Source organism: Phascolarctos cinereus, unplaced genomic scaffold (genome assembly GCF_003287225.1).
Source record: "Phascolarctos cinereus isolate Bilbo 61053 unplaced genomic scaffold, phaCin_HiC Scaffold_2;HRSCAF=192, whole genome shotgun sequence".
NCBI classification, from domain to species: Eukaryota; Metazoa; Chordata; class Mammalia; order Diprotodontia; family Phascolarctidae; genus Phascolarctos; species Phascolarctos cinereus.
This window is the reverse complement of record NW_027555625.1, coordinates 243,032,715-243,176,893: the sequence shown is the minus strand read 5'-3', so window position 1 is coordinate 243,176,893 and position 144,179 is coordinate 243,032,715. Positions and strand designations below refer to the sequence as shown.

Here is a 144,179-nt window from a genome sequence, read left to right as displayed (position 1 = left end):
GACAAGGGAAACATTTAATATGAAAAGCCAACAGTGGTAGGTGTGGAGGGGCACAAGAAGTTAGAGAGATGCAATCTGAAGGAGAAAAAGGATAGTATGTTCTTCAAGGGAAGATACCTCACCTGCCCTCAAAAGACTGATAATTAAGTAGAGGTGACAAAATACATGCAAGAAGACCTATACATACTCACCAAGCAAATTAATATAAAAAGAGTTCTTAAAGAAAATGATGGATCAGTTACTTGTGTTCTGCAAATCACTTAGCCAAAAGACCTAAGAACGTGAATGACAGCTTCAAGGTTGTTTGGGAATGTAGTTAAGATAAAGGGTGTCTTTCATCTCTCAGCTACTTTAGGACACATAGCTGGCCTGCAGTGACCCTAATTCAATTCCTTCTTTGCACCAAGCACTTAAATGACAGATGAACCAAGTATGTGACAGACAAGGTAAGAGCCTTCTTAGAACTGGATCTTTGATTAACGGTCAGCTCAGTTTTTCTCTGTTTTGCATGGCACAATGTAGACCCAAGGTGGGTGTTCAATCAATGCTGATCTATAGATTAATCAACTTTAGAGCTGTCTTAAAGCCAATTTTAGCAGAAACATGTTGAAAGTATCCAAATTTATGCATAAGGCATGAATCATGTATTATATGTATATGTTTTCATTTTACATACTTAAGGGGATGTTGTCACCAGCTTGTAAAAAGAGAGATGAATGAAAAGAAAAGGAACAAGGCACACATGGTAAAGGAAATATGTGTGGAAAACAACGCATTTGGCATTAAAATGAAGGACTGATTCACTCTTCCCTCCCAACATACATTTTTCATTTAAATCCAGAAACAGATTTCTAGCATTTGTTTATAATGACTGACAAGCAGAAACACAACCAGATGTAGCTATGGATCCAATGAGCATATACATTGTTTTCTTACAAAATCATTTCTTTCTTGCTTGCTTTGGGCACAACTCTGGGAATGGGGGTCCTATTCTCTCCATGAGGCATCATTTCTGTGTCTTCATGAGTCACTCTCTTCATACATTGTAGACATCATATACCCATTCCACACTTTCAGAAGCAAAAAAATCTGCTTAATGTATATATTGTGATTTGTTGACAGAGATTTATTACCAAAGGAGATTCCTTTTTTTTTTCTTTTTGCAACACAGCCAGTTCATTTTCATTCATTCTTTTCTTTCTTTTTTTTTTTTTGAATCTGGCCTTTGGACAGCATTAAGTAGCACTGTATTGCTTTGTGTTTTGTTGAAGGAAGTTTAATGAGAACCACAAAAAGGCATAATAAATGCAGATTTTCATTGGCATATTGTTTTTATTTGGAAGAAATGTATTAATAGCATGGACTGTTTCAGTGTTTAAAAGTAAAAAATCATTTTGGTATTAGGATAAATTAATGATCATCAGAATTACTAGATATGAACAAATAAATGAAAAAGGACACATTAAGTACATGCTATGTGCAAAGCACTGAAGATACATATACTATAGACAGTCCCTGATCTCAAGAAGTTCACATTCTAAGAGGGAAAACAACATATATTGATACATATATGCATATAAAACACATGTAGAGGTTTGAGCTGCAAATGAGATGGAAAGGCACCATGGTCCTTTGAGTACAACAGCAAAGCAGATGATAACACAACTTCTTTCAAGTCATTTCCATTGATAAAAATCCTGGCTTATTCTGATGTTGAACCATTTGACAGTATCAGGGATTGTGATGGTAAGAACTTTCCTGCAGAAGCAATTAACAGGTCATATGTCTACAAGGGTTGTTTCTCTCCCTCTCTCCCTCCATATTACTTGCTGGGGACCAGGCTGGAAGCAAAAAATGGAAAAGGACAACAATGCTATTCACAGAGTTTTTTAGGATTTAATCCAAGGGAAGGTGGTGTTAGAACTGCCAGGCACATCCTGCTTTCTGTCTGTCCCTCAGAATGCCTTGTTCTTTCACTTAGGCTTGGTTGCCTGCCCCAGTAGCAATTGAAAAGCAACAATATGTTTGTTTGTGTGTGTGTGTGTGTGTGTGTGTGTGTGTGTGTGTGTAAGAGAGTGAGAGAATATTAAAGAGAATATGTGAGAATGTGTATATATGCAAGAATGAGAGAGAAAATGGGAGAGGCAGAATGAGAGAATGTGTGTGTGTATATGTGTGTGTGTGTGGGAGAGACAGAGAGAGAGAGAGAGAGAGAGAAGAGAGAGAGAGAGAGAGAGAGAGAGAGAGAGAGAGAGAGAGAAATTCTTAATATGATTTAATCAGTTCAAAGAACTCATGACATGGACATTCCCATCACCAGTGTTGATGGACAACCTTTTGGTAACTTATAGTCTTAGAGTTTTGCGTAATGTAATGTAGTAGGATAAATTAATGATCATCAGAATTACTAGTTATGAACAAATAAATGAAAAGGACCCATTATATGACTTTCCCCTGGTTACACAAATAGTATGAGTCAGAAGCAGGTCTAGAACCCAGATTTTCCCTATTTCAAGAGCAGACCTCCAGATGCTAAACCACAGTGCCTCACTATACAGTATGTCCATTATTTTACTCCCTTCAAATATATACTCTTTACTGTTCCTTAAAAAAAATAATTTTTTTCTCTTTTTCTCCTACCTCCCCCACTTCAAATTCATTTAAAACAAAACAGACCACCACTGAAAAATTATTTTTCTTAGCAGATGGAAGTTCTGACTTCCCCAAGAGCAAAGTAGAGGTGATGAACTTGAAGACTAAACTGAGAATGAATTCATAGCCAGTTACACGGTGATGGTTTCATAGGTGCCTGCCACAGGTGTATTTCCCCAAAGGAAACAAAAAAGAACTGCATTTTCCTGGCAACTGAGAAAGAACTATAGGCATAAAACAATATCCATGCTTCTTCAAGATTGTATCTACTTAGTATTTTTGTTCTTAGAATAGCATCTCTGTGAGAGATTGTCCTTAGACAGCAAGGCAAGACAAGCATGCATCTCATAAGGAAATGTTTTAATAAACCCAAAGAACAGGACAGAGGTTGTATAAATAGGCTTTGAGACCCAATCTTTCAGTAATAAGTAGAAAACAATTGTATGGTGCAATGAATGCTCAAAGCATTCCAAATTCGGTAGACGAGATCACTGTGAAACAAGGAAAATAGACCAAAGGCTGAAATAAAATTAAACTTCCCAGTTGCTGTGATTTAGGCAAAAATACCTGCCAAGCCTATCACAGCCTGTTTCATGTCAAAATGATTAGTGGCTTCAGATTCCTTGTGTAGCTCCTGAGATTCTCACACCTACAGCATGAAAAGAGAGAAAAGGTTGCATTCCAGTCACAAAGTACAAATAATCACAGTATCTGTTATGATAACTTAGCTATTAAAAACTTTGGCTGAAGGCAAACCTTCTCATCCAGAGAGGAGCTCAATATTCCAAATAAATGAGAAAGATAAGCTAACCTCCTCTGAGTTGAAGCCCTTTAGTTATTAAAAAGAAAGAGAAAGAAAATTGAGCATAGAAAAGGAAATACTAAAGTAAGAAATTAAATAACCACCAGTAAGGAGTTTCAAACAGACTGCATCCGTTGAATGGGATCATTTCATCTCAAGGGACCTTCTCTAAAGTAAAAGGCCTGAGAACCAATATTGTACTTGTACAGAGAAGATGTGGTTCAGTAGACATGTAACTGAATTTGAATCAACTACTGGCTTACACTTGCACATAGCTGAAAGAAATTGGGGGAGGGCAGAGGATGGGAGAGGACAGAAACAAGAAGAGAACACAAAGGGACATTTTGTTACAAGGTGAAAGGGAAAAGAATACAATATCTGAAGTTGTAGAGACATACAGACTTGCCTCATCTTTTAGTTTCTCATTTTGTACTCAAGATCAAAATTTATAATGCCTAGGTAGATGTCTAACTTTTAGCAAGTATCCCAGTATGCATCAGTTGATAACTACCCACTGCCAAAAAAACAACAAAAAGAAAACCAACAGAACACTGCCATTGTTACTGTCATTGCCATTAATTAATTTTATCCATTCTCACTTTATTGCTGCAAAAGTTCCAAAGCATTTTCACGTAGCATGCTTACAGCCTCTTGTTGAAAGTATAAGATATTAGGAATATAGGTTCCCTTTGGTTTTTGCTTAAGTTGATGCATAAATGTTTTTATGTAAACCACAACAAAGGATGGAAAAGAAATACTTAAAAAAGACAAACCCTGTTCAATGGACAGGTCTTTAATGAGTTAAATACGTAGTTTATTAGTTGTGAACCCAAATAAATTGTTCCAAAATAGGATTTAGAGCTGAAAGAAGTTTAGAAATTATCTAGTTGAACCCAGCTCCTCTTTTTTATACATGAAGCAGATGAGATCTAGAGAGGCTAAGGGACTCACTTTCCCAAGGTCACCCAGGTAACAAGTGATGAAGCCAAGATTCAAAGCTGGGTCATCCAGTTTCAAATCCAGTGCTCTTTCCACTACCCCAGCCCTCTTAAACATAAAAATTTAGGCACTAATTCATTTTAAATGTTTGTCCTTCTGAAGATCGGTTATCTCCAGACAAAAGAAGACCTTCTGTTTCTTGTCAATGGAGAAAAGGAACCTGGAGCCCTCTGATTTTCCATTTTTTTTATAGGTTCATTCTGGTTAAACCAGGTCTGGACTTTTCCCTGGAAAATAGCAAGGATAAAACATGCAATGCAAATACTTATACATAGTATTGATTGAAAGCTTCTGGAGCTTTTAAGCACATGTCCTCAGTTATGTAATTATCCTTTGAGACATTTCAGGCAAGCTGGTTATCAGCTCACCATTGTTTGGAGAGATAGGGTATCTGTTAAACCAACAGAACTTTTGCAGCTTCTGTGAGATTGAGCCTAGTCTGGCCTAAATTGGCTTTTTATCCCCTTGATCACAACAATCAAAATAATTACTTTTCCCCAACAAGCATTTTTCATGTTGAATCCCTATGTCCAGCCATCTGTTTAATAGACAGGAATATGGAGTTCATAATGTCCCTAGTAAATACAAATAACCATAAGCCAGTTAATTTTCACAACCATTGCCATAAAATGGAATACTCATCAAAGGCTAATTGGCCATTCAGATAAACTAAATTGGGGAGAAGTGATTGGGGAAGTGTTGGGGGAGGAGACGGAGGAGGAACTGCCAAGAGCTCTAACTCTCAAACACGCCATTCACAAACCAAGAAGTTGCTGAAGTCCTCCATAAATATTTTCAATAGGGAAGAAGAGAGTGACTTTCTACAAAGATGAAGTTGAGACTAAAATTGTAAAATGTACAAAAAAACAGTTATAATTGAAAGGACAACGATTGTCTAGTATAATGAGAAGAGAACCGTAATGGAAGTCAGAAGGCCCAGGTTCTGTTCCTTGTTCTTGCCATTAACCTGGTAGGTCAACTTATCCCTGCCTTGGTTTCTTCATCTGTTAAATAAGAGCGCTGTGCTAAATCAACCAATTAAAAAAAGCATTTATCAAGGGTCTAGGCACTTTACCAAGCATTGTAAGAATACAAAGACAAAAGTGAAACTGTCCCTGCCCTTAAGGAGCTTACATTCTAAAAGAGGAGAAAACATGCACATATACATAGCTATAGAAAGAATATATACAAAGTGAATACAAGGTAGCTTTGGACAGGAAGATACTAGCTGTGATGGGGAATCAGGAGAGGCCTGCTGTACAGGGAGGGATTTGAGATGAGTCTTGAAAGAAACCAAGGATTATAAAAGGTGGGGAGGAAGAGGGAGTGTATTCCACAATCACTGCAAAATCATAAAATCATGTGTGCAGAAGAGCAACCAGGCCAGTGTGGCTGGCCTATGGAGGGAAGTGACAAGTAAGACTGCTGTGCATCTTTCATTCTTGAAGAGAAGAACCGATGACATCTAGGAAGAACCAAGGTTGCATGTAACTTTAAATGACAGAGAACTTTGTATTTGATCTTCATAGCCACGGAGAGCCACTGGAATTTTTTGAGTAGGGAGATAATTTAGACTAGCAAGTGCCATCAAAAAAAACACCTTGGCAGCTGCATAGAAAAAGGATTGGAGTGGGGATGGCCTTGAGGTAGGGATACCAAATCGATGCCCTTTTACATGCCTTCCATCATGAATTTATATAATTCTAAGAGTAAATTTTAACAGGTTATTTTTTTTTTAGCAAGGCCATAGATTTAGAGCAGCCAATTGCTTTCAAAAGATTTGGCGAGATTTGTCTTTGCCTCTGTGCAGCCAGCATTTCAGTGGCAACATCCATAGCTCTCATATCAAAGTTGTTCATTTTCAAAGACAACAGTGATGGCAGTGTAACTGTTCTGTGCTTGTGAACAAATTTGGTTGAATTTGAGACTTTTCTTAATGATATCCTCCATTTGGATCTGCCATTCTACTACCCAAATACTTTCCAATCAGCCAAAAAGTATTTATTAAGCACCTGCTATGTACCTAGTACTGTATTAAGGACTGGGGATACAAAGACAAAAGTGAAAACAGTCCCTGACTTCAGGGAGCTTAATGAAGGAGACAATAGACAAATATATTTGTTCAGTCATTCAGTCATGGCTGAGTCTTCTTTACCCTCTGGACCATAGCACACTGATATTGTCATCCATGTGGTTTCCTTGGCAAAGATACTAGAGTGGTTTTCCATTTCCTTCTCCAGTGGATTAAGGCAAATAGAGGTTAAGTGACTTGGCCAGGGTCACACAACTAGTACATGTCTGAGGCTGAATTTGCACTCAGGTCTTCCTGACTCTAGGTCCAGCACTCTATCCACTGAGCCGTATAGCTGCCTCAACAAGTAGATAAGTATATACAGAAAATCTCCACATGCTTGGGGTAGTCATCCCTCTAACTCACTGATGAATTTTAAGGCCTGTTAGTTGCCCTCCACCTGGATCATCCTGTCTGCCAAAATGGTTTTACCAGGCTGTGGCCACTGCATTTACTACAGCTTCTTGGAGCCACAGGTGAGAGTTGGGTGATAGGTGGACACCAAAGGTGGATGAGCAGCCCTCACACCAGAGGCACTAGTCCTCCCTGAATACCCCTCCTTGGAATAGGCAGATGAGAAAAATTTGTTCTATCCCCAAGAAAGCAGTAGACGTAGGTGTTATGGAGCACTTAGAGCTTAGTCAGATGCTGAAGATGCCAAGGTTATCCACTGCATCCTGGGCCATCATCAGTCATCTTGACTTTTTTCTTGCCACTGGACTTTGGTGACTCAGGAAGAGGGAGTGAGGTTGATGTCTTCGCCCAGCTCTGCCTTACTTAAATCCAATCCACACGCAAGTCAAGACACCAGCCACGATGTCATTAGTCTGCTTTGAAAAGGACTAACAACAATATAGAAAAAATATACAAAACAGATACATGGTAAACTTCGGGGGAGACACTAGTAACTGGCGGGATCAGGAAAGGCCTCCTGCCGAGGGTGGTTCTAGAGCTGAATCTAAGGAAGTGAGGTATTTCAAGAAACAGAGGTAAGGAGGATGTGTACAAATGACAGCAGAAGATCAATTTGGCTGTATTACAGAGTTTGTAGAGGGGAGAAATGTCTAACAAGGATAGGAAGGTAGGATGAAAGTAAATTGTGAAGAGAGTCTGCTAAACAGCGAAGTTTCTATTTGTTTCTAGAAGTAATAGGAAGCCATTTACTGGGACTTAATGGGAAAGGGGATGACCTCTGCTTTAAGAAAATTACTTCTGTGGTTGTGTGGAATATGGACTAGAGGGAAGATGGAGGTTGATTTGTACCTGACACAGCCCTGTGCAAGAGCTAAGGCAGGCATATATATTTCCATTTTACTGTTGGGGAAACAAAGGCAGGGAGAGTGTGAATGACTCAACAAGCTAGCAATAAAACTGATACTAGTTCTTGGATCTGTCCTGCCTGTAAGCCCCATGCCCTTTCTACTACACTACATCATTTAAAGAGTTTTCTATGCCATGTTTTCTTTGTGGTTACTGCTGCCAATTAATAGGCCTATTACTATTTGATAAAATGTCATAGTATATACAAGATCTATGCACATAAATTGTCAGGCTGGGTTTTCACTGCTGTTTCTCTGCTGTTAGTGGGCACAGTCATAATTCTGGGTTGGGACATAGTTGCTTGAATAAACTGTCCTCAGAACCATAGGATCTCAAAGTTGGAAGCCACACAAAGGGCATCTCATCCAAGACATAACTGAACAGGAAACCTTGTTACCATATTCCCAATACACAAACCTCCCACTCAAGTTCTCATGTGCTGACCCCATGTTGTTTTGGGAGGAAGGGTGGGCAATAAAGAGGGGGGAAGAAGAAATAGGAAAGACTCAGTATTTATGTCCACTGGAGTCCTAGGCACTTGGTCTCATTAAGCATGGTGTGAAGAAATAAGGGGTGGGTCCTGAAGCTATAAGCCTTCCTGACCCAAGTTTGTTTATATCCCAAGCCTGACCCAAGGATGCGAGTATACAGGAGGCACAAGGGAGAACAACCCCACTTCCCCTGGGCTGCAGCTTTCTCCTCTGTCTCACATCTCTTTTTCCCCCCAGTCCTGGGCAAACTCCTATTCTTCTACTCACTTTTATCCTTTGGGAAAAACAAAATAAGTCTGTTCCCTCTTTCCAAGTTTGTTTTTTTCTATTTGCTGAATTAAATACTCAAAAACAATTGTCTCTTCTGTCTTTTCCACTAGATACTTCTTATTCTTGTTGTCATTGAATTGTTTCAGTTGTATCCTACTCTTTGTGACCCCATTTGGAGTTTTTGTGGCAAAGGTACTGAAATGGTTTGTCATTTACTTCTCCAGTTCATATTTACAGATCAGGAAACTGAGGCAAAGAGGGTTGAGCGACTTGCCCAGGGTCACACAGCTAGTAAGTTTCTGAGGCTGGATTTGAACTCTGTTCACTGCACCACCTAGCTGGCCCTTTTCTTCATGCTACACATCCACAGCTCCTTCTTGTATAGGCAGCATGTTCATCACCTCTGGATATGCTCTAGTTTGTCAACATACTTCCTAAAACATGGCACTCAACACAATGCTACCGATGAGGTCTTGCCAGGACAGAGAACAGCAGGCCTATAACCTCCTTCATTCTGGATACTGCTTATCAATTAATTAGCTCTTTTGGTGGCCAAGTTACACTATTAAGTCATAACAAATTATGTCTGTTTGGCTAGCTTCAAGAAATATAACCATTGTCTCCTCCCTGGTTGTCATTCTTTTCATCTCTACTAAGACACATGTCTCTCCTATAAGGCATGTGTCTACACCACAGATAGTCTCTTTAGAATCTAGAGTTTACAGGTGCTTTCTTGGAGTATAATTTCATTATGGTAGGCACACCTATTCTCCTGTATTAGGAAGCATAAGTGACTTCAGATAGGAAATGGAATGACTGTTAATGTCACCACAGATAGGGAAACTAGAAATTCTTACTCAATAATTGAATTGTCCAAACACTTGAAAGGAGTGACTTATTGGGGTTGATTTAGAAGAATGTTAAAAAACCACTTCTCCCAAACCCCCATAAATCTTTGTTCCAAACTTGGTACTGTCTGCAGTGTTTGAAAAATGGTGCTAAAGGGATTTCAACAGCAGGAAGTAGTCTGAAGGCACCTCTAACACCACAAAGACACCAAACTCTCCTTCTTCAAGAATTCAAAGGCCCACAGCTGTTATTAATTACAAAAAGAGACCTTCCTGCCTAACATGCCACATTCTCACACATTTTTATCCCCGGCTTGAGAGACAGAAGCAGCTCTTCAAACAAATTATATCTCCAACATGCTTAAGCAGTGAAAAAAACACATGCCCTAGTAAGGCACAAGATCTGTTTTTTATAGATTCATAGGACAGTAAAGCTGGAAGAGATCTCACATTTTTATTCTCTCACCACAAAATTCAATTACCCTTCTGGCTCCAGGGGAGAGGCGTTCCTTCACAATGAGAGGATTTCCAAAGGCATAGGCACATAGGTTTAGAGCTGGAAGGGAACTTAGAAGTCATCTTGTCCAACCTTCATTTTGCAGATGAGGAAATTGAGGTCCTAACGAGGTGCAGTGATTTCCCCAAGGTCACATAACCAGTAAATGACAAATGTCAGAATAAAACTCAGATCCTCTGACCCTAAATCCATGATTTTTTCCCACTGTTCTAAACTGGCTATAAATCTAATTTAAATCACTCCAGAGTGTGCGTGACACAAATTTATCAAGAGATGACTTAGATCCTTCCTCTGACAGCCTCATCTACCCACTCCCACTAGCCAGCTCTCCAAGACCCTTAGGGTCATGCAGTTGGCCTGAACTAAATCCTATGGCCCCTTTAGCATAAAGCCCAAGAGATGTTTTGGTTTTTGTTTGTGTTTTCCTCCACTGTCATACCACAGGAGGATTTCTGGATTTAAGTACCCAATTAGATGACAAACATAGCAAAGAGAGAGAAATCTATTGTAGTTTTTATTATAATAACGAATTAATATTTATTAAATATTTATGATGTGCCAAGAACTGTGACAGATTCTGGGGGTGCAAATATAAACGGAAACACAGTCCTTGCCTTCCAGGAACCTGCATTTCTCAAAGTTGGAGACAACACATACAGAGGAGTGGTAGCCAAAGCCAAATTCACAGGGATGTGAGTGAAGGCATAAGGGAATAGACTGACGCATGTCATTCAGGACCAGTGTTAGAGTAGATTGATCATTGCTCATGGTCACACAAGGCCAGTTAGACGGTACAGTGGATAGAGTGCTGGGCCTGGAGTCAGGAACTCATCCTCTTGAATTCAAATCTGGCCTCGGACACTTCCTAGCTGGGTGACCCTAGGCAAGTCACTTAACTTTGTTTGCCTCAGTTTTCTCATCTATAAAATGAGTTGGAGAAGGAAATGGCAAATCATTTCAGTATCTTTACCAAGAAAAACCTAATGGGGTCACAAAGAGTCAGACATGACTGAAAAACAATGCAACAGGGTCAACACAACTGGAATGGGGGGACAGGAAGGGTATGGGTGCTAAAGGAAGGAGGTTGGTAAGGCAAACAGAGAAGGCTGGAGAGGAGGAAGCGAAGTTAAGCATGACTCAGGCTTTCCTGAAATCATATTGTAGGAGAGGCAGTCATTAATTGGGAAAGAGAGATCCCAAAACAGAAAAAAACAAATTCCTCTGGGACATGGTCTCTTACACAGGCAGGAAGGTACCTGATTGTGATGGAAGTGACCTGAGAAGGGGGCCTGAATTGCAAGTGACAGACCTTCTTACGCACACCATTTCCAACATCTCCACATATCCTGTCATTTTCCATATAAATCTGGAATATTATTTGATGGAAAATGCTCTTATTCTTTGCAGACTTGGCAGCTGTGACACTATATGTTTCCCAGCATTTTTATGGGAGACATTTTTTCTTGTCCAAGGGAAGAAACAGCCTTGGATTTGCTTTTCTCTGCAGACACCAACCCAAGAGACTCATCTAAACCACACCTAGATTGTTAAATTATCACTGAATTAATAGCATATCATTCGAGGAAATTCATTCAGTAAGCCTCTCTCTGTAGAAGGCAACTGTGGTATAATGGAGAGAGAGATTTAGAGTAAAAAGGCCTAGGTTTGAAATCCAGATTTGCTTTTTGGTAGACCTACAATGTCAACAAGTCATCATCCCTCTCTAAGCCTCTATTTTCTTCTCTGTAAAATGAATAGATTGGATTATATGATCTCTAAGGTCCCTTCTAGCTCTAATGAGCTTAATGACATCTAAATGACAATTTATTCTGTGTGCACAGTACTATACAAAGAACTGGAGAAAATATAGAGATAGATAAGATAGGCCCTTGTCCTTGAAGATCATATAATCTAGTTGAGGTATAAATGCAGGTACAATTAGAACATAATAAGTGTGTAAGAGTAGATAGTGTGGTGGAAATTACTACTGGACCGGAAGTCAGATCTGGGTTAAAGTTCCAGGTCTGTCACTTAACTAATTGTGTCCCTGATCAAGTTACATAATCTCAAATACCTCATCTGTAAAATGGAGACAACAATATTGGTGCGCCCCACTTCACAAGGATGTTTTGAGGAAAGTGCTTTGCAAATGTTAAAGTGCTATATAAGTTTATAAGCTATGTAATTCATAATTACATTTTAATGACAATTTATTTTGTTCTCAGAAAAACATCCGTCTTCTCAAATTTCCCTTTTTGTTTCTTCTAATTTGAAGACATGTTTCCAATATAAGCATCTCCTAACCACACACCCTTTACCATTTGGTTGTTGGATTTCAGTGCTATTTTATTCAGTTCACTTCCTTGTAAAACTTTAATTCTTCAACTTCTTGGTTAAAAAAAATACTTATAGATGGAAGATGCATAGTTATCTGGTAACACTGAGGAAATCATTCTACCTGAGCTGCAGTTTCCTTATCTGTAAAATGGGAAATAATAGCATACTAACTCTCATGGTTTTAGTGAAGATTAAATAAGATAGTTAACAAAAAGTGCTTCATGAATAAATATTAAAGAACTATATAAAGAGCTATAAAAAACATATTTACTATGTAAATGTAGCCCATTGGCTCAACCAACTGAGATTTTCTTTAACAACAGATTAGTGGACAGGAAATAGTCATCACATACCTGTGCATGCTCCAAAGTCCATAGAGCAGTGTTCCATAAGGCCCAGCACACTACTAATTCTCATAAGGACTGAGTGACCATTGGCCTCCATTACATAAATGTAAACTAGTATTACTATACCTTGATGGACTTGTTATCTCTTCAATGTGCATGTGCATGCTTTCTCTTCCAGCACAGAGTGTAACCTAATGATGCATCCTCACTCTGTGTAATTCTTGTCCACATCATCAAAGAAATCCTCCACAACGGGTCTATCCAAATGGCATGTCTTCCTATATGTCTTTTAACAGTACCAGATTATCAATACAGCACTGGGGCTTCCCATCTGAGATTATATTTGTTCACTTTTTGTCCCTTCCATTAGACTGCTAGCTCCTTGAGGTCAGGGACTATTTTTTGTCTCCTTTTGTACCCTCAGTACTTAGCACAGTGCCTGGCACATAGTAGGCACTTAATAAATGTTTATTAATTGATTATTATCCATTGTTGTAGTTTTGCCACTATAAATCAGATGTTTTTCAGTGAAACACTGTACTCTTCATATTTATAATTTCTGCTATATTTTTATTTTTTGGGGGGGCGGCTAGGCAATGGGGTTAAGTAACTTGCTCAGGGTCACACAGCTAGTAAGTGTTATGTGTCTGAGGCAGGATTTCAACTAGGGTCCTCCTGAATTCAGGGCTAGTGCTCTATCCACTGCGCCACCTAGCTGCCTCTATTTATAATTTCTGAAACTTATTTTAATAAAGTAATAATAGCATACATTTATATTATACTCTATTTACCAGAAGGCATCTAAGTGGCACAGTGGATGGTGTGCCAACCCTGGAGTCAATCTGGCCCCAAACATTTACTAGCTGTGTGACACTGGGCTAGTCACTTAATCCCGTTTGCCTCAGTTTCCTCATCTGTAAAATCAGCTGGAGAAGGAAATGACAAAGCACTCTAGTATCTTTGCCCAAAAAAACCTCATATGGGGTCACAAAGAATCTGACACAACTGAAAATGACTGAATAACAACAACATTTACAAAGGGTTCTCCCTCACGACAATTCCTTGAGGTAAGTAATCAATTTATCAACAATAATAAAAAAAATAAGCAATCATTTATTTAGCACTTTAAGGACTGCAAAGTGCTTTACAAACTTCTCATTTTATCCTCACAACAACCCTGGGAGGTAGATACTATTATTATCCCCATTTTACAGATGAGAAAACAGACAGAGGATAAGTGACTTGCCCAGGGTCACACAGCTGATAATTGTCTGAGGGTGAATCCAAACCTTAGCCTTCCTTGCTTCAGGTCTAGTGCTCTACCCACAATGTCACCTAGCTGCCTCAAAAAGTGTATATTAAATGCCTACAAAGTCCAGAAACTGTGCTAAGTTCTAGGGATAGCTACAAAGACAAAAATGAAACAGTGTCTGCCTTCAAGGAGTTTACAAGGAAGCGACAATATGTGTGTGTGTGTGTGTGTGTGTGTGTGTGTGTGTGTACACATATATACAGATATATACATGTATGTATATATGTATATGTAGAAAGAGAATATATGCAAAATAAATACAAGGTAATATGTATTTAATGATAATGATAGATAATAAGAGCTAACATAGGGCTTACAATGTGCCAGGCACTGTGCTAAGTGCCTTACAAATACTGTTTCATTTGATTCTCAAAACACCCACAGGAGGTAGGTGCTAATATTATCCTCATCTTACAGATAAGGGAACTGAGGCAAACAGATGTTACATGACCTGTCTAGATCCATACAGCTAGTTAGTGTCTGAGGCAGGCTTTGAACTTGGCTCCTCTTGATGTGAAGCCCAATGTTCACTTGTGCATTTACTGCATTCTGCACTAGTCACAGAAGGAATCAGAAAAGTCTTCATGTATAAGGTGGCACTTGAACTCCCTCTTGAAGGAAATGAGGGATTCTAAGAGGCAGAAGTGAGAAGAGAATGCATTCAAAGCTCTGGGAAGAGCCAACACGAAGTCCTAGTGGTGGAGTCAGGTAGTGCGAGTATTATTATCCCACTTGGAAAACTGAGGCTTGAAGACATTAAGGGACTTGCCCAAGGTCACATGATTAGAAACCTGAAGCTGAGATTCAAGCCCAAGTCTCCTGACTCCAAATCTAGTATTAATTAATAGAATTAGTTATCTTTAAAAGGGATCTGAACTTACTTTCTATGTAATTCATAAGGACTAAGAAGAAACAACTGAATTCAATTGAACATTCATTAAATGTCTCCTATGCAGAGACGGTCTCAGATGCAAATACATGATAAATGAATGAGAGATGAGGTGACCAAGGGTGATTTCAGAGGACTGCCAGTAAAACTTACCTCTGGCTTTTCAGCAGAGCAGTGGTGAGCTACAGGTGAAGAACAAAGCATACATAATCACACATAACCGTTGTGTTGATGTGTTGTTTGCCCATACTTATTTGTTGCAAGAAAGGGTTCATTGGGAATTAACACATAAAAAGACAAAGAAAAGAGTATTAATAACATTAAAAAATAAAAATAAAAATAAATGAGAGGCACAAGGAAAGTGTTATGCCAAGAATAAAGGGAGGAAGGTCATGATCAGCATTGGGAGGGAATAGGGAATGCTTCCTGGAGGACAGATTAGAATTTTAAAGAAGGCTTGGAATTCAAGTTAAAAATCTACATATGGATATCTGTCTTGAATTACTGCAAGGGGCTTTTAAATGTTTTTATATTTTGTTCTGGTGGATGTTTATTTTTGTCCATTAATATAGATATGATACATTATGTATATATATATATATATAATATATATATATATGTGTGTGTGTGTGTGTGTGCAAATATGTGTGTATATGTGTGTCAGTCTGGGCTCCTAAACCCTCCTCCTTATGACCTTGCTTGATCTTCACAAAATTACACAGGAGGAGAGAGATTTCCTGCTTCCTAATTATGTTTACTCTTCCAGATCTGGTCAACTTCATCCGAAGACTTCACCCAGAGTGGCATTTCTAAATTCATGTGTTTCTTTAAGCATACACCATCCATAATCTATTAATCTACTCAGAGTAAACATGTATCTACAGCATCCACAAACACATGTGAACTCTTCAATAAACTGAATGTGTCTGCCTGCAAGCTCAAATAAAAACCATTTGTATGCTCTTTATTCTTCTTTCTTTATATCACTTGTGGCCTGAGCCAGGGGATATGCTGGCAAATGTTTAACAATCAGCTCTTGGAGGGAGGGGGAAGGGTAGAAATTCGAGATGTGCCTGCAACACACTTTTAAGTTTAATATACATTATTACCATTTTCTCCATTGTTTTCTTAAGTCTAGACCAGTGGTGTCAAACTCAAATAGAAACAGAGGCCACTAATCCATACAGAAAGATCTCTGCCTGCTGTGTATTGACTTAGTTTTAAAATGTAATGTTATTTATGTTTTATTGTATTTTTATTTCTTTGGTTAAATATTTCCCAATGACTTTTTAATCTAGTTCTGACTACACTTGGGAGCCATATTTGACACTTCTGGTTTAGATAAACAAATCAACAAATCTAGCCTTACTTTGTAGCATTTACCAGTTTCTGAGGTATAAATGCTCACGTGGAAAACTTAACGGAAGGCTTTTATTAACTGATTGGAATCGGCTCCAATACACTCCTGATCTGGTCCCACTACTAGTCTGCACAGAAGTTTTAACCAGATTCATTTTTCTTATTTGGGCAAGTTCACCCTATCCTAGGCATCGTAGTGGCCCTCCACTAGGCAAGGGAAAGAGGATTGATCACCATATTGGTATCAGAATTAGTAAGAATACATGATTAACCATAGCCCTGTTGTAGTTCAGAACTCCTGGACTCAGGTGATTCACAAGCCTCAACCTCCCCAGCAGCAGGGTTTACAGACATGTTGCCACCATACCTAGCTGTATCCTCTTGATTCTGTCACCACATTTCTTTCTTTCTTTAAATAAATATTTTATTTTTTTCTCTAACACACATTAAAACAATTTTTAGGGGCAGCTAGGTGGCACAGTGGATAGAGCTCCAGTCTTGGAGTCAGGAGGATCTGAGTTCAAATCCGGCCTCAGATACATGACACTTACTAGCTGCGTGACCCTGGGTAAGTCACTTAACCCCAATTGCCTCGTCTTAAAAAAAAAGGCAATAATTTTTTTTAATGTTTGGAGCTTTTTTTTTTAAGTTTTGAGCTCCAACTTCTATCCCCGCTCCTCTCCTTCCTCCCTGAGATGGTAAGCAATCTAAAATAGGCAATACATGCTGCCAGCACATTTCTTGGTGGTTGATTTTCATAATAAATCAGGATAGAAAATTATGAAAATCTTAATGGTGAAGCATGATTCGCACCATAACTGTCCCCCCAAATTCCAATTACACACACACACACACACACACACACACACACGGACTATCTCCTTCAAACTTCAAGGACCTCTGAGCTTATCAGAATGGGCATTTTTCTATAAGGTTTCAGAGCAGCCTTAGCTGTGCTAGTTGAAAATTTCATCACTCTGAGGCTAATTTTCTGGTGATGAATCTCTTTGAGTTTAGCTAGACTTGTTCTTAGATGATAAATTATCACCAGTCCAAAATCAAAACCAATTTGAAGTCATAGAACCTGAGCTTAAATCCTGCTTCTGTCCAGGTATGGTGGCATATACCTGTAATCTAAGCTACTAGGGAGATTGAGGCTGGTGAAGTTCTTGAATTCAGGAGCTACAGTGGATTATGCTGACTAAGTCAAGGACCAACATGGTGAGCCCCCTGAAAGTGGGACACTCCCAGGCTGCCTATAGAGGGACAAAGCAGTCTAGAAAACAGAGCAAGTTAAACTGCCTTGCCAATTAATGTAGGATCAGGCCCCTGAGTAGCTCTGCCCTTCCAGCCTGGATGAGATGGGGGCACCCACTTAAAAAGTAAAAATTAATTAGTTGTGGCTCTGCCACTTACTGTCTCTTTGACGATGGACAAATAATTTAATCTCTACGAGTCTCATATGTAAAATGAGGAAGTCATACTAGACATGCTACATCTAGCTCTCCCTCTCCTCTCTCTCTCTCCTCTCCTGAGGGTGTTCTGCCCAAATGAAGGTAAATTTTAATGGCCAAAAGCTATATAGTTAACTTGGGGTTTACTGGCTAGATTTCTTTCTCAAAGACCGAGCCTTAAACCCAATTCACTCTGGAGCTCATAGATTGAACAATAATAAGTCCCTGCCCAAGCATCACTTACTGATGATTTTTGGGGCCCTACAGGCTCAGAGTGAATGTACATGGTAACTGTTTCTCTTTTGGCCTCCAAATCTGAGGGTCTTCCCCTCCCAGTTTGATTTTTTTTTTCTTATTAAAGGGACCATCCCTTGACTCACTTCTTAAAGAGGCCTAGTCACCTAAAGGGTGGTGCCTCACTCAGAGTGAGAACCTGAAAAGACCTTAGCTTAAAAGGGCCAAGGTCTCCCACTGTATCCTGGGCCATCTCCAGTTGTCCTGATTCATATATGGTCACTGGACCCATTTGGCTCTGGAAGAGAAAGTGAGGCTAGTGGCTTTGCACAGCGCTCCCTCACTCAAAGTCAATTGCAAGTCATGTCATCATCTCCCTGAGGTCATGATCCTCTTCCAGAACAAAGGACAAACCACAACCACAACTTCCAATGCAAGCTCCTTGAGGGCAGGGGTGATCTTTTGCCTCTCTGTGTATCTCAATTACCTAGCACAGTGTGTGGCATGCAGTAGGCACTTAATAAATGTCTACTGACTGATAAAAGGGAAGGGAACAAGCATTTATACAGCACCTATTGTGTGCCAGGTACTGTGCTAAGGTGTTTTGGTTTTTTTACAAATTTTATTTCATTCGATCCTTACAACGACCCTGTAAGGAAGATGCTAATATTATCCCCACTTTACAGTTGAGGAAATTAAGGTAAATAGAAGTGAAGTGACTTGCCCATGGTTACATAGCTAATAAATGCTTGAGGTCAAATGTGAACTCAAGTCTTCCCCACTCCAAGACCAAAGAACTAGCATAGTGCCGACACATAATAGATGCCTAATAAATCCTTGCTCCCTCCTTTCTCTCTCCTGTCCAGAGAACCACCGTCCCTCCACTCCCCCAGATTCACACTCAGTGTCATACTCTCTTGCTCACACTTACCCCTCATACCCAATCTGTTGCCAGATCCTGTCATTCTTCTCTCCACATCTTTCCTATATGTCTCCTTTTCTTCACTCACATAACTACCACCATCATTCAGGACCTGATCACCTCTCACCTAGATCATTTCAATAGCTTCCTAATTGCTCTTCTTGCCTCTAGTCTCTTTCCTCTTCAATCTATTCTTCATACAAATATCAAAATTGTTTTCCTTAGGTGCATATCTGTCCATATCACTCTCTTACTTAAAAAACTCCACGGACTCCATATGACCTCTAATATCAAATATAAAGTTTGGTTTGATGTCTAAAGCTTTTTGTGACCTGGCTTCTTCCTACATTTCCAGTCTTCTTAAACATTGTGGCCCTTTATGCATGCTACAATCTAGGCATTGTAGCCCACTTTCTGTTCCTCATACATGATGCTCTGTCTCCCATCCCTGTGCCTCTGAGGTTGTTATCTCCTATTCCTGGAATGTTCTCTCTTTCCACCTTTGTGTCTTAAAACTCCCGGCTTCCTTCAAAACTCAGCTGAAAAGCTACCTTTGACAAGCAGTCCTCCTAGTTTGCTAGTGCCTTCCCTTCTAAGGTTACCTTGTATCTCCCTTGTATGTATCTCATAAATAACCTAAATACACAAACTATCTCCCTCTTTAGAATGGAATCTCCCTGAAATCAAGAACTGATTCTTTAATTTTGTTTTTGTATTCCCAGTTTTTAACATAGTGCCTAAGCACTAAATGTTTATTGATAAATTGGTTAATTGATTCTGTTTGTAGAACTCACTGGCATTTGAACTGTTAAGAATTCAGTCATGTTCATGCCACAATGAAGCTTTTAAACTCTTCATATCTCTAGAATATTTTCAACTACCAAATTTCCTAAACGAGAACATACCTCAGCCAATAGATAACCACAGGTGAGGTTGAAATTTTGTTTGAATTATTTTAAAGTGGTACAACACACAATGTGAACAAATGGAAAGGGCACTGAGCTTAGAGTAATGGAACCTTAGTTTAAAGCTAGTCTCTGACACTAAACTACCTATGTAACCTTTGGTAAGTCACTTAACTTCTACTGGATTAATTTTACTCATCTGTAAAAGAGAGGGGCTAGGCTAGATCATCTCTGATGATCCTTCAAGCTATGTTCTAACCATTGCTGAATTCAAACAGATATCTGCATAACCCTTAGAGCATATGAAAAATTACTAAAATAACAGCAAGTTTTACTGTCAGAATAACTAGGGAATGTCTGTGATACAAATTGCTGGATTGACTCATCAAAAAGTTATGACTGAATTCACCAACAAGCTGTAAAAGTCACACAAGTTTTTGACACTGATTACCAGAAAACTGAGGAGAATGGTCAAGGATTTGGCATACTTATGTGATGCAGTCATCGGCTGATCAGAGGTGAGACGCTATAATGACAGTGACAAGAGGAGACCAACCAACTTGTAGAGCAGTTCTCACCACAGTCATCTATAATAGACCAGTTCTGAAGGGTGATAACACTGGTTTTCAGTGTGGTCTTTCTCGTCTTTTTCAGTAGTACCAGATTCACTTGGAGACTATTAAGTTTCCAAACCAAGTAGCAGACCTGAGTTAAACTGTGGTTATTGAGAAAAGGAGATTGTCAGAATCTGTTAGGTCAGTCAGAACTTTTTGCAGCATAACAGTATCAGAAACTCAGAGGATAGTTCCTTATATTTCTCACCTGGTGTGCTACATTGGAATTTCTCTGGCTGACTTTACCATACCCCAGAGTCCTGTACCTCCCTGATTTCAGTTTCCTTTTATGTTTTGTCTTCCCCTATTAGACTGTGAGCTCCATGAAGGCAGAGACTATCTTTCTTTTTTATTTTTTCCCCCACTGCTTAGCACAGTGCCTGGCACATAGAAAGCACTTAATAAATATTGATTGATTGATTGATTTAAAGATGGAGGAAGGAATGCAGGTAAAAATTCACATAAATTATTGCTCAAAACTAGAGCTAAACTGGACCTTTACTCTTGAAATAACAGGAGCTCGCAGTTTTATAGCGCTTGAAGTCTTAGGTAGACAGTCTGAATAAGTTTGAATTTAGAGGCTATTTTTAAAATTTAAAACTTTTGATGACTTTTTCCAAACTTTCCTTGAAGTCTCACTCCTTTGGCCCCTTGTTCACAGAGTTAGACCCGTATTCTATCTAAAGGCTATTCCTAAAGGACACAAACTTCAGCTCAAAGTGAAAAGGCTTTGAGTGTGGGCCCAGTGCTAGACAGAGTCTGTTGTTCAAGAATCAGCTTAGCTGAGTCAGCAAAGACTTATTACCAGAGGGTTATCCATCAGATGATCAATTTCTCTGACCACAATGATTCAGGAAGGTCTTCTTCTAGGCAGAGAAGGGCTGCAATCTGTCATGGTGGAGGGAGTACACACACTATTGAAATCACAGCTCATTTGAAATACTAAAAGTACTATTTTCAATGCCTCATATTTCAGCATGAGGAAATAGCCAGTGCTCCAAAGTTTAGGAGACAGTCCTCATCCTATCCCAAGATCTTCAATAGTTCTATCTAGGATCATAGTGACAGTGAACCAGATGTCAGTGAGCATCATTATCCTTGTAATTTGTAATTGTAAAACTGATTTGATGGGTGCAATTTAAAGGTGGGGTTTTTTAGTTGGAAAAACTACCTATGACCTGATTTATTTTTATTGTTACTGTTGTTCAGTCTTTTCAGGCATGTCCAACTCTTTGTGGTACCATTTTGGGGTTTTCCTGGCAAAGATACTGGAGTGATTTGCCATTTCCTTTTCCAGCTCATTTTACAGATGAGGAAACTGAGGCAAACAGGGTTAAGTGACTTGCCCAAGGTCACACAGCTAATAAGTGTCTGGAGGCCAGATTTGAAATCAGGAAGACTCATCTGCCTGACTCCAAGCACAGAACTCCACCCACTGTGCCGACTACCTGCCCTGATTTCTTCTAGGCTCATGCTAATTTCTTCCAATGGACTCTATTTAACATTGGCTACATGGCACAGCAGATAGCTTACTAGACTTGGAGTCAGGAAGAACTAGCTTCAAATCTTACCTTAGTCACTTATTAGCTGTGTGAACTTGAGCAAGCCACTTACCTGGGAATCAGTTTCTTTATCTGTAAAGTGGAGATTACGTGGCTCCAAAGCCACTGCAATCTTTAAAGTGCTCTGTAAATATCAGCTATTATTATAAAATTCTCTGTATATAAATCCAATATCTTAAAGTTATATACATAACATCATCAGTACTAAAATGGACTATGTTTGTGTGTGGGAAGCTAGGTGGTACAGTAGATAGGTGGACTCAGTTTCCTTATCTGTAAAATAAGCTGGAGAAGGAAATGGCAAACCACTGCAGTATCTTTGCCAAGAAAACTCCAAATGGGGTCACAAAGAGTCAGACATGACTGAAAAATGACTCAACAATAAATGCTCGTGGTGTGTGTGTGTGTGTGTGTGTGTGTGTGTGTGTGTGTGTATGTGTAGTAAGAACAGTGTAGAGATGAAAGGTTGCTTGTTTTCATAGCTTACCTTTATTATTTAAATTATAAGATTTAAATCTTAAACACAAAATCCTTTTTGAATCTAGTCAGATGTTTAGCCAGAAGCATATTGTTGTTCATCTCCAGAATTGTCTTCAGTGTTCATCCCAATGTAGTTTTTATATCCTCTTTCAAAATCTCATGTAAAGGTTTAGGGGTCCTTTCTCCCACTGAAGCAAATCAGTCAGTGCTTCCTTGTTAAAGAAGGAACAGTGCCAGCTCCAATAACCAACCACATCCCAACAAGTTAGTGTGTTTGTGCACTAGAGGAAAACACATGCATAGAACAAAAAAATTGGATTTCTGCTAGAGGTTCCTAAAGGACTGGTCTTAAGAAGGAATCGGTCACATTGAAAATGCCCCCTCTACTTTTCTTTTAAATAACTTGCTATTGGACGTCTTGGGAAATGGAACCCTTTCCAACTGGCCACTAAACATTATTCAATCATTGTAGTATCATAGCTCTAGAGCTGAAGTGGATCTTAGTTTAACTCTACCCCCACCCCCCATTTTACAATTGAAAATAAAACCTAGAGAGGTTAAGTGATTTGATCTTGGTAGTACAGTAACTAGTGGAGGCAAATTTGAATTCATGTTTTCTGACTCAAAAACCAACATTCTTTCCACTGGACCCTGCTTATGAGTTCAACTGGAGTCCAAAGATCTGGGTTCAAACCCTTCGTCTACTTTCTAGCTGTGGTGGACTTGGATAAATCACTCAATCTTTATTTGCCCCAGTTTTCTATCTGTACAATAGTGCTAACAATATCCCACTGAGGTATTGTGAAGTTTAAATATGGTAACAGGTCTCAAGCATTTTATAAAGTGCTATAAAATATCATTATACCTTAATATCTTAATATATAGTCACTGAAATCTTGTTCTATCTATATCTACAACATTTCTCCCTTCTTTCCACTCACACAGCCACTACCCTAATTGAAGCCCTAATAACCTCATTCATTTGGATACTCCCTCCAATGGTCCAAGTTACAAGCTTTCTATGCCTTCTTATCTGGAATAATCCTTACACATGTACTCCCATTAATTCTCCATAAAGGATCTACCTAATGTGCTGGAAGCATCTCTCTAGGTCTTTTAACATCCTGTGAGTAACAGCTTATCACTTGGGCGATTATTGGTAATCATAATAGATTGACTACTTCTGTCATATGCATTCTACCAGATGCCACTTCTTTTGGAGATGAAAGACAGCTGACTGCAAACAGGATTATCTCAAATTTAGCAACAGTCTGAATTAGTAATAATCTAAATATAAAAAAGGCACTAAACTTCTGTTTATCCCCAGAGGACAGAATCAGAACTTATGGATGGAAATCATGACAAGGCAAATTTAGGCTTTCTGTGAGGAAAAAAAAAGCTTTTTAAATCTTAGAGCCCTTCATATATGGAATGGGATAATTCTAGAAGTAATGGTCAAACTTCATTAGAGGTTGGAATTTTTTGTTAAGTGTAGATTGAACAAATAGCTTCTGAGGTCCATTCCAACTCTAAAATTCTGTGAATATTCTTAGTACAGTGATGTTGCAAGTAACTTGCAGATAGGAAAATTTCATGTGACAAAATGGGAATTTTAAAGAATATTATTCTCCATATCTTCTAACAATACCTTTAATAGAGTAGTTGTCTTTTGCTCCAATATCTGGCTGTAAAGGCCACAATCTATCTATAAAACTCAAGTTGCCAGCCACCTTTCTAATTTTTGCTATCCTAGCTAGTCACACTGAAATTCATATACATATAATTGGAAATTACATTTCCCTCATGCAGTGTGTGAACCAGCTAACCACTGACCAAAGTGGTGATTAATAGCGTTGCTTCTTCCTCCCCAAGCTCCTAAGTACAGAGTGAAGTCAATTCAATTACCACCTTTAAATCTCCTGCTGCTTTCAAGAATATTATTTCTTTCAATTCCTGAGAAAATTCTACCAATCTGATTATAAAATCAAAATAAGATCCATGGGGTTTTTTTTAATTCACTTCTCTTACAGCTTCCCCCTAAAAAAAATGATGAAAGGGAGAACAATTTAAAATTTCCTTATCATTTATTGTCTCTTCATTGTCTCTTTTGGTTTCTGCGTGTGTGTTTGCCCTCAAGGGATGTTTTTTCCCTTTAGCTCCCTTGAAGCCCTCTGGAAAAAGCTTCCCATTCTGCACTTTTACTTTCTTGACCACTTGTGAAAATTGAGTCATTACAGTTCAGAGAATTGATGATAATTTATAATACATCCCACTGGGAAACATTTAGCTTTGGGTCAGCTGTTCAGGCCAAGCCAGGTACTGAGGCAGCTGGATCAACAAGCCCACTTTTTGTCACTGAGCAGACCAAGGGATTTCCATTAATTTGCCAGACTTTCAAGAAGTCAAATGTTAGCCACTCCTGATTGTTCCTTTAATTAACAAACCATAAACTCCCTTGATTTGTGAGTCTCTAAGATCTGAAGTGTCCTCTTTCACTTCAAAGATAACTAATTTTGAAACAACTCTTCTCTATACTCTCCTCTTCTGATAAGGCTACTTGTATGTGAGCTTGAGAAATTATATTTATAGAAGCTTTCTTTGTGGTGGCAAAGAATTAGAAATTGCAGAGACAACCATCAATTGAGGAATGGCTAAACAAGTGGTATATGATTGTGATGGAATACTACTGTGCTATAAGAAACGACCAACTCAATGATCTTAGAAAAATATGGATAGATTTGCAAGAAATAATGCAGAGTGAAATGAATAGAACCAAGAGAACAGTGCATACAGTAACAGCAATATTGTTTTAAAAACAGCTTTGAGTGAATAAGTCATTTTGACTATTATAAATACCCAAATTAACTACAATGGACATATGACGGAAGACATTATCTGCATCCAGAGAAAGAACTGATAAATAGAAGTATGTATAGGCATGATTATACACACACACACACACATACACACACACACACACACACACATATTTGTGTCTAATGAGAGCAATCTCTTGGGGGAGGAGGGAAAAAAAGAAATTTACATGATAACTTTGTTATATATTTAAAGGAATAGTAAGTTGTACGTAATAGATTTGCAGTTTCATGGGTAATCATCTTTTTTATTATACTATGTTATGGAAATGCTTGTTTTATTCCACAAATTAAAAATTAAAAAAGAAATGATGGAGATGAAATATATAGCAGTTGATGTAAATTAGTCCAGCTTTTTCAAACTGGCTGATTTCTATAGTAGAATCACATATTTATTAAGTAAAGACTAAAATTTTTCCATTTTTAAACCTAAGAATCTATTTTTAAAAAACCCTCAATTTTGATAATCTCAGATTGAGGCCCAGCCATGGGAGCATTCTTTTTTTTTTTTTTTTTAGTGGAGCAATTGGGGTTAAGCGACTTGCCCAGAGTCATACAGCTAGGAAGTATTATGCGTCTGTGATAAAATTTGAACTCAGGTCCTCCTGACTCCAGGGCCACTCTTCTATCCACTGCGCCACCTAGCTACCCGGAGCATTCTTCTAATCAGCATCCAAGGTAGAAAAATCCATCAAATTTTATCTTTCCCAAGCCAGTTCGAGTGAGCATTTCCCAGGTATTCCTCCTTTCTTCTTTTAGAGAGGGTCCAGATATAACATTTGAAAGGAAAAAAAGGCACGGCTTCTGGAATTTCACAAGCTCCCACTTAACTTATTCCAGTATGGAATAAAACAAAACCTTATAAAATGTAGACCTCTATTTGGAAATATCCTGATAATTAACTGAGTTTGTCATCGTCTGCCCAAATATTTAGCATCAGAGAACAAAATCTCAAGGACAATGAACAAGAGATGCTGGCCACACACTCTTCTGTAATAAGGCTTCTGCACAATAATCTTCAAATCTTATGGCTGACCAAACCATTACATAACATCTTTCTGTAGTTGTTCAGTTGTTTCAGGCACATTCGACTCTTCATGACCCCATTTGGGGTTTTCTTGGCAAAGATGTTGGAGTGGTTTGCTGTTTCCTTCTCCAGCTCATTTTACAGATGAGGAACTGAGGCAAACAGCATTAAGTGACTTGTGCAGGGTCACACAGCTATTAAGTGTCCGAGGTTGGATTTGAACTCAGAAAGATGAGTCTTCCTGACTGCAGGGCCAGCATTCTATGCACAGCACTACCTAGTTGCCCACATCTCATTTTACAGCTTTAAAAATCCCACAGAGAGAAGCAGTTGTGATAAAGAACATTTATAAAGTTGAATCACAAGATCTAACTATGACCTTAGAGGCTGTAAGTCCAACCCCTTAATTTTACAGATGAGGAAACTGAGGTTGATAAAGACTAAGTAACTTGCCCAGTAAATTTCTGCGGTGGAATGTGAAGTCAAGTTCCAAACATGTGTTCTTCTACATTGTTCCACCTAGCTGAAATCCTGAGAAGACCAAAATGGGATGAGTGGTTGTTTTTGAAAATTTCAGTTTACGCCATTTAAACTGTACCTCATGAAGCTATTTCAACTTCCGGTGTCTTTCATGGAAGAGAATAATGAAACGACAAACTGTGGATACAATAGAACAAATTAAGTTCTATAAATTCTGAGACTTTCCCTAATCCCTACCTCTAGTACACATTTCGCCGCAGAAACACCTCAGTTTAGGCTCCTGCAGAGATTTGTTGGGGATCACACCCTTACAGCCTTTAATGAAGTCACACTTGTGATACCCTGGGAGATAGCCCAAGGGTCTTTCCCCTAGAGATAAAAAGGGGGATAGAAAGGCCCAGGGTCACAACTCAAACAAAATCCATGAACCTGAACTCTCCACCCTCTGAAAGAACACCCAGGCAGTATTTCCACCTGCATTCACAGCTTGAACCAAATACTTTAAGCAAAGACCCTGAAAGAAACAGCCTAACAGATCTCTGGGGAGATATCTGGAGTGATGTAATAATTTGAAACAAATGCAAATTCATTTCAAAAGGCCACCAAAAAAACTTTTAGAAAATTTCTGACTCTTGGGTTTTTTCTGCCATGTGACTCAGAACCAAAGAAAGATTAGAAGGTAAACACGTTTAACCATATGTAGTAATTTTCTCCAAAGCACTTATCTTTTAGTACAAATGTGATAGTGACTTGTGTAGGGTTTTTCCATTAGTTTCTTTGTGCAAGAGGTTCATAAGTTAATTTATTTTAGTTTAGAACTGCATCATCTCATAATTTAAGATTTAAGGCATTTGTACTTTGGTAATGTCTCTGTCTCCTCTTGAGGTCCATGACAAATTTTTTTTATTTCATACCTCAAATAAATGTATGATGAGCTAGCATAGAAGCTGGCTACACATATCGGGGGTGGGGTAGAGTCAGAAGGAATAATGTTCTATAAAACAAACACACTGCAACCTTCATTAATTGTGTAAGAAAGGATTATAAGTTAGGCTTCCACAACAGAACAAGGGCGTTCTAAGGACTTCTAAGATCTTCTGGATACTCCCTCAACCAATCAGAAAGTGCCCCAAACTTTATGTAAACAACCAGTTCCTTAAGAAAGAGCCCTGGAGGCTATATCCCAAAGAGATCACACAAATGGGAAAAGGACCCACATGTACAAAAATATTCATAGCAGCTCTTTTTGTAGTGGCAAAGAATTGGAAATTGAAAGGATGCCCATCAATTGGGGAATGGCTGAACAAGTTGTGGTATATGAATGTAATGGAATACTGTTGTGCTATAAGAAATGATGAGCAGGCAGACTTCAGAAAAACCTGGAAAGATTTGCATGGTCTGATGCTGAGTGAAATGAGCAGAACCAAGAGAACGTTGTACACAATAACAGCCACGTTGTACGATGACTAATATTGATAACTTAACCCTTCCCAGCAATACAAGGATCTAAGATATCTCCTGATGGAAAATGCTATCCACATCCAAAGAAAGAACTATGGAAGTTGAATTGCTATTTTTTTTTCTCTTCTGTTGAGTTTTGCTTCCTCTTTCTGATGGTTCCTCCTATTGGTTTTAATTTTTACTTACAACACCACTAATGTGAAAATATGTTTAATAGGAATGTAAATATGTAGTCTATATCAGATTGTGTGCTGTCTTGGGGAGGGTGGTGGGGAGGAAGGGGGAGAAATATTTTAAACTCAAAACCATATGGAAGTGATTATTGATAAATCAAAATAAATTAAATAAATTTTAAAAAAAAGAAAAAGCCCTGGAGGGGCAGCTAGGTGGCACAGTGCAGAGAGTACTAGCCCTGGATTCAGGAGGAGCTGAGTTCAAATTTGACCTCAGACACATAACACTCACTAGCTGTGTGACTCTGGGCAAGTCACTTAAACTCATTGCTTAAACCAAAAAAAAAAAGAAAGAAAGAGCCCTGGAGGCTACACCGGTTGCAACCTGTTGGGTTCAAGGATGGGGCCTCAACAGGGCAAAGGCTTTTCTCCACTATGCTTGCTTAATAAGCTTATTAAATATTAACTGACACACCCCAAGGGTGGAGATAGCCGCCATTTTTTATCATGGGACCCATGAAGTGGGCAGAGTTAACAGAATACGGAAGAACATGCGATGGGCTGTCCAGAAAGGGTGTAACTCTGATGAACTAGACCAGTCGTAGCCCTGGTGGGTGGAGTATGGATCTTATTAACTGCTTAAAAAGTCGATTGTACCACTGAATCAGTGCCCACATGCTACTAAAGTGGTTGTGCTCACTCGACAAGTGCAGTAGATTTTTGTTTCAGATTTTCCTAACAATTGGAATGCTCATGAATTAGGATGCAATAATTTCTAGGTGCTAATTAAATAGGCAGCATGACATATTGGACAGAGTTGGGGAGAATAGGATTCAAGCTATGCCTTGGAAACATACTAGTTGTGTGACCCTGGACTATTCACTTAACCTCTTACTGCCCCCAGACATCACTCTAAGAACATCAGTCACAGATAAAAATTGACCTACATTGACAGACAGTTTCCCTATTACACCAATGAAATCTGGTAAAAAAAAAAAAACAAAACAAACCCAAAAAACAAATTTGAGTTAACTGAGAAATCTATTATTGTTCCAATCATTGTAGTGGAAAACCTTTATTGGATGCATTAGTCCATGTCCTTTCTTAGTAAGCTTCAATCCTGACCAGGAACTTTCCTCTTTACCCTGTCATGCCCCTCTATCATGCTAACCGCCTCCTGCTCCCATTTATTAGTTTTAATCCTCCATCTTAGGGAGGGGCCAGAAGCAGCCAATCTTCATTTCTCTCCTGGCTCAGCTTTTAACTTTCTAGACTTTGACACCATCCCCTGACACTGGCACCATCCCTACCCTTCCTTTCAGCTCTCTTTTTATGTGTTGTCTTTTTCCATTAGAGTGTAAGTTCCTAGAACCAGGGGAACGTTTTACAAAGTAACAGCAATACTGCAACGATCAACTGGGAAAGACTTAGCTACTCTGATGAAGATAATGATCCAAGCCAATTCCAAAAGACCTATAGATGAAAAATGCTATCCACCTCCAGAGATGGAGAAGTGATGATCTCTGAGTACAGACTGAAGCATACTTTTTTACTTTATTTTGCTTGTTTGTGCATGTGTGTTTTTTCTTTTGCAACATGGCTAATATGAAAATATGTTTTGCATGACTTCACGTGTATAATCGATACCATATTGCTCACCTTCTCAAGAGGTGGGGAAGGGGTGGGAAGTAGGGATAGAATTTAGAACTCAAAAAAATTTTAAATGAATACTAAATTTTTTACATATAATTGGTAAATATTTACAGAAATAAATAAAAATATATTTTAATAATTTTTTTTAAAGAATGTAAGCTCCTTGAGGGCAGGGACTGTCTTGCTTTTTGCTTGTATTTATAAATCCAGAAGTTATCACAGAGTTTGGCACACAGTAAGTGCTTAATAAATGTCTGCTGCCTTTCCTCATAGAACTGTATCATTGAAAGGGACCATCTTAATCAATCAATAAACATTGATTAAGCACCTAGTCCATGTAGTCCAAAACATATCCCCCCAAAATTCCTGGTACAATATACTCAAAAAAAGAATTCATCTGGCTGCTTGAAACTTGAAGACTTTCCAAGGAGAGGGAACCCAGTAGCTCTTGAGTTATCCTATTCAATTTTTGGACCACTCTGATTATTAGAAACCTTGGGGGTTGGTTTTTTCCCCTGATGTCAAACCAAAATATACCTCTTTGCAACTTTCACCCTTTGCTCCTGGGTCTCCATACTTCTTGTGGCTGTTCAGTTTCAGTCATGTCTGAATTGTTCATTGTTAAGTTGTTTTTTTAGTCATGCCCAAATCTTTGGTGACCCCATTTTGGGTTTTCTTGGCAGAAATACTCAGTGGTTTGCCATTTCCTTCTCTAGCTCATTTCACAGATGAGGAAACAGAGGCAAACAACTTTAAGTGACTAGCCCAGAGATGCTCAGCTATTAAGTATCTGAGGCCAGATTTGAACTCAAGAAAAAGAGTCTTCCTAACTCCAGGCCTGGTGGTCTGTGCACTATTACACCACCTAGAGGTCCCACACTAGGGCCAAGTAGAGTAAGTCTTTTCCTATGTCTCCTTCCACGTGTCCTCTAGGTTTGCCCTTTCCCATTCTCAGTATCACCACCATCTTATGGAACTTACACATCATGATTCCCAACAAAAATTCACATTATATTGTACCAGAGATGGAAATGGTATAAGAGATAGGGCTTGTAGGTGTGTTGATTCTAGGACATATATACACATAAAACTTGGAGTTCTAAATCAAAAAACTTACAAATTTTTATTGTAGACTATGTATTTAGTCCCATACTCAAGGCTGATCAATAAATTTTTAATATGAGTGATACTAGTAGTTAACATTTACATAGTACTAACATTTACATAATATTACATAGTACTTACTGTACATGCCTGGCACTACACTAAGTGCTTTACAATTATTGTCACCTTTGGACCTCACAACACCCCTGGGAGGTCTGGTCTGGTCTGGTTGTCATCCTTTGTTCTCAAAGAGGACCAAAATAACATCACTATGTTGGGGTCAAGGTACAGTGTGTCCAACTGTGGCTGATCAGGCGAATGTAAGCTCAGAAGGCTCTGACACAGATTAGGCACAAATAATCCATGCGAACATTTGGAGTGGAGATGTCTCTAAATTTGTGCATCTCATGTTTCTTTTGAGCTACTGAACTTCTTTTTGCTCAGAGAGCACAGCATCTTCTTTGATGTGGACACACTATGCTGGGAGGTCCTATGCCAGTGTCTCCCACATCTCAAATTTATTCCAAAATTCTTCAGAGAGACCTTGAAAGTGTCCTTGTATCACTTCCTCTGACCTCCATGTGAGTGCTTTTCTTATGTGAGTTCTCTGTAAAACAGTCTTTCAGGCAAACATATGTTTGGCTTTTGAGCAACATGGCATTCAACATCAGAATTGAACTTTCTGCAGTTAAGTTGGAATGTTTGGCAGTTCATCTCCAGAAAGGACCTCAGTATCTAGAAAGTTATCTTGCCAGGTGATCTTCAGAATCTTCCTAAGACAATTCAAAAGGAAATGATTCAGTTTCCTGGCATGGCGCTGCTAGACTGTCCAGGTTTCACAAGCATGCAACAACAAGGTCAGTACAACAGCTCTGTAGACCTTCAGTCTGGTAAGCAGCTTAATACTTCTCTCCCACGCTTTCCTTTGGAGTCTCCTAAACATCGAGCTAGCTTTGGCAATGTGTGCATCAACCTCATCATCTATTTGTACTTCCCTGGAAAGTATACTGTCAAGGTAAGTGAACTTATCTATAGCATTCAAAATTTTAAATTTTCCATTCTCAATTCTCTAATGATTGTGCTAATTTTGGCCTAACAAATAACACCAAAAAAGCACAGGTTCTCCACCAACCAACACTGCACCATCCAGTTGGTGGCCTGGCTGGCCAGTTCCAACTGGGCAATTCAGCTCACCCTCTCCTCTCCTCTCCCCTCTGTCCTTTCCTCTCCTCTTTTCTCCCCTTACCTGAAGGTGTGATGGTGTTCTGCACAAAGGAAGGTAAATTTTGATGGCCAAAAGCTGTCTAGTTAACTTGGGAGTTACTGGCTAGATTTCTTTCTCAAAGACCAAGCCTTAAACCCAATTCACCCTGGAGCTCACAGATTGGACAACAGTAGGTCCCTGCCCAAGTGCCATTTAATGATTGGTTTTTGGGCCCTACAGGCTCAGAGTGAATGCAAATAGTAACAGTTTTTCTTTTGGTCAACAATCCTGAGGGTCTTCTCCTCCCAGTTTGATTTTTTTTTAATTAAAGGGGCCATTCCTTGACTCATTTCTTAAAGAGGCCTATTCACTGAATGGGTGTTGCCTCACTCAAAGTGAGAACCTGAAAAGACCTTAGCTTAAAAGGGCCAAGGTCTCCCACTGTATCTGGGGCCATCTCCAGTCATCCTGATCCTGAACCTAGGTGGCTCTGGAGGAGGAAGTGAGGCTAGTGTCTTTGCATAGCCCTCCCTCACTCAAATCAAAGTCAATTGCAAGTCATGTCATCCTCTCCCTGGTGTCATGGCCCTCTTTGAGAATGAAGGATAAATCACAACCGTACCACCCATACATGGAACCATCAGTTTTAGCAAATGGAAAAATTTTGAACGCTGTAGATAAGCTCACTTACCTTGACAGTATACTTTCCAGGGATGTACACCCTGGAAGGAGGTGCTATTATTATGCTCATTTTACAGATGAGGAAACTGGAGGAAATAGGTTAAATGACTGCCCCAGGGTCACACAGCTGGTAAATGTCTAAAGCCAGATTTGAACTCAGATCTTCCTGACTCCAGGCCCAGTGCTTGATCTACTGTGTTACCTAGCTGCCCTTTTTTTTCTGATTTGGTTCATAGTGAAATGAACTGCATTCACAGGGAAGTAATAAAAATAAGGTTTTTATTATTAGGGCTAAGGCATGGACCTGTGGTATCACTGGTATACTTAAAAACAAGATAAGGAAACTCCATCTACCAATGCAGACCGGCATCTTCTCTTCAACCTATTGTATAATGGAGTGGCCTAGAATGCTGAGAAATTAGGTGACTTGTATAGAGCCACTAACTAGCTATATGATTTTTGGACAAATCACTTATCCGCTCTGGGATTGTTTCCTTATTTATTAAATAAAGGCATTGTATTAGATAATGGCAGTGAGGTAGTGCAGTGGATAGAGCACTGTATGTAGAGTCAGGAAGATCTGAGTTCACAATCCAGGCTTCTACACTTGCTGTGTAATTCTGGGCAAGTCATTTTACCACTGCCTGCCTCAGTTTCCACATCAGTAAAAAGGAGATAATAATAAGGTTGTTGGGAGGATCGAATGAAATAACATTTGTAAAGTTCTTGGCAAAATTTAAAACATGTAGAAATGCTAGCTATTAAAAATGTCTGTCTCCTGCACCTTAAAAACCGGAAGTCTGTGACTTGATAGTCCATTAAGAGTTTGTTAGACAAATGCTTCAAAAAGCAAAGAATCAAGATTTCATCAAATGGAGGATTATATACCTTTCATGAACTCTATCAAGAAAATTAAACCTAAAATACTACCTACTGAGTTTATTGGCCACTTTTAGATTCAAAGGGGCATTCCCTATAAACACAACTACCCTTAGCTCAGCATGAAATAACTCATTTCTTATGTTCACATAGAGACTTTTTTGAAGCTAACAAAAGGTCAAAGTAGATTTCTAAATACATTTTAAAACTATTTATATGTAACTTCTCAACCTTCCTTCTAGCTAAAATAAATAAATTAGAATTATTCACCCTGAAACAGATAAACAAGAAGAGGTGATGCTTTAACAGAATATAAGATGTTTTCTCCTTCTTCTTTGAAAATAGAGGAAACAAATTTATTTGCAGCAGGAGAAACTTATGATCCCAATAAAGGTAAATTTTGTGACAATGATAGGTTTAAACACTGAAAAGAGGTTTGAAAAATTCTGAAGTTAGAAAAACCTTCTCTAGGATCTCTTTCTGTGTAGATTGTGAGGTCCTTGAGTGCAGGGACTGTCCTGTTATTGATTTTTGTACCCCTAGTCCCTAGCACAATAATATAAAAGAGTAAGCCCATAGTAAATGTTTGCTGTATTACATTTCATTGTACAATAGGCCTCTACCTATCCAGGATGATTTGCATCTTCTTTTCCTGGGGTGGACGGTGGGGTTTGGGAATATGAAATTAAATAACCTCTTGCAGCCTGACCTCTTTTCCATGGCTTTATTCATGCCATTTTCTATACCTGGAGTGCTTGCTTATTGATTAAGTGGTTGATTAATTGATGCCCTTCCTCTCTTCATCTCCCATTAAATTTCCATCTATTCTTTAAAGTCAAGCTCAAATGAGACCTCCTCAATGAAGACTTTCCAGATGCTTCCCCATCGATATGATCTTCCCAGGATCTCAAAAAGCACTTCAATTTGCAGCTATCTAAGGAAATCAAATCCCAACATTGATTAAGGCCAAATCACTGTGTGAGGCCCTGGAGAAACAAAGTCAAAAACACAGTAGTAAATGGAAAAGATGTTCAGCAGGTAGTTGATGTATGAACGGAGTTCAGACAAAAATGATCAGGGCTGAATATACATATGGACCCTGTATAAAGTTGAGGAGATACCTGAAAGAAAGAAAAAAGAAGGCCCCGGGACAGACCCTTGAGGAACAACCATCCTGAGGAGACAAGGGACTAAAAGATGATCCAGCAATGAAGACAGGAAAGGAGCAGTCAGACAGAGAAGAAGAGAATCAGGAAAAAGTAATAGCTTAGAATCCAAAGGAGAGATGACCAGGAGGAGGGGATGGTCAGCATTACCAAAAACTATAGAGAGGTCTAGAAAGACGAATGCTGGGAAAAGATCACCATATTGATCAGTTTAGATCACTGGTCAATTTGGAGAAAGCAGTTGCAGTCCATTTGTTGAGTTAGAAGGCAGGTTGCTGAGATTAAGATGCATGTGGTAAGGAAAAGAAGGCAAAAAGAGTAAATAGCTCAGGTAGTTTGGCAGTGAACATGAAAAGATAGAGAGGATGACAGCTTAAGGGGGATGGGTGTGTTAAGTACAGGTTGTTGTTTTTCTTGATGATGAGGAGAACTGTATATGTTTGCAACTAGAAGGAAAGGCTCCAGTAGGAAAGGAGAAACTGAAGGTAAGACAGAGGAAATGATCCAGGGAGCAAGCTTCTTAAAAAGATGGAAAGGGAGGAGACCTAGGGATAGGGCAAGTTCTGCATTTAAAAATTCTGCAAATTCTGCATTCTGAAAAAAAAAAGAATCACTTCTGAGTCTGAAACAAATAAAACACTAAGAGACAGCATGGAAGGTTTTGAGGTGTGGAATAAGAGAGAAGAGAAAGTGCACTATGGAATGTTTATTTTTCCCGAAAAGGCAGGGGGTGACCAGATTTGACAGACCTATAGCAATTTATGAATGGGAATACTGAAAACTATATTTAACAGATGCAGGGCACCTCAAAGGAAAAAAGATTTGGATAGGAGCAATGGAATAGTCTGAAAGTGACAGTAAGGAACAATGAGTAAGTCAACTCCTTTCCTCCTGACCCAAAGTGTCAGAAAGCACCCTCTCAAAAGCAACAGATACTAGAAATGTCTAAGAATTGATTGTCTTCAGGGAACAACAGAATGTTGAAAAACTGTGAGATGAAAAGATTTATAAGAGGAAAAGGAACCTGTTAACAATAGAACTAGGACTCCAGAGAACACAATGGAGTGAGAGGACAGAGGATAGGCTATGTATCATGGAGGGATAAGGCTGAGCTGAACGACAGTACTGAAGAAATAGCAGGGGAAAAGGATTTTCCCCTGAGCAGATGGTGACTAAGCATAGAAATATGAAGCACAAGGTGGTGGTTGCCAGGCCACAGGATTGAGGGGGAAAGCCCTGACTTCCAGGATCCTGTGATAATTGAGCCCAGATCCAGGAACAGTGATGGTGGCATCTGCTTCTACCACTTGTCATTCCAAGCACTCGGGACCTGAGGATAGAAGCTCTGGATAGAGGCAGCAGGGAGCTCTGTTCTAGAAGAAACTCTTTACATGGAAAAGGTACTTCACTCCCAATCTCTGAATTCAAGAAGTAGGTCTGATACCCTGAGGCTCAGTATCTCTGATGAATTCATTCAGAATCTCTGTCTGAGACATGTGGGCCCTCACAAACCTTCTCCTCTCTCCTTCAAGTCCAAGTCAATGGATCTATGATTTCATGGATGCAGGTGCTCCTATCCACACATTCTCATCTGGGTGACTCTGGTCCAAGTCCTCTCATAAATCCTCTATCAGTGCAACGTGCCCTTCTTCTAGGTCTCTTGAGATTACATGGATATATCATATGCTATGTAACACACAAAAGGTCCACCAGTTATCCTTCACTCTCACTGTATCAGGCTCACCACCAGACATCTCTCTCAGGATAGCTTTTATAATACTTCATGTTTACAATTTCTTCATCAGTAATATGCTGCAGCCTACTTAGATCCACCATTCACCTATCCATTGTCCTTGGGTAACTCACAATTTTGATTCTTCAGATAATGTGGTTTTCCATGCTTCATGAAATACAATGTACTGTAGTGATGTGGTTTTTGTTTTAACTCTATATTAAACAGCTCTAAAGGAGTAGAATAAAACTCTTATTTAAACTTAGTTTTCCTTCCTGTGCCTATCATAATCCCTCTGAATCAGAGTGCATAGTAGGTGGTTAATAAATGCTTGCTGAAAGGATGAACATCTTAATCTGTGCCACAATTTTTTGGCTTCTAGAGAGTATTGATCCCTGGATATCTCATTAGCCTTATTTCTGAGTTCTCAGTTTTAACCAGGAGACCAGAGAGACAGAGGGTTTTGTGTGTGAGTTCAATAGTATGACACCTTACTGGAGAACTGAACAGCCTGTCTCTAAGAGCCAAAGTTCTAACCAGGGCTCTAAAGCACATCAGCTTCCCTTGTCCAATTCTCTTGACCTTTGTTTATAACAGACTTAAGAAGAGCTGCTAAGTGCCTGAATTGCTTCTTGTAAATGCGGTCCATATAGTTGACAGAGATTTCTCTTCCCATCACCAGCAAGGCCTGGGTACACCATCCTAGATATTAAAGGAGTGCTTTTCTTTCTGGGTTAAAATTGAAAAACAATTCACCTATTTATGAGCTAAAATTGCAATAGGCTAATCCTCTGCTGATCAATCATAAATGATGCAGGATTTGCCTCTAGCGTGCAGCTGGGAGACAGCTAAGAACAAGAGGCAGCTGTCCCTGCTGGAAGCAAAGTTTCCAGATGTCTGAGAGTGAGACCTTTGCATTTCTGGAGCAAAGCTCAACAGGCTGTAAATAAGTAGGAGACTTGAGACTGGCTGAGCCGTTGGTGGTGCTGCCCAGTTCATTTGCTTGTAATCTAGAAGGATGGAAGCCCTTTCAAAGCAAAACTGATGGAAATAGTTTGTGACTCACCATGAAACCCTGAGTATGGTTTTCTGGGAGATCCAATTACATTCACTCAAAAAAAAAAAGCCCACAGAACATTCCCTTGGGTTTGGTAGATGTGTGGAGGAGGTGGCCCAGCATGGAATGTTAGTTAACAAAGAGCAAAGTTTGACTGAAGGAACTGATCACCCCGCACCACCCCTCTCCCTAGCCATACACCCAATAACCTCCCCCTCCCCCACAACCATCCTATAGCCCTAGAGCCTAAGCAAGGAAATTCCACTGCTTAACAGGAGGTGGAGCTGATTACCCCAGAAATGTTTTGCATTAGGAAGAAACAAAGGATGCATTTCCTTCTTAGATTAACTGATTATTATTGGAGTTTGACTCTTTGGAAGAAAGGGCTATCAATGCCCTTCAGTAATTAACAACTAGATTTGGTTTTCCTCAACTTCAGACTATCCTTTTTTTCATCCCTGTTCAAAGGAGATTTTTAAAAGGCAGAAAGATGGACTAAGATTGTGGGCATATAAATTAAATTCACTCTTACACCCAAAAAGCAAAGGAATTCTGTCTACAAGAAACCCTTTTAAATTAAAAAAGCTTTTGCATCATTACCAAATCATATGAATATTGTCAAATAAACATTAACCACAATGGATATAATAAGCCTGTGTTTTTCTATTGTCGATAGTGCCCTCATGTGGCTTCCAAGATCAGCTACATTTAAGAATTGTTTAAAACTCAAGTCTACACCGAAAGGCATGAAGAAATGTGTGTGTGTAATGTAGTAGAATAAAACCCCCTGGTACACTTCAGAAAGGAATAATCTCTCCTCCCCTAAAGACTGTTAGGAACAATGGGACACAAACACAAAACAGGGAACAATTTGTTTGGGGGTCAACTAGCCACCATTGATAAGTAAACAAATGCTTACTAACCACAAAAAATTCTTTACAATAATTCTGAGGCACTGAAACCTTAATTTATCACACGGTTTCATTTTAATCTCCAATTTTATTTTATAAAAACAAAATAATTTAACAATATAAAGAAGAATAAATCTAACAATCTGCAAAAAAGTCAGTGGCTTCCCTGATTCTGAACAATCAACAGACTGTAGTCAAGTACTGTATCTGCATATTTAACAATTGTTCTCTTTGAGGTTCCAGGTGGCTGTCTCCTCCCTCTCCCCGCCATCCCCTGCAAATACACTCTTTATTCTAAGGGTGCAATAATGTGTTCAAATTTTCCAATACCCAATAGGGCCAGCTATGCATTGTGAATCAGTACAAAACTGGTCTATAATTTAGTAAATAAGTTTTAGAAAGTTGCCTGAGGCTCACAAGAGTGAAATGACATGTCACACAGGTAGTAAACATCAGAGATAGGATTGGAACCCAGTTCTTCCTCACTTCAGACCCAGAACTATCCAATGCTGTTCCTAACAACTGCATTTTACACAAACTACACAAATACTGCTGAAATATGGGGTAGAAATCTCTCATACAAGGTTTTCTAAGACCTGACTCCATGCTTCATGAGTTCTGACAGCAATGAGAAATAGGTCTGTGTTCAAAGTATAGAATTAAAAGGAAAAAAAATTCGCTATAGTGTCTCACTAAAGCTATGGAAGAAAACAACTGACCATAATAAAGATGGGTGACATGTGTGCTGCAGGAGTACTGTAGTTTTAAACTAACCATTTCCTGTTCTGCCGCACTCAATTTTGCCAGAAGTCAATAACAGTGCCACAATTTCTCTCACTAAAAACATCTGCTGAACTGAGAATCTCATGCAAAGTGCAAAGTAAAAAATAATAATAATAAATCATGGATTCATTCTAAGTAGTTGATGGGAATGCGAGTAATTGCCTTTTGGAATTATATCTCAAATAAGTCTTGTCTATTTAGTGCCTAAGACTCATTCTTCCAGGGCAAAGGCTGGGCAGAAAGGGGTAAAATAACTTGCCCAGGGTTACACAATCGCATCAGTAGCAGCAGTATCATATTCTTCAGGAATATGAAGAGTTATGACAAAAGAAAAAGCTGCTCTCCATTTCATCCAGGGTCCAAATAGGCTGTTACTCCTCTAGAATCACATTGAAAGTCACTAATAATGTTGAGTTTTCAACTGAAGGTTCTAGGCATGGTCGCTGTTTTCCCCTGCTTCTTGTCTTCACTCTCAGGGGGTTATTTCTACTCATGGATCCCTGATTTACAGATCCCCCACTGAAGCCATCCTTCCATGCCTTTTTGGGGTGTGGGGGTAAGCCTGAGTTCTAGAAGCCTTTGCCAGAAGAGTGCAAGCTCTGGCAAATAGCTCCCACCAAGATGGAAAAGCTTTTGAGTAGGGGTTCAGTCTCAGACTGACTAAACCCAGGTGCTTATCATCAAAAGACTGGCCACCATGGGATGATTTATTTCTTTTTGGCCACAATCATTCATGTCAGTCAAATAAATCTGAAAAAAAAATTTTTTTTCTTAATGACCAAAAGCTGAGGCTATAGCTCAGGTCCTGCCATTAAAATATACGCCTATGTCAACAATGCAAATACAGGTACATTCCACTTTAAGCAAACTGATACATGAAAATCAAGATTTACAAAACCAGGAAAACCCAGATTTTAAAAATTAGAGTGGTTATTCATTTTTACAAAAGAATGCTTTACAAAAAGGAATTCACCATAAAATTTAAATAACAAGCCCTTCTCTACAACCCCCCCATATACAATATTTTAAATAATTGGATTTACAAAAAAAAAATCAGCTTAAACGTAGCTTTTCAGAAATGCATTGTACACAGTGAGGTACACTTGCAAGAATGTTTCCAAATGGGCCACCTATGTGCATTTTTACACAGCCCTTTCCCCTTCCTCCCCAACAGACAAAACAAATGTTTAAAATGCAACCTGAATTCTCAATTATCGGAACACATTATTGATACCTGTCCTTGAGGAATGAGCCAAGAGGCAGCTAGCAAAATTGGCTAATGGACCAATGACTTTTTATCTTTGTCCTGAAGTCATTACCATTTGGTGACATGATATTTGTATTTCTGGCCCAGCTAACTAGTCGAGTCTCAGTAGAAGCCCGGGTGGAATGGGCACAAAAAAGATCTCTGATTCTCTTCCTATGGCAGTCTTCAGGACAAAGAGGATTTTCTTTGCTGGGGTACTTCACTCTGTAAGAACCAGCCTTTTTATGTTGAATGAGTCATCAAAGATGTCCACACTCAGGAATTTCTCAAGACCATTCAACTCATGTTTGGAAAATAGGCAACTTTTAATTGTTCAAGCTGACTGAGGGAAGATTATAGCAGTTCAATCAATCAACAAGCATTTGTTAAAGACTAACTATGTGCCAAGCATTGTGCTAAGGCTGAGGACACAAAGAAAAGACACGATCCCTTCCCTCAGGAAGCTTATAGTTTAAAGGAGGAAACAATGTATATAAAGCAGAACACAGGAGATAAATATAGAGTAGATGGAAAGTAACTTTAAAAGGAATAAGAATAGCAGCTGCCCGTAGACTGGACACAAGAAAGCCCTCCTGGACAAGCAGCTGGTACTTTACCACATGATCCAAAAATCCTATTTGGTTTTGAAATGGTGAGGGATTTTAAAAAAAATAGCAAGGTAACTTTTGAAATGATGCAGGCAAGTATACACAATGAAACACAATAGATGGCCAGCTCAGCTGCTATGAAATTATATGGATGAGAATTTCACAGGATCAAAAGACATGGAGGGGTTTCAATATGTAGTTATGGAGGGAGCTTTAAAGCATCTACGTGTAGATAGCTCTGGATCATAGGATCACAGATCTCAGGCTGGAAAGGACCTTAAAGGTCATCTAGTCCAACCTCCTAATTTTACAGATGAGGAAACTGAAGATCAGAGAATTTAAATGACTTGCCCAAGGTCATATGAATAATGATCTCCCAATTATGTTTTTATTAGGTAGTACTGAAGTTAGTTTGCCCTCTCTAAGAACATGTTAACTGATAGTACATATAATCTGAATAATAGAGAGAGCTCGCATAGGTAATCCTAAAAGTAGTTAATTCAAATGAAGGTCATTGGAAGCTGACCATACGTAGATAAGGGCTAAGACTCATTGCAACATCATCCGATACATGAGATATTTCTCATTTTCATCTTTCCTCTGAAGCATAAGTAGGCACATAAACATCATTACAAGAAAGTTAATCCAAAAGATCCTACAATATAAATTTCAAAATTGTACAAAATCATACCAAAGGCAAGTATAAAATTATAACATAGCATTGAAAACCTCTTTAAACTTTTCTACACCATTTAAAAGAGAGAAACCAAAAATACAGTACATCTAGGAGATGGAGTGACATATGTCTGTTATTTTATTCACTGAATCATGTTATGGCTAGGAGTATTTAAAATTTTTTAAAAATCTGGTTCTAGTCTGATTTATATAATACACTAAGACTTCATTCATAGTAAACCTCTCAAATAAAATGACTAAAACTTAAAACAGCATCAAACTCCATTTAATTTTGTATCCTTCATGCTTCTGGAACAAATCCAAAAGCCTTTTCTCCTAGATCAACAGGGCACTGATTTGAGCTTTGGATATTGGCAAAACTATAGCCCTCTAATTGAAATTGTTTGGACAAAAACATATGACAAAAATAAAATCTGAGAGTCATGTGATATTATTTCCCCACTCTCCAAAAATCTCATTGCAGAAAACTGCCCCAATTAGCTGTTAAATGTCTCTATTCTCAAAGAAGAACTACAAAATCAAGGATTTTTAAAGTTCTCAACAGAAAAGGCACCAGCCACAGAAGCAGAACATGATTGTATTATCTGATCATAAATGAGCATTGGTCATTTGCACAACATTTAAAAAGGATTATTTCATAACGTCATATGAGTTTGGAGTATATTTACAACACCCACTAAAAAAGCTGGTTATCGTAGCCAAACCTCAGGGTTTTTGTGTAAATCTGAATTCAATTATTCAGAACTGGCTTACATTCCCTAATGGGGGATTGTGTTGTGGTGGAAACAGAGCTTGATTTGGAGTCAGAAGACCTGGGTTTGAATCCCTACTCTGTCACTGAGTATGTAACCCTAGACAAGTCATTTGATGTTTCTAGGCCCCAGTTTCCTCATCTGTAAAATGAAAAGGTTCAGATGATCATGGATGATGTCGAAGGTCCCTTTCCAGCTCTAAAACCATGACACTCATTTTACACGATTCAATTACCCAAAAACCCTATCTCTCAACACATTTATACTAAGGAGTGTGGACCTTATATTCCTCATCTCTAAAGTGGCCCTCACTGACTGTTGGTTCACCAACATTTCAGAGACTTCTTTGATACTTGTACACAGTCATGGTGCCCCTTCTTGGGAACAAAGGATTGAGAAAACTAAAGAGAAAGAGGGGATATAAAGAGAGTCTTAATGCAGCAGGGAGTTGAGGTGCAGAGAATATTTACAGGTTCTATTCAGAAACAATACCTTTATGACTACCCTTGCTGAAGCAAAGCTGCCTTTTTAGTTCACACTAATGTCACCCAGAGCCATACAGTGGAGGGTAGTAAGCCTTTTGCCATAATTTGGCCTCTAGCATCCAAGAAGGTTTTTTCCTAATCTTAAGGTGCATGACAGAAATTCATTTTTCCTGTCAACTCAGTGGCATTTATGTTTCTAGGTATTTCTATTCCCTGTGTTGTTTTATAAAATATCCCTTCTGTTCTCTAGAGTCTCTACAATTCTATAACTAGACGGTCTTCATCATCACTACTGCTGTCACTGTATTCTACTCGAGTTTGCTTCCTCATCCCTTCCAGGCTCCTCTTCTTGAAGTTTTTAGAAGTTACTCCAGAGATGTTTGAGGACTCTCCAGGACCGGCAGCAATGATGCTCTCTTTAACTGTGACCATTCTAGTTACTTGGCTTTTCTCACTATTACTTCCATCTTCACAGGTTCCATGCTTTTCCCCACAGCTATAATAGCTACTGGTAGAAAAGTATGTCCGAGGTCTCACTGTCACCTGATGTAAACTACTTGTGCTAAATCCTGAAGATGATGTCTCCAGTTGAGTCTTCCCAGTCAGGCCCATTGAAACTGAGCATGAAATTCTTGATCCAGATGAAGGTTTCTCTGGTAAATGTGAACATGACTTACCTACTACTATAGGTTCTCTGTCTGGGATGTTTTGTGACAGAGGGTCTGCTATTGCCAAACCTCGGGCCTGAGACTCATCACTATGAATTCTCAGGGTTTTGTGGTTTGATTTGGCCCCTAAAGAAATAGAAATGGCAGATACAGATGTGACAGCATCAGGAAGATGAAATGTTCCCCTGGCATTCAAACAAGAAGGCCCCAAAGGATCTAAGTAACTTTTTGGAGTTGAGTCTATTGAAATGTGTTTCGATGTGTCTTGGGAAGGAGTCAACAGTAATCCAGTATGGAGGCCACTGTCATATGCAAAAGGCTTAACCTTAGCTGTGGCCAAGCCACAGTGTGTTTGCAGAGGTAATCCTGAAGTGGTGATAGTGTTCTGAAGAGAGGGATCACCACACTCACTAGCAGATGGAGGCAGATCCTGAAATAAATGAAGGAAAATAGAAAATTGTAAAATGTCAATTGGTGCAGAGAGTTCCGGTCAAAGACAATGTAGTACTAATAAAATACTAATGATTTCTGCAACACTGAATGCAACCCAGTGTGCCCAGAAAGCAATGGATAATTAATAACTAATTGAGACATTATTAATAAAATAATAACTAACAGTTGCATGGTGTTTTAATGTTTACAAAGAACTATGCCAACTAATTGATGTAATAAAGGAAGTTGTTGACATCATTTTATATTTTCCATCTCTATCATAAATTAAAATACTTAAATATCCAATAAGCTCTCTCCTTCCAATACTGAAATTACTCATCTTCATGGTACTAAGGCACCATTAATGACTCATTTTGCTATAGACTTATTTTTATCTATATCAGTTGTTCTTAAAGGGTCCTCTGGGATCACTGATAGTCCTCCAAGCAACTTATGAGCTGATATCTTGTAATATTTGTTTGTAATATGACCATCAATAGCTACCTATTTTCTGTCATGAATGTAAAATGGCCTTGGGATATATAATAAGGCCCATGTATCAAACTATTTGCTCTTATCAAAAGCAGCCCCATTTTTTCTCATTAATTTTGGTGAAATTTTATGGAAGGAAGCAAAAGTAGGTAGAATAAACAGTTTGCAAAGGTGCCGCTCCACCAAAATTATGCCAAAGAAGTTTCAGAACCACTGATGTATGGCAACTGTTGGGCAAGTTCACTCTGAACTACTTACTTCCACATGTAGATTGTCTGTTTCCTGGAAGCTTCTTGAACTTATACTGTGAGAAAAGTTTCCTGAGTTATTTTTACTGTTATCTTCACTCTTCGGGTCATCCTCACAGCAAAATGACAGTTCTGAGATTGTGACAGATGATGTCCCTTGTAGACTTGGACCTGAAAAAGAAAAGATTTATAGACACCTAAAACTAGTGGAAGATCAAATACTAATTTCCTAGAATGCTATTTATTAATTCATGAAGTTATGTCATCTTAATCACTATTTTGTAAAACAACTATAACAATTCATACTAAGTCAGTTCCAGATTATCTACATTTTTGAAATAATCACAGAATAATTTTTATTTAGTTTTACAGTACAAGGTTGTTAGGGTAGTTTTTTCCCCCAATATGTTTTCTTAAGTCAAAGTGAGGGTAAGGAGGGTTCGTGGAGAGAGTTTCCCTGGGACAATCTTTTGAGAATATCTTTCTCTACAGAATACAGACATGGTCATTAACACTTTTTTTAAGAGAACAAATGCAGCTCCTCATGGGGTTCCATTAACCAGGATATCCCTCAAAGTGACTGGTTGGGTGGGACTCCAAAGAGAAAGAACTCCCATCAGAGGAGTCAATCTACTTTGTTAACCTATGAAACAGAGTGAGCCAGCCACTCTTGTTTTTTCCCCCAAGAGAATAGAGCAGGGTGTAGCAGAGCAGAGCTGTGCTCTTAGGTAGGTGGAAGCAAGCCTGAGCATGCTCCAAGTCTCATCTCCCTGGGAAATGTTAACTGGGGCCATGGAGCAAAAACAAATGGGAGCTCTATAGGCTTGCCTACAGCTTTCTCACCCACACTGCCACAGAAGAGAGCGCTTGATAGCAGACTTCCCCAGATGAAGAGATGGCCACAGTTAGGACAACAAAATTTCTGTAGAAGACCAAGCAAGATGCTTTTACCTGAGTGGCCCAGGAGGGGAATCCATGGGCAATGTTCCTGAACCCTGACCTCCAATGTTAAGAAGGGGAATTCCCTAGACAGCAACAAATCTAAAAATAAAATCTAAAATCTAGCAACAAAAGAACAGCTTTAGCTTTGGTGGTTGTCTCAAAGTAATCCCAAAATTGAGACTGGGGAACAGATATGATTATGATTTTGACATGGCAGTTCATAGATCAGACCTTCTAAAAAGAGAGAAAGGTTTCCTGATCAGTGAGCCTCTTGGAAAAAGAAGAGAATTGCCCCTGTGGCCCCACGGCAGAGAAGTAGTGATAGTTAAAGCCACAATGAAGAGAAGCTAGGGATCTGGACCTTGTCACCTCTCACAGTAAGTATGTAGACAGTGGCGGTTCAATGGTGTTATTCATCAATAGTTTTTAAAAAGCATGGTTGTCTTCCATAGAGAACTCAAATCACAAGGGATACTACAAATCTTAGGTAAAAACTGTACAGATCCTTTTGGGAAAGCTGAGGTTTAACTGAAACGTCTGGGTATTGTCCTTTTGGTAACTCTTCAGTTCGTTCCCATCCAAGAGGAACTAATGATGGGGTTGGGATCTGGACTCCAGAAAGGAAAAACCCTGGACTTCCCCACATGGACAAATCTCTGGTGTTCACCTGAGGCTGTGATCCCATCAACTGGCCTTTCATTGTAGCCACTGCTTGTGTTACCTCCCTATTGCCCCAGGCCACTTCCCACCATTAATCTCCATTCTCCCTTGGCCATGTGGTCCAGGTCCCAGGCCTTCTATTCACCCCAGTTTACTGGCCACTCTGACCCAGATCTCCTTAGACCCTCTCCTCCAGTCATCCCAAACTACTTGTCCATTCCTAGATCCCTCCCACAGTCTTCCTATATATAAGGTCCATTTTGTCTCCATTAAGGTGCTCAGATCCTTATAATCTAGCCAATAGTTCAGTAATGGTCAGATTCCTTAAGTCTGGCCAATATGGCAGATGTTCCAATAAACCTTGTCTTTGGCTGAAAGAAGGCTTGGGTTGGATTCTTTCAGACAGGAACCTCATGTTGTGATTTTGGGGTCCTAGCACCCCTGAATCTCTAAACCTCAACAGATAGCACAAAATTCACTGTGCATTCAGTTATTCTAGCACTTAGCACAGTGCCTGGCACATAGTAGGTGCTTAGTAAATGTTTATTGATTGATTGATTATGCCTTAGGTAGCATATACCATATACCATCAAATATATACCATTATAAATCTGTAATGCCAAATTCTCTTTATGATAAATTTATAGATCTTATAAAATGATAAAAATAAGTTATTTAATTAGTTATTTGAAATTGTAAGTAATCTGATTCACTTCTGTAGCTTTGCCAAATATACTAAAATTCAATTCGTTTTGATTTCTTGAATTCTATATTTGTGATAGTTCAGATAAGTTAAAATGAAGTTCATTTTTACATTTTCTCTGAATACAGTATTTGCATAGCCACTTAAGAGTAGATCCAGATACTATTTAGAAGTTCTATGTGTAAGGACTTTATTCATTGTATACCAACAATGCTAGCAATTCTAAATTCCTGTTAATTAAAGCAGACTTGTCAAGACTTTACAGGAAAACCTTATTTTCCAAGATTTCTAGATATTAGAACACCTACCTATTGTTATCTAGATAGTAGAACTATCTTCTGCTGATTTCAGGACTATTTTACCTCTTTCATTCAGAAATATACCTGCTTGGAGGACACTTTGGAAAGGAAAACTGGGGTAGGGAGGGCTGCTCTATACAAAGGAGAAGGTTTATTCCCCTGAATTTTTCACAGAAACATGGAATTCTAGAGCTGGGCTTGCCTTTAGAGATTACCTAGCTCAACTCACCAATTTTAAAAATGAAGAAAAGTAAATCTGAGTGGGGTCATATGACTTGCCCAAGGTCACATATTCATTAAATAAGAAAGGAAAATAAAAAGCAGAACGAATTTCCAATAGTTCTTTGGAATTTGAAACAGTTTAAATAAATTGGGAACTGAAAATATTTGCTTTTTAACATTAAAAAACTTGTAATTCAACTGAGATCACTGAAAAAGTTTCTCATCTTTCCTCAAGCTTAACACCCTAAAAAAGAAGAAAATATTCCGTTTTTACATTTCATAGCAATATTATTTAACAACCTCAGGGAAATGATCTATATTTTTCTATAAATTCTTACAGGAAAAAAATGGGGCTCCAGGGATAGATGACTATAAGCTAAAAATCAACCATGAAGATAGGGGACACATGAGTTCAAATTTAGCCTCAGACATTTACTAGCTGTGTAACCCGGGGCAAAGCCACTTAGTCTCTCTGTGCCTCAGTTTCCTCATCTGTAAAATGGGGACAATAAAAGTCTATCTCCCACAGTTTTTGTGAGGATCAAATAAGTTCACCTATGCAAAACCCTTTGCAAATCTTTTAGTGCTATACAAATGTTAGCTATTGTTGCCATTACAAAGATCACCAAATGATTGACCACATGGTGATGAAGCTTTTGTCTATGACCACTACCCATGGAAATGCTGTGATCTCTGATGGTGAAAATAGTATTCATACTGATAAAATCATAAATTCCTCAAGTATTAAAGAATCAAGGAATTTTATAACTTCTCAATCTTCACTTAAGACTTGCACTTACAAAAATAAATATCTTGGAGCAGCATTATTAAATAAGCTTTAGAAAATAATTTATAATGTTTCCTTGAAAGAAAGTAATAAGATAGTGAGAGTCATCAATTTCAATTAGAGTAAAGAAGGGTGGGGTGGGAAATGCTTCCTATTTAGCCCAAGCTTAGTCTTTTGAACTACTGGTCACCTCAGGAAAACAGATAATGTAGAGAGAGCAAGAAGAGAGAAGTATTCAAAGAAACAGGCTCTCCCAGGTTAAGAAATTGAAGGGCTCATAAAAAAGAACCAAAAAACTAAATCCTAACAAAATTCTATTTTATACGAATCGTGTACTTGAAAAAACACCTCTCAGATCTCTTTAATTTTGCAGTCTTTTAGTTGAAAAGCAAGGAGTCAAAATATTTTCTCTCACAGACATATTATCTAAAGCTCCCTGAGGGAAATATACCTTAAAATATGGTATAATAATGAGGCCAAATTGAATAAATAGAAAATGAGAACTGCCCCCCCCAAATACAGATATAGAATAACTCAGGAAAGCTTATTTTTTGGATTTATAAAAAAGAAAGATGAGTGATTTCATTTAATTAAAATTAATATAAAAAGTCTATTCTTTGAAACTTGATGAAATACTTGACATCTTTCCATCTTTCCACAATATTTCCACATACAACCACAAAAGAGAGGATATTATTGTATTTCTGCAACCCTTTAACAATATTTCTTAAGGGGTTTGAAGAAAGAATTATGTTTCCTGATGAATTCTGACATGGAAACAAAAAAGAAGGCTGTGGGTAGAAAATAGAATACTGCTATAAATTGGCTTCCATTTTCTTCTCTGTATCAACTCAAGAAAATCATCAACTAATGGGGAGGGGGGAGGGGTGGAGAGAGGAAGGACAGTATGGAAATGTGAGTACTAAGCACTAGCTGAGGAGACCACCCTTGACAACTGAGAAAAATTGAGACACTCTGGGGCAGGGACAGAGTTGGGGGGGAGAGAAAGACACCAACTAGTCAAAAAAACCCAAAAGACTACATAAATCATACAGAATTTATTATCTTTAAGAAATATTGAGAAAGACTACCCTTTATAAGTAACTCAGTAAAGCTTTTACTTCAGAAATCATCTTTTTGGGCAGTTCATTTTACTTTTCTATGCTGTTAGCTGAAAAAGAATCAGTATAAGATATCTCCCAGGAAATGTTTTCTAAACCTTGTCTAGTGTTATGCTATTAAAATTTTTTTCAATAATTTACCAGGTTAGTTATGGATAAATGTGACAGTATTAACTTAGAACAGAGAGAAAAAAAGTGAGAAATTATGAAATGGAAATATGAAAACTGTTCCCCTAAACCCTCGTATAAACATAAAAAAAAATATTTAGGAATATTTATTTTTTGGACTTTTTAAAATTAAAAGATAACTACCATTTAATTAAAACTATCTGAGGGCAACTCTGTCAAATCCATTCATGAAATATGCTAATGAATGTAAGAAAACTCTCCATCCTTCCTCATTTATTTCTAAAAAATAAGAGTGGAGGAATTATTCCAAATATTCCAAAAAAGAAGAGTGGAGGAATTATTCTAATTTTTTAAATTTCTTTAAACCTATAGTAACATGACTTTTAGGTTATTATGAACCTTCAGAAAATAACACACCTTGTGAGAGAAAAGGAGAGAGGACCACTTATTCCTACCAGAGTGAAAAGAGTTTGGAGGGTGATTTTCAGGAAGTTGGCATGAAAACATTTTGAAGAAAACACTGAGTCAAAAGGGAGGACGAGGGTGGGTAACCCTGAGGGAGATGCCAACTCTCCTGCACTAAATTCAGGTAAATGAATACTAAGGGTGAAAGAAACAGAGGGAAAAAAAATGAGTTAAGAAAAATCTCAAGGTGGACTTCAGAAAAACTTGGAAAAACTTATATGAACTGATGCCAAGTGAAGTGATCAGAACCAGGAGAACATGATACAAAGTCACAGCAACATTGTGAGATGACTAACTTTGATAGACTTAGCTCTTCTCAGCAATGCAAGGATCTAAGACAACTCCAAAGAACTTGTGACGGAAAATGTTATCCACATCCAGAAAAAGTATGGAGTCTGAATACAAATCAAAGCATACTATTTGCTCTCTTTTTGTTTGTTTGTTTGTTTCATCTTTACAACATGACGAATGTAAAAATGTGTTTAATATGACTGTATATGTTTTGAGGTTTAAGGGTGCTGGGACCCCAAAATCACAACATGCGGGTGCTGTCTAAAAGAATTCGACCCCAGCATATTTAGAACATCCAGTCATATTGGGCAGACTCTCAAGGAGTCTGAACATTAGTAAGCTATTGGCTAGATTATAAGAATCTGAGTACCTTAATGGAGACAAGACGCATCTTATATACAGAAAGACTGTGGGAGGGATCTAGGAGTAGCCAAGTAGTCTTCAGGGACTGTGAGGTAATAGAAAGCCAGGGACCTGGACATGGCCAAGGGAGAATGGAGCCAAACTAGGATTAAGGGTGGGAAGTGGCCAGGGGCTATAGGGAGGTAAGATAATGGAGGGCTAGGCTAGGTTAAGGGTAACAGAGAATTGGGGAGATTGGGTGTAGCCACAATGAAAGGCCAGTTGATTTGATATATAGATATAGATACAGATACAGATAGATATACACACACATATATGATTATATGTATGTGATATTATGATTATATATATTGATGATATATGATTATATATTATATATGAGGATTATAGCCTCAGGCAAACACCAGAGATCTGGCCACATGGGAAGGCCCAGGGTTTTTCCTTTCTGAGGTCCAGATCCCAACCCCATCAAACATAGAGCTTATATCAGATTGCATACTGTGTTAGGGTGTGGTGAGGGGAGGGAGGGGGAGAAAATCTGGAACTCAAAATCTTATGGAAGTGAATGCTGAAAACTAAAAATAAACATATGCATATATATATATATATATATATATATATTTTAAAGAACATAAAAAAAAGAGAAATCTCACCAAATTCCAAAGAATATAGTCTTTAAAAAATTCTACCTCTTTTAAGCAATTAGTATTAGTGAGGTGTTTTTTTTTTCAGGAAACTATCCTTCTTACTTTTGTGTTTTCTTGGATGAAAGGTAATCAAGCTATTTAGAGAGATGGCATGTGGCCCTGGACACAAAAGAAGAAGTCAAAAGATCCAGGTTCTAGTTGTGCCACTTCATAAGGTATTTGCTGAGTGGCCTTGGGTAAGGTTTTTCATGTCAATGGGCCCTTGGCTCCTGGTCTATGAAATGAGGGAATTGAACTAGATGGTCCTGGGGCAGCTAGGTAGCACAGTGGATAGAGTACCGGTCCTGGATTCAGGAGGAGCTGAGTTCAAATCCAGCCTCAGACACATAACACTTATTAGCTGTGTGACCCCGGGTAAGTCACTTAACTCCATTGCCTAGCCAAAAAAAAAAAAAGAATTAGATGGTCCCTAAAATGCCTTGGAGCTATAAACGTGCATGATAAATTTTCCCTTGGAAATTTTCTCCAGGCCATATAGCAGTTACATTGCTTAAAATACTTTAGTAACAAGGGTTTTCTTTTTCAAAAGTAACTGCTAAAAAGATAAAAGATATTAACAAACAGTACATTTCAATAGATTTTATTGATATCTTTTGTTTTCACATGGCCTAGATTTCCCTCTGTATTTTTCCCTACCAGAGAGCCATGCCTTATAACAAAGAATTTTTTTTAAAAAAGAGGAAAAGAAAAAAAAATTCAGCAAAGTGGATCAATACATTCTAAAAAATCTGACTATACATAATGTTTCACACCTGTGGACCAACCCCCTTCCAAAGAAGTGGGGCGGGCCATAACTTTTCTTTGGGGCCACTTTTTTCTGTAAAAGTTCACAACATAAGTTTTCAGGTGTTTTGAGGCTGTTGTTCTTTCAGTTTACACTGCTGGCATCATTACGTGTATTGTTTTCCTGGCTCTACCTCCTCCACTTTGCATCACTTCATCTAAGTCTTGCCACGCTTCTCTGTATCATGTTTATCATTTCTTACAGCACAGTGATATCTCATCACATCCATGTGCTATATTTTGTTTAGCCAGTCTTCAATCAATGGGATTCCAAATTTTTCTGTAATTGCTAGCACAAAAATGTGTTGCTATATATATTTTGGTATATATGGGGCCTTTGTTTTTGCCAATGACCTTCTTGGGGGTATGTGACTAGCAGTGGAATCCCTAGGACAAATAAAAAATATTTTTAAATGCTTCAGTAACTTTAAAACTTGTTATGAATAGAAAGCAAAAATATATATTAAATCAACAAAATGGAAGTAAAAGAAGATGAGATAAAGGGGAAAATAAGTAAAAACTGAACACTTTCATGCCAAAATATATTCAGAAAATCAACTTCATAGATTTTGAAAGTATATTATTACTAAATTTGTCATAAAAAAGCAAAGAAACAAAGAAATAAAATTAGAACATTATATAGTAGATGGAAAGAACACTAAGCTTGGAGTTAAAAGAGACCTTCATTCATATCCCATCTTGAACACTGCCTGTGTGATCATAAGCTACCCACGACCTCTCTGAACCTCTGTTTCCTCATCAGTAAAATGGGAATAATGATGATACCTGTGGTACCTTGCTCACAGAGAAGCTATAAGAATTAAATGAAATAATGAATAAAATGTTGTTTGTAAGCCTTAAAGCCATTTAAGTGTTTGTTATCATTATTATTATTATTATTATTACTATTGTGATTAAGGAAAGTTATATAAGGAATTGGAGGTGAAAATTTATATTTTTCTATAAATTCTAAGATAATAATGGAGAAGTGAGCTCAAGATTTAGAACTAGAGGGGACCTTAGAGATGACCTATTCCAACCTCTCCATCTTGCAAACGAGAAAACTGATGCCCAGAGAAGATAAGTGACTTTCCCAAAGTCACAGAGATAGTCAATGGCAGGTCTGGGATTTGAACTGTGGTATGGAAACTTTCTCTTGCACCACAATTTCTATCAAAGAATAGAACTATTAAGAAATCATTTTGACTGATTATCTTCCTCAAGAAGCTCATGAAAACATTATATAGTGCTTCAGTGTGAAAAGAATGTAAACGTACCTAGGGGAAAAATAAGAGCAAAAAGCAACAAAAGCAAAAAGAAAATTTAAGGAATTCATAGCCTGTCAAAAAACAACAACATTATGTTATGTTTAATAAATCATTTAAAGATTTTTTAATTCCACTATACTAAGATAACCTTCAAAAGTTCCATTTTGAAAAAGTTTCATTTACCTGAGAAGTATTTCTCTCTCACATACAAAGGAAGACAAGGAGTATCAGTTTACCTCTAAACTAGTCCTTAAACTAGTCCTATATTCACTGGAAGGGATTTCATTAAAGTAAATATTCTGTCGGGAATAGAAAGACATAGCCAACTTTTAAATAAATATGAGGGGAAAGGGGATAACAGTACATAGAGTAGCATGAGATAGATAACGAAACAGTAGGTTTTAATGAGGAAAGCTCCTCTATTATTCTTCATAGGTACCCTTTACTTTTGAACATTCTTGGAGTATTTTCTATGGGAACTCTTTGTATCTCTGATATCTTTTTCTATCTAATAGGAAAGAAAAAATATTATAAATAACTTTTCTACAAAAATTTCAGTTTTGAAAAATAACTGCAAATTGAGTCCTTTCTTGATGGTATGATTAGTGATTAAAGAACTGTGCTAGGAAAACCTGAAAGGATTTTTTTCCTGAAATTTCCTTTCTCATCTACATTTAGCAATCTTAAGATTATGAAATGAGTATCAATCCAAGGAAGAGGAATCAATACCAACAGCACATTTATATCAATTCCACCTCCTCAAGTGGAATTCCCCCATGAATTATGGTGGAAACAGCCGTTGCTTAGACAGGCATATTTAAGGGTTGTTTTGGCTTTTTTTTAAAGTTAGACAGAGAGTTTAACTAATGACTAATGAGAGTTTGACCAATGGTTGGTTGGGGAAGGGGCAAGAAACACACTTGACTCTTTTGGAAGGGCTTTAGTTCTTTGGTAGGATAAAAATAATCTGTTCCAACATAACCTGGCAAAGGAGAAAATTTGAATAAGGGCATCTGAATAATTTTGAAATAGAAAATTATTAGGAAATAAAAATTCCTATAGAGAAAATTGGCACAAAAATTCAGAAACTTGATTCTGTCATGTTGTCTCAGGCAGCTACCTCATGAAACATGGTTGTAGAGGAAGCAGTGACAGTAGCAGGGCATAAAAATACAATGGATTATGAAAGAACTAAGGAAATATAACACGAAATACAGATAGAAGACAAAGATGACAGCCTACCAGAAAATAGGCACAGTATGCCCAATCTATCATTTGAAGATAATTTAAGTGTCACTCTGGGAAAGGAATCTTCAAAAATTATATTTTGAAAAACTATATTAGTGTATTTCATCTGTGTACATATTACATTTCATTCACATTCAGAAAAAAGTTTCCTTTAACTTATATTTTCCAGAAGAGACTATGCAACACTCAAGTATAGAAGGAATTGCTACAAATATATAACAGGAGCCATTCCTCAGTAGATGAATCAATCAAAATTATTTTCCTTAAAGTCTCAATCGATCAACAAGCAACTATTAACTCCATTACATATGAGGCACCATGCCAGGCACTAAGAATACAAAGACAAAAATGAAACAGTCTCTGCCCTCAAGGAGCTTACATTCTATCATGGGAGACAACATACACAAGTACAAGTATGTGAAGAATAACTGCAAAATAAATAGGGAGCTATTTGGTGGAATCAGGAAAGGCTTCACATAGAAGGCGGTTCAAGAGGTAAGTCTTGAAAGAAGGAATTCTTTGCTTTGGAGCAGAAAAAAGAGAGCAAATATGCTAGGGAAAACTTGGCCATAGGCTCTACTGAGACCTTTATGTTTGTGAGCAGCTTTGATAGTCCTAGAGGAGAGTCTGCTCACCTGATAATATCCTCAGGTCCCTAATGATTTCTGTAACTTAAGAGTGATCAGGTAGTATGCCAGGCTTAACCGTTCTGAGGTATGCCTCTTGTGGTATGCAGAGAGACCATCCATGAATCACAGGCTGAAGATGTTGACCTGAGAGTTAACTTTGACAAAGAAGTTGGCAAAGCTCATGACACTTTCAAGAAAGAGCATGTGGTCACTGTACCAATGTACTGGCATCAAGGTGTAGGCTTTACCAGCACTAAGTGCATGCTGTCAGTTCCATAAATGGGCACTTGGATCACTTCATAATAAAGGGAAAAGAAAGGGGAAGGAAAAGGAGAAGGGGAAAGCATAGAGGAAAGGAAAGAACAGGACAGTAGAAGCACAAGTATTTATTAAATACCTAAAATGTGCCAGCCATTGTGCTAAATTCTATCTATCTATCTATCTATCTATCTATCTATCTATCTATCTATCTATCTATCTATCTAATCTCATTTGATCCTCACAATAACCCTGGGAGGTAGGTGCCATCATTAATCTCATTTTATAGTTAAGGAAACTGAGGCAGGCAGAGGTTTAAGTGACCTGCCTAGGATCACACAGCTACTAAGTGCCTCAGGCCAAATTTGAAAAGTCTTTCTGACCCTGGGCCCGGAGGGTAAGAGAGAAAGAGGGAGAGATGAGAGAAGGGAAAGGAAAGGATGAAGCAGGGGGAAAAGAGGGGAAGGGATAGTAAGGGGAATATCATTTCACAACTTTCTTCCACTGTATTTAAATGATATATTTTTTAAATATCTGTTTAGAAGTTTGTTGCTATTGAAGGTACTATTGATAATAACAAAATAATCTATTCTCAAAGGTCAAAGAGCAAAAAGATGCAGGCATTCATTAACACAGCTGAATGATATCACCTCCTGCCAGTTTTACTGGCTGTCCTTCATGCCAGGAACCCTCCCCCTCCTCATTTCTAACTCTTGGCTTCCCTGGCTCCCTTCACGCTCCCGATAAAACCTTACCTTGTACGGGAAGCCTTTCCCAGTCCCCTTTAATATTAGTGGACATCCCTCTGTTGAGGAGTTCTACTTTATCATGCATATGTCTTGTTTGTACGTAGTTGTTTGCCTGTTGTCTCCACCATTAGACTGTGAACTCCTTAGGAACCAGCCTTCCTAACCCCAGCCTATCTTTTTTGTCTTTTGCTTTACTACGTACTCCTCATGCTTAGTAGAGTACTTGACAAATGGCAGTCGTTTAATAAGTGCTTACTGACAGCTCTAAAGTATTGATGGATAGAAAGACTTCCTCCTAGGAATGGGGGCACATGATTAGGTCCCAGAGCTCTCTCATTCTCTCAGTGAAAAGAATGAAGCCAGAAAATTAGAAAATAATATGAATATTTTAGTCTTAGTTGTTATTGTTTAGTTGTTTTTCAGTCATGTCTGCCTCTTCTTGACTCCTTTTGGGGTTTTCTTGGCAAAGATACTGGAGTGGTGTGACATATCCTTCTCCAGCTCATTTTACAGATAAGGAAACTGAGGCAAGCACAGTAAAATGACTTACCCAGGGTCACAGAGCTAGTAAGTGTCTGAGGCTGGGTTTGAACTCAGGAAGAAGAATCTTCCTGACTCCAGGATCAGCATTCTATCCCCAGCACCACCTAGCTGCCCAATATTTTAGTAATTAGAGTTAAATGTGAAGAGTACTGGGATGGGGTAAGTGGATATGCTAGAATTGAAGGGCACAGAATCATGAGTGCGATGTAGCAAAGTGACTCCACACCCTGGACTTGGAGTCAGAGGACCTGGATTCAAATTAGGACTCTACCATTTAATGCTCTGCACCTTCCCTGATGTGTATTTTACCTTCTTTGTCAATTCAAACCTTTATAAAATGAAGTAGATGTCTCCAGATCCTATGATTTTATGAGTTCATTGTTGGGTAAGTACAGTCGGCAGGAGGGGTTATGACATGCAATCTTCACTAAAACTATACTGTTAGGAAAAGATTAAGAAGTTGAAAGTCTGTTTCACTGTTAGGATTTATCTGTTCATGCTGTATCTTTCCTAGAAATCTCCAGCACAGAAGCTAAGTGGCATTTCTTATCTTTACCTCCCCAGTACCTACCTAGCACATTGCCTTGCATCTAGATGTTGTTGTTTGTCCTTCATTCTCTAAGAGGACCAGTGACATCAGGACAATCATAACTTACAAGAGAATTGGGTTTAAGTGAGGGAGGGCTGGGCAAAGTCACCAGCCTCACTCTCTCCTCCAAAGCCATCTGGGTCCAGTGGCATCTAGTAAAACATTCCATAAATGCCTACTGAATTGAAGGAATGATATCGATTTTAAATTCTACTCATTTAAAATAAATACCATTCAATGTCAAATTATATTTTTATAGAGGGCGTTTCAAATAAGAAGATCTTTATGTAGATTAAGCATGAATTTTTAAGTGGGTATATTCTAAACATGAAGGCAAGAAAAAAAAAAGACAGCCCTACATTTTCCAATTCTGTTCCAAAAATGAACTATAATTACATTGATAAATTTATTGAAAGCCTTACCATATGGCAACTAAACATAACATAGTATGAGATTATTCAAGGTTATATTTTTAAAATGTTTTGTCTTATATTTTCAATTCTTTGTAACAATAGATTTGAAAGTTCTATCAACTTACACAAACTGCTGCTAAAAAAAAAAAGTCATCCCTGTGTCAACATGATTCAGTCAGATACATGTTAACTACTGAAGAAATTTGTACAAAATTCCTCTCTAGGCTGCATTCCAGTCTTCCTATGCCCCCCACAGTGGGGTACCTTTATCCACACCTCTACCTCCACTCCTCTCTCTTTTTCAACTTCTTTTTGTGTATTATCTTGCCTCATTAGAATGTAAGCTCCTTGAAGGCAGGGACTGTCTTTCTTTCTGCTTGTATTTGTATTCCCAATGCCTAGCTCAGTGCCTAACCCATGGTAAGTGCTTATTAAATGCTTGTTTAAAAAAAAAAGTATACATACTGCTAGCTTTTTGTTCTCTATGTTTAATAATGAAGGGTTTTTGGTAGCATTAGTGGTAGCAAAGACATTTTAGTTACTCATTTCGTGAAAGGCACAGGGCAATGAATGATAGTTGAAAGGAAAACACTGAGAATGAAAAAGTGGATACGGCTTTACTAAAAGGTATAATTTGGATACACACAGAGTTTATTGTGGACAACAAACCTTAAAGTACTATAGAAATGCCATCATTCTTGAGTAATGTAAGGGAAAGAATTTAGAGTAGAAATGAACATATTCAAGCTTGAAACCAGTATGTAACACTATTATACATGGGGTGACTTTATAAAATGGGTGATAAAAAGAAATGGAAGACATATATATTATGTCATCAAATTATTTCTACAGAGTATTTGATCAAGAGTGGACAAACAGATCCTTGTTTACTTACATAAAAGACAAAATATTGTGCCTTGTTTGCCGAGAAGTAAGAGTTGTTCCTACGGAATACAATCTTGCTGCCATTTTGAATCAAAACATCTCGACTTAAACAAATTGGACACCAATGAAAAACAAATTAAAGCATCCAAGTTGTTGAAAAATCTCACTGGGGACCCCAACAACAGTTTTTCAAGAAAGTAATCTCAGAAAATGAGGCAGCTACTAAGGTTAGTTTTCAGATTTCTAAAGATATCAATTTCAAACATGATTCCAGAGTACAATAAACTGATTGCTGACAAGAAATGTAATACATCCCATTAACTCAATGTAAACAGTTAGAAAACCTGAAAAATGTATTAAAACTTGAAGCGCTTAGCAAAGTAATTTTTTAACATTAATGTGATTTCATGATAAGTGGAAATCTTAAGTAATAAGTATAATTAATGGATATTAATTGAAATTTCCCTTTTTTATATGGTTTATTTGCAAAATAGTTTAATCATTAATTATATCTTGGAAAGTGAGCTGCTAAAAACCTATCTGTTAGCCCAAAGAAATTTAGCCTATTTTAATTTGGCCCCTACCTACTGCCAAGTAGGCTAGATGGCTAGATGAAGAACTGTGATTCCATAATTTAGTTCTTCTTGGGGAGAGGAGATGTGGGAGATAAGGAAGGGTGAGAATAATCATGCACATCTCCTTGATAAAAATTTAAAACTTTATGTCTTTAAGAGCTCTCCAGAAAATACATCTGAGATGGAAAAGGAGAAATTAGCTTTATGCAAAACCTCCCATATGAGCTTCACTAACAACTCCCAACTCCTGGTTGTCAGGGCTGGACCAGAGAGAGAGAGCTTCATGGTAAATCTCTAGAACAAAACTTCAGGATAAGGAAGAAAAGGTAAAAAGAGAAAAAAAATTGGTGGCAAAGAAGTAAATAGCTTCATGCAACATATCAAGGAAGAAGCAATGAAAAAAGCATTAAATTTGTGAAAAAAGAGAATTTTACACAGAATCTCTTAAATTACCTTCATGTCACCTAAGGTACCCAACCCTAGTCTTTAAGATTAGGCTATAAGAGGGGGGATTGTGGCTTTCTGCCATATTTATTTTTTTTTAAATTGTTGAATTGAGTTGAATACTTTGGAGTTATCTAAAAATGACCTAGAGTTATCTAAAAATGAATGGCTTAAAGTTATCTAAAATGACTGAATGAATGACTTAGGAGTTATCTAAAAAAATCTAAAAATCTAGTCCCAGTCTTTAAGGCTGGACTAGAAGACAAGAAGTTAGTTTCATGAGAAATCTCTTCAAGCCTAAGAAGGATAAAATAAAAGGAAAATATTTTTGGTATAAAAGGAGACAGTAAGCTATTCAAAATCTCTTTCATGATTCAACACTAAGATCTACTCCTTGATTTAAGGACCAAACTATCAGCAGAAAACAGCTTCACAAATCTCAGAGACACAGCTACTAGTCTTTAAGACTAAGGGAGGATGGGAAAAAGATATTTTGGGGGGAAATGAGACAGCAACTTCATGCAAACTCATATGATCCTGAACTATCTAAGAACTGGCATGTAAGTTGTACATTATACATGAAATACATAAAGTCAGAGACCTGGGTTCAAATTCTGTCTCTGCCATCTACTATATGTATGACTTTAGACAATCAGAGGATCACAGACAACTCAAAGGCCATCTAATCCAACCCCCACCATTTAACAGATGAGAAAACTGAGATGAAGTGACTTGTGCAAAATCACATGGGTAGTAAGCATCAGAGGTAATATTCAAAATCAGGTCCTGACTCCAGATTTGTTGCTCTTTCCACTGTATAAGCTGCAACCTTCCTGGGTCACAGTTACCTGTAAATCAAGAGCACTGACCTAGAAGACCTCTAAGGTCCCTTCAGCCCTAAACTCATAATACTATGAAAACTGGGGTGAGGCTGTAGCAAAGGAGGAAATTGCTTTATATAAAATCTCTTATATGATATGGAGGTATCTAAGGTCAGTCCCTGGTCTCAAAAACCCAATTGTAGTGGATGAGAATAAAGTTTTATTTGCATTCTCTTTTATGATTAGAACTAAGAATCATTCCTAGTCCACAAAGCCAGGAGGATGTATATCATGCATGGGCAAACTCCTGTGGGATCTGGAGGCAGCTGTTGGCCACTGGAGAGTTAGGGCTGGATTACAGCCAAGGGTGTGCTGGTGGGTGAAAAAAAATTGTATACACATACATTTTTAACTTTAATTTGCGTCACAAATGCATTCTTAGGTCTAGACAATCAACAGACCAATAAACTAAGTTTGACTGTAGTGTTTGCCAATTTCCAAAGTGTAAAACACTGACACTGAAAACTTAAAAATGGCTCCAGCATATCAGAGAGCCATATGATGCACAAGCATTTAAGATCTGCTTCTGGTCTTTAGGGCTGAGCTGTAGTAAAGAAGAAAGTAGCTTTATGCTAAACTTCCTGTGTGATCAGAGTGAAGATCTACTTCTGGTCTGAGTTGGTACAAAATAAAAAAGCATGCCACGCAATCTCAAGAACACAACTTCAGGTCTTTAAGGCCTAGGATTACAGGTAACAAATGTAGAGGAAATGTGGTTAGAAAAGAGAATAGCCTCATATACTATCTCAGGAATGATCTAGAGCTACTCCAGAAGGCTAGTAGAGAAGAGAGGCACTTCATGGGAAATTTCCTGAATAATTCTGAGCCTTTTCAAATCTCCTCACTTATATTTAAAGCTAGGCACCTAAAAAGAGAAACAAGAAGATTGTTTGCAAAAAGGAAAACAGTCTTATGCCACTCATTCCCTCGGCTCACTAGCTGATCACTTTTCTCAACACTTCAAGTGAAATACCAAGAGTCATACCCATAAAATGGGTAGACGCATCTTTCACAATTATAGCTAGTAGAAAAATTATTAACCAAACAAGGAAAAGATCACAAAAGATAAAACAGGTACTTTTGGATGCATGAATTTAAAAGGATTTTGGCACAAACAAAACCAGGACATCTATGATTAGAAGGGAAACTGTTAATTGGAAGAAATAATCTTTGTATCAGAAATCTCTGAAATGTTCTGATACTGAAGGCATGTATAATAAATTAACACAAAATATTTGTGCTAAATACCAAGAACCATTCCCCAACAAAAACAAATAGTTCTCAAAAATGAATTGCAAAGAATTAACAAACACAAGAAAGAACATTCTAAATAACTAAAAATAAGAAAAATGTATATCAAAACAACTCTGAGGTTTCCCCTCATACCCAAACTGGCAAAAGTAACAATATATAGAAGTAATTCATGTTGGACAGAGGGGCTGCTGAAAAACAGGCACACTAATATACTATTGGTTAAGTTGGGAATTGGTCTAACTGTTCTGGAAAGCAATTTGGAAATACGCTTTTTAAAAAAGTAATTAAAATGACCAGAGTCTTTGAGAGAGTTTAGTGAGGAGTTCAAAGACAGAAAGGGGCCCATATAGAACAAAATGTTTATTGCAGCATTTTTTTTTTGTGATAGCAAAGGGCTTGAAAGAAAGTAGGTGTCCATATAATGGGGAATGGATAAACAAATTGTAATACATTAATATAATGATATATTACTGTTTTATGAGAAAAGGTAAACATGGAAAATTCAGAAGAAAAAAGTAAAGACATATTAATTGATACACAGCAAAAAAAATAATAAACATGTCTACAATGATATAAGTGCAGTAAGGCAAGAAAGAAAGGTGTATTTGGAAATAAATGTGATTACTTAATAGTAAATAGTATCTATCTAACACCAAGAGCCAACATTATATATATAAGGGAGAAAGGATGGTGGCCTTTCCAATAAGAGCAAGGGCAAAGGTGAGATATCCATTACCACTATTTAACTATTTAATATACTGCTAGAAATACATAATAGCTATAGCAATAAGACAAGAAAAAGAAATGGAGGGAATAAGCATATGACGGTCTATCTCGAAAATCCAAAAGAGTCAAATAAAAATTAATTTAACTAACTAATACTTTCATCAAAGTTACAGTGTGGTGCACACAAATCATCACCATTACTGGATATTACCAACAAAATCCAGCAAGGAGAGAGAGGAAGAAAAATTCCATTCAAAATAACTATAGAATGTATAAAATATTTTCCAGTCTATTTACTAGGACATATACGGGAGCTCTATGACTACAAAAATAAAATATTCTTCATAGAAATAAAGACAGACCTAAATAACTGGAGAAATATTAGTTATTCATGGGTAGGCTATGCCAATATAACTTAAATGGCAATAATGTCTGAAGTAATTTACTTAGTGCATCCAATCAAGCTACCAAAGGATTAAGAGCTAGAAATAATAGCAAAAGTCATCTGAAGAACAAAAAGTCAAGAATCTCACAGGAAGTAATGAAAACAGAAAAGCGAAAATGAAGGGGCCTAGCAGTACTAGCTATCAAACTATATAGCATAGCCCTAATCATCAAAATTATTTGGTATTGGTTTAAAAATAGAGAGATTGATCAGCAGAACAACATATGGAAATGTAAAAACAGGCAACAACAAAACTAAATAAAGCGCACCTTAAAAATGAAATAAATCAAATTCTTTAAAAAATAATAATAATGTCACCCAACAATTTGGGCTTGAGGTTGGTCAGCTACCAACACCTGCAGTGTTCAACACATATGAATAGAAAACATTTTTTGAGTACTAGGAAAGATCAAAATTGAAAAGGTTTCATTGGATCAAAGATTTAGGAGATTCTCTCAAAATATTATATATGGAAAGACGGTGATAAGAAAGGTCTGAGTCTAAGAACTCAAAATTTTAGATAACATAGGAAACTACTGCAAATTATGTAATTATACAAGACTTCAGGATGGTTCCTAGTAACTCTTCCGTTTTATCTATAGCTCCAGCTACTTATAAAGCCCTGAGGCCTGGCTTTGGTATTACAGTCCTAATAGCATAAGAAAGAAACAAGTAAGATAATTTTATAGTGAACCTGTATATAAGAGACAAATTTTGACTTTTATGAAGTGGGGTTTTTTATACTTCAGCTCCAACAAAAATTGATTAATAATTTTAACCCTTTTTTCTTCTAACTAAAATAATACATACCTACAATTTTAGATCTGTAAAGTTGTTTTTCACTCGTTCCAGTCATATCTGACTTCTTGTGACCCCTTTTGGGTTTTCTTGGCAAAGATACTGGAATGGTTTAACATTTTCTTCTCCAACTCATTTTACAGATGAGGAAACTGAGACAAACAGGATTAGGTTACTTGTCCAGGGTCCCACAGGAAGTTTCTGAGGCTGGATTTGAACTTCAGGAAGATAAGCATTCCTGTCTCCACCCACCTAGCTGCCCAGATCTGTAAAGTACCTTGAAATAATAGTCTTCCTTGTCTTGCTGCAGAACTAACCATCTGGTGGTTCCTAACTGCTGAATAGGAAAACTGACAGACAGAGAAGAAATGGTTCCCACATCTTGAACAAGCAACTAGCTACAAGTGGCAAAAGCCAACAGAATGGCCTGTTTCTAAAAGCACCTGTAAAAAGGTACAAAGGACCACCTTGGTGTGGAAAGCTATTCGATGTGAGAGCAGACAGAGTTAGTGCACTTTCTTAGATATAAATAATCTGTTTATAATTCTGTAACTAAAACTACATATTTAAACATTTAGTATCTAGGTTAGTACTAAATTAATATGTGAAGTTTGGATTCAAAGGGCTGCACTTGAGGACTTAGGGCTGCACATGTGGCCTTGAGGCCACAGGTTCCCCACCCCTGACAAAGATAGTAAGAAAAAAAGTCTCTTATTTATTAGTAAGTTTTTATAAGAATGCATTGGTATGCATAGCATGCCCATGTAGAGAAGAACAGGTTCACTTAAAAGGATCAACTTTAGAGAGACAAAGGCTGAAAGGGTGAGTCAGTTCAACATGGACATGTTTACCAAAACCCGCAATATTTCAAATAAGGGGGCCTTAAATATTTTTCAATGATATAGCATGTTTAAATAATAAGAATACGCGTATAGTTTAGGGCATGTACCAGAGATTGGCACATTACCACAGGAAGGCCAAATGATTTTTACATAAAAACTGCCTGTAGCTCCTAGGAGCACAAAAACAAGAGGAGGGCCACACTCAAACAGGAAGTGGTTGTAGTCTGCCAACCCTTAGCATATATAACAAGCTAGTGCTATTACTCCTCCTAACATAGCCTGTTTTGTTCCACATGCACCAGTTACCTGTTACGTCTCTGGCATCTATCTTCAGATTATAGAGTTGGAAGGGACCTAATCTCAGAGGCGATCCAGTCCACTACCCTTCCCTCCCTCTTCACTTCCCCTTTTTACAGAGGAGGAAATTTAGGCTGAGAGAAGTTAAGTGATTTGCCCAAGATGAGGGCATTGGAACTCTAGATTCCTTTCTTGCATTTTTGGTTTTATTCAGACCACAGTCCTGGCTAATGGCGTGTTAAACATCTCATGATTGCATATTTCTTTAAGGAACAGACTCTTTGAGTTAGAAGGGAACTCATAAATCATTTAATACCCACGCATAGAAGAACACATACTCTTCAGCAATGAAAAATAAAACTAAAAATTAGTAGTTGAATCTGTTGGAAGGGATTAAAGAGAAGAGCTTTGCCAGATATGCAAGAAGGGAGAAAAAAAGGGGAGGCAGAAAGAAAATAGAAGCAGTTAAAGAGGAGGAGGCGTAAAGCATTAATCATGATTCAGACTACCACACTGAGCTCATTTTGCAAGCTGCCTGTAGCTGGAAAAATAAAAGAAATTGGAAGAAACTGGGAAGACTACATCTGAACGCAGAGTAGGCTTGATAAACATTGTGTGACCATTTAAAACTTATTTTTTTGTAATAAAGAATCTAAGTTCCCATCGCTTAGACTTATTTGGGGGACAGGAGCTGACTTCCATGAGAACTTAAAATTATCATTAACAGCAATGCTGGTAGGAGTGTTAGAACTGCTCTTTAAGTCTAGGACCCAGGGAAATGAAAAAGATAAAAGTTCAGGAGTTCCAGCAAAGTCCTGAGTTGCAGTGGGAACTCTATTCTCCCCAAGTTTATGTTCACCATGTATGACCTTTGGAAGCCTCAGTTTTTCCAGTTATTAAATGGGACTGGTTATAATTTATACCTCCCTACATTACAGGAAAAAAAGACCTTAGGGATATTAAATGGTGAGGCAAGAACTGATTTCCCTGGGCTCAAAGATGGAAATTGTTTCTAGATTTATTTTCAATGTCAGGTTTGGGGTTGAAAGTTTAAAAAGATTACTTTTAATTTTTTTAATTATGACTGTTTCTCCCCTCCAATCTTGCTAAACAAAGCCATTTATTATCCCAAGCCATTTTGCATTTTGCCTTGTAAGAATTAAGAATACACTGCCAAATGTCAAATTGGACCTTATAGTGATTGTCATGGCAAACGTTAGGCATTTAGAGAAGTATTTAGTGCTAGGAGCCTCAATTTCCAGCAATTTAATGTTGTATAGCAAAAGTTCTTTAAGAGTGCAAGAAAAAAAAATAGAAGCTAAGGTCTGAAAATCAAGAGAGCCCACACTAAGTAGATCTTATGAAGACGGATAAGGGAATGGAGGAGGGAGTGCAGAAGGAAATTACAAGCCTTCAAAGAAACTTTCCCCTATTTACTTATATGCAAAATGAGAGAGTTAAGAGTAAATGATTTCTAGTCTTCTCTTTGCAACTCTAACATCCTCTGGTCAATGTTTTAAGGTCCTGTGATTCTTTTTTTCCAGCTTAGACATTCTAAGGTCCAATGTTCAGCTCCTACCCTACATTCTGACCTCTGATTTACTACAACTTTTATTATCTCTAATTGCTCATCCAGAGACTAAATTTATGGACTAGAGAAGTAGAATTGGATCAAGGATGACTAAGTTTGAATCTTACTTTAAAATCACATAACCTCTTTCAGCCTTAGTTTCCTCATCTATAAAATGAGAATAATAATAGCACCCACTGAGCTCACTGCTTTGTTGTCATAGGAGGATCAAGAGAGATAACTTAGGCAAGGTGCTTTGCAAACATTAAAGTGCTAAATAAGAACTACCTATTATAATTATCATCAAATCATGTACTGTATCCCCAGTACCTAGCACAGTACCTGGCACATAATAGCTTAATGAATACTTGTTGGCTTGACTTGTCTTCACTGGTGGGCTATTTAGCTGTATGACTATGTGCAATTTCCCCATCTCAAATGTAAGCTCCACAAGGGCAGCAATGGGTCTTCTGCTTGTATCTCCCATCATACTTTGAAAAGGGTTCATATGTGTCAGGTATTCAATAAATATTTGTTAAATGAATGAACATGTGCATGAATGAATAGGTGCTCAAAAATACTTACTGAATTAAATTCTAAAAAGGAAATGGGGCACTGTCTGAACTATTTGCTGGAGGCAGAGATTTATACTACTATTTACAACAGGTCAAAATAAGGAGAGGCATTTTTAGGAGCACTAAGTAAAGAAAAGCAAGTCTTGCGGTTAGGTCAATTATTACTTTCAACCTGAACAAATAAAATTTACAATCACATTAATTGCCTTGCAGCTATAAGCCTACTCATTTCATCTTCAATTCCCAAGAACATGGATCTTGGCACTAGAAGTCACATGAAATTGGGTAGGAATGAGAAATTCACTTCCCCGACCCCTGCTTATAATAAGAGATAAATCCATCACTCTGGTCTCTGCTTACACCAAGGGATGAAAGATAAACAAGACCTCTGCTTAGAGTCTCCCTAAGCTTGAGGCAAAGGCAATTTGTCTAACATAGAGGAGTACCAGTGTCACACTACAGGTTTGGCATACATGAAAAGCAAACTGATAAGCCTCTTGTGCAAATTGTTAATTAAATCTGATGAACTGGTTAGCAGGAAGAAAAAAAACCACTGCTATGTCCTTTATAATAATTGATACTTTGCAAAGCCTTCTAAAATTCTAACACAAATAAGGTACAAATCTACTAATAACTGGAGCGAGTAGCAAACACATCCCTCTGTTTTAGATAGTGGTTGAGCCAGAACATAGAAGCTAGGGCTTCTAATTCCTTGTTCTTTCTAACATACTAGTAGGCAAGGCCTAACATAGGACTTTCAGTGCCTAGCATTTCCGGGGTGTGGAACCTGCGGCCTCGAGGCCACATGTGGCCTTCTAGGTCCTTCAGTACAGCTTTTTGACCGAGTCAAAGTTTTACAGAACAAATCTTTTTATTAAAGGGATTTGTTCTGTGAAGTTTGGATTCAGTCAAAGGGCCCCACTTGAGGACCTAGAGGGCCACATGTGGCCTGGAGGCCACAGGTTCCTCACCCCTGGTAACCTTTCTTAGCTTACGCATGTTCTTTCTGCACTTATATACAGTAAGAGCTGGCAATATTGTAAGTACTCAATAAATAAACTTGCGGTATTTATTTCCAAAAAAGCTTCTCTGGAGAAAAGAGAAAGTGCTGTTGTGATCCAGCAGCTGTGTCATGTGACCGTTTTTATACATTTTCTACTATCTGCCAAATCACTAAACTTTGGTGGCACCCTCTCTCCAAAAGTCGACAAGGTGAATAAAGGGTGAGCGTGAAGTCACTTGCCATCACCTCCAAGAAAGGGGTAGGACATAGGGGCCAAGAGCAGGAACCAATTGAGTCAGTGTGGTTTATATTATTTAAAGAGCACTAGAAAAAAAAAACTTAAATTCTAGTTCATTTCCATTAACATGCTGTGTGACTTTGGACAAGTGACTTTCCCTGTCTGAGTTTCAACTACTTCATCTATAAAACAAGAGGGTTGTTGTAGATCCCAAGGTTCTCTTAGCCATAATAATCTGTGAGCCTAATTATGCTGTTTGGCCCATTAGTAGTCCAAACCAAGCACATATTTACGGTCTTTACTGCTGATTGATACCAAAGATACTCCCCAGAAATCGAAGCCTAGAAATATGGAAACTCTACTCCATCCATGAAGGAATCTGGCCAGCTAGTCCTCAATCTCTATATCAGAGAGGCTGTTTGCCATCTTGGGTCCCACTAACAGAGATTTGAGGGCAAATTACAACATATTAAACATAGGGAAATAATCACCCTTAATGAAATGACTAATTTCTCCTATTCTTGGTCCATACCCCACAGCTCCAGAACAGTGCCCTACACACAGTAGGTGCTTAATAAATGTTTGTTGTATTGAACTGGATTGTCTACTGAATATTCATGGAAAACTAAGGATAAACAAGAGTTTTTCTGCTGCTCCTATAAGGAGGGAAAGTCTGGACCCAGAGGGAATTGCTTAAGTGGCCCAAATGCTAAGCCCATGTCCCTGGCATATATACCTTCTATCCTCTCCTGAGATCCCTTGAGTCTGGTCTGATTGAAATCCTACTCCCACATACATCCAAAGAAAACTAGCTTCCCACTTGCTCCAGCTTGTCTCTTGGTTTGAACTGATGATAGGATTTAGATTTCAGGATACAGTCTCTTCTTTCTCAGGACAGCCTCAAAGTCTTCTGTCAACCCAAAGTCTGAGTAAATATGGTCTTTATCCTCCATAACTCCTCTGTCCTTATGCTTGCAGATGACTTCACTGTCAAACCATCTGTTAATTCAAATTATTATTACCAACTATCTGAGTAGTTTGGAGGAAAGAAAAGGATATTTTCCCACAAATCTCTCTTTTTCCTGATAAATAAATAAGAAGATGCTTCAAAGGTAGTGATGGGGCCATTTTGCTCATTGTTCAGGGCAGTTCCTGGCTGTATATTTGCAGAAGATTTTCTGAGTCTAAGTTTATTACATGGATTTGGACAGGAGACTTCCCTATTTCCTGGGTTGGGGGAAAGGCAACAAGGAGGTGGAGAGCCACGTTGTTGTTTTTAAGGCTAATAGATCATGAGAGAAAACCTTTCCCAATGTCCAGCCTAAATTTTCCTTGGCTAAATATCATCTTGTTTCTCCTATTTATGGCCCCTCAGACCACCCAAAACACAAACCTTTCCCCAACCATCAGCCTTCTGTCATAGTTATCATGTCCCTTGTCAGTCACTGTTTAGGAAAACTCAATAGCTGAGTCAATGACTGTTCTCATCCATTCAGGACTACTGGGTCAAAGGCTTCTAAAGAAAGTTGTTTGTAAATGTTGGGGGGAACCAAAGCTCATCTTTAAAGTTACTTTGAAGTTATAGCACTTCGTCTTCAAACACACAACGCTCTCCCAGTGCCTGTCACACAGCTGTGAAATATTGATGTTGGCTACTACTATGTAAGAGAAATAAAGTCCTCTTTCCCCTTTGATTTTCCTTCTGTATTTATCTTAATGTAATCTTTCACCTTCCGCCTGGGCTGTTTCCATTATGGCCTGTAACTTCTGACCTGCTGACTCTCCAGTGTGTCTCTCAGCACCACCCTGCCCACCCCCACCCCCCAACAGAGTCCTTTACCCCAGCAATTTTCCCTGCCCCTGCCCTGACACATCAGGATGGAATAACCTATGATTAATACTTACTGGGCCAATGCTTAAAGCAGATCAAGCAGTTTTGCACCTGCCCTTCGGTGGAAACTCTGCAGGCTCTTCCTTATTGTTAAGGAGGGGTAGGAAGGGTAGAGACCAGGGAGCCATATCTCTGAGTTAACTTTGAAGAATCACTAGAATAACAAACATGAAAGCCCAAGGATTACCTAGGCTGATACATTAATGTTTGTTGACTGACTGACTGTTCAATTGATATTTTCCTGGGCAGCAGAGATGCTGAAACACATCCCAAACTTACAATATGAACACTGTCTAACTTGTTCCATATTTATTGTGAATGATTCTAGTTATATCCTATTCTTTTATGTGATAGGACGACATTCAATGGAAGTCTGAGTTTTCCTTTTGACTTTCATTTACACATCAGTCTGCCCGTACTAAAGCAAGACAATGATAAGGTTGAAGATAAGAGGGTATGGAATCCAATATTTCTCCTTCCTCTCTGAAAGGGGAGTAGGGTATCCCTTAATAGCTCACACAGATGGGTGGGCAACTTTTTGGAATAAAAAAACAAGTTACATTTTTAAAAAAGGACTAGAAGGAATAACCAGTGGCAGGTTTGTGCAATTCCAAATGGGTCACCCCAAATCCATCCTCTCCCAGCCTGTAAAATGCTGTCAGATCAATATTCCCAAAATACTCCTTGTAACATGACTCATCTACTCAGAAACTTAAGTGTCTCCCTGTTGCCTTTAGGAAAAGTTCCAAACCTCTTAACCTGTCACCTGAGACCCTCAAAAACCTAGGATCATCTATTCTTTTCAGCCTTATCTCCCAGTACTCCCTACAGAAACCCCTTCATACTATCAGACAACATACTTTCTCCCAGACAAATCTTGATCATTTCCACCTCCACACCTTTATTCACATTAACTATTCCCTATTTGGAACATCCACTCTTCTTCCTCTATCTAAATTCTACCCATTCTTTGAGGCCTAGCTCAAGTTTCACCTCTTTTAAGAAGGCTTCTTTAAACATTTCAGCCTACAGCCATCTTTATTCTCCCTCTAAATGCCTATGGCACTTACAGTGTCTGCTCCTCATTTGGCACTTCAGCATATACTGGCTTCATTTCTTTTTATCTTTTCAGGGCTATGCCTTACTTCCTCAATTAAATATTAAGAAACATTCAATTCAACAAACATTAAATGCCTACTAACTGCAAGGCATTGTGCTAGATTCTGAGGTAAAGAAGATGAAAATAGTCCCTGCCCTCGATTAGCTTTCATCTTACTAGCATTGTCTCTTATTTCACACAATTATTTGCATATAGTGGATAGGTGTTCACTAATATCTACTGACAGTTTGACCATTCCTGTATTAGTCATTCCCAACAGCCACAAAATCACTGGATTTCCTACACTGATATAAAATTCTAGAATGTTCAAACTGGAATTTACCTGTAAAGGTCATCTCACCAAACTCCTTCAATTTACAGAGAGAAACTGAGCTCCTCTTCCACCTCTACCCCACAAAAAAAAAAGGAAATTACTTGCTTAACATCACAGAACAAATTAATGTTAGAGCTTAAACTGGAATATGTATCTCCTGGATTCCCAGTATGAAATGGGCTTTTATATGGGAGAAGGAAGTAGAGCACAATGGGAGAAGCCCTAGAATTGGAGTCTAAGAACCTAACAATCCTCCTTCTGTCGCCATCTATCTATCTGTGTGACCTTGGGCAAGTAACTTCCCTCCTTCAGGCTTCAATCTTCTCATCCATAAAAGAGGGGTATGAACTGGATTATTTCTCAAGTCTCTTACTCCTCTAAATCCTGGAACCCCTGATCCCACAGAATTGAGTATTTCCTAAGAGGGGAAAGTCACAAAAGAGAACCCACAAGGTCTTGTTTGCTCAAGGTAGAAAAGCTCCATCAGCCAGTGACTATTAAACCCTCAGGCTTCATTCCATCTCACAAATAGCTTAGAAGAAGCCAGGAGGGAAGCAGTGAGCTTTGATTTGGTCTCAAGTTGGGGCAGGAAAGAGAAGGTTCTTCATTAAGACCACATGCTTTAGAGCTGGAGAGGGCCACAGAAACCAGTTAGCATTCTAGCCCAATCCCCCATTTTGAGAGAGAAAGAAACTGAAGTGGAAAGGACTGCCCAAGGTCATGCAGGTAGTAAACAGCAGAGCTAGATTTGAACCTGGGGATTTCCCTTTCTAAATCCAGTGCTCTTTCTTCTCATTTGGGATTTGCACATGATAGAATTCTGTGTTCCTTGGCACTTTCTGCTGACAGGGAGGACAAAGAGTCTGGGAGAACACAGCTGTCTGGGAGAACATCAAAGCTCTCCCCCAAAGGCTGAGGGAAAGCCAGCTCTCAAAAAAGGGAACACTGTGCTGCCCTCTGCCTGTCGGCAAGAGGGGGGACATGTCTGTTATCATGGCTGAGTCTCAGACTACACCTTTGGCCAAAGGATGAACTCTGTATGGGGTATCAATCAGACACGTACAGATGGACAGCTCAGCCAGTAGGGTTTAATGAGGACACAGATTAAGGGGAAAGCCTGGTGGTCAGAGGGGTCCAGAAGTGGAGGTCCTAAATTCTGTATCATTTTGATGAGATGTTGGAGGACCATTTCTTGGGGATGTTGAAGAGGGAATTCCTGCTCATGTATGGACTGTTTACACTAAGATGTTTGAGGTCCTTTCAACTCTAAAATTCAGTTGTTCAAAGAAGAAAGAGATAACTATGTTTACCAATGAAAGATATAGTCAGACATGCAGAGGCATATGACCAATATGCATATGACCAGTGGGGTGGGATGTCAGTAGTCATAAGAAGACACACACACACACACACACACACACACACACACACACACACACACACACGCCCCTCTCTGCTGGCTGATGTGTGAAAATCCTCTCACAGGGACAGTCTTTCATTCCACATTACAGATGAGGTTTTCCATGTGAATTCTCCTGGGACTGCCATTTACATTAAGATGTGACTAATATGTTAGATATCAGAGCCTTCCCTAAGAGCAAGTATTGTTAGTGGGAGATAAGCAGAGAGTACAGAAGTTACTAAGTACCCAGAAGGGGTGGACAGGGAGAAAAGGTGAAAGAAAGGACCTGTTTATTCACAGAAAGAAAGGAACTGAGGACCTGTTTATTCACAAAATAATAGCAAGAATGAACAGAGTTTCTACATCTCTCAAATGTAATTCAATCCAGTTCAATTCAGAAAAAAAAAATCTATCAAGTGGCTATTGTGTTCGAAACACATATTATCATCACTGGGATTTCTTTGGTCCTTGACTTACAAAATGTTTTAGCATCTGCTAACAAATCAATTCAATTCAATAAATATTTATTTAGCAGATACCATATGGAAGGCCCTATGCTAGTGCTTGGACTACCAAGATGAATTAAGATACACTATTTGATTTCAGCTTCCCAAAAGCCATGTAAAGCACTATTATTCTGATTCTACATACTGGGGACCTTAGGGCCATAGAGCTTAATCCACATGCCTACTGCCACTGGTGGATCTAGGACAAGGCTCAGGTCTCTTGACTCCCATTCAAATACTCTTGCTACTGAACTGTATTTCTCCAAGAAGCCCATTACCTGTTTGGTCTGGTGAAGGAGACTGACAAGTCTTGCATTTTTCAAGGCCATCCTGTGTAGGAGGAAAGTGCTGCTTTCTCAGTTTCCAACGTTGCTTCCAAAATCGGCTCGCTTTTAGATGAACACATCCTTGTAGATGACCTCGTTTATACCTGTAGGAAAAAGAAAGCATTCTCATTTAGAATCCATGTAATTTACCAGCTTTGGGAATGGATATCCATGTCCTGCTTTAATCAAATAAAATTCACAAATATGAGATTACAAAACTCAAAAAACTAGGTGGTGAGGATTACATTAATATTACTATAGGGTCCTTTTAAAGAGCAAATCATGGGGCAGCTAGGTGGCACAGTGGATAAAGCACTGGCCCTGGAGTCAGGAAGGCCTGAGTTCAAATCCTGCCTTAGCCACTTGATGCTTACTAGCTGTGTGACCCTGAGCAAGTCACTTAACCCCATTGCCTAGCAAAAAAAAACAAAAAATAAAGAACAAGTCTCTGGTACATTTAATTGTTTAGTTTGTTTACTTAGATATAACGTAAGCAATGTTCACTTAGAGAAATTAGAATAATAGAAAGTCAGAGATTGAGGGAACCCTCAGAATCCATTCCTATTTTGCAAATAAGGAAACCAAGGTCCAGAGAGAAATGATTTGCCCAAGATCACACATCAAGTTAGAGGTAAATCCTGGACTAGAGGTAAATCCAGGTCTCTTGTTCTCCAGGTCAAGGATTTTTTGTACTTTGCCAGACTGTATTAGGGATACTACCACAGGAAGATCACACCAATAAAATGGTTTTATATCTGAAATTATAATACAAGTCAAAGGGAAAAGAGAATTTAGTTTATTTTTTAAAAATCCTTTACTTGCAACCTTTCAGGAACATAGCAGCAATCTAGTAAAGTTAGGTCCTCCTGTTGGCAAGTTGGGCTATTAAGTTAAAATCAAGTCATGTACCTTTAATCATTACTCAGTGTGTTTGTAGTACTTTTGCTCATAGTTTTCTCCAGTTCAAATTTTACAAGCCTGAAAATAGAGGAAGTGAAGGATGCCAAGTGGACTCAGTAATCTCTAAGTCCTTTCCAGATCTAAGCTCTATAACTTATGGTTCCTCTTTGCAGTATGGAGGTTTGCCAGTGGCTCTCATTACGCTTCAGTCATTGATGCAATTAAGCTGCTTGAGAACTGTGATTCCCTGTGGTAGGGCCTGCGCAGCCCTTTGAAGTAATGGCCCCTGCTCCCTAAGCTCACAGGTTTCTCAGAGAGCCTACTAAGATCTGGCTGTGGAGAAGCAAGGCCACTTCATGTGTGCCTGCTGGCTCACTAATCATAAACCACTGAGGAAGTCCAGGTTCCTGCTGGGACCCAGACAGCAAAAAGATTTCAAAGTACAGAGAGTGGCCTAATCAGGAAGGTGTGTCTACAAGGAAAGAATTCTCTTTATGTGTGCTTTGGGTCACCTTTGCTCTCATTCCAAGAAGAAGGTACAAGGACCTTGCAGGGGCTAAGACCCACACAGCTGGAAGCTGTGGTATTGTTTTACTTGATTAAAAAAAAAGTCTCCTTTAACAGCTATCCCTCATGTAATAAAGATAAATGACCAAACAAACAAACAAAAAAGCAACCTGCTATGATTAAATCTATATTGATTCTAACCCCAATGATTTAGAATCTGTGATCGTTCATCCTAGAGCTAGGTTAGTTTGCTTTCAATTTATCTACAAAGGAAAGGTTTAGCCGTTAACAGTAACAATGTAAATAAGATGACAAGGAAAATATGTACATTGGTTAAGAAATGAGTTGTTTTTAAGCACTGAGGACACAAATAATGAATGTGTTAATTACAAATAACTATTATTTGTTCATTAAAGTAGATCCCCAAAGGACCTCTACTAGGCAACTTGATTCCAAACTCCTCAATAAAAATTCACACTTTTATAGCACTTTACATCAATTCTAAGACAAAGATCATTATCTCTGTATTGCAGATGAGGAAAATGAGGCTCAAAGAAGTTAAGAGATTTGCCCAAGGTCACATAGCTATTAAGTGTGAGAGCCTGTATTCAAACCATGTCTTCCTGATTCCAAATCCAGCACTCTTCCACCATACCACACTATCTATTCCCCACCATAGCACCTAGCACTACCATATAATGTGTTTAATAGATATTTACTGATTAAGAGATTGTGTGAAATTAAGATGGGAATAGATCCTCTGTTTAAATTTGGGGCCTGCAAAAGAAAAAAAAAGTTCTAAAATGCTTCCCTTTGCCTTTGTTACTAATAAAATAGCCAGTCTAGTAGAAAGGGATCACCTTATTAAATCTTTCTCCACTATAATGCAAGAGGTATTTGGTAAGCACTCATATCTATGAACAAGACTATAAAATTTGATCATTATGTATTATTAACTTCAGAGAACAGGGTAAAATTCTGAGTCATATTTAAATGGACTCCCTTAAGTGGTCCTTCCTACCCTTCTTTCTTCCCATTGTGAACCATAAAAGGAGAAGAAAAAGGATAGAGAGTAGAGACCCCCAGAACTTTAAGTGTCTAAAATCCTGGTGTCTTTTGGCTGGCCAGGGATCACAGAGGGCATCCAGCCCAACCCCCTCATCTTTTTTTTTTCAATTTTTAGGAAGTGGGGTTAAGTGATTTGCCCAGGGTCACTTAATCCCCTCATCTTAAAGAAGAGGAGACTAAGGCACAGTGATGTGGCATGACTATGCTTAGGATTTCCTTTAGTGGTATTGTCTACTACAACACAGGGCTGTAGAATCATCAAAAGGGTCCCACCCAAGCATCGTGGTATGATGGTGATGTCTATTAGAACAATATTTACTGTGCCCCTTTTGTGGGTTTGTACCTGAATGCTGGTACTCATCCCCAAGGTTGTGCTGTTATCCCTGAAGGCATTTCCACTGCAGGAATAAAGGACATGAACAATTGGAATGAACAGTCACATACTTCCAACACATAACTGAGTTTTAAACAAATCCCACTGTCTATTAATAGAATCACATCTATTTTGCACAGGACCATGAAGAGCTAATATTTACATGGCACTTAAAATTTGCAAATTATTTTAAATATGTCATTTTACTTGACTCTCAAAACAGTCCTGTGAGGTAGGTGTCATTATTATCCCCATTTCACAGGTAAGGAAATTGTGGCTGGGAGGTTTAGTGACTTAAATAGGGTCATATGGCTAGTGTCTAAAGCAGGATTTGAACTCAAGTCTTTCTGACTCCAAGTCAAGCACTTTATGCACCATATCACCTAGCTGCCAAAAGTTTCTTCTTTCATCTTCTCCCTCAATGAATAATGAAGGTTTTATTTATTTACAAAATGCATTTCTAATTTCAATTGAACTTTGCATTTCCAATGTCATTATTCTATTTGTCAAAAGAACCTCAGAACAAGTCTTGTGCTCCTTTCTTTAAGGATATGCACACTTAAAAATTTATCATTTACATGGTTCAGTATTTCTTTTGAGATGAACAACTTGTTTGATAACCATTCAAAATAGGTGTGCTTTAATAATAAATCACATTTCTACAGCACTTTAAGGTTTACAAAGTACTTTCCTCACAACAATCCTGTGATGTAGGTAGTGCAAGAATTACTATTTCCATTTTTCAGTTGAAGAAAATACCTTAGAAAAATAAAATCAATTTGCCAATCACACTAGTGCTAGTCAGTATTAGAGTAGGATTTGAACCCAGGTCTCCTGAATTGGTCTACTGTTCTTTCCACTCCACTATGCTGCTAGGAAGAGACATATGCATTACCGTATTTACTGGCTTTGATGCTTTAAAAGATTCTGTTCAAGTAAATACATATATTAGAGGAAGGACACCATGGCCATCTTCATGACAACAGGAAACTAATCAGCCAGTGACCAAACTTCTGAAGATGAGCCTTGCCAAATTTAGCCACAGACATATGGCTCATCCCTGGGATCCTACTTAAAAGCTTTCCCAGCTTCGTACAACATTGCAAAGCTCTGCTGGCATAGCCTTCAAGAGCCCAGTAGCAGCTCTATACCAAGATGGCACACTGGAGGAGAACTTTAGTTAAGGTTTGTGTTTTTATTTTCTTTACTATGTCTTTCCCTACAAAGAGTTCTAAGAAATGAGCCCTAAAATCTTAATTTCACTCCTATATGAGTTTACCAGACTATGTGGGCTTGAGCCAGTGCAAGGAGATCCTGAATTGAAATGACACTTCCTGTAAAATACTAAAGTACCTGATAAACCAGAATTTTAAAAAAAGGTCACATGAGTCAGAAAATATGCTAACAAAACTGTTTCAATATCCCTTGCCTTAATATACATGTATATATGAGTATATACATATATATGTAGCTATATCCAATACAGCTTTCAAAATAAATTTCTGTAAAATATATTTGATTTTCTTATTGGCTAACTGATGAAAACGGATTTATATTCTAGACTTTAATAACTGTCACTGAAAACTTTTGGAAAGAAAGGGATTAAAATAGGGCCAGGGCATATTGGGTACTGTGAAGTTCTTTATAGCTAACTTTAGGACTCACAGTTCCATTTTCTATTTTTTTATATTTCTTACAATGGCTTAAAGAACTAGGGTTTAAAATCAAACTTCTTTAAGTAGTCCTACCACTTAAGAAATTATAAATCCACTTTATTGCCTCAATACTCATGGTCTTGCAAAGAGTACCTAAAATTAATAAGAACAGCCTAGACTTCTCACTTTCCATAGACCCTACCTTGACTTGTGCCTTAAATGTTCTGGTTCACATTTCCCAATAGACAAATGGTAAAAGAATAAGAACAATTTTTTTAAGAACAATTTTCAAATGAAGAAATACAAACTACCAACAGCATCAGAAAATCAGTCAAAATTGTTAATAGTAAGTAATTTTTAAATTAAGGCAACTCTAAGGCATTACCACACACCCATCAAATTGGCAGTGCTGGTGAGGCTGTGCAAAGACAGGCACTGCAACTCAATCAGCATTTGTTAAGCACCTGCTACTAGCCAAATATAGGGCTAAAGGCTGGGGGACATAAGAGAAGAACAAAATAGTTCTTGCACTCAAGAAATTTATATTCTACTGGAGAAAAATATGATGTACCCAGCTAAGAAAATAAAAGATAATATATAAACTAATTTCAGAGGGGAGTGAACTAGCAATTAGGGAATCAAGAAAGACTTCCTTTAGGAGATGTCACTTCAGCTGAGTCTTAAAGGGACCTAAGGTTTCCAACAGGCAGAGGTGAAAAGGGAGAACATGTCAGACATGTTCACTGATGGAAGTTCTGTGATTGAACCCCATCACTCTGGAAACCAATTTGCAATTATGCAAGAAATATTATTACCCTTTATCTAGGAATCCTAAAGCTGGGTCTACCCCCCAAGGAAATCAATGACAGATAAGAAAGGAACTATATGTACTAAAATATTCATAGCAACATTATTTTGAACAGAAAAAAAGGCAGAAGCAAACTATATGTCCACCAATTAGAGAATGGCTGAACAAATTATATTTATGAATGCAATAGAACTGATGTGCCATAAGAAAATATGAATTCTTCAGAGAAATATGAGAAGACCTACATGAACAGAATGAAGAAGGCAGAACCCAGAGTACAATATACACAATACAACAATGTAAATGAAGAAAACCCTAAAAAGCGATAGAACTCAAGTCAAATAAAATAGGCAATGTTTGGTTCAATTTGTTAAAATCAAGGTACACATCCATTGTATAAATAAACATAGCATACTGTAAAAATGAAAGCAACTTGTACTATCATTTTCTATCATTCAAACGGTAGTTTGCTTACCTGTTTTGTTTTTTAATGGAAAATTATGGGGGGGGAGTGTTTGTTAGGAAATGACTGGTGGGGAAAAATAAAATATATCAAAAGCGAATAAAATACTGTGAAGCAGAATTTATAGGCAGCATGGCATGATAGCTAGACAGCTGGCTTCAAATCCAAGAAGACCATCATTCAAATCCCACCACTGTCATATAATGGCTTCATGACACAAGTTGTTTAGCTAACCCTTCACTATACCAGGAAACTGTCTAAGTCTTTAAGTTGCAGAGTGGATGAAAATTTCATTAGCAGAGAAAATTTCTTTATCAGGAAGCCTATACTATTGAAATCCCAGGTCCAATCCCTTATCCTTATCCCTATAAAGTATATAATTTAATAGAAGTTGAAACTCAGACTCAAGACCCCTCTAAGGTTTCCTTTCATCTACTCCGTATAAATCTGTATAAATAGGTATCTATTTATCTATATGCTATCTCACCCCATTACAATGTAAGCTCCTATTACATTCTGAACTGTTTTTGCTTCTCTTTATATCTCTACCATTTAGTACAGTGCCTGGCACATGATAAGCGCTTAAGCTGTTGATTGATTGAAAAAAAAAGTTCTAGCTCTTAATTTCCCTTGGATAACCATTCATTCAATATATATGAGCATCTACTTACTGTATATAAAACCAGGGATGTGCTGGAGCCGGCTCTTACTGGCTCAGGAGAGCCTACTGTTAAAATTTTGGTGTGAGCATTTACATGTCAGATACGATAAGCTACAAACCAGGGCTTGATTTACTGTTTTATTGATTGCCTAGACTTATGAAAGTGATGTTCATAATGCAGATCAAACTTAAAAGTATTTCCTGAATTTTCAGAAAGCTGATTGTTAAACATTTGCCAGCACACCATTGTACTAAGCACTGTGGGGCATTCAAAGAGATGTATGACCATGGTCCTTTATTTACTCCTACTTTTTTCTGTACCTGGAATGCTTAGTTCTGACGCTCTGTTGAATTTTTACCCAGCCTTTAAAGTCCAATTCTAGCACTACCTCCTCCAGAAAGCCTACCCTGACTGCATCCCCCTTTTCCAGTAATGATCTTTTTCACCTCTGACTTCATTTTGAATTTTGCTTGCACCAATCTAACAAACTTAGCCTGTATTATTTTGACAGTGGCTCTTTGTGTATGCTTCATATCCACTATTTAAACTCTGTTCTGAGTAGGGATCGTATCTTCTCTAAATCTCAAATCTAACCCTAGTTCATTGTTCTCCATACTGTAGGCGATTAATATATATATTTGTTGAATTAAATAAAGCAAGGTCTCTGATTTCCAGAAATCTAAAATTATTTAGGGGAAAAAATGTGAGACCCAAAACAGTCATATAACCAAAATGTAGCAAATACAATAGAGAAGGCTGGACTGACTAGAGAACATTTCATGGAAAAGATGGGATTTGAACTAGGCTTTGAAAAATAGGTAGGAACTTTAAAGAGGAGAAAGAGGAAAGGAAGAACATTCAAATTCAAAAGGACAGCATGAGTAAAAGTAGCCAAAAGTTCTTCTGACAAGGAAGGCAAGCAGGTAATTTTGACCAGAGCAGAGGATTCATGTAGGGAAACAGTGGAAGACAGCACCCAAAAGCCATGTTGGAGTCAGACTATGAAAGGCTTTGAATGCTAGGTTAAGGTGTCTGGACTTTACCCTATAAGCAATCGAGAGCTACGAATGACTTTTCAGCAGGAGTGTGACATGAGCAGCACTAAACCGAGAATGGTCTCTTCTAAACTTAAATGGAATGGCACACACTCTCAATTCAATTACTATCTACTGACTATTAGCTGAGTTGGGGGTCTTCATATCATACAATGTGGAAAAAAAATCTAGGCCGAGGGTCCTACTAGGAAGGAAAAAGAAGCCAGCTTCAGAGGCAGATGTGGAGTCTTTATTCAGCATGAAAACATGAGGCTTTCTTGAGGAATAACTTCTTTCTTTGCAGTGTAAATAACTTTTTTTTTTAATTGCAGCTGCTGCTAGTTGTGGTTGTCTTAAGAGCTCTAGAGCTCATCAAAGCTGCATTTGTTTCCTGGAAATGTGACGCAGGAAGTGATTAGGAAGGAGTGTTTTTTCCTTACCTTTTGGGGTTGATCTTTCTCTTCTGTTTGTTGCTCACACCAGGAGGATTTGTAGGTGCCTTCCCCTTCCTACAGGGCACTCTTCTCTTCTTCTCTGGCTCTGAAACCTTTTCACCAGACACTCTCCCTGCACCTATTGCCCGGGACAGCTGAAAATACCAGTTGTATGGTCATCACAGGGCTCAAAGCCTTGGAGAACTCCTGAGCCAAGTGATAAAAGCTTAATCAGAAGCTTAAGTCAACATGCTCTCCACAGCCCGATCCCATTTCTTTTCCCTTCAGTGATAAATGGGCTCAAACTCATTTTACAATTAGACAAATTAAGGTACACCCACACACAAAAAGTAGCCTGAATTCCATGGGCAACTATGACTCTAGTTGGTATAGAATTCCTGTGGACCAGAAGGGTCCAACTCTCAGCCCGTAAAATTCTGAGAAAGGCCTGGACCAGATTAAAATGTAATTGGGAAATGTTTAACTAAAAAATAAAATATAATACAATCTAAATGATATTACCTTGTGGTTTTCTAAGGCAATATGCAGACATCAGGATCTGTTTCTATTTGAGTTTGATATCACTGGCCTAGACCACTATTGTAAACCGGGTTCTTTAGAGTGGAAATTTAACCTCTGATAATGAACCAGAGACATAATGAAACTAGGCCAGGCCTTTCCTCAAACTTTTGGCAACCTATTCCTCTCTCTCACCAACCCATCACTGACTACCTAGTCAAAATAAAAAAGAGTAAAGGAAAAGTTATATGTGTGTAGTAGTGGGGGGGAGGAGAGGATAGAGAAATTCTGGACTCTTGTATTTTTTTTCAAGGCAATTAGGGTTAAGTGACTTGCCCAGAGTCACACAGCTAGTAAGTGTCAAGTGTTTGGTCTGAGGTCAGATTTGAACTTGGGCCCTCCTGACTTCAGGGCCAGTGCTCTATCCACTGAGCCACCTAGCTGCCCCTGGACTTCTGTATCTTAGACGAGGGGCAGGGAACCTGCGGCCTCAACGCCACATGTGAACCTCTATGTCCTCAAGTGAAGCCCTTTGACCAAATCCAAACTTCACAGAACGAATTCCCTTAATTAAAGGATTTGTTCTATAAAACTTGGACTCAGTCAAAAGGCCGCACCCAAAAACTTAGAAGGCCACATGTAGACTCAAGGCCCCAGTTCCCACCCCTGTACTAGACCTAATTTCATCTTTCCTAAACCACATGATAGCAGTTATAAGAAACTGTGCTAAACCTGGAGACTGAGACCTGGGTAAAAAAAAGGTTGGCTTGTAGAGATTCTCTATATGAGGTCTAGCACCCATGTGAAAAAGCCCTTCTATGACGTTAACTTAGAACCCAAACTGGCCTGGCACACCAAAAAAGAACATGAGCATTCTGTGTCTCCTCTCCCTATTCTGCTGCACCCTCCCAACATGGAAACGTTACTCTCATGGATACAGCCTTTGAGCTAGAAAGGACCTCTTCACTATTCCTGTCTCTAATTTATAAATATAAAAAATCGTGCCTAAACATGCCCTTGGCCTGAGAGGTGATGTGATTGTAAGGACAGCATGTTAAACAGCATGGTTTAGTGAAAAGGGGCATTGAATTTGGAGTCCAGGGAGCTGGGTTTGAATCTTAGCTCTGCTAGTTCTGTGTGACCCTGGGAAGTTATTTGACTGCTCTGTGCCTCAGTTTTCTCATCTGTAAAATGAGCGGTTTAGATGGCTTAGAAGGTCCTTTTCAGATTGAAATCTAAAATCCTATAAATCTCTCCTAAGCACTCACCACATTATAATTTATATTATGGTTATCTGTGTACTTATCCCTCCACTTTCTAAACTATGAACTCTTTAAGGGCAAGGAATGGGTGTAGGGAGAAAGGGTCATCATCTTTTTCTACCCAGCAACCAGCAAAGAACACCACACACAAGTCAGTTCTTCAGTAGACCCAGCATTTCACTGATGAGGGTGCTCTCCATACTAGGTGATGGGGTGTGCAGTGGATAAAGTGCAGGGCCTGGTATGATGAAGGGCACCTCCCTGGTATGGTTTTTGTGAAAATCCAGTGACTTACTTTGAAAGTGCACAGTTGTTGGCATCTGTTATATGCTTAATAAATGCTTGTTCCCTCCCTTCCTTTTTCTCTCCTTTATGCAGATTGCAACTTCTCCACAACTTACTAAGAATTGCTTTGTGACCAAATTCTTCTGGTGAAGAATTACTGTGACCAAAAAAGTTCATACCTTGTCACCAGCTAGGCCTGACTTTAGAAGACAGACTCACAGACAGCTAACAAGTATGTTAGCTTGGCAGGGCCTTCCAGAACTTCCACTCAGCTGGCATGGCCTTCAAGAACCCAAGGTCGCCTCCAGGCCATGATGAGGCACTGGAGAACACAATGTGGGCCCTTCATAAATGTTTCCTGAATTTAACTAAACAACTAGGTGTCTGGAGACCTGGATTTCTCATCTCTGCTCCAACAACAACAACACCATTTTTGAATCTGAACAAGTCACTTCCCCAATTTCAGTCCTAATTTTCCTATTTATAAAATGAGAGGGTTGGACCAGATGCCCTTAAGGTCCCTTCAGGCTCTGATATTCTATGACTGGGGCGATGGCCAGATAGTTACCTTTGGTTTCTGCTGCCCCCATGACAGTGAAGATACCAGTGTTTTCAGGTTTCCACTTGTCAATCCATACGTGACTGCCTGGGTCGTTTTTCACATTGAGAAAGGAAAAGTCCCTCCTGGAACTTGTGCCCTCTTCCCCAGAGTTATTGTCACAGATGTGCAAGGAAGAATACACTGAGTGAGCCTTCTCCTTCTGTTCTGCTGGCAGAGGGAGGCTCCTGCTGAGGCAACACCACGTAAGACGAGGCTCGGCACTTAGGGAGGGGAAGGAGCCCCTGGCCCCCGAGCTCCGAGAGTACCCTGAGTGTGAAGTCAGGCTGATTTGGGGCCAGGCAGGGGAGTCTTGGTGCTGAGCAGTAAGAGCATGGCAGTAAAAGCTTTCAAATGAGTGGCAGATGCTGGCATTCTCCAGTGACCTGGGAGAGCCCTCCAAACCTTCCAGAGGATGCTCCTGGCCACTGGAGGAAGCCTCACACAACTCCCAGCCCTGAAGCAGCTGTTTAGAAGTACCCCAAGAAGACATTCTGCTTCCAGATGTGGACGTCACCAATAAAGTGGTACTCCCTGAATGCAGGTGGCGGAAGAGCTGACCCTCACTTTTAATGTCAGTTGCTATGAGAAAGCTACTTGTGTACACAGAGCCAAAAGAAACAGGGACCTGTTTGGAGCAGCATGGGGCTCTGTCTGTTGTCTCCTCAGCTGCTTGTGCCTTACCAACTGCTGTGTCTCCAGTCTCTGCCCCCACATCTTTTGGCTGTGTGTGTTTGGGACTCTCATTGCCGCTGGCTGGCTCAGCAAGGATGTCGGTGGAGCAGACCGGTCTGGGAGACAAACAAGATGCCAACGCCATAGCGGACGTCATTCTATTAAGCTGCAACCCCAACCCACCTGCTGAACATTCTGCCTGGAGGAGAGAGAAAGGCTCAGCCACAGATTCAACCTCATTTGCCTTTTTGCCACCTCTGAGGGACATATTTTCCTGCTCCTTGCTCGTGGTAACTGATAATTCTGTTCGAGTCTCTTCTTGAGGTAACTGGAGGATATACTTCGGAGAAAATGCATTTTCTTTCTGAGGAATGGTCAGCCCAGAAGTTGCATTTACAGCTGTAATTAAAGAAGGAAAATGATTTCCTTCTGGGGGCTCAGGACTCTTCCTGGTTCCTACAGCTGCAGAGTCGCAAAAAGAAGAATGTTTGGAGTATTTTCTGTTTGTCAATCCAAGCCCCAGAATAGCAGAAAATGATGCCAACGACACCTTCTCTGCATCTGAGACAGATGGCATGGCCTCTCCTGTACCACCATAGTCACTGCTGTTCTCTCTCTCTGAGATTCCTTCAGTATTCCAGCTGCATTCACTTGGTCTGGTGTCTAAGCCACTCTCTCCCTCCTGGGCTTTATCTGTCCTAGATTCTGAGGAGTTAGCAGGGGAGGAGCAATCTAGCACTTTACTCCCCTCCCCTCCCAATTCCAAGACCCGATTCTTTTTACTACTCAGTTCCTCCACCTTCAGTTTTTTTCTTTCAGATGGGAGCTTATCTGACTCTGGCAAGGTTTTGCCAGGGCTACAGCTGCACAGCCTCAGAACCATCTGGGCCCACTGATGCCTCTCCTTGTCTTCCCCATCACTGGGAAGAATGGCTTCCTGATCTAGGATAAAGGTGGAAGAATCCTGTGAAATGGGAGTGAAAGCTGTCCTATTCTCAACATTGAGGGCATGGGGGGATGGTGCAGGGGCTTCCCTTAGCAGTGCCCCGCTGCCATTTGGAGTTGGCAAATGGTTCTGGTTACCTATGTGATGAACCACATTGGAGGGGATGCTACAGCTAAGGGTGGGAGATGACCCAGCTCTGTTCACTCTAGGATGGGCACTGCTTCTTATCGGCTGAGATGTTTCCTTGAGTTCTGCAAAACTACTCGGATTCTCAGACGATGAAACTGCCTGGGCTTGCTGAGGTCCCATAGGGTCAGGCTCTGTCACTTTTGCCCCTAATGGAGACACGACCTGGGGGCTCAAAATAACACCCCCACATGTAGCAGCCCTGGTGTTGCCGGGCCCTGCTACACCCTCTCCACCCTCAGCCTCCTTTGTGTCATAGCCCAAGTTTCTCATGTCACACAGCCTTGTTTCCCTTGGCTTCTTGATACTTTGACTGGTTTTCATTTTCTGGTATATTTTCTTAAATGTTTCATCCCCATACATTTGCCACTTCTCCTGGGAGAACATCTTCAGTTTTTTTTTATTGAATTTCTTTCCTGCCACCTTGCATCTCACAGAGGTCTCCTCCCCACTTGGTTTTTTCCCACCATTGTGATCTTCTGTTGGTGTCTGGTTATCAGTGGGATGACCCAGAGGCAGATCCTCCACAGCAACTTGTCTGACCAGGGCCCGAGGGTGACTGCTGGGACAATCCACAGACCTAGGTACAGCACCAGAACTGTTGTCATGCACACGACACGAGGAACCAGGACTTAGGGGCTGCTTTGAGAGGCAAGATGTCCAAGGGTTCTCCGACCTCTCCTGGAAGGTTCTGGTGCCTTCAACAAATGGCAAGGAATTGCTCCTTGTGACAGGCACACAATCCACGGTGGTGGAAAATTGAGTAGGGACTGAGTGGAAGAAGAGAGGCTTGGATTTTTCAAGGGGAGTGTAGGTGGATTTGACAGAGCATAATGTAATATTCTTCTTCCCGGTGGTTTTGAGGGATCTGATGTCAAAATGGAAGGAGTCCTTGTAAGTATAAGGCATAGGGAGATCGATGCTTCCCTGCTTTGAGAGGATGGTCTTCCTGGGCCTGACGTTGTCCAGGTGGGTGTCGTCCACCACAGCCTTATTGTGGGAGATGAGTTTGGAAATGTGTTCCTCTAGCTTCTTTTTCTCCAGCATCAGGGTGCTTGCTCTTTCCCCAAGATGGACTTTGGCACCAGCTGATGCCACTCCTTTTGGGAGCCCAGGAGGAGTGTCATTCTCTGACTCCACACTGTGTTCAGACAGGCTGTGCAGGGGACTAGCGGACAGCACCTGCTGCTCCACACTGTCAGACCGTGAGAGGTAGCCTGAGTCAGTGCTCTCACATTTCTTCAGCTTGCTTTCAGACACCTTCAAGTCCCAATGCTTCTCAGAGTAGGTTGCTTGCTGTCTTTGCAGCTGGCTGTGCTTACTGGCTGTTGGAGATCGCTGTTCCTGCATCTTCCATCTCTGAGGCACGCCTGCTGGCAAAAGCCCTGGGGAAGCCCTGTGTGGAGGTTCCAGTGGGGCCTCCTTGTCTGAGGCTACAAGAGTGGACCCATGACCTAGAGGAATCTCAGGTTTCATCTCCAGGCTCTTGAACGGAAAAGACTTCAAAGCCAAGGGCCCCATTGGCACAGTTCCCTGGGTATGGGGAGAGGCAGTGATTTCCAAAGTCCCATCTTCCTCTCCCACATCTTCTTTTTCCTCACCACTCTGCTCTGTTCTGGAGGGCTGTGGGAGGGTTTCTCCCAGCCTGTCACCATCTTCCAGGAGGCTGCTGCTGTCAGACTCTGATGACAGTCGACTATTGTTAATGTGCGTCTGAGTCCTTCTATGCTTGTACAGATTGCTCTGGGTCTTAAAGGCGATGCCACAAGTGGTACAAGGGAAAGGCCTCTCTCCGGTGTGGGAACGGATGTGCTTCTCGAGGACACTGGGCTTCAGGCAGTCCCGCCCACAGTGCCGGCACAGATACTTTCCTGCATTTCGGTTCTTCCCTGGGCTTCCCAAGGTTGTGCCTGAGCAGGTGGCAGCAGAGGGCAGGACAGGTAGAGCACCCACGATGTTCACAGTCAATGTTTGGCTCTGGGGCTTCCATGGCTGAGACGCTTCTGTCCTCTCTGAGTGCAGCAACGGGCTCAAAATTAAGGGCAGGCTGCTGCTCTCCAGGCTGAAGCTGCCACCACTGGCTACCAGTGAATGACTTGGCTGGAAGCATCCAGACTGGACTGGGTGATACAGTGGGATGGTAAGGGCCTTCAGATACACTGTCGGAGGCAGACTTTGTTCGGGTTGCAAGATGACAGGGCCAGTGAGATGTGGTGATGTCTGCTTGCTATGGGAAGCCTGGAGGCACAGGGTCTGTACTGGCTGACTGGTGGCTGGTGTAGTGGAACAGCTGGCTGGGGGCACCTCCATCTCACATCCTCTGGCACATCCCAGGAATTGGAGTGATCTGCGGGCAACAATTACAGACACCTGAGTTTACAGTGAAATATAAAATCATTGAATTTCAGTGCTGAAATGTACCTTAGAGATGAACCAATTCACAGGATCCACTGCATGTTAGAGGGGAAAAGGACCTTAGAAAGCAGCTAATCCAACCCCCTCATTTTATAACTTAGGAAACTAAAGTCCATACAGAGGAAGTTACTTACCCCAAGGATAAAAGACAAATCTGTAACTTGCATCCAAATTTCCAGACTCCTGACCTAGTGCTTTTTCTACTCCACTATTCTTTATCTTTACAACTCATCTATAGCACAGCTAGGACAAGAACCCTGGGATCTAAACTCCTCATTCAGGGCTCTTTCCATCAATGCCTCCTGTCCCAACAAACTAAGCCCATTCCCATCTCTGCACTTTTACTTGTGCTGCTCTCTTTGTGTGGCAGGCCTTTCTCCCCTCTGTATTTCTCCAAATCCTACTCATCCTTCAAGGTCCAGCTCAAGTCCAACCTCCTCCAAAAAAGCCTCAGCCCATTGGTGAAAACTCTTTCCAATGAACTCCAAAACCACTCACTGTCTTTCCATCCACTTAGAATTTGACTATCCTTCATTCCACATCATTCAATAAGTATCTGTAGAGCACTGACTGTGTGCCCAGTACTGTGCTATGTGCTTTAGGTGCACAAAAATGAGCCAGATAGTGGTACTCCTTCTCTCAAGGAACACAGTTTATATGGGGGAAAAGACACACACACATATACCCCTTAAGATTAATGTACAGTTTTTACACTGTCCACCTGTGCAACCTTGTTCTAATAATCTATACTCTAATTTCTAAGATTCTTTACAGTCCTAACACTCTATGTTCCAATCTTCCTAGCTGTTAACATTTTAAGTTCAAAGGGTCCCTTCCAGCACTGACATGCCATCTTAAGGTCCCTCTCAGTTATGACAGACTCACATACTCTCTTCATAAAGTCTACAATAAGAGCTGCTTGATAAATGTTTAAACTGAAAGAAAGGATGCTTGATAAATGTTTGTTGAATGAATGGATAAACTTGGCTGTTCTTCCAACAAATGGGAGTGTGAAACACTAAAACTCAGATCACCATTGCACCCTCAGAATTTCCCTTCCTTGAAAAATGAGTTTGGGTGAGTTGTTTTATTTTAAAAGGAGGGGGGAATGAATTTAGAGATAAATAGGAGCAGTTCCAGAACTGATATGAATTGATATGAAAGAAGGATTAAGATTTTTCTAAAAACATTGTCAGTGAAAACCTCAAGAATCAGCTAGTCTACCCTGCTCCACCTACCCCACCCCCATTTTAGGAAACTGACATCCTGAGAAGCTAAGTGACTTGCCCAAACTCATACAAATCCTAATTGCCAGAGGTGGGTCTACAGGCACATGCTCTTCTTCCAAGGCCAATATTCTCTCTACTGTACCATGCTGCCTCTTGTGTTTTAAAGGGAAGTAGGGTTTGGGGGCTTATGAACCCCCATGGGATCCATGGACAGATTTTAAAGGGTCTATACACTTGGACTGGGAAACTTTTTTTTCTTTATTTTCACTAACTTCTAATTAAAACTTAGCGTTTCCTTCAATTGTGAATTTTTTAATATACGTGTGTATATATATATATATGTGTGTGTGTATATATATGTATATATATATAATATATATGTATATATGTATATATACATATATATGTATATATACATATATATGTATATATATGTATATATACATACACATACATATACATACACACATCTATCTATCTATTTATATCCTAAGATGGATCCATGATACACACAAAAAGGTTAAGAACTCCTGGCCCGCAGAATTCTTCTGAAGAGCACAAAATATTTTTAATCCAGTAGCCTATGACTGCGAACCAGGCTTAATCTTTACATTTTTCAGGCCGTCTGGGGAATTACAGAATGAAGTGGCAGGTTCTAGGCTATAGGAATACCAAGACAATATAAAACAAAGAGCCCTTATCCTAAGGACATTACTTTCTTTTAGGGGTAATGTGGGAGGACAGGAAGGGAGAGGAAAAAATGTGCATAGAGCAATAAATTGAAAAGAAATACAAAATAATTTCCAAAGAGGGAAGGCACTAGTGACTGGAGCAAGGGTGAGGAACCTCTGGCCTCGAGGCCACACATGGCCCTCTAGGTCCTCAAGTTTGGCCCTTTGAATCCAAACTTCACAGAACAATTTCCCTGGACTGGAGGATTCAAGATAGGTTTCCTGTGGGAGAGAGATGGTGGTGGAGGAGGTAGGCAATGTTATAAGACATCATGAAGATGAACAAATAAAGATGACAGGGCACTGAGGAGAATTAGCGTTACCAAGTCTCGAGATAGCATAAAATTCAGAGATTATTTAGTGCAACTCATACCTGAGAAGGAACCAGTCTACTACATCCCTGATAAGGATCAACTGATCCCAGCTGATGACCTCAAGTGATGGGAACACACCACCTCCTGAGACAACTCATTCTGAGTAAGAGACAGCTCTAATTCTTAGGTAGTTTTTCCTTGCATTCAATAGGAATCTGTCTCTCTGCACTTCCATCGACTACTCCTAGTTCAGCCTTGAAGGCAGGTAGGTGGTGCAAAAGATAGGATGCTAGGCCTGGAATCAGAAAGACCCGAATTCAAACCCAGCCTAAGACACCATGTGACCCTGGGCAAGTCATTTAACTTGTTTGCCCCAATTTCCTCATCTGTAAAATGGGGATAATAATAGCACCAACCTCCCAGGGTTGCTGTAAGGACTAAATGAGATAATAAATGTAAAGTGCTAAGCACAGTGCCTGGCACATAAGTACTATATGATTGTTAGCTATCATCATCATCATCATCATCATCATCATTACATTACTCCTAGTTCTGCCTAGAAGGCAGCTAGATGGTGCAGAAGATCGAATGCTTAAGACCCGAGTTCAAATCTGGCCTGACACTTGCCAGCTGTGTGACCCTAGGCAAGTCACTCAACTTCTTTTAACTCAGTTTCCTCAACTTTAAAATGGGATTAATAATAGCTCCCACTTCACAGGGTTATTGTAAAGATCAAATGAGATAATAATTGTAAAGTAGGCACATAGTAGGCATTCAATAAATGCCTGTTTCCTTTCTTCCTTTGGAAGCCAGAAAGAACAAGTCTAATCTCTAAATCCCATGACAAATGGCCAGATACTTGAATTCTGCAGTCATGTCCCTTCCCCAAGCCAAAACCAAAACTGCTTTTCCAAGCCCACATTCACACGAAAACAGTAAAATTAGACATATGTTTAGGTGGCCATTGGTCGTATGGCACACAGCTGGTAAGTATCTGAGTCTGGATTTGAAATCAGGTCTTCCTGACTCCAGGCCCAGCCTCTATCCACTGCACCACTGAGCTGCTGTCTAGGCAGAACTAGCAGTAATTGATGGAAGGTACAGAGAGAAAAGCACTAGACTTGAGACTCAGGGAATCCTGAATTCAAATCCCACCTGAGACTATGAACCCTGTGACCAAGGGCAGTCACTAAATCTGAGTCTCAGTTTGCTAATTTGTAAAGTGGGGATCATAATTGTTGTACCTACCTCACAAGGCTGTAGTGTGGCCCAAATGAAAAGCATACTGAAAACTCTAAAGTACTGTATTATATATGCCAATTATTATTAATTAGCCTCTCTGGGCCTGTTTCCTCTTCTGTAAAGTGAAGGATTTGGACTAGACCATTTCTAAAGCCTTTCCTGCCTCTAAATTCTATAATCCATTACATAAGTCCTCTGTTAAAAAAGTTATTATACACCAGAGAAGAATTATAAACAAAAACTCTAAGTATCACACAGAACAGGCAACCGCACAGTGTCCTAATTTTCATACCTAAATCACCTGGTTTCCCTTGGGATATAAACTGCCTCCCTTCACCTGACACAGTCACTGAGGTCACCAGGGCCTTCCCCATCCTCTGACTAGCGATGTGAGGAACCTACCCAGGCCTGTACGACACAACCAGCAGGGCTGGATGCAAGACTTCCTCCGAGTACAGAAGGCACAAACAGAAGATGTCTCCTGGAGCATTTGTTCAACTACCCCATAAGGCCAGAGCACAGAATGGTAAAAAACAACAACAACAATAATAATTAACATTTATAGAATGATTACTCTGCGCCCTGTGTAAGTGCTTTACAATTATTGTCTCATTCGATCCTCACAACAACCCTGGGAGGTAGGTGTTATTATCCCCATTTTACAGATGAGGAAACAGACAGAGGTTAAGTGACTTGCCCAGTGTCAAAGAGCTAGGTAATGTCTGGGGCTGGATTTGAACTCTGGTTTTCCTCCCTCCAGACCCAGTGCTCTATCCATTACTTCTTTGCATTCCAGAGATCTGAAGCCTTATTATTTTCATTCAACTTGTGATTTCGGCCCTGTGAGGTACTCTCAATGTGGAAATTTTCTCCACTAATGCAGATCAGTAATTCATCTGTAATTTGATAGACTTACAAAGGAGCCTGGGGCACTGAGAAGCAATGGGAACACAGTCAATCAAGCAAACAAGCATTTATTAAATGCCTACAGTGCACTCAGCACTGTGCTGGGTGCTGAGGATACAAAGGCAAAAATAAAAAAACTATGCTCTCAAAGAGCTTCTGTTCTCTCAGCCTTGAACCCAGGACTTCCTGACTCCAAAGCCAGCTTTCTATCAATGAAGTCATGATGCACAGAGTGGGACACAATGGAACCTGAAAGCCAGACTTGGATCAAGAGCTCTGCCATTTACTAACTCTGTCACCTTGGTCAAGTCACTTAAACTTCTCTATGCAACCGTTTCCTCTTTTGTAAAATGGAGATAACAGTACCTGTACCAATTGCCTCCCAACATTATGGGGGGCGGGGGGCTCAGATTCTTAAAATCTAGCCACTGCTCAGATTAGCCAATAGCTCACGGATGCTCAGATTCCTTAAAAGTCTGGCTAATATGGCAGATCTTTAATAAACCTTTGGCTGAAAGAAGGCTTGGGTCGAATTCTTTCAGACAGGACCCATGTGTTCTGATTTTTGGAGTTCTAGCACCCCTAAACTCCTAGACCTTAACATTTTGGTGGCCCTTACAGGGAAGCTGCCTAACACCAAATTCTAATCCAGCCAAGACTGCAAGGTATGTAAGCATCCCCCTGTCCCCCAACTTCTTTCTTGCTCTGCAGTTGGGGTTGTCCTCCAAGCACCTAGGAAGGCTTGGAGGTGCTTTTTGGGCAGATATTTATGAAGCTATCTCGCACTAGGCCTGACACTCTCAGGCTCTCAGTCCACTAGTTCAGTTTGAGGCAATGGACCTGGGTACTCCTTCAGCAGCATAAAGGACAAGGACAGACACCCTATCCAGAAGCATATGCCCAATTCTGTCAATTCTCTTGGTGCCAGTGAGAAACTGCAGGTGCTTTTTGGTACCCTGAGGCTTACATACTCCCTTCCCTCTAAACCCCTGGATTCTCCTTCATGGAGGTTACAGGGAAAAGTTAGAACAGCTAAAAACATCTTAGCAAGATTCTGGAAGTGTTGTAATCAATAATTAAGGAGTTTTGAGACACCTCCTTACAAGCTTGGTCACTCCCTTCTCTCACTCCATTCCCCTGAGTCAAGAGAGTATCTGTTAATCCCTCCCATAGGAGTAAAGAGTTTCACCCTCCTCCCTCCCCCCACCTCTGAATTCACCTTCTACAGCACGGGCCCCCCTGGCAATGGCCTTGGGCCCTGGGGCAACTTTTGCCTGGAAGCATCACCCAGGTTCAGCACATCCTGCTCAAGGTAAAGAAGCTAGCCTCCGAAGTTGGGTAAGTTGTAGTTTTAACTGTTAATGAGGTGTTGATTCTCTCTGTAATTTGGAAATGCATTTGACAAAACTGAATGGGTTTGTTTCAAGTTTCAAATTGGCGAACTTTTTATGTCAGTTATGTCAAGCAACTTTCATAATTTGGTTGCCGCTAAAATAATTTGGCTGTTGTTAGTCATGGTTTTAGTGTGTAAACTTGCCAAAAAGCTTGTTTGGGTTTTGTCTTGCTGAGAATTTGCAAATATATAGAAATAATCTCTAACGATTGGCTTTTTACACCAGCACAAATTTAAATTTGAGATGTAAATCTTGGGAAAGCTTTATCAGTGAAACTTGCTGTTTGAGGTAAAAGCTCATAGGAATTTATTTTGAATTGTCTGATGGATCATAATAATCCATCGATAATCAATAATCCACCATCTGAGAGAAATGCTATAAGCTACTCAGAGAGAATGTGATACTGGTGGGAAGCCTGCATCAGGAAAAGCTGAGAGGACAATTTTAGCCTCAGTTTAAGATGGGATCCTCCTGGCTCAGTTATGTTCCTTTGAAAAGGAATGTTACTCATATGGATATTCCTGAGTCTGGTTATGAGGTGGATTTGATACTGCATGGTTGGAAAACTGAATTATCTGAATCCCAACAGAGCTAAGGATGTTTTATCCTGTCATATCTGGGCAGTCTTTTCTGTCATATTTGTGTCTTCCAGACTACAGGCCATTCACCATTGGTAGCAAATAGTGGGTACCAGCCAATGTCCTCCCATCATTCCCTGGATGAAGCCTGTGCTCAGTTCCAGTCAATTTCCTCTTGAGGCAGGGATAGGTCTATGCCCCTTGCCAGCAGGAAACAGTTTCAGAAGCCAAGACCCTTACCCTTTACCCCAAAAGGATTTGGGTCCCATTTGTTTGAGGGGGGAATGATGAGGTTGGGATCTGGACCCCAGAAAGGGAAATCCCTGGACTTTCCCATATGGCCAGATCTCTGCTGTTTGCCTGAGGCTATAATCCCATCAACTGGCCTTTCCATGCAGCTATGCCCAATCTCCCAATTCTCTGTCACCCTTAACCTAGCCTAGCTCTCCATTGTCTTACCTCCCTATGGTCCCTGGCCACTTCCCACCCTTACTCCTAGCTAGGTTCCATTCTCCCTTGGCCATGTGGTCTGGATCCCTGGCATTCTATTACCTCACAGTCCCCACAGACTACTTGGCCACTTCTAGATCTCTCCCACAGTCTTTCTGTATATAAGGTCCATCTTGTCTCCATTAAAATGCTCAGATTCTTAAAACCTAGCCACTGCTCAGATTCTTATAATCTAGCTAATATCGCACTAATATTCAGACTCCTTAAGAGTCTGCCCAATATGACGGATGTTCTAATAAACCTTGTCTTTGGCTAAAAAAAGAAAAAATATTATTGTGGGGGTCAAATGAAAAAAATCTATGTTAAAGTGCTTCATGAAGCACAAAAGCACCATGTGAATATTTGTATATTTTATGGACTGGAGTTCTTTAAGAGCTAAGTCTGAAAAATTCACCTGGTAGCCAAGCTCCTTTCCAGGAACCTTTCCACCCTTGGTTAACCTGGTTTTTTGGTGAGACGCAAATGCTCCATCTCTAAGACCAAACTTAAAGCATTGCCAGTTTTGCAGGACCACCAGAACTCATGCTGTCCTGGAACTAGCAAAGGCAACCAGGATTGTGCACCAGGTGCTTACATACCTAGGGGCATGCTTCTAGCACCCAAACCCCTTCCCAGTATCTGCTGTCAGACCAGCTACTCTTTCACCTGGTCCCCTGCTATCAAGCTCCAATAGATGCCACTCCCTTTTCCTAGGGCAATGTGAACTATGCTCCACATCCTCAGTGAGCCACCAGGTCTGGGGACCACAGGCCAGGGAGCTGTACGGCTGTGGGAACTGGAAGAAATCATCAGGAAAGGGAGCTACATTTGGAATCCCTTTGGGGGAAAAAACCCTGGAAAGGATATGGATTGAATTGAACAAACATTTATGAAATGCTTAGGCCTAGGGCTCCAAAGACAAAAACAAGAGTCTCTGTCCTCAAGGACCTTATATTGAGGTGGGAGAGTGTAAATGGTGGGGTGGAGAGAGGGGGAAAGAACATGTACACAGACCAGTAAATACAAGGTAGATGCAAAGTAATTTCCAAGATTGAGTGTGGAATCAGCTGGGGAGGGAGGAAAGGAAGAGAAGAAGGGAAGAAGAGAGGAAAAGAGGGAGGCACAAGGGAAGAAAGGGAAGACAGAAGGAGGAAAAGAGGGAAAGAGAAGAAAGGAAACACTCATTAAGCACTTTGTGCAAGGCATAGTGCTAAGTGCTGGGAATAGAAATACAAACAAAAAGAAAAGCCATCCCTATCCTCAAGAAGCTAATGGGGGGAAGACAACCCACAAAAGGGAGCTAAAAAGGAGAAGGCAAGGAAGGCAGCCAGAGCTAGGGCATGGTTCTGAAATGGGCAAAGTGAGGCTCAGAGCAGGGAGGGTCACAAAGGCTGGCCCCAAGAGGTTCTCACCAATGGGAGAAGAGCGCCAGCCAGGTGGGGGGAGGAGGCCAGAAAGATAGCTGAATGTTTGAGGGCAAAGAGGCCCTCCGCAGGTACTGAGGGAAGTTCAAGGATGAGACACAGCTGCACAGACAGGAGCAGAGCCAGGAAAGGCATAATGGGGAGAATATGCAGTGAAGGATGCTCTCCACTAACTACACCTACCATGCTTGCTACACATACCCCCCCAAAGTAACCTCAGTGCTAGCCCTCCCCCCAGTCATACTGTCTTCTCTTCTCCCTTTCTATTCCCCCTCTGACCCATCCTCTGTGGTGTTGAGGAAAGGTCCCTGAGGTCCTGAGTTCAAATCTTGGTTCTGCCACTTACTGTCTAACTTTGTATAAGTTACTTCACACTTTCCAGGCCTCAATTTTCTCATCTGTAAAATGAAAACTTTGGACAAGGTTATCTCCAAGGTCCCTCCTAGGTCTATACCTATGATCTAGATTCCTTTTTTCTCATATCCCATCCATTTCTTAGGACTCACTGAAACTTAGCTTTCTCTTGATGACACCATGCATGTACCCTGTGCAAGACTGGCTGTTCCTTTTCTCACCCTCTTGTTAGAAGAGGAACTGGCATTTTCCCTGCTCCCATTACCACTTTCAGACTCTCCTTCTGCCACCATCCCTCTTGCCCTTCTGAGTTCACTCCATCCTATACAGATCATTGCTGCCATCTCCTTGGTATCTCCAAGTCTTCCACTCTCCTTCCCAATGAGTTTGGTGTAATGTCAGTTCTGCAGCCATGACCACAATTGGACCCTACCATTCAGAGAGGTGTGCTCAGTGGCAGCTGTCTACCACTCTGAAAATTACAGGGTTAACACAGAAAGGCTGAGTTTTTATAACAGCACTCAGGAGCCTCCACCCCGCCTTCCCTTCCCCTCACAATGTGCTTCCTACTCACTATCAGTCACATTTGATGAGCTTTTTAGGAGAGATATTTTACTAAGCTAGAATAGCAATATCAGCAGTTACAAAAGAACTCCTCTCTGCAGCTTCCACCATTTACTCCTGGTTCTGCTTTTTGGGGTCAAGCAGAGCAAGTCTAATCTCTAAATCTCATGACAAGCCTGTAGCAGTCAAGTCCCTTTCCCACGAATAAAACAAATCTTTTCTCTGAGATGAACATCTCTGCACTTAAATATAAAAATGAAAATACGGGAATGTTTAGGTGGCCATTAACCCTGTCTGTCCCTTTTCTGGAATCCTCCATATCTGGTATCTTCCATGCCCCAAAAGTCTAGAACACATTATCCTGTTGAGGTTTAGGGGCCTACGGGTGCTGGAACCCTAAAACAGCAACAGGAGGGTCTTGCCCGAATGAATTCGACCCAAGCCTTCTTTCAGCCAAAGACAAGGTTTATTAAAGATCCTCCATATTGGCCAGAAAGACTGAGGGAGGGATCTAGGAGTGGCCAAATAGGCTGGGGGGACTGGAGGAAGGGGTCTAGGGAGGATCTTGATGGGAGTGCCTAGGAGGAGGTAGCCCAAATAGGATGGGGGGTGGGGTGAGACATTCTGAGGTAACAGACAATGGAGGGCTGGGCTAGGTTAAGGGCAACAGAGAATTCAGAGATTGGGCATAGGATAATGAAAGGCCAGTTGACAGGATTATAACCTCACACTAGAGATTTACTTGATCAAACAGGGAAATTCAAAGAGAGTTCAAAGTGGCTTTTCCAGAGTCTGTACCCCGTCATTGCCCCCTCAAACACACGGGACCCAAATTCTTTTGGGGTAAGGGGGAAAGGTCTCAGCTTGGGCCCACCCCATCAATCCTACCACTACACACATGGGACCTATGCAAAGAGTGGGCACAAACTCAAAGTACAAAGTTAGGGAGGCAAAGGGGTAGAAAACCCATCAAAACTCTTGATTACTGGAAGCCTTTTTTTTTTTTTTGAGGAATCTTCATGGAGTTCCCTTCAGGAGCAGCTTTCTGCTGGGCTCAGAGGGTCCCAGACTCTTATCCACTGCTCTTATCCATAAGAAGTCACGCTCCCTGATTCCTCTGTTGACTATTGATCCCACCTGGATTTTTTGTTCCTAACTGATCCAGACTCTCTGATCCCACCTGGATTCACTGTGTGTTATACTGATCCAGTCTCTCCTCTGACATGGTCAATGGCGAGAGGGGGAGAGGGAGAGAGAAAAACTCTCCCGCTCCCCCTTCCCCAAGAGTGATTCCCTATCAAGGGCTTGACTACAATTCTGGAACAGGAATCATCTGAATTGGAATTCTTCTAATACTAAATTGGTTCAGAGCCTCACTTAATTCACCACTGGACTGATACTTTTTAAAAATTAATTTTTCTTTATTTTTTAAAATATTAATTTATTTATATTTGATGCATTTCAAGTGCTAAGTTGTCTGCCTCCCTCCCTCCCAGACCTACATCAGAGAATGCCAACATTTGATATAAATACATATGTGGAACCATAGAATACATATTTCCATATGTATTTCTCTGAAGGTGGATAGCATTTTCCTTCATAAGTCCTTTGTAGTTGATTGGAATATTCATATTACTCAGAATAGCTTAGTCATTCAGAGTTATTCTTCAAATAATATTGCTGTTACTGTATACAACATTCTCTTCATTTCATTCATTTCACTCTGCACTATTTCATGCAAGTCTTTCTATGTTTTTATTTCTGAAATCAACCTGCTCATCATTTCTTACAGTATAGAAGTATTCCATCACAATCCCATACAAGTTATTCGGTCATTCCCCAATTGATGAGCATCCCCTCAGTTTTTAGTTTCTTGCCACCACAAGAGCTGCTATAAATATTTTAGAACACATATAGTTTTTTTTTCCTTTTTCCCTGATCACCTTGGGAAACATATCTAATAGTGAGTGGTATTGCTAGGTCATAAGGTATATACAGTTTTATAACTCTTCGGGAATAACTCCAGATTGCTCTCCAAAATGGCTGGATCAATTCACAGTTCCATCAGCAATACATTAGTGTCCCAATTTTTCCACATTGCCCCAAACATTTTTCATTTTCCCCTTCTATCATTTTAGCCAATCTGATAGGTATAAGATGGTACCTCAAAGTTTTTTAAATTTACATTTCTCTAATCAACAATGACTTAAAGCATTTTTCAAGGACTACATATAGCACTGATTTCTTCTAAAAACTGCCTGTTCATATTCTTTAACCATTTATTTATCAATTGGGGAATGACTCATATTTCTTATGAATTTGATTCAGTTCTCCATATATTTGTGGTATGAAGCTTTTATCTGAGAAACTATCTATAAAATTTCCCCACATACACCCCCAATTTTCTGCTTTCCTTCTAATCTTGGCTACTTTGGCTTTATTTGTTCAAAATCTTTTTAATTTAATGTAATCAAAATTATCTGTTTTATATCCCACAATGTACTATCTCTAGTTTATTCATAAATTCTTCTCCAGTATATAAATCTGATAGGTAATATGTTCCATGCACTTCTAGTTTGCTTATAATATCTTCCTTTATGTCTAGGTTATTTATCTACTTTGACCTTATCTTGGTAAATTATATAAAATATTAATCTATACCTAGTTTCTGCCAGGCTACTTTCTAGTTTTACCAGCAATTTCTTTTTAAACAAATAGTGAGTTCTTATCCCAAAAGCTTAGATCTTTACATGTACCAACACAAGGTTACTATAATCATATAATGCTATGTATTATATACGGACTCTATTCTACTGATTCACCATTCTATTTCTTAGCCAGTAACCAGATGTCTTTGATAATTACCACTTTATGATACAGTTTAAGATCTGATACTGTTTGACCTCCTTCACCTTTTTTCCTGTTGATTCCTTTGATATTCTTGATCGTTTGTTCTTCCAAATGAATTTTGTTATGATTTTTTCTAGTTTAATAAAATAACTTTGGCACTTTAATTAAAATGATTAATTATTTATAACTATATTTATATGTTTATTATAATAATTAATTTTAAAGTTTAATTAAAATGAATAAATTAGTTTAGGTATATCATTGTTATTACATTGGCTCAGCCCACTCATGAACAGTTAATATTTCTCCAACTATTTAAATCTGACTTTATTTGCATAAAAAGTGTTCTATAATTACATTCGCAGTCCCAGGATTCATCTTGGCAGGTATACTCCCAGTTATTTTATATTGTCTATGTTTATTTTAAATTAAATATCTCTTCCTGCAAGGCTTTGTTGGTGATATATAGAAATGCTAATGATTTATGTGGGTTATAGCCTACTAGTTTGCTAAATTATTGTTTCAACTAATTTTTTAGTTGAATCTCTAGAATTTTCCAAGTATACCATCATATCACGTGCAAAAAGAGATAGTTTTATTTTCCCCTTGCCCATTCTGATTTCTTAAATTTCTTTTTCTTCTCCTATTGCTATTGCTAGCATGTCTAATTTACAATATTGAATTATATTAGTGATAATCGGCATCCTTATTTCACTCCTGATCTTATTGGAAAGGTTTCTAGTTTATCCCAATTACAGATAATGCTTGATGATGATTTTAGATAAATGCTTCTTATCATTTTAAGGAAAAATCGAATTATACCTATGATTTCAAGTGTTTTTAATAGGAATGAGTACTATATTTTGTCAAAAGCTTTTTCTGCATCTATTCTTACAATCATATGATCTTTCTTATTTTTGTTATTGATATAATCAATTATGTTAATAGTTTTCTTATATTGAACAGCCCTGAATTCCTGGAATAAATCCTACTTGGTCACAATGTATAATCTTTGTGATATATTGTTGTAGTTTCCCAGCTAAAATTTTACTAAAGATTTTTGCATTAATATTCGTTAGTGAAATTGTTCTATAATTTTCTTTCTGTTTTTGCTCTTAATGGTTTAGGTATCAGTACCACATTTGCTGCATAAAAGGAGTTTGGTAGTACTCCTTCTTTGCCAATTATTCCAAATAATTTATTTCATATTGGAATTAGTTGAATTTTAAATGGTGTAATTTGCTTGTAAATCCATCTGGTCCTGATGCTTTTTTCTTAGGAAGTTCATTGAGGGCCTGTCCAATTTATTTTTCTAAAATTGATTTATTTACATATTCTGTTTCCTCTTCTGTTAATCTGGGCAGTTCATATTTCCATTTCATTTAAATTGTTAAATTTATTGGCATATAACTGGGAAAAATAACTCCTAATAATTGCTTTGATTTCATCTTCATTAGTGATATATTCATTCACCCTCTTCATTTTTGATACTAGTAATTTAGTCAGGTTCTTTTTCTGTTGTTTATTAATTTTTAAAAGCTGCCTATACCTTGGCTGTTAGGGTCAGGCTCTGCTCCCAGGGTGTGGGGGATAATGTCTCAGGCTTCATTTTTTTTCAGCTGTTATTTTCAGAGCTCTATATGGGGGCCTTTGACTTTCTGCTTCTTCCAATGTGCTATGACCCAATGCCAGATGTGATCACTGCTCTTCTGCCTCATGCCTTGGTTTATGAATGACTTCACCTATTCCTCTGCCCTTGTGCCCCCAACTGGGGCCCCCAGTGAAGCTGCCAACACACCACAGGCCTCCCACAGCCACAAATGTTAGTTCACCCCTATGTCCTAGAACCAAAACCAGGGACTCCATTGTCCTGTGAGTGACCACAACCAGGAGGGCTTGCCCCTCCTCTGTGATGATGGCATTCATTTGCATGTGTTCAATACTCCTTATCAGTAGCCCCAGCCCCTATCTGGTCAACATGCCTGGACCCCATGCTCAGTGCCAGCAGACAGCCCTTGCAATCTTCTGATCAGCTGTCCAACCCCCATATCCTCTGTGGGGCAAAAGTTCCTGAAGACTCCCTGCCAACACAGCTGCCTCTAGGGCTTGCTGTCTACTGACCTGCTGGTATCTGTACTTTACTCTCTGTCAGACCACTACCTTATAGGTCAGATTTTTCCTAATGTCCTTCAAAGTTGTCTTAAGTTGGAGAACTGCATTACCTGACTTTTAATTATTTCTGCCACTCTAAAATTCACTTTAGGGAATTATTTTGAGTTATGGGCGGGGAAGCAGGATTTGAGAAAGCCAGGTAATTTCCTGCCTTATTCTGCTATCTTTCCACAATTCCCTCTGCCTGATGGCTATTTTTATAAGAGGCCTAGAAGCATACCCATCAGCAAATCACAAGATGTTTCCTATGTGGCATCATCCACCTTCATCCAAAATTCATTCAAAGAATTAAAATCCTCTCAAACTAATTAGAGACTTACTCAAATCAAGGTTAGACTTGATTAATTGGTTGATGAATTCAATTTAGGTGGCTGAGCCTTCTTATGATTTCATTAGCTGAGGTAGGGATGGACTCCCCCCACCTTACATCAGTATCTGGCTCCCAGTCTTCTTTTCAACCCCAACACCTGCCTCTTTTGAACTACCTGACCTCCTAGTTTCTCCAGCTCCTCCAATCAGAATATATCTCTAAGTTATTTCAACCACACAGAAGAATGGGCATATCTATTGTATGTTAAATACTGCTCCCAACACACACACACACACACACACACACACACACACACACACACACATCAATTGAATTTTCCCCAGGTCCTAAAATTACCAGGTACAGCTGCTTGCGCAGCTAGCACAGACTTTGGAACTAAGGGTCACTTTCACACCATGATGAAGCATCAGCAGAAGACCCCAGTGGAGGGACAGGAAAGCAACCTACTATCACTACAGACCACTCCTTTCTGGTCTTTCACTTTCTCTCCTTTAAGATAAGATGAATTTGGGAAGCTGGAGTCAAAAGTAGTTGAATGATACCTTAAACTGGACTGACAGTAACTGTCTGAGGGGAAAAAAGGGGTTAAGCAGAACTACCAGAGAGAAATAACAATGGAGACATTTAAAGAAGAACCCTGACTTCTTATACACAAAGAAAAGAGAAAGAGAAAGAGAGAGAGTGTAAAACTGCTATTTGGCTTTGTCAGGTTATAATACTATAAGGGCAAACCAATACGAACCATTGTGATAGTGCAAAAAACCCCTGTGCAGGGGGACCTCTTTGAAATCCATAAGGCCATATGAGACAGGCTGTGTCTGATCTACATCTGCCCCCTCTTCCTTCTGGCTATTACTCCTGCTCTGCCTATTTGCCGGAACCTCTTTTTATCTGAATTCTTCCACACTGGAAACTTTCATGTGATGGAGATTGGACAATGAATGGATGGCCAATCCTTGGAGTATGTGCAGTGTTCTTGCCTGCTGCATATCAACATGAAATCTTGGGAAGCCTGCTTCTAAAAAAAGTTCTCACACTAACAGAGAAGCCCTGCATCCAATTGAGAAAATGTTCAGATGCTTCACTGTTTGGGAGAGTGAGCCCAGAGCTGTTTATGTGCTACATTTAGGTCCTAGTTAATGCATCTTGGTTTCCTGTCTATAACATTAGAGGTGAGAAAACAACAGACATACCTTCTAATGACCTCATCCCTCACTATAAAATACATGGTACTCACCTGCATTTCTTATCTGCCTTAATGTAGGCAATGATCTACCTGGCATAACATGAATCAACCAGTCGATTCTTCCTCCTGCCATGGGCATTAAAGCCAGCTCACCCATGACATGGGTCTCTCCAATGAGTCATAAATGCATCTTACCATTCTGGAGAGTGGGCTGCATCTTTGTTTCTTTAATGACTGTAATCCAGATGTATCTTTGTCTTTTCTTCTTCTTTCTCATTCCCCTTAATGTGACATTAGTCTTTATGTTTCCCTTGTGTGAACTGGAACATGTGGAATAATAGCCTACTACTTTTAGCTGGGGCAGCTAGGAGGCAAATCGGAGAGACAATGCCAAGCTTGGAGTCAGAAGACTCATCTTCCTGCATTCAAATCTAACCTCTGACACTTAGTAGCTTTGTGACCCTGGGAAAGTCACTTAACCCTGTCTGCTTTAGTTTCTCATCTGTAAAATAGGCTGGAGAAGGAAATGGCAAACCACTCTAGTATCTTCGCCAAGAAAACCCCAAATGGGGTCATGAATACAACTGAAAAACTACCGAACAACAGCTTTTTAGCATTACTAGCTAGTCTGCCTCTTCTTTGGAAACCTCTATGTACCCAAAGGAGCAGAAATGGATTGGGACAACCATTCTTAGAATCATTAGGATGAACTGTTCTATCCCATTTGTCCATTGCTGATACAAGATAACTATAGATCTGAGTTGGAAGTCCAGAAACCTGTGAACTAATACCATCTCTGCCACTAGCAAGCTGCAGGAGCTTGGTTGTGCAAGTCAATTCCTGTCTCTCAGCCCTGGTTTTCCGATCAGTAAAATGAGGAAGTTGGACTAGATAACTTTGAACCCCCTCCAGCTCAAATAACCTATGAATACATTCAATTCTGACTTACCCACAAAGAAACGGCACAAAATAACAAGGCACTCGGCAGTACTGAAAGGGAATACTGCCACTAGAGGGAGATAGTATATGTTTAAGGGGAGGGATAGGGAGGGAAGAAGGAGGTTAGTGAAAAGTACACTGAATTTATAATCAGAAGAATCTGGATTCAAATCCTGACTCTGCCACTTAACTATTCTGCCACTATACTAAGATTTGGGGTAAATCTCAAAGATTCAACTTTCTCATCCTTAAAATAAATGTGGGTCAGATGCATCTATGGCCCCTTTTGGCTCTAAAATCCTCTAAGTTCAGATAGCCTTTGTGGGTCTAACTCTAACAACACACACCCATCGCAAAGAAATGAACTACTAAGGTTATGTCCATGCAATTTCCAAATGAAAGCACAGGGGAAATCTTTATCCCCTTTGTTATCCTATTTAAGGAATAGCCTAATACTTTAACAGTGATTCAAATTATATTAGTGCCCTTTCATTCCTCATAATTTCCCATTGTTCTAGTGTTTCAAAACAGTTGTGTGCAGCTGCTGATTTTCCCTAGATGGCAACCTCAAAACCCTTCACATCAAGATAGAGTATAGGCTGTCTATCAATTTTACATGATTATTCCCTTACAAATTACTTGACATTCTTGGGCTTCAGTATCTCCATCTGTTTGTAGGGTGGGGTGATTGAGTAAATCAATAAGTCACCCCATCCCACTTAAAATGAGTGAAAAAATGCCCACCCATCTATACCTTAATGAAGTGAAAACAAGTCTTATTCAATCTCAATCACAGATTTTATTTTCCATCAATTAATTACTCACTCTTTGGAATTGGAGTGACGTTGCACAAGAATTAGTTTGGATTGGAAACTTGGTTGTGTCCTAAGTCATCTCTCAAGCTAGTTTATAATTGAGATGATTCCCAAATGCAGCATTCCAATACAATCCCTAGAGAGAAACCACTAGGGGGAGGTGGGGGAGAAGATGTGTAAAATCAGTCATTAATGAAAAGTCATTCTGAAGTGACCCCATGTTTTAACCTTGCTTGACTTTGGAGAACGCAGTCCTCAAGCTCTAATCAAATCTCTAATTCCATCTCCTTACAATTCAAACTGGAAGCTTTCAATTTTCTGGCATGGCACTGGTAGACTGTCCAGCTTTCACAGATATGCAACAATAAGGTCATAAGGTCACAAAGGCTCTGTAGACCTTCGGTTTGGTAGGCAGCCTAATACTTCTCTTCCATACTTTCTTTCAGAGCCTTCGAAACACTTGAGCTAGTTCTGGCAATATGTGTGTCAACCTCATCATCTATGTGTTGTTGTTTGGTCGTTTCAGTTGTGTTTGACTCTTCATGACCCCATTTGGGGTTTTCTTGGCAAAGATACTGGAGTGGTTTGCCACTTCCATCTCCAGGTCATTTTACAGATGAGGAAACTAAGGCAAATAGGATTAAGTGACTTTCCCAGGGTCACACAGCTAGTAAGTGTCTGAGGCCGTAATTGAACTCAGGTCTTCCTGACTTCAGGCCCAGAGCTCTATTCACTGGACCAACTAGCTGCCTTTTCATCTATGCATACATCCCTGAAAAGTATACTCCCAATGTAAGCGAACTTATCCACAGCATTCAAAATTTCTCCATTTGCTGTGACCAATGGTTCCACCATATGGTTGGTACAGCGCTGACTGGTGGTGATAGTGTTTTCTTAGTGTTATCAGGCCAAAATTAGGACAAGCAGCACAGCAATCCATACGCTGCTGCATTTTAGCCTCAGAGGCTGCATTGAGTGCACAATCACATGGGAACAAAAAGTCATGCACCAAACTCTCCCTTAACTTTACTCTTGGCTTGTAGCCTTTTCAAGTTAAATAATTTACCATCAGGGCAGGTAGCTGATCTTGAGGCCATTTTTTGTCCTCCTTGACAGCATCTGACAAAATCACAGAAGAAAACATTAGAAATTTAGCATGGGAGCAACCACACAGCCTTGCTTCACTTCATTGGTGATTGGGAAAGCACAAGAGTATCATCCATCATCCAGAACCCATGCAAGCACGCTGTTAAGGAACTGGCGTCCAATACTGATCAACTTCTCCAGGTAATCAGATGTCAGCATCATTATATAGGCAGTGAGAGGCAGAAATGACATGCCCATGGTCACACATCTAGCTGCTGAAGATAGGATTTAAACCTAGGTCTTTTAACTTCAGGTCTAGAACACATCTATTCTGTCATACTCCTATATCATTAATATTATTACTATCATTCTAACAGTGGCCTTGGTTACACTAACTGTTGTTACTATAACTAAAACTAGTACAAATTATGTTGGCTTCTAGACCATTTCACACTCTTACCACCACCTTTCCTACATAACATGAACTATTTGAAGGAGAGCTGCACCATACCATAAGACCAACCTAATCATAATGTGACTCATGTAGATCAAGTTACTTCATGCTTCTTTGGGGCTAATAAATATATAAAATAAAATAGTATATTACATTGGTAGACTACATATTGACTTGTTTGTTTATGGTGGAAATAATGTAATTTTGAATATCACATTGCAGTAGTTTACTGTTTTATATAATTACAATAAATTAACACAGAAAAAACAATGAGCACATATGCACAATGCTGAGTTGGAAGAAGGGGTCGGAATGAGAATTCTAAATGCTATATTCTATATGTGATACAAAGCTTCCAAAAGTTGCCTCCCTAACATATCAAATAGCACATGCAAACATACATACACAAAAACAAACACTGAATATACAAATATAAAATTCAACAATTTTTTTACTTAACAAGTATCTATAAAGTTTGTTATGTGAGGTCCTATGCAATATTTCTTCACAACAACCCTATATATTAGATACTATAAGTATTATTATTCCTCTTTTTCATGTGTGGAAGCAATGGCATAGAAAGGCCAGGTGATTTACCCAAATCTTCTAGTTAGTAAATACTGAAACCTTGACTCAAACCCATCCAAGTATGGTAGGTGTGACCAGGAAGAGTCATCCAAATTAACAAAGTAAAAGAATGAGGCCTTTCATAGACCTTGAATGAGGATTGGTCTTACTCTGAAGATATCTCCTCAGATAAGGTAAAACAGATATCTATTAACATCACCTTTCCAATGATTGGCACATCTGGATAGTGTGTGAAAATATACCTGTCCTGGGTACTTGTCGGCCTACTGATAACACAGTAGGAATGACTGTTTTAGTCATGGCTAAGGAATATCTGAGCTTACCCTTGGGTTTGGTCTTTAAAGGGAACAGTGAAATCTGACAGAGATCAGAAAATATGAACTGGCTGACTTAAGAGAACTGAGTGTAGACAAAGAGAAGAGCTGAGAGAGGAGCTACACATAGAGTGTAGACTAGAGTATCTGGGGAGAAAGGAGGGCAGTTTATCTATGCAGCCTTTCCCAGGAAGCTGCTGGGACCCAGAAGTGGCAGCCATGGAAAAACAGCTGTGGAACCTCTATGGCCCCTGAGATGGCAGCTATAGAGGGGCAACGGCAAAGGAGTGAAACAAGTGTTATCTTAGAGGAACCAATCCCTCATCAGAGGAGTTCCTGAACCTCACTTTCTGAAGAATCTACTCAGGTTCCTAAATGAGAATAGGTTCCTACATGAGAAGAGGAGCAATCAGGTGACCCTGAAATTGAGGGAACAGCAAAGGACATAGCTGAGACTGTTTTTAATAATCAATAATTTGGGGAGATCCAGAGTTCTCCCCTTCTAAAGTCCTGATTTTAAAAAAGTTCAGTCTCTTTGAAGGACATTGCTGATAATGAGATTAGACTAACTCAACCTTGTAAGGTAGCTATTGTGTTCTGCTCAAGCTTGGGTGGGCACACATTCTTTGAATAGATGACCTGGCTGAGGGTGGTCTAGGTTTAGAGAGTTTCTTGGTCCAAGAGTGACATGATGTCCCTCTCAGCCCCTCATTTTAATATAGTCCACCTCCTACTGTGTTAACCAATCAGAGTTCACTGCTACTTCTTTTCCAAAAGAACATATAAACTCTGAGCCCACCACCATGATTGTCTTTGGTCTAAGAGAGCTGATCAGATGATCATCCTTTTATTAATAACATGCCGGTCTTATTAATAAAATGATTAAATTACCCAGAAACTATGTCTCTTGAACCTTTTTAATTGTCACATAGCCATAATACAGAGTAACAAGTCTAGACCATGCCTTCTATCGCTTTGAAGTATGTGAACTGTGAAGTTTCAAATGAAAAGCTGTTGACTCTCTAGCAAACCTGTTTCCCTTCTAGGGAAACCTCAAACACAGGAGTTGCTATGCCTTGCTATAAATCTCGAGAGCTACATAGGTCCCTAGGGAAAGTGAGGCTCACTGCAGAAGGAGGGAGAGTACCACTAGCAGTTTAGGGGCTTAGGATGTCTTTTGTGGAGGATAACATAAAGGCTTTCCTATATTCATATGGGTGTAATGATAATAACTAGCATTTATACAGCACTTTAAGTTTGTAAAGTGCTTTACAAATATCTCATTTTATCTTTATAACAACTCTGGGAGACAGGTGTTTTTATTATCTCCATTGTACTGATGAGGGAACTGAGGAAAACAAAAATTAAGCAACTTACTTAGAACCATACAGCTAGTAAATTATGAGGATGGATTTGAATTAAAGTCTTCCTGATGTCAGGTCCAGCTCTATCCACTGTACTACCTAGCTGCCTATGTATAATAAATAGAAAACTAGTTTCAAAGCCAAGAAGACTTGGATTCAGGTTCTTCCTCTGGGGTCCTTTACCTTTCATGTAGAAATCTACATGATTCTGAAATTCCCAGAAGTCCCCCCAAGACTGAACCTGGTATAAGTAAAACTAGGGCCTGTTTTGGGACACAAGTTATGCAAATACAGTGAATTTTCTACTCTACTGCCTGTCTTTGTAAGATAAATAAGGTACCCTGCTCTTAAGAAGCTTATAATCCAAAAGATACTATGTATACCTATTTCAGGATAAATAACTTTCACTTGATGGTAAATAGGAGGTAAGAGATATCTATTTTAGTCCCTTCTCTAATATTATCAATACTATCAACATTATTGTTATTAATACTGTTATTGTTGATGATACTATTATTGTCACTGTCAAATGTTTTAGTGTGGTGGTCATCCAAAACCTGGTATATAACCTAAATTCTTTAATGATGAATGAAGAAATTTATGTATTACCTTAACAAAAAATAAAATCCCACAAATCTAAGAATTTTAATGACCTTCTACTAAGTTGTATTTCAATGACTCATTATGCTAAGGAGATGACTGACCCTAGATTCTTGAAGGCTTGGCCAGCAGTGACTGCTCTGGCATGTACTACCAACCAGTAAAGTTTTTGAATATGGGCCCAGGGCTGGACCACACATCTGAGGCGCACCCTAGCTAAGAGCAGAAAGGTTCATCACCATAAGATTGGCACCAAGGGATGCATTTTGAAAGGTTCATCACCAGAACACTGGCACTAAAGGATGCATTTTTTGGCCAGAGCAATTCATAGAAGCCATTTATAGGCATACTTCATTTTATGGTGCTTCATTTTATAATACTTTGCAGATATTGCATTTTTCTTTTACATATTAGAGATCTGTAACAACTCTTTATTGAGCTAGTCTATCAGTGTCATCTTTCCAACCGCGTATGCTCACATCATGTCTCTCACGTTTTGGTAATTCTTGCAATATTTCAAACTTTTTAATTATTATTGTATCTGTTGTGATGATCTGTGATCAATGATCTTTGATGCTACTATACTAATTGTTTTTGGGGTGACACAAACTGTGCCCTTGTAAGACAGCAAACTTAATCAATAAATGTTGTGCTTCTTCTGACTGTTCCACCCACTGACCATTCCTTGTCCCTCTCCCTCTCCTCATACCTACCTATTCCCTGAGACACAACAATATTGAAGAATATTACATAAATTTAGTTGATAAAGTAGTGACAGGGTTTGACAGGATTGCCTTCAATTTTGAAAGTTCTACTGTGGATAAAATGCTATCAAACTGCATCACATGCTACAAAGAAATCCTTTATGAAAAGAAGACTCAATGGATGCACCAAACTTCATTGTTGTCTTATTTTAAGAAATTACCACAGCCACCCCAGCCTTCAGCAACCACCACCCTGATCAATCAGCAGCCAACAACACTGAGGCAAGCCCCTTCATCAGCAAAAAGATTACAACTCACTGAAGGCTCAGTTGATGGCTAGCATTTTTGAACAACAAAATTTAGTTTTTAAATTAAGGTATGTACATTGTTTTTTAGGCATGATACTATTTCACACTTAATAGACTACAATATAGTGTAAATATAATTTTTATATGCACTGGGAAACCAAAAAATTCATGTGACCTGCTTTGTTGTGGTAGCCTGGAATTAAACCCACAATATCTGTGAGGTATTCATGTACAAAGGTGTGGAAAGATTGTAGTTTGTGTTGATGAGAGAAATACCTACTCAGTTAAATAAACAGAGAAGCTAAAGGCACTGATCTGACATATTTACATGATATGACTTACTGAGATGTGAGTATGGATTTGGCTACTCTTCAGTACCAATATATGGCTTTAGTGGTATGAATTTGGGTAAGTCATTTAAATCTCTCTACCATTGTCTTTAGAATCATACAATCATACTTTACATGTATAACCAATATCAAATTGTTTGCCTTCTCAAGGAAAGGGGAGTGGTAGGAGGGAGGGAAAGGATCTGTAACTCAAAAATTTTTAAGTGATTGTTAAATATTTTTACTTATAATTGGGAAATATTTAATAAAATAAATAAAATAAATTTTTAAAAAGAATCATACAGCCATAGATTTAAAGCTGGAAGGGCCCTCACAGTCCATCTAGTTTAAATCCCTCATGCAACAAATGAGAACTCTCAGAGAGGATAAGTAACTTGTTACCCAGTTAAGAAACATCAGAGGTAGAATTTGAACCCAGATTCTCTGTCTGTAGTCAGTGCTCTTTCTTTTTTTTTTAAAGTTCTGAGTTCCAAATTCTATCCCTCCTTCCTTCCCTCCCCTAACCCCTTCCAGAGATGATAAGCAATCAGCTATAGGTTATACGTGTGCAATTATGTAAAACAATTTCATATTAGTCATTTTGTACAAGAAAACTCAAATAAAAGAAAAAAATAAGAAAGAAAGTGGAAAAATAGCCTGCTTCAGTGCTTTTTCTATGATACCACATTTCCTTCTAAGGTCAGCTTAAGTGCCACCTCCTACATCAAGTCTTTGCAGATTCCCCTCAGCTGCTAGTGTTTCCCTCTATCCCACAAATAACCTTGTATTTATGTTGGATGAATTTATATTTGTACATGTTGTCTCTTAAGATAAAATGTTAAGTTTCTTGAGAACAGGAACTGTTTCAGTTTTGATCTTTATATCTGAGGCCTGTAGCAGGTGTTTAAAAAACATTTTGATTGATTGGATTGATTCATTTTAAACTCTCTGGGTCTGAATTGTATGGTCTGCAAAATGGGTCTGACAATACCTATGAGCTATGATCTTACTAGCATAAAGGCAGAGGGTTAAACAAATGATCTCTTAAGATTCCTTCTAGCTCTAAAATCTGTAATTTTATTCAATTATCATAATATATATAGGACATACTCTGCAATTTTATTATCTTGGTGTGATTCTGAGAAGAAAAGTTTTAACTCTGATTCCTCAAAGTATATTACTTCATAGTGCCTGAATGTTGGCCTTCCAATATAATTCACAAAGATCATGTGAGCCTAGCATTTTTTTTCTCTCTTTAATTTGGTTTTCCTTGAGAATAAGATTTGGAGCATTGCTCCATGTGTTTAGTTCTATCTGTGTCCACCTATAATGATACTGACATTGGGCCAAACTCCCCTTCCTTCTGTCATTTTGCCTTCATCTTTACCCCAGAAATTTATCAGTGTCTATATGCTGCTTTCTTGGTGCCTATAATCCCCAAGGACCATGTCTTATATTCTAAAGCTTCTTCCCCTGATCTAATACCGCTACTGCCTAACCAATCCTTCATCTGAATGCTACTTTGCTTCCTAAAAACCACATGGTCCCATTACAATTCAAGCATTTGTTTTAATTAGTCTTTAATAATTTTTAATATTAATGTTGACTTTTAGCTGAGGCAATAAAGTTATTGCTAAAAATGAATACTTCTAATTGGCTGTGACATTTATTTGGTTTCCCTCACTAAGCTGATGTTATCACTTTTCTAAGTAGCATCCTGTCTTGCATTTTAGTTTGACAGATAAAAATCTCTCATTTCATTCTCAAATAAAGATTTCTTGCAAAAAGGAAACCCATATTACCTCTTTGAGCATGGGCCTCTTACAATTGTTTTAGATCAACTCAAGATCCTAATGGATCCTAAATATTAAGGAAGCAAAATATATGTGTAAATATATGTCCCATTCACCTTTGGGTGACAACCATAGGGTGGTTGTGTGATACAGCTGATATCATTGGCCCTTTAACAAAATACCTTTTCAAAATTTTATTTTAGGGTTCCTGTGATGGAAATTGGGCTAGTGTAATTGATTTTACTAACCCAAAGCATGTTTGTGCTCTAATGAGGTCAGTCAAAAACACAGATTTATAGAGCTACATTCTTTGTTAAGAGGTAACACAGTAGAATTGCTAGTGGACTGTCTTTGGAGACAAGAAGAACCTACTTCAAATCTTGCCTCTGGCTCTTGTGAACATGAGCAAGTTACAGAACCATTCACCCAGGCAGCTCAGTAAGAGAATAAACTTGCAGAACACCTGCTAGGTAGAATTAGTGGAGTTCCCACCCCCACCCCCTTTGGGATCAGTGCATGAATTTTTTTTTTCAGAAATAGATCTTTGTACATCATTTCTGATGGGCAAATCATACCAAAACATTTCACTAAAAGTAGTAAGAAATAAAAGGGAAAGCTAGGAGGCACAGTGGATAGAGTGCCACCCCTGGAGTTCATGGGGACTTGAGCTCAAATCCAACCTCAGGCACTTAACTAGGTGTGTGACTGTGTTGCAAGTCACTTAATCCTGTTTGCCTCACTTCCCTCATCTGTAAAATGAGCTGGAGAAGGAAATGACAAACCACTCCAGTATCTTTGCCAAGAAAACTCCAAATGGAGTCACATAGAGTCGGGCACAATTGAAATGACTCAAAAACTACAACAGCAAAAGTAATAATTAGTATGAATATCAACAACAGCAACAATAATGTGTTAACCACTTAAGAATTGCCATTCTGAGTTGAATCTATAGCTTCTTAATATTTTATTAACTGCTTAGCAGATACAAACTGAAGACAAATCTAATCACTCATTAAACCAGGTTTTAAAAATAATACACCCCCAAATACTTATCTTAGCGTTTCTTACATACCTTTCTGAGGAGTAATCTTCAGCTATGGCTGTTTGATCAAAAAAGTCAATAACCTGACTTGAATCAAAGGTGCAATCCATAGGCATAGAAAGATCAGTTTCTCTTGCCAGATAAAAAGAGATAAAAAGCTTCCTTAGATGGTGTGATGTTAGCTGCCTGTTGTTACACAGAGACTTCTAATGGTTCTTACTCTTACTCTTCCCATATTGCAGGGTAAGGGAAGAATTTCTACATCTACTGTAGCAAATAAAACACAGGAGAGACAGAAGCTTTTTGCCCATCCTTTGAACTCAGTATTTCACCAAGAGAAGAACCATTTCTGGTCATACTGAGGAAGAAAGAAAGCCAAGCTGAGAGAAACTAAGGCCAGTTCAGAAATAGGAAGTAAACAGTTTCAATACAATAGTTAGAGTTACAGTGACAACCTTTAGAAAACAGGAAGGGGTAAAAACAGAAAAAATGAAGTAGCTTTTTGAGCCCTTTTCTACAATAATGATTATTCATCTAACAACCCATAAACAGAAGCAGCTGCTTGGAAATGTAGGTGTTTAGCATATTGCAAGGGAGACAATCTCGTTCAGTAAAATATCAATATGATGGTGAGAATTATCTAGCCCAGTGCCCAAAGGCCATCCTGCAAAATTTGGAGTATTTGGAATAAGGAAGAAGAAATGCCTTGAGTGTAATTATCCCTTATGGGTAGGGGACTACCGTCCAAGTTTTCACCAAGAACCTCAGACTTGGGAAGGAAAGAGTAAAGGGAAGAAGGCTAGAGTTACCCTCTAATGCTACTTTAAAAAAAATACATAATTACCATATAAGGCTGGAGGTGGGAGAGGAAAAATCTTTAAATTATAATACTTGCTAGAGGCTCATCTCCTGAACTGGGCAGTCCTCACTTTGTGCTTATACAAGAAAGTTCCCATGAAAGAACTGTTCTGTCAACTACTTTCCATTCATGAGAATCAGAGGTCCAAGGCTTGTAGCCCTGGTCTAAAACTTCCTTTCTCTGTATTTACCATGTGTGTGTTAAACTTCAAGCTAGTCCCTACCCTATAATGAACCTCCTGCTTTCCCTTGTGTTGACCTAGTCCTAGTGTTTACCCTCTATTGGGCATATCACTTATGCACTAAGCTAGCCCTAGCCCTGTGCTTGCCCTTCACAGCCCATCCTGTGCTTAAACAAGCAAGTTCCCGTTAAAGAATTATTTTTCCATGAAAGCAGCTACTTTCCACTGTGAAATCCAAGGTCCAAAGTTTATGCCCTTTTTCTAACACTTCAGTCCAAATTGAGGAAAAGTAGTGAAAAGACTAGCCACAAGTGATGCTTTTCAAAAGGGAGAGAGGAAAAGTTTGGGGAGTTGTTAAAAAATAAATATTACCCTCTCTCATTTTTATAAACACAATGCAGATCACAAGTCTTGCATAGCATGTAATATATAACTGATGAGCTAAGCATGTGGGCCTAGTCAGGGAAGCTCTGCTGAAAAAGAACAATGATTTGCAAAGAATCATCTTTTTGTGTAGGTTTGGGTCAGGGGAAAGACAAATCCCATAGATGCCAACATCTTACATCCAAAAAATGCAAGTTTTAAAGGCAAAAATTTTATTATCTTGGCAAATCGAGGTATCCATAAAATGAATTTGAAAATGAAGCTATCTCATGCAGTTAAAAAAAAAGCGAGTGAAACCAGAACACCACCTCCATCTGCGCCAGGGATGAATCACCCTTCTGGCTCACAGATTCCCTCTCCACAGATGGGTAATAATAACTCCCAGACAATGCCACATCTTGTTTCAGCACCATTAGGAACACATTCCTGATCAAGTCCAGCCCAGCCTGGACAAGTGGACATAAAATCCAGGAAGGCAGGTCAAGGGAATGGACAGTGGGAGGTTCTAGAGGTTTCACCCCAGAACAGCTTCAAGAAGAGAACAGTGAATCTGTGTGGGATGGTTTAGATACCCACCTCAAATTCAGGCTTACAAAACTAAAAGAAAGAGAAGGAGTAGCAAAGCCTCCTGAACCTCCTTTCCGGAACCCAGAGCCACACAGGTCCCAGCAGTGTGACCAATTAGTAGGCCCTCAGAGTCAAGGACTAGATGATAGATATATACAACAGACTCTGCACCCTACCTCCTACAGATGCTCAAGAAATGCTCTTTGATGGAGATGATGAGTCAAATAGTGATTAACAGAAAAACAGCCTTCCCTGTCTCCTTTTTAAAGAATGCTGTGCCTCTAGCCACATCCTGCTGATTACATTTTATTCTCCCACTTTTAGCCCAGAAGCATGACTCCCCCCCACCTCCCCATACCTTCCAAGGTAGAGGTCCCAGATAGAATCACTGGTGCTAGAGTCAACATGATCAGACTGCTCCCAAGAAGAGGTGCCAAGGCAAAAACTATGGCCCTTACTTTTAGACCCACCAATCAGGAGCATAGGTTACTTTTGGAATCATGGAACCATGGAATTGGAAGAAGCTTCTGAAGGCTCTCTGGCCTAGCCCTCTGGCTTCAGACCAGGTGGCTGTCTAAACCAGTGGTGACAAACTCAAACAGAAAAGGGGACCACTGAACTGTTCATAAGGATCCCTGCAGGTTGCAAATTGACCAATATTTCTTGAAATTACAGTGCTAAAACCTTGAGAACCCCCTCCAGTTGTTGATTCTAGTGTTTCACATCCAAAAGCTACCCTTTATGCCCTTGGGGGGAAAAAAATCTCCCTGGAACTCAGTTTCTTCATCTATAAAATGAGGTTATACTAGATCACCTGTGAGCTCAATTCCAGATCTCGATTATGATACAAGTATTCATGGGCAGGGACACGCTATGGCTCTAGCACTGTGATAGCACTGAGACATAAAGAACGTCTTAGAAGATCATTACCCTTTTGAGATAAGACTAACACAGAGATAAGGGATATATCACTAAGGCAAGATAAAATTCTTCAAGATGATCAACAGGAACCTCTTGCTGTAACTGAAATTAATTTCCTCTCAATAAACCAATCAAAAAGCATTTATTAAGACAAGGACTATGTAAGTGCTGAGGATGCAAAGACAAAAGCAAAAACAGTCCTTGCCTTCAAAAGAACTGACATTCCAATGACAGAAACATTTATGTGGTAGTTATAATATGTACATATATTCTGTAGATATGTGGAGATATGTATATGTGTATATATATATATATATATATATATATATATATATGCAAGATACATACAAAGGAAACACAAATGGAAGGCACTAACAGTTGGAGGAGGAAATAGGAAAGGTCTTCTTTAAAAGGTGGCCCTTTGAGCTCAGTTTTGAAGGAATTTGGGGATTCTTAGAGATTACTTCTCATGAACTTTCTCTCCTCCTGGGTCCCTTTACCCCTTGGTCAAAATAATAGGTCTCCTGTAAGCAAACATGAGACTGTACCTGTTAAATCGCATCACAATAAATAAACTATACAAACACATAATATCATTGTGATTACTTTTATATTATCTCTGTATATAAACTATGTAACCCTATAATTTTGTGGCCTAAGGACAATCGGGTAGCAAATTTCAGGTAGCTATTTGTTGATTGTACCTTACTGTGGTGTGGTAGGAATAGTACCAGATCTGCAACTGTCAAGTATGAGCCTGAATGCCAGCTCTGACACTAACTGTGTGGCACTGGATAGCCTCTCTGGACCTCACCAAAGTGAGTAGGGTGAACTAGACCAAAGAGTCATAGGTTTAAAGCAGAAGGAACAACAGAGGTCGTCACCTAGTACAACTCCCTCATTTTTAGACGTGAGGCAGCTGAGACCCCAAGAAGTTAAATGACTTTACTTTTCATGCAGTCACATGAATAGCAACAGAGATTCAAACCCAGATTCTCTATAGCTCCAAACACAGTACTTATGTCCACTAGACCAAGGGATCCTTACAGCTTTAAATTATATGATCTGAGGAGATGTATTATTTATTGTATGATACATACACGACCACATTGTATGGTCATGATAGCCAGAGAGAGTGGGAAAGATTGTGATTCACCGGTAATTCAAAAATTTCGATGTACACAATTTCTATTCTCTCTTTTGGCAGAAATGTTGGCATGGAATACAAGGGCAAACCTTAAACTTTAGAGCTAGAAGGGTCCTTAAATATCATCTATTGCCACCCCACCACTCTACACTCATTTTGCAGATGAGGAAACTGGATGAAAGCCAGAGATAGTCAATTAGCCCAGTCTTCTGTCTCCTAGACCAACAATTTTTCTTCTTCTCTATAGCTGAGCATGGTATCAGAGATTCTAATACTCTAATTAGGAATCAACTGACCAAAAAGTAGGTGACTGAATGCTGCTGGTTTCAAGTCCTAGCTGGTATGGGAGGTTCCCATCATATCCAGTTTCAATCAATTCTGACCTGCAGGACATGCTTCTACAAACTGTGAGAGGATGTCAGCCATCCCGTTATCATGCTCTTCCTCACCCTCTGATGGAGTTCACTTTCATGAAATTTTCAGTGCTTGGCTCAGGGCTTGGCACATCAGCAGCACTTAATATATGTTCGTTAACTGACAAAACGCAGATGGACTTGGTGAATACAGCAGTGAGACTCTGCTGATGATAGTGATCCCATCTAACTTGTTTCATCCTTACCTAAGACTTCAGGACTATGGTCTGCAATGGGACACAAAAAAACCTCACAGCTCTTTCTCCATTATAGCACAGCTCACTGGCAGTTGCCCTGATAAAGCATTTCACAGAATCCCCACTGAAAAAAAATGTAAGCATCAAAGAAAAGAGTAGAGTACTATTTTCCTCAGGACTATATCTTTATGTGGGGAGTTGAATGTAGCCACTGGGCATTTAGCCCCAGAATCATAGATTTAAAGCTTGAAGGGGCCTTTAGAGATCACTGAGTCCAGCCGCCTCATTTTTTAGATAAGAAACCCTAGGCCCAAGAGATTAAGTCAGCCAGTCAGTATGTGCCAGGCACTGCTACGTGCTGGGGATATAAAAAAGGCAAAAGACAGTCTCTGCCCTCAAGGAGCTCACAATCTAATAGTCGGAAAATTCTCAGAGTCGGGATAGGGAATGTCATGTTTCAAAAACAGCAAGTGATCACTGAATCAATGAGTTCATGGTGTGGGTGGTAGAGAGGCTGATAGAGGGAGGTGAAGGAGATGGGGTGGGGGGTTCCATATAGGTAGTAAGTAGTAAAGCTGGAAATCAAGTCCAGGTCCTCTGACTCCAAAGCGAGAACTCTTTCCACTGGGCTGCATATGATTTTTGTTCACAAGGATTAGTGTTCACAACATTAGTGTAGTACAAAAAACACTGAATTTGGAGTCAGAAAATCTGAGTTCTATTCCTCCCTGGTACTTACTATCTATAACATGTTAGGCAAGTAATTTAACTCTTCTGAGCCTCAGTATACTTGTCTATAAAATGAGGAAGTTGGACCAGATGATCTTAAAGGCTCCAGAATCTTACATGAAATCACTTTGGGGACAGAAAACTCCTCCCCTCAATACCCACTCTTTTTGTAGAAAATGTTTTCCTTTTAACCACAAAAAGCCTTATATCAACTAAATCAAGAAAGGATTCCTGCTCTCACCCTAACTTCCAGATAGAGCAAAGTTTCTTATATGAAAAACTTGTTATATTTTGCTCAAAGGAAGACTTCCTTTGTCCTATAAAGAGACCTCAATGTTAGGATCTCCTTATCCATGCTAGGAAAATTCTACCACACCCAGACTACCAAGTAACAGATCTGCTAAATTTATTCTTGAGTTTTAAGAGAATGTAGCTTTATTTACAAAAACAAAGTATTTAAACATTTCAATAAACAGATTATGAAACAGATTTCTATGATAGCCTCTGCCAGCTGCTTCTGCAAGCCAGGAATACTTTTGTCCTTGTGAAATGAAAGGACAAATTCTCCCTCAAGTCCAAACCACTAAGTCAAGGGTGATTGTCTTTCACAACAGCCTTACCAAGACCAACCCATTTCACTTTAGAAACCCATCACACTTTATGCAAAGGACTTACCCCAAGCAAAGGTAACAACTGTTTAGTCAGCTTTGCTTAGCTGAGCCACAAAGGAATGCTTCCCAAGTACCACCCATATTGCATGATTCATTGCAAAGAATGTTGGAGTTGGGATCAGAGGTAGCACTTCTGTCGCTTACAATCTTTGTAACTTTGAGCAAGTCATTTAACTTCCCTGGACTTTAAGTCCTCATTGGTATGCAAAGGTCAGGTCACCTGAGTCAAAGAATCAACCCACCCCCATCTAAAGTAACTAAGATTTTCGCCAAGATAACTTTATCAGATGAAGCTATCCATAATGAATCAAACAATTAAAGGCATTAAACTAATGCACACCCCATCCTGTCACGTTGTTCTGCTATAAAATCTTAAGTCAGTTCAGTACCCTACATTGAGTGTCCCAAAGCTTAGAGAAAGAAATTCCAGCCATACTCCTGAGAGAGAATCGCTTAGAGGGAGGAGGAATAGAACTTCTGTCTCTTCCTTGTCCCCTTGACCAAAGGAGAACCTTATGAAATTTGAAGAATCAAACAATTTAGATTTCTCAACAGTGTCCTAGTGGTGTCCCCCAAATAGGAGTGACTAGTGGTAGTGTCTGTATTGGGAGCTGAAGACAAACTGGACACACTGCTCAAAGAAAGCCTCAGGACTAGACAAGGAGCCCAGAAGAACACTGTCCCAGGCTTAAGGGAAACTTCATGAGTACTTCATGAGGGGGAGAAAAGGACTTCCAACAACCATGAACTTTGAGCTACCCTTTTACCACATATGCTAAGTTTGACCTCACTCTGTACTTGTGGGAAAGGTCACAAACTTTTGGGGGAAATGTTTTATAACAACTGTTCTTAACATACCACCCTAGTAAATATCCCTAATTAACTCTGGATAATTAATTGATACCAACTAATAATCACTGGGAGGGGGGGAAGTATACCAATTGGGGCTGGTGAGCTAGAACATTAGAAACTCACAACTAGCTGCTAAGAGTTCTAGAGAACGCTGAGGGGAAAAGTAGCAGCCACTTTTTTGGGGACCCAACATGCAAGCGTAAATGGGAATTTGGAAAAGTAGCCCCAGAACATGTGCTACTTATAAAATGAAGGGGATGGACTGGATGACCACTAAAGTCCCTTTCTAGCTCTAAGTTAATGACCCTATGAACCGTCATCAAATGATATCTTTGTTACAACTTGGAGCCTACTTATACCTATGCTTAGCACCATGTAGGGCAGTATCTCTCATATATCTTCCTTCGTCATCATCATCACTGTCATCATCATCATCACAGAGATTTGAATTGTGGTTTCATTACTATAGGGAATTCCCAGGAGGAAACTCTGTACCAGTGCAGGTTGATACATTCTTTGCAACTTATAGACTTAGATAATTACACACTGACATCAGAGGTTAAGGATTTCCGAGGATCACCCAGCATTATGTGTAAGACTTGAACACAGGTCTTCCTGGTTTTGAGTCTTTTTCTAGATACAATGCCATGCTATCTCAATAATAATGATATTATGTAATTTATTATTAATAATAATCACTTGCATTCTGCAATGCTTTCTTCACAATAACCCTAAAAGCTAGACTATACAATTATTATTACCCCCATTTTCCTGATGTAGAAACTGAAGCTTAGAGAGATTAAATGGTTTTACAACGGTTGCACAAATCTTAAATGTTAGAGCTGGGATTCAAACTTAGTGTCCTGATTCCAGGTACATTATTTGTGCTACTGTGCTATGCAAGTGTCTTCTAAGTTACTCAATGAATCCAAATTCTGCCAGTGAGCTCCATCTAGGCCAGGAAACCACTGGCCTCAACTGAGGGTTCTAAATCATTTTGCATTATAAAGTTTCCTCTTCTGTGATATAAGACAGTTGGATAAGATGATCTCAAAAGTTTCTTTGATCTCCAATGTTCTACAAGAAAAGAGACTCATTGGACTCAAGAGTTGAGAGGGAACACAGAAATAATAAAATCTATTCCTCCCCTTTTTTTACATACATACAGATGTGTCATGGTTTTATGATTATGCATAGAACATGACATAGTAGATAAAACGCTAAGCTTGGAGTCTGGATGATCTGTGTTAAAATTCCACCTCTGACACTTACTTGCTGGGTGTCCCTGGGCAAGTCTCTTAACCTCTAAATATCTCCTATATGTAGCTCTCTAGGACTTATCTGCTGTCATAGACAGATCATAAGTTATGATGGGGAAGGGAATTCCCTTGCCAGGAATTTCCTGTGCTAAAGAAGTGACAAATATCTTATACTTTCACACATATACCATGCATAGGCACTAAATCCTACATCATGCCTCACAGTAGCATGACCAGGTTCTTGAAGACTATGCAACTAGGTAGCACAGTGGACAGAGTACTGGGCATAGAAGACTGAAATATTAAGCTCAAATCCAGCCTCAGACACTCCCAGCTCTGTGACCCTTAGCAAGTCACTTAAACTCTGTCTACTTTAGTTTTCTCAACTCTCACATGAGGATAGGAATAGTATCCCTACCTCCCAGGAGTGTTATGACAATCAAATGTGATAATATTATAAAGTATTTAGCACAATACCTTGCATATAGTAGGTATTTAACAAATGCTTATTCCCTTCCATTCCCATATTCTATTACACCATAAGCTCTGATAAGGTATACCTTGCTGGAAAGGCTTCAAGCATAGTCCTGATTGAAAATTGAGACTTCACTTCAAGGACCAAACTAGATAATTGTAGGGAGGTTCATCAGTAGGCTGGACACAATGTAGTAAATTCTTTTGCCTTGGCAACCCATGAAACAAATACAAAATTGTAATGTCCTTTAATCCTGAGTAGTCCCCTTTGACTTCTATAATAATGGTAGTATAGTAATGGCAAAAGAGGTAAAGGGTGCTAAAAAATGGCAGGGCTTTTAGATCATCTACAAATTTTAACTGCAAACACCTTTGTCTAATAACCAATCAATTGACATTCTATTAGAAGACGAGAATTGCATGATATACTTATGAAATGAGAGGCAGAGTAACAACATGGATGGAAAGTTGGCTTCTAGGCCAGCAGGACTTTGATTCAAACCTCTCTCTGACACATACTAGCTGTGACACCCTGTGCAAGTCATTTACCTCCTTGCTAGCCATAGATAACCTTCTAAAGGACTATAAATTGCAAAAGTGCCAATCTACATTGGGAGAAGGAGTTTCCTCACTCAGGAGTTCCCTATGCCAATGAAGCCTCAGGTCTAGTCCCTATATCCCCTATCCTTGTGATAAATGAAACTAGAAGAAAAAAGAAAGTTATAACTAAAAGGATGGGTAGATCATAGGTTCTCCTTGAAGAAGCAAACAAAAGAACTGGCTAAGTTGCTTTCATGGTTGCACCCAAAGACAAGAAGAAACATCATTTCATGAGATACTTGGTCATCTTGTCTTGCAGTGCTCCTGATAAGCATATAAAACAAAGACCCAAAGACAATCATATCCGACATCCATTGGAGAGAATGAACATGTAGAGCAATTCTGTGAAGAGTCTGACAAGATCCTTTAAATCATTTGATCCTCAATGACTTCAATACAAACGTGTTGGGAGAGGATGACATATACAAAAAACACAGCATAGATTTGAGAAGTGAAAGAAGCTTCAAAGCCTACTACTTATAACTTCGGATCAACCAAAACTGTTCTCTCCAAAGTTACCCATCATTTCTTTTTTTTTTCCTTTTTTAATATAAATTTATTTATTTTTAGTTTTCAACACTGACTCCCACAAGTTTTTGAATTCCAAATTTTCACCCCATCTCCCCCTCCCCCTACCCCAAGATGGCATGCATTCTGAATATCCCTTCCCCTAGTCTGTCCTCTCTTCTATCTCTCTCCCTTCTCTTATCCCCTTCCCCTTCTATTTTCCTGTAGGGCAGGATAGACTTCTGTACCCATTTCCTGTATTTCTTATTTCCCAGTAGCATTTTTTTAAACAGATGTTTTTAAAACTTTAGGTTTCAAATTTTCTCTCTTCCTCCCTCCCCACCCACCCTCATTGAAAAGGCAAACAACTCAATATAGGTTATACATGTGCAGTTATGCAAAACACTTCCATAGTAGACATGTGAAAAACTAACTCTATTTCCCTTAATCCTATCCTGCCCTCCCATTTATTCTATTCTTTCTTTTGACCCTGTCCCTCCTCAGAAGTTTACTTCTGATTACCCTTTCCCAATCTGCCCTCCTCTCTATCATCCCCCTGCTCTCTTGTCCCCTTCTCCCCCTATTTTCCTGTAGGGTAAGACAGATTTCCATACCCAATTGAATGTGTATGTTATTCCCTCCTTAAGCCAAATCCTATGAGAATAAGATTCACTCATTCCCTCTCACCTTCCCCTGTTTCCCCTCCACTGTAAGAGACTTTTCTTTTCTGTTTTTTTTGTGAGATAATTTACCCCATTCTACCTCTCCCTTTCTTCTTCTCTGAGTATAATCCTCTCTCATCCCTTAATTTTATTCTCCAGATATGACCCCTTAATCTTCAACTCACCCTGTGCCCTCTATCTATCTATCTACATATACATACATATAATTTTTTCCTCCAACTACCCTAATACTGACAAAGGTCTCATGAGTTATAAATATCATCTTTCCATGCAGGAATGTAAACAGTTCAATCTTAATAAGTCTCTTATGATTTCTCTTTCCTGTTTACCTCTTCATGTTCCACTTGAGTCCTGTATTTGAAAGTCAAATTTTCTATTCAGCTCTGGTCTTTTCATCAAGAATGCTTGAAAGTCCTCTATTTCACTGAATGACCATTTTTTCCCCTGAAGGATTATACTCAGTTTTGCTGGGTAGGTGATTCTTGGTTGTAATCCTATCTCCTCTGCCCTCCAGAATATCATATTCCATGCCCTGCGGTCCTTTAATGTAGAAGCTGCTAAATCTTGTGTTATCCTGATTGTGTTTCCACAGTACTTCAACTGTTTCCTTCTGGCAGCTTGTAATATTTTCTCCTTGACCTGGGAACTCTGGAATGTGGCTATAATATTCCTAAGAGTTTTCCTTTGGGGATCTCTTTCAGGAGGAGATTGGTGGATTCTTTCAATTTCTATTTTGCCCTCTGGTTCTAATATATCAGGGCAGTTTTCCTTGATAATTTCTTGAAAGATGATGTCTAGGCTCTTTTTTTGATCACGGCTTTCAGATAGTCCAATAATTTTTAAATTCTCTCTCCTGGATCTATTTTCCAGGTCAGTTGTTTTTCCAATGAGATAGTTCACATTGTTTTCTAATTTTTCATTCTTTTGAATTTGTTCTACTGTGTCTTGATTTCTCATAAAGTCACTATCTTCCAATTGTTCTATTCTAATTTTTAAGGAAGTATTTTCTTCAGTAAGCTTTTGGACTTCCTTTTCCATTTGGCCAATTTTGCTTTTTAGGGCATTCTTCTCCTCATTGGCTTTTTGGACCTCTTTTGCCATTTGGGTTAGGCTATTTTTTAAGGTGTTATTTTCTTCAGTATTTTTTTGGGTCTCCTTTAGCAAGCTGTTGACTTTTTTTTCGTGATATTCTTGCATGATTCTCATTTCTCTTCCCAGTTTTTCCTCTACTTCTCTTACTTGCTTCTCAAGATCTCTTTTGAGCTCTTCCAAGGCCTGGGACTGATTCATAGTTTTCTTGGAGGCTTTGGATGTAGGAGCTTTGACTTTGTTGTCTTCTTCTGCTTGTATATTTTGATCTTCTTTTTCACCAAAGTAAGATTCTATGGTCTGACTCTTTTTGCGCTGCGTGCTCATGATCTTGGCCAATTATTTGAGTTTTAAACTCTTTGTTAAGGTAAGAGTCTGCTTCCAATGTGAAGAATGTACTGTCCCAAGCTTAGGGGGGGTTTGTACAGCTGTTTTTAGAGATACTTGTAGGGACCTGTAAATTTTCAGTTCTTCCAAGGTGGTATGATAAGGGGCGAGGTGTTTACTCCTTTGCTGGCCTATGGCCACAAGTGTTCCTTTCTGTCCTGTAACTGTGAGGAAGGGTTCCTCTCCACAGCCACTCCAAGCTCTACCATGCCAGCGTTCCTCCTCACCCCAGCACTGCCGCCCAGAACTGTGACCCACATACAAACACGGGCAAAGCAAGAGATTCCTGCCTCAGCACTGGCAAAGAGATCCCTGCAATCCCTCTCTGATCAACCACTGGATTCTCCCTCAGTCTGTGGGCCGGAAGCTCAGGAAGCCACTGCCCCCCTCAGGGCCACGCTCTTGGGGAATGGAGCTGAAACCCCACCTTCCTGTCTCAGCACCGACAGAAACAGACTTTTCCCACTGACCTTCTAAATTGTCTTTGGCATTGGTGGATTGAGGAGTCTAGAAACCTCCACAGCTGCCTGTGATTCACTCCTCTGAGTCCTGCTCCAGCTTAGCTGCGGCCTGCGCCCACGCCGCCGCGCTGCACTCCCAGCCCGGCACGACACACCTGTCTGATCAATCACACAGGTTTGTCTTGGGCTGGAAATTTGTTTCACTCTGTCTTTTTGTGGGTTCTGCTGCTTCAGAATTTGTTTAGAGCCATTTTTTATGAGTATTTGGAGGGGTTTGGAGGAGAGCTCAAGCAAGTCCCTGCTCTCACTCTGCCATCTTGGCTCTGCCCCCCCCCATCATTTCTTAATGGCCACCAATGACCTTATCTCAGTCCTAATCCTTCCTGACTTCCCTGAAGTACTAGACATTATGGAGCACCCCATCCTCCTGGATATCTTCTCCTCTAGGTATTCATGAAACTGCTCTCTCCAGTTCACTCATCTGATCACTCCTTCTCTCAGCTTCCTTTGAAAATGATCATCATCCATGGCCCACCCCCTAACTATGGCTGTTCCTCAAGGCTCTATCTTAAGACATCTCTTCTCTCGGTGATCTCTTTAGCGCCCATGGGTTCACCTCAAGTGAAAGACAGCAGTATGAAAGAGAACCAGCAGGAAAGTCTTCTTGCAGAAGGTGGGATTTGCATTTTAAGGAAGTCAGGAAAGCCAGGAGGCAAGGATGAGTAGTAGGAGAACTTCAGGCACAGAGGACAGTCTGTGAAAATGCACAGTAGGGAGATGGAGTGTCCTGTGTGAGAAACAGCAAGGAAAAGAGTGCCAATGCATCCAGAGCATGTGAAGGAGAGTAAGATGGGAGAAAACTGGAAAGTTAGAAAGAAGCCAGGCTATGAAGCACTTTAAAAGCCGGACAGGATTTTACATTTGATCCTAGAGATAGCAGGGAACCAGCAGAGTTTATTGAATAGGGAAGTGACTGGAATGGGGAGAAACTTGAGGCAGAGAGATCAAATAAAAGACAACTGGAATAGTCCAGACAAGAGGTGATGACAGCTTGTGCCACTAGTGTGCCTGGGGACATGAGCGAAGGAAAAATCAACACTGGAGAGGGTAGAAAGGGGTACAATATCTTTGGGTAAAAGTGAGGTTTTCATGAGCACAGGAAGGTGTAAAGAGTATAACTAGAAGAGACTGGGGATGAAATAAAATTTATTAACAATTGAGCAGCAATTCCAGAGGGCACACAGAAAAGGAGGGTGGTGATGGGAATGGCAGGATTTAAGATGGATGAGAACAAAAGCATGCAACAAGACAGCAATGGAAGGGAGCTTTGGCTTCAGGAGAAAAGATCCCTAAATCCCTGGGATTTGCTAGCCAATCTGCTAACAATAAAGGTCACTCTAGCCATCTTCATTCCATGCATGTCACCTTGACCATTCTTTGACTCCAAACAAATATTACAGCTTTAAGGTCCAGGGCTTCAGATTTTTGGCAGTTCACAATATCCAGGTACCCCAAGCCCACTATGACTGCAGCAATCTTCACGTGATGCCATTAGACACATACGCTTTGTCTTCCTACTTTACACCCCTTGCCCATGGGAACACTAATCAAATCAACACTATTCTATATCATTCTCACTACCCACTTTCCCTGCTTGTACACTTAAGTGGCTGAACACTGCTGAAGGAAGTCACACCATCCTCCTAAATGGGTTTATTTCAAACTCATGTTGTCTGGAGATAAAAACTGTCCTAGACTGCATTTCATCACAAACCAAATCATCACCCCATGGCCAACACTTCTCTATAGGTGCTCTGTTAGAGTGAAATTTCTGAATGTTACAATGTAAACTTTGTTAGAATGTAAACCTCTTGAGAAGGACAACTGTCTTGTTTTTCTGTGTTTGCATCCCCAGTGCCTAATAAATGCTTTTTCATTCTTTCATTCACTTATTCATTCATTTAGGTATTTGCAGCCTCTATCTTCCCCAGTCCTCTGATGATAGAGCATGGCATTGGTGAGATGTTCCCTCTCTCAACACAAGACACTAAAAGAGGTGGCATCAGAGATTTTAAACAAGACGTCTGGGTCCCCAAGGACATAACTAACCTCACATACAACATTACCTATGTAGCCATATCAAAAAATGCAGGACAAAGAGGCACATCAGAAGTTATCCTACACAGAGTGCACACAATACTGGTCAGAGCAGTACTCACCATATTCTATAGTATATAGTTCAACTATATACTATTGTCCACCTTTGACTCCCTTGTCCCCTTGTCATACCTTTCATACTATTCATGTCCTATCGATATATGTCTCTTTTTAATCCCCATTATCTACTTTCTCTATTTGTACATTAGAGCCACTAAATACTGCTGAAGGAAGTTACACACATCATCCTGACAAATTAATGTAATCTAATCTCAACTGATCTTATATATACCAACACTTTTATTCTTCTTTGATTGATTGCCTATCCTTTTCCAGGTTTTTTTTTTCTGAGAAGTTCCAAAGTTCTCTTAAGTCCCACTGACTCTCGGTAAATATTCTCACCTCTTACTTTACTGAGAAAATGGAGGCCATTTCATAGGTAGAGCCTTCCTTTCTTCTACTACACACCTCAAATCTTCCCTATATCTTCACTCATTTTGTTCTCTTATTTCTGTCTCTTAGGAGAAGGTGACCCTTCTGCTTGCCAAGACCAAACCCTCTCGATGTCTCTAGAACCCCACCCTCTGTCTTCTCCATCAGCATTGTCAATCTCAATCTCTCTCCTCTCTCTTTTTTTTCTCTCTCTCTCTCAGCTGCTTCCTTGCTGCCTATAAATATGCTCAGATCTATCCCATCCTTTAAATACCTTCCTTTGACCCTATAATTCCCTGATGCTATTGTTTTATCTTTCTCCTCCCTTTCACCACCAAACTTCTGAAATTAGATTAGGATCTCTATTTCATGTTCTGTTAATTTGGGCATTTTATAGTTTCATAGAAAATTCTTGGCTTTACTGGCATATAATTGTACATAGGAGGCACCAATAAATCTTTTTATTTCCTTTCTATTGTGATTGCACATTGTTCTTTTTTTTATTTTGGTAATCTGATTTTGCTCTCTTTAATTAGGGTAGCTAAAGTTTTATCAATTTTTTAATCTTTTCAAAGAATTACCTTTTCATTTTATTTATCAGTTCTATAGTCTTTTTAATTTCTAATTCATCTATTTCTCCTCCAGTTTTCAAAGCTTCCTCTTTTGTGCTTACTTTGGGTACATTTGTCAATTTTCTATTTTTAATTGCATATTTAGTTCATTGGTCCTCTCTTTTTCTATTTCATTAACATATACTCTGAGAAATAATATTTTTCTTCTGAAAACAGCTTTAGCTTCATCCCAAAAAATCTGATACGTAGTCAGCCTAATAAGTTACTGTTTTTAGAATTTTTTTCTTTGATGCCCATTCATAATGTTATTATTAACTTTCCATTTACATCTTATCTTTTGCTTATACTATTTATATTAATTATTATTTTTATTGCATTATCATCTGTAAAGGACAGGGCCAAACTTCTAGAAACAATATCTATTTTACTGCCTCACTTCCTCACCACGCACTCATTTCTCAGTGTCTTGCAATGAGCCTTCAGATGTCACCACTGGAATGAAAACGTTCGCTCCAGGTTTGCTTTCTCAGTCTTAATCCTCTTTGACATCTTTGTAGCTTTTGATACTATTAACTGCTCTATTCTTCCTGGTCATTCTCTCTTTGATGTCTATGGCGCTCATCTCTCCTACTTTTCCTCCTTTTGACTACTCTTTTTCAGTCTCCTTTGCTAAATTATCTTTCATCTTCTGCTCCCTTAGCATGGTGTTCCCCAGGTCTCTTTCCTGTGACCTCGTATTTTCTTTCACTACATAGTTCCTCTTGGATCCCATGCATTCAAGTACCATCTCTATGCAAGTGACTACCAGATCTTTATGGCAACCCAAATCTCTGCTGAATCTATTTGCACATTGTCAGCTGCTTATTGGAAACTAAAACTTAATGCATCCAGTATAGAAATTATTATCCTCCCTTTCAAACTTTCTTATTTCCATTGAGGGCACCACCATTTCCTAGGTCAAGCAGCTTTTTGGCCTCAGAGGCATGTTTGCCACTTTCCTCTCCCTCACTTCCTGTAACCAAACAGTTTCTACATCTTTCCAAACATATCTTCCACCCATTCACCTCTCTTCTCTTGGAGACCCACCCCTCCAGTTCAAGACTGCTACTTCTTTCCTACACTAGTAATAGAGCCTCCTAGTTGGTCTCCCTGTTTCCCACCTTCTGTAATCCATCCTTAACACAAGGACCAAAATAATCATCTTAAGGCAGAGATCTCACAATATTAGTATTCTACTCAAAATCCTTCAGTGGCTTCTAAAGGATAGGATACAAACTCCTTAGCCTGGCACTTCAGGGACTCCACAATTTTATTCACACCTACTTTTCCAGCCTTATTCCATACTAGTCCCTTTCACCTGTGTGCCAGCCAAAGTGAACCACTGGTTGTTCTCAAAACTTAACCCTGTTATCTCCTGCCTATGTACATTTTCACAAGCCATCTCCCATGGCTAGATTGCACTCCCTCCACCTCTCTGCCTCAATTCAAAAGCAACCTCCTCTGTAATATCTTCACTGATCTCCCAAGTTATCAGTACCTTCACTATCTTCAATTTTCCTTGTACTACATTTATTTGTTTATATGCTCTGTTCTCCCCCTCCCCCAGTAGATTGTAAATTTCTTGAGAGCAGTATTCCCAATACCTAGCACAGAGTTTTCAAATAATAGATGTTTGACAAATTTTTGTGGAATGGCCCTCTAGCTTCCTCTAACTCAAACAAAAGTATTTCCTACATTAACAATGAATGAGGCATAAAAGTGGGAGAGGGATGCTGGCCAAAGGTGTTAGCTACTCTTGGAGTAAAGGACTCTTGTTCTTTACTAGGTCTAAATGTAAGAAGAATTCCCTATAGATGAAGAGGTCCTCCAGATGTTGCTGTTTGAAAAAGACATTGTGCTGACTGCATTAATATTTATAATTGATACCTGTAAAACACTTTAGGGTTTGCAAAACCTCTTGCATCCATTATCTCATTTAGCCTCACAATAACCCCATATAGTTGCACTCCAGGCATTATGTTCTGCATTTTACAGATGAACAAATTGAATCTCTGACAAGTTAAATGATTTGTTTAGCGTCACACAACTAGCAATCAGTAGCAAGATTCACACCCATGGCTAGCCTGACTCTGAGTGTATTCTGCTTTCCACTACACCACAAGGCCTTTCAATCAAGCCCCAGAATATTGCAAAGCCTCCTCAATGTTATCTATTATTTCTCAAAAGAGATCAGCTTAACAATCTATAAAAATAGTAATAATTGCTTAAAAATGCTTGTTGTCTACCCTAGCACATGCAATTGGTTGGTCAATCCACCTCAGTACATATATCTGGGACAATCTCTGTAGTTGGACAACAAGCTAGGCCCAGGACTAAGAGGAAGAGAGCAGGCTGAATTGCATTTAGAAAACTGTGTAGTACTTTTAATGATCACCTTCCCCTACCCGACCCCAGCAAATGCTTATCTTTTAAAAAAAAAAAGTTTTCTGAGTAATATTTTACAGTCACAATCTTGGAACACTGAGACATCCCAAAGATAAGAATTACAGGTGATCCAAAAGGGAATGAAGAATGTATCATGCCTACAAATAGGCCATAGCATATTTCTACTGATCAGAAATGACATAGGGATATCCTCGAAAAAATGACTGATTAGAAAAAGAGGTTGACCAGTAAGGACGCAAGAGTGAAGAATAACAGATAGATGAAAATAGATCCCCTGGCCTGTGGCAAGAGCAAGGAATAACATGGGTTTAGTTTAGGTTTGGCGATGGCTCATGAAATTTAAAAAGATCTAAAGGAAAGCTTCTATTGGATAAATCTTCTGTGAAGGATCTTTAGGAGAGCACAGACAAAAACAGCACCAAATGTGAAGGCATGGATGGGTTGAGATCCACCCTGATGCAGGAAATAGCCACATCAGTGAGATCACAAATCCATTAAAGAACCATAGGCAGATTTGCTTGTATAGATGACATACTCTGTGAATTTGTGTTCTGGTTACAACTTCTCCAAATGGGAATAACAATCAGCCACACCTGACTGCAGGGATGCTGTGAGAACAAATGAGATCACATAAAAGTGTTTTCAGAGCAGTTCCCCAACTTCTTTGCAGAGGAGGGAGACCTATGGGTTTGGGACACTACATCAGACTTTTTCTATGTTTTGGTTACTTTGTTAAACTTTTTTTTCCACTTTTTAAATCTTTATTATGAGGGATGAGTTTCTGAGATGAGGCAAGGGACGGATGGCATATATTAGAAAATGTAAGTGATGGAAAAAGTAAAATACACAAATAAACATTAATAAAATCAGTAAAATAAATGTGATTGTATATTTAAAAAAAGAAAAGTGCTTTAAGCTTCACTGAGAAAAGGGTTATAGAATCAGATCAAATCCAATGAACAGTATTACATTCAAATTATTAAAACTAAAGCACTTAGCCATCTTTTCTATTAGCAAACAATAAATGGAAAGTGACCGAATATCAGTTCAAAATCACTTTATTAGGACATTTTGCTAAACTTTTTATGGGAAGGTTTTATGGGGAAGAGTCTTATTTGGGAAGCTTAGTGATATGTCAAAAAATTTTAAGGAAAAAGAAAAGAAAAGAAAAAAGGGGCTATAGAAATAAAAAAATAGTGGCTTAGGTTATATCTAGTTTGCTTTCAGCTTCTTTTCTCTAAAGGGTCCTCATGACAACTGAACTCCGGCAGAGATAAGGGTAGGCAGGATTCTGTATCTCTCTGTTTCTCTGGGTCTCTGTCCCTGTCTGTATCTCTGTCTTTCTCTCTGACTCACTGTCCCTTTATCTCTGTGCCTGTCTCAATCTTTGCGCACTCCCCCCCCCACCCCCATTTCTCTCTGCACACATTTAAGCAGCTCTGGGCTGAGGAAACCTAGGATACTGTGATTCTCTCGGCTGCTGACTTACCTTCTGCAAATTCTGCTCTGGGGCCGATTGTTATAATTTATCACATTTGTTCAGCCTTCCCATCTGATCATGGCAGCCCTTTGGCAGCCTGGACAGTGTCCAGACCAATTAGCCACTTCACCACATGAACCCTGAACCATGCTCTCTACTCCATGAAACAATCCCATTTCCCCCTACCAAATTTTGCTCTCTCCCAGGAATTATCACCAATGAAATTGAATCCATCTCCCCTGGCCAGGATCAAAAAGAAATTTTGTGACATGTTTTAAAAAAAATTAAGCCCTGGGTTTTAAAGAAATTGCATATCTTGTCTGCTCTTTTCAATTCCTTTCTTTCTTTCCTTTTTTTTTTTGGGTCGGGGGTTTGGGGGAGGCTTTTGGAAGTCTGCACTGGTGGGAAGCACTCAGAATGCATCTTCTGGTAGCAAATGTTTGTGTTTCCTAAAGCCAGGAAGACAGGGAAGGCTAGCAGGTGAAGATGGTGATGTTCTCTGAGGTTAAGGAGATGGGCAAAATATCAGTCATTCAATCAACCAGTCTGTCAACAAGCACTGACTATGTACCTGCCTTGTGCCAGGTACTGTGCTATGGATATAAGACCAAAAAGCAGTCCTTGCTCTCAATGTTTTATTTATAAAAAGAAAATATTCAATCACACATTGCCCACAAAAAAAAATATTCAATCACATACTCCCCATATACTCCCATGAATATCTCCTACCCAACACTCACAAACATGCATATGACCTCCATGCACAGACAGAACCATATAATCTCTCACACATTTCTGCCAAGAGAAAATAAAGCTTATCTGATGAAAAAACAAATAGCCAAATGGTTAATCATTGAGTGCACCTGAAGCCTGGCACTGAATCTGCTGTACAAAGTTGCTAGGCACACCCTTATCTGAGATGCTCATTCAACAAATACTTATTAACAATATTTATGAGCAGAGCATCACTGTACTAAGCCAGTTGGGCCTTTGACCTCTAGGAGCTTACAGTCTAGCAGAGAAATATGACATACACACAAATTACTAAAATGCAACACAACCCAAGTGTTAAGTTACATCTGAAAGATTCTTACTGAGGGGCGGCAGGAGGAAATGGGAGGAAACTTCCTAGAGAAGATGGCATTTGTGCTGTACGTTGAAGGGGAAAGAAGGCATGCTAAGCATCAGGACCACTGTGAGCAAAAGTCTGGGGTCAGGAAAATGCAGTGTGTTAGGGAAGAGGGGGACAAAGAGAATAGCCCAATTTGACTGGAGTAGAGAGCGTGTGAATGGAAGCCAGACATTTTGTTGTGAATTTTTCTGGGGTGGTTGCCTTAATTTCTCTCGCAGATTGAAAGTTCCTAACAGCATACCCATGCCTGGTGAGTCCAACAGCTACCACATTATTGGAGTGTAGTCACCATTTACCATTTAATATTCATCAGCTGCCTGAGAAGTAAGAATCAATGCTCCCTGCGGCCTCTATTGCTCTAGCAGTAAATAATCAGATTGGGTCCTAGCTCCCAAGGATTAATCATTCACTTTTACAAGGATTATCCTCACAAGTAACTACAGCCCTTGTAGTTTGCCTTGTCCTAAACTCCTTACCTCTAGACCTTAGGGCCCGATGGAATCCCCAATTGAATTGTGGCTTGAGTTTAAAGACTTTGGCTTGGCTGGTGTCTGTGTTTTTTAATCTGTTTAAAATCTGTTCCCCTTTTGGTCAAAGTAAGCCAAGCACTTATCACAGCAAATGTGAGGTTGCACTTCCTGTGGTAAGGAGCATGTGTGTTGATGTAAACAGTAGTGGCGTTTCCAAGGCTTCTCTCAGGATGTAAAAGCTGAAAAGGGTAAGAAAAAAACTGCATTTCTGTCCAGCCTGAGGCCAGATGAGAGGAGATAATGCCTGCCCTTACTCAGGACCTATGGGGGAAAGATGGGAGGTCACAGAAGAGGAGTTTAACCAGCAAATAATTGAGCACAGTCCTTCTTCGGCCCTATGTGCCCTTGTGCCCAAGCATACAGCCTGCTTTGGGTAATATTGGAGCCCTTCACAGAGCTTCCTCAATGACTGGCAGCTTATTACATAGCTGACCAAGGGGAGGCAAGGGGGCAGTTGCCAGAAGCTGGTCTTGAGGTGGCCTTCTTGTGGACACATCTGTGAAATCTGGGGGCTGTTATGGCATTACTGCCTGCTTACTCATTTAAAGCAAGAAATGTACAAAAAAACTGGCTTGTGTGTCCAGCCCAGGAAGGAAGAGGCTGCAGTTGGTTTTGAAAATCAAAAAGGGCTTTTAATTCATTTACAAACAATATACATTCCTCAGGTTTAAATGTAGCAGGATTTCGGAGGAAAAGGGACCAGAGCCATTTGCTTGAGCTGGGATGGACAAGTGTTCACAGATGCACAAACAGAATCTCAGAATTAGAAGGAACTCCCTAATTCATCTAATTCAGCCTTTACTTGGAAGAAGAATCTCCTCAGCAGCACTGGACTTGGAATAAGAAAACCCTGGTTCAAATTTCACTTCAGGCTCTTATTAGCTGTGTGACCCTGGGTGAATCACTGTTCCTCCAGGGGCCTCCATTTCCTCATCTGTAAAATGAGGTTGGACTAGATAGTTTCTGAGGTTCTTTCCAGCTCTACTTCTATGATCTTATGAATTAGAAGGTCCAGGTTGGACCAGTGCGTAGAGCACTGGACTTGGAACCAGGAGGAACTGGGTTCATATCCTCTCTAGGACACTTCTTAGCTTTGTGACTGTCAGCAAATCACTTCACCTCAGTTTCCTCAACTACAAAATGAAGGGCTTGGCCTTGATGGCCTCTCAGGTCCTTTCTAGCTCTAAATTGATATATGATCCCATGATCTCCTAGGACAGTAGGCCCCTGAAACACAGTGCCTGAGGCAATCACCTGATTTGACATACTGGCTTATTTCCCTGGGCCTCAGTTTCCTTATATATAAAAAGAGGATAAAAGCACACGTACTACCTCACAGTGTTGTTCTGATGTAACTTTCTTTTTTCTTTTTTTTTGGTGAGGCAATCAGGGTTAAGTGACTTGCCCAGGTTCACACAGCTAGTAAGTGTCAAGTGTCTGAGGCCAGATTTGAACTTAGGTCCTCCTGACTCCAAGGCCGGAGCTCTATCACAGTGTTGTTCTGAGGAAAGTGCTTTGTAAACCCAAAAGCCCTATAGTTTACCTCAGGGAGGGCTCTGACTTGGAGGTTCAAGCTCATCAGAAAAACACGGATATTGGTACGATTTAGGCCTGCACTTTGACTACTCCAGAGGGCAACTCGATCTTTCTCTAAGTACTTCAGAATAAGCTATTCTGTTGCCATGGATTTACTGATAACTTTTCTGGAACTTGCTCTGCTCCCTCATAAAATGAGGGGATTGGACTAGATGATCTCAAGTTCTTTTCCACCACTGACATTTTGTGATTCTGTGGCCCTGGAAACTACCTCCTAGCATGGCATCATGGACAATGTTCCAGTTCACTATGGAAAAGTACCATTAGAATTAATTTAAGAAATTAAAAACTTTGGATAGGGCTTGATAAGCTAGCTAAACAATTATCAGTGTTGGGTAGAGAGGCAAGACATGGGAGGTGGTACAATAACAATAGCAATAATAACAGCTGCATTTATTATTCGATTCATTAAAGTGTATACATGTTATTTCCTCTGAGCCTCAAAACAATCCTGCGATGTAGGTAGCACAGTGTGTCAAGTCCTGGACCTGGAGTCAGGAAGATCTGAGTTAAAATTTAGCCTCAAAAGCTATGTGGTCTTAGGCAAGTCACTTAACCTCTGTTTGTGCCAGTTTCTTCATCTGAAAAAGGGATATAACAATAGCACCTACCTCCCAAGGTTGTTATGAAGATCAAAAAAGATAACATTTGTTAAGCACTTTGCAAAACTTAAAGTTGAGGAAACTGAGGCAGGTAGAGGTTAAGTGATTTTCCAAAGTTAAACAACTAGTAAGAGTTGGAGGTAAAATTTGAACCCAGGTCTTCCTGGCCCTTTACTACAGCAGACATGAGGCATGTTTCAAAGTATAAGAGGGTTAAGGATTTCTAGAGGCCTATTCTAATTTGTAAATATTATATTACTATATAATATTCTATTGCTGTGGAACATATTACAGGTTTCCTACAAAACAACTAATCTAACACTTGAGCACTTTGTTCTGCATTACTTATTATTGCCCTCCTACTTGAACTAGCTGTCACCTCCTATTATCACCTCTGAACAAAAGGCTCCACACATATGATAACTCCCCCTCTGAAATCCCTGCTGAGATTTACAGTGTCTGCTCAGAAACAAGGACAACAAGCTTTTTAGAGTAATTATGCACAGTTTCAGCCAGGACATCAGTTCAATCCCAGAAACAGAATCTGTTCCTTCTCAAAGATCACACTTTATCTAAACTCCACTGGAACCTGTTCCATGATTATGAAATCAATTTTATGGAAAAAAAAAAGTCCAGTCTGGAGATCAGGAAGCCCCATTCCTCTTTTCTGTAACAGCCGTAGGTACCCAAAAAGCCATGATTTCCCATTCCAAGTCTCTTTTCTGATTTCAAAATAGGCAGTTTTTCCTCCTGAAGAAAAAAACAAACAAACAAACATAGCAAAGTACAAATCTCTGGCTACGGGCCAAAGATCCCAACTGGGTTGGAGTAAGAGATTCATGGTGAGCTCTGAAGAATAGAAAGCCAACATTAGCAACCCAGTTTGGGTCTGGGATCACATTCTGGACAAGTAGAGATTTTAGATACGTGAAGTTCTGATCGACACTCTTTCCTACTGAACACGTGAATGCAAACAAGTCTGTGGCACCAACTAAGGCCCAACAAAATGTGGCAGCAGATCTTTCAAACTCTAAAAATAGAAGCATGCCAACTGATTCATCCTATGACAGCACAGAATTTAGAGACTTTTATCTGATTGTTTCCTCGTTAATCTCTTTCTTCCTCATTTAAAGGGCTGAATCTTCCCAGGGACCTGTCTATAACCTGGTGCCCTAAAAACCATAGACATCTTTCATACGAAGGCAATGAAACATTGTTTCTCTGGTCCTGGGGGTTGCTAACCACATGGGCTGCTCATTAATTTTTCTCCTCAAATGTCTCTGCCTGTTGAATCAGACACAGAATTCTATAGCTTGGTTTCCAATTTCTGATGTGTCTATTTTAAACTTTGTTGATTCCTGACACACAAGAAACCTCCTTAACGTATACGCAATAGATGTCCGTATCTGGCTGTTTATTGTTGCCAATCCCTAGGGTCACTAGGAAAAAATATTTTTCAGATGGAAAAGTTCCGCTTTGGTCCCCAAAGAATGCAGCTTACTATAAAAGGAAAGAGTTAACCTCTTAGCCAACGACCTGTAATCAACAGGTTGAGCTAAGAGCCAAATTATACCTTAATCCAGCAGTTACAGTTAAGCAGACTATACTAAGAAGGAAAAGCAGGAAAATACACACACACACACACACACACACACACACACACAGCACCCCACTGGTTAAAAGGAACTCACAGCTACCTAAGTGGGGGATTGTGTTCTAGATGCTGTATGTTTGGGAGGAAACCTTCCATCATGCTTGTTTGATATAATCACTCTGTAGGCAACAGACATAATGATTAAAATCCCTTGCCTCAGGGATGGATGGTATGTCCTCAGCCCTGTACAGCCCAGAGAAATCACAAAGTCTTCTCTCACCTTTAAGTGGTCATCCCCAGGCAGGTGGGGGGGTCCTGTGTTCTCCTGCAGCCGGGTAAATCTGGAGTGACAGCATCCTCACTGCTCTCTTCCCAAAGCTGGCGTGGCTGCTCCTACTGCCTTCCCTTCTTTAGAGCAGTGTGATCACTGACATTTAAAGGAGGAATTTGGAAAGGGGTTGACTGGTCCTGGTAGAGGTGAGGAGGGGTTCAGGAGGGGGAGATTTCCAGCCTGCACTAGTCTAGGAAGAGGTCTCATGGCCGGGGCTGGTAATATGGTTTGCCTGTGAGATCGTCTGCACCACTGCAGCTCTGTGTGTGTGGGCGTAAGCAACGACACGGCTGGGTTTCAAACCATTCCACTGAACATTTGCAAACAGATAAAAAAACAAAACCATCAGGTACAAATGGAAACATCTTTCTTTCCTTCTTGCTTCCCTTTGTGTCCTTTGGACTGTAATTAAGGGTTTTTTTTTTCCCCAAGGGGCCAGCCAAACTCTAGCCCTTTCTCCAAGGCCTGTATAATGGGTGACAGATCAAAGGAACAAAGTCTTCCCAAGGAAAGCCTTGTTAGTACTTTCCAAGGCATGTGATGAGGCTTCAGGATGATCCTGGGGGTCAAGCAATGGCCTTTCTCTCCTAAAACACCTGTAGTAAATTCTAGGCAGATTACTAAATGGTTCAAAGTCTTTCACCTAAGGACCACCAAACCAAGGAGGAGTTTGGCCTTGTTAGGGTCAGGTACTTGCTTCCATTCCTAGTCCTAATATTAGGGGTGGACCTAGGTCTTTGCTTAGCTATCTGTATAACTGGAGCTGGGGCATTAATACTATCTCTATGACTTGAGCAAGGCCACAAGTTAATTTTTTATCACCCCATTTTTTAAGCAGGGCAAAAACAACCCAGGAGCATGATATTTGGAAGCCCTGCAAGTCTAAAAAGAAATTGAAATTAAGAATAAACCTCATGTGAATGAAAAGGAAGAAAAAAGGAGGGTCGCATATACACCAAAACGTTCGCATCAGGAACTGGAAACAAACTGATCATTCACTGATTAAGAAATAGATAAATACGTTGTGGTACATGAATATAATGGAGCTATATGGAATGATGAATATGAAGAATTCAGAAAAGAATGGTAGGACATAAGGACTAGTGAAAGTAAAGTAAACAGAACCAGGAAAACAATGTAGTCAGTAACTACAACAAAGTAAATTGGAAAAAAAAGTGAATACTGTGTAATTACAATGACCAAGCTTGGCCCTGAAGAACACATGAGAAAATGCAGCTCACGCCTTTCTTTGCAGAGGTGGAAGACTATGGGTTGGTTTAATGGAACTGCTTTTGTTCTCTTTCTTTTTTATTTGTTTTACAATAAATGGCATGGAGGAGGAGGTATTTAGAAATGAAGGCAATGTAAAGACAAGTTATCAATTTAAAAAATTCTAAAAAAAATTATATGTAAAAAAAAAAAATTCAGCCTCTGAGATTCTGCATTCTCATCAGGGACATGTAACGGAATGGTTGGTGCTGTCTCTAACATCCAAATCCTCAGCTGCAGCACTGAATTTGGAGTTAGGAGCCTCCTGCTGTCTATGAGACCTGGAAATAAGCCTTTAACTTCCCTGGGTCTAAATCCCCTCTCCAAAAGATGAAATGGCTGTGCCAGAGAGCATCTAAGTTTCCTTCCCGCTCTAAATCTAAGAGCCTGCTTCCCGAATGGTATTTAATTTTTCACCAGGTGAACCCAATAACAAAAGTACCTTCAATAATTAATCACAGATTTTTTTTTCTTAGTGAAGGCAAAGTTCAGTTATGTGCAAAGATTAAGTCATAAGATCTGGATTCAAATCCCTACTTTGCAGTTTTTACTGTAGAAAAAGAACTGACTTCAGAGTCAGAGGAACTGTATCCAAATCCTGCCTCTCTGGCATTTATTTATTGTCTCTGTGACCTTGGGCAAGTCACTTAAACTCAGTGAATTTCACTTTTCTTATCTATAAAATGGGAAGGCTGGACTACATGGCAGGTGAGGTCCCTTCTCACTCTAGATTTTTGAGCCTACAAATACAATGCACAGGAAAAAAATACAAAGCGTAGTAAAATATCACTGATTCAGAACAAAAATAGGGAGCAAACCATGTATGAATTAGGAAAAAAACCAAATTATAGATTTTTTTAAAAAGAGAAACACAGTTCTATTACTTAAGTACATGCTAAAACAAATTCTCCGAACAAATTGACAGTAGAAGAGTTTTTTAAAATCTGATAAAAATCTCAATGAGGAATTGTTTGTAACTAGAACACTGTATACAAACTACTAAGATAGCTTTAAAAGTTCTTGATAATGATTTCTTTGCACACATTCATAAGTAATAAGCCAGTTTGGATCACACCACTCACTTGCTATCCCAATCTTGACAATTCCAGATGACTGGGATCCCAATGAATGAAGTGCCAGGAGGTAAGGATGGAGGAGGGAATATACAAATAAGATCACAAGCAGCTATAGAACTTAGAGAATAGTATATACTGTAAAGTAAGAAAGGAAGGAGTTTGGCTCTTTTCTCTTTGTTGCTGGTGGCCCTTCCGAGCCCCCTTGGGAAAGGATTTGTTCTTCCAGATGGAAGCAATAATGAGTCCTGGGACTTTCACATCTCTAGACAAGCAGAGCTGTGGATAAAGGGAGGGGAAGAGTGAATGAGAATAGAATTAAAAGCAATGCAAAACCAAAAGGTAGCAATACAAATTAAACATTTCTTTAAGCTGCAGAAAATTAATCGAACCATCCAAATTCTCATGAAGAGCCTGGAATGGCTGGTGTGGTCCCTAACATTTGTGGAAAACTTGGATCCTAAAAATAAGGAAAAGTTCTCTAGAGGGAAGCAGAGAAGATCAACATGGACCACCACCACTTGTTTCCTGGCAAGGCAACTTGTACAAGGTAGTTTGTGTCAGATTTTTAGCTAGGTGCAAGGGTGGGGAACCTATGGCCTCAAGGCCACAGTGGCCTTCCAGGTCCTTGGGTGTGGCCCTTGACTGAATCCACACTTCACAGAACAAATCCCCTCAATAAAAGGATTTGTTCTCTAAAACTTGGACTCAGTCAAAAGACCCTAGTCAATTTATGGCCAAGCCCTTCATTTTACAGCTCTCTCTAGGCTTTTCAAATCTAAAGTAAATAATCTCATAGTTATTCAGCATCCAACAAGAATACCAGCTATCATGCAAAGCATTGTTCTAGGCCCTAGAAGAGATACAGAGCAAATGAGCTCTCTCGCCTTCCAGGTTCAAGTATGGGATGTCCTTTGCTTCATTTGGTCCTCACAACAGCCCTGGGGGAGAGTTAGTGAAAGTATCTGAATTTCGTTTTGTTTATCCAGACTTTGGATATCACTGGTATAGGCAATCCTTGGGGGGGGGGGGACTTCCTCTATGAAGGCTTATCAGCACCTACTCTGCAATTTTTAGTCCTAGACGACTGAGTTGGGGTACCAAAGGATATTATAATAATCATAATAATACAGCTAACATAAGTTCTGCGAAGATGCTTTACAAATATCTCAATACTCACAACAACCCTGTAATATAGGTGCTATTATTATCCTCATTTTACAAATGAGGAAACTGAGA

At 39.3% G+C, this 144,179-nt stretch overlaps 1 protein-coding gene and 1 long non-coding RNA gene across 2 annotated transcripts; both read right to left on the bottom strand.

Annotated features, from left to right (window-relative positions):
* Positions 1-38,854: 38,854 nt before the first annotated feature.
* Positions 38,855-115,745, bottom strand: ZNF831 (zinc finger protein 831). The gene is given in 7 exon segments (XM_020981476.2): positions 38,855-44,454; positions 45,207-45,367; positions 74,409-74,560; positions 82,367-82,515; positions 84,995-85,079; positions 85,081-89,178; positions 115,377-115,745. Coding segments are annotated over 7 exon segments (5,574 nt in total). The 5' UTR covers positions 115,463-115,745; the 3' UTR covers positions 38,855-43,611.
* A 21,336-nt stretch (positions 115,746-137,081) lies between these two features.
* LOC144455873 (uncharacterized) lies at positions 137,082-140,927 on the bottom strand. The gene is made up of 2 exons (XR_013484695.1): positions 140,548-140,927; positions 137,082-139,423 (listed from the first exon to the last, which is right to left on the bottom strand). It is a non-coding gene; the product is annotated as an uncharacterized LOC144455873 (long non-coding RNA).
* Positions 140,928-144,179: the final 3,252 nt, after the last annotated feature.